Source organism: Vanellus vanellus, assembly GCF_965231255.1.
Source record: "Vanellus vanellus genome assembly, chromosome: 8".
NCBI classification, from domain to species: Eukaryota; Metazoa; Chordata; class Aves; order Charadriiformes; family Charadriidae; genus Vanellus; species Vanellus vanellus.
Genome location: NC_138913.1, coordinates 12,466,158 through 12,608,237, shown reverse-complemented (window position 1 = coordinate 12,608,237; position 142,080 = coordinate 12,466,158). Strand labels below are relative to the sequence as shown.

The following is a 142,080-nucleotide window of genomic DNA, read 5'->3' as shown; positions in this document are numbered from 1 at the left end:
CTCCTGGCCTGGGGAGCGCCTGCCTGCCCCCAGGGAGGGGGGCTGGTGGGGCTGGGCTGGCAGTGGCTGGGCTGCAGGACATGGCTGGGCGTGCAGTGGTTGGGGACCCCCCATGGGCTCCCCCTTTGCCTGGGAAGGCTGCGGGGAGGCTCGACCCACCGGTGGAAGGGGCTCTGCCTGCCAGGCTGGTGGTCAGCTCATGGCCCAAGAATGGCTGCAGGGCAGCGGGTGACGAGCCACTGGCAGGTCCTGGACCCGGGGTCTTTGATCCAGGGCTGCCAGCAGTGATCCTGGTGGGAGGAACGCCAGGGAGCCCTGGGCTCCCCCCCAGTGGGGAGCGAGCAGGGGTATCCACACCTGCTCCAGCTCCAGTCATGCTAGGAAGGAGCTGAGCCATGTCCCCTCGCCCTGCCATCACTCCAGGGAGCATGACACTCACTTCCCCACGCACAGGGCTGTCAGCATCCCTGGAGGGGACTCTGGGGCTTCCCAGCTGGTCGGGAGGCAGGAGCAGGGCAGGTCCCCCTGGCACAGCAGCCCCCAGCTCTCCCCTTCCCCCTGCAGAGGACCCCGCTGTCGACTCACGTGCCGAAAGCGGAGCGGAAAGCCCAGGGCTGTTGGACATCCCCTCTGCAGCGTTTTCTCTCTGTGGAGCAGAAGGCAGTGCCGGGGCAGCACTGAGGGACACGGGGGCATGTGGGGATGCTTCTCCTGAAGGTGCCGGCATCCCTGAGGCCACCTCGTCTTCAAGAGACCACATCTGAGCACCTCCACCATCTCCTGCCAGCCCACCCGGTACCCCTGGCACCAGGGGTCTGCTCCCACCCTGGGTGCTGGGGGCAGATTGAGGGTCTCCACTGGGTGCCAGCCCTGAGCTCAGTCCGCGTCCGGGGAGGAGCAGAGAAGCAGTCAGTGAGGTGTCTGTGCCATCAGAGACACCACCACCTGGAGCCACTGTGACCAGGGGCTGCGTCTCCTGGGGGGAGGAGAGAGCAGATGGGGCCAACGCTCCCGATGCAATCTGTATGATAGCTCCTGCACCCTGTCCCAGGCTGGCACCAGGGGAAGGTCCCTCGTTCGCCGAGGCTCCTCCAGGCAGCTCCACCACATTGACTTGGCTCAATTTTGCATCAGAAAGTCCAAGATTGGCACCACCCTGGATGCTGGGTGCAGACACGGAGGGTTCCTCGGGGCCAGTAGCCTCCAAGCCTGTACTCAAGCCACCGCTGGCTTCACCAGCTCCAGGAAGGTTTGCTCCATTGCCAGCGTTGCCAGCCATCCCAGGTAATGAAGATTTCTCCATAGATAGGGATGAAGACACAGGCTGCAGAACGGTTCCCATTTCGCTGTCAGGGGCTCCTGAGCCAGCTGGTCCCTCTCCGGCAGGGGCCTGAGACTGTCCCAGGGATCCGCCATCACCAGGTGCTTCACCTGCCCCTTCTCCTGCAGCAAGAGGGACCCCAGGCCCAGCACCCAGGGAAGCCTGCAGAGCTCCAGGAGCACCACCCACTCCTCCGAGGGCACTTGGGCTGGCTGGATGCAAAATGGAAGATCCTGCGACCACACTACTGGGAGATGCAGGACCAGTTAGAGAACCTGCTCCGGGCAGTTGATCCATCCCAGCTGCTGTCCCACTGCCTGCACTGGAGATCAGGGATGGTTCAGACCCAGTCCCGCTGCCTGCTCCTCCCAGCGCCGGCTCTGCCATGCCAGCTCCATGCCCCTTCGCTGCCGGCAGCCCCACGTTTGCGCCAAGTTGGTCCCCAAGGGCAGGTGATGGGGGTTCTGCTGGTCCATAAGCTGCTGAGCTGGAGGCATCCCATACCGAAGTCAAGCCAGAGCCTGGTATGTTGGCTTCAGGGAGACTTGCTCCTTGAGGAGCACCAGCTGCTGTCCCCCATGGCTGTGACTCCCCAAAGGATGGAGACACGTGTGCTCCCTGGGCAGCACTGAGGTCGGGGCTCACTGGTGTCTCTGCCCCAGACACAGGGCCGGCTGCAGCCCCAGGGGGTGGATAAGCAGCCCCTGGAGTGCTGAGGAATTCACCGGGCAGGTCTCCTGGTCCTTCAGCCCCCAAGATGTCAGGCTCCAGCCCAGCACTGCTGGCAGGTGCAGGACCAGGCGGAGACACTTGTCCCAGCGCCAGGGCTGCTTCTGTTCCTGCTCCGTCTCCAAAAGCTGATGGAGGGGACAGTTCAGCATTCACCAAAGCCCCTGTTTCTCCTGCCGGCAGCTGTCCAGTATTAGCAAGATCCTGTGGACCACTAAAGGCTGAAGGACTTGTCTCCATGTAAGGACTTTCACTCTCTGGGTACCCTGCCTGCGCCACATCCCCTGCCCTCTCAGTGCCCTGCACCAGACCGAGCTCTGGGCCAGTTTGACTGCCTGGAGAAGCCAAGGACAGGCTGTCAGGGCCAGGGGCTGCAGCTGGGATGAGTCCTGCTCTATCACCCTCTGAAACAGAGGATGCTGCCACCGCACCACTGGGAGATGCAGGACCAGTTAGAGAACCTGCTCCTGGCAGTTGATCCATCCCAGCTGCTGTCCCACTGCCTGCACTGGAGATCAGGGATGGTTCAGACCCAGTCCCGCTGCCTGCTCCTCCCAGCGCCGGCTCTGCCATGCCAGCTCCATGCCCCTCCGCTGCCGGCAGCCCCACGTTTGTGCCAAGTTGGTCCCCAAGGGCAGGTGATGGGGGTTCTGCTGGTCCATAAGCTGCTGAGCTGGAGGCATCCCATACCGAAGTCAAGCCAGAGCCTGGTATGTTGGCTTCAGGGAGACTTGCTCCTTGAGGAGCACCAGCTGCTGTCCCCCATGGCTGTGACTCCCCAAAGGATGGAGACACGGGTGCTCCCTGGGCAGCACCGAGGTCGGGGCTCACTGGTGTCTCTGCCCCAGACACAGGGCCGGCTGCAGCCCCTGGGGGTGGATAAGCAGCCCCTGGAGTGCTGAGGAATTCACCGGGCAGGTCTCCTGGTCCTTCAGCCCCCGAGATGTCAGGCTCCAGCCCAACACTGCTGGCAGGTGAAGGACCAGGCGGGGACACTTGTCCCAGCGCCAGGGCTGCTTCTGTTCCTGCTCCGTCTCCGAAAGCTGATGGAGGGGACAGTTCAGCATTCACCAAAGCCCCTGTTTCTCCTGCCGGCAGGTCTCCAGTGCTCCCGGGGTCCTGCTGAGTGCTGAATGCTGAAGGACTCATGTTGCTCTGGGTATCTGCATAGGGACTGTCATTCCCTGGACCTCCTGCCTGTGCTGTGTCCACTGCACTTTCAGCCCCCTGAGCCAGGACCCCAGTGGTGGGCTGTGCCAGTCCATCAGGTACAAAAGACACTGGGTTGAGGGTATCCAAAGCCGAATTCAAGCCAGTGCTGGGTCCGTTGGCTCCCTGGGGAGCACCAGCTGCTGTCCCCCATGGCTGTGACTCTCCAAGGGATGGAGACACGTGTGTTCCTGGGGCAGCACCAAGGTCAGGACTCCCTGGCGTCTCTACCCCATCGTCAGCTGCAGGCAGGGTGCTGGCCCCAGACCCCGGGGGTGGGTAAGCAGCACTGGGAGCACTGGAGGTGTCCGTGGGGGATGGCAGGGCAGCAGCAAGCAGCGGTGGCTGTTCTGCAGTGGGGGTCTGCCATGGGGAAGGCTGCAGGGACAGCTCAGTCAGATCCACAGCCCCCTCATCCCCTGTGGGCAGCGCAGTGGCCAGGGCTGGGGGATTTGTGTCACTCTGTGCACCAGTGGGAACCCTCGGGGCCAGCAGTGAGGGGGCCATGTCCCCTGTCACTGCGGGTACATCACTGGCTGGGGCTGAACCAGGAGTGTCTGATGACATATCAGCAGCTCCCTGCCCATCCCAGTCCCCACCGCTGGCTGGTGCCAGCGAAGCAGCTGGGCTCAGCGCTGTCTGGCCAGGGAGGAGGAAGGGCTCCCCTGGGTTTCCCACTGTTCCTGACACCGTTGGGCTCTCCGGAGGTAGGTGGGATGAGCCAGCCGTGCCGAATACGCCATTCACTGCATCTTCTGCATCTCCGGGCACTGATGATGAGGGACTTTCCTCGGCAGCTGGGGCCGTTTCTCCCACCAGCGCTGGGATGATGCCTACGGTCTCGCTTACTGCCCCATCCTGCTGGGTCGTGAGCAGCCCCCCGGTGCCAGGGCTGGGGCTCAAGGAGTTGTCACTGGCTTCATTTTGGATATCCACAGGCAGGGTTATTCCCGTGGCTGTGGTCAGCCCTTGGCTCAGCAGCATGGTGACACTGGCACCCACGGGGCTGCCAGCAGTTGGCTGTGCCCCCCAGGTGGCTGCCGGTGGAAGGATGGTGGGGAAGGACACGGTACTGGCAGTGGGGTCTAGATCTTCTGCTCCTTCTCTGGTCACAGCTGTGAGGACGTCCTCCTTCATGTCTGCAAAGAGAGGGGTGGCCCCCGGGGGTGTGTCAGGAGTGGGCCCCGTTACATTGAGCTCCACCTCTGGGGTGACAGCGGGGTGCTGTGCAGAGATGACAGGAGCAGTCGTGGCAGCAGTGAGAGCAGCTGAACCCCACTCGTTATCCTGAGATGCGTTAAGAGGCTTGGTCACGTTTGTCAAAGTTGGTACTGTAGAGATGTATTCACTTGCCGCTGTCACCAAAGCGCCCAACTCAGACCCGGGAGGGAAGGACGGGCTTGACGAGCTTCCCATGAGGATGCTCTCGGCTATCTCAGCATCGGCTGTCACAGTGTTTGTCTCCGCAGTGCCCACCACTAGGGCAAGGGGCGCCTCGCTGTCTGCTGTGATGGGAGAAGCTGTTCCTGTAGCAAATGGCCCCTCAGTAGTGACGGGGACAGCAGCAGCAGCCCTAAGCCCTGTAGAGAAGCACAAAGTGGAGCGTTATGCCGTGTGCCGGAGACAGCAGCCTGTCAGGCTCAGCCACACGTCTCCTCTGGCTGAGCATCAGGAAGCTCCTGTCCCTTCTTAAACCCTACTGCCTCATCCTGCGGCCTCACAAGGCTCCAATTTAAGAGACGAGGAGCGCAACCTGGGCTGCCTTAGGCACAGCCCTGCACAGCACCTTTTGCATCCCCAGCATCAGCAGCTGCTGGCTGAGACAGGACACAACTCATCACAGGTCAGGGAGAGACACTGGTGCAAGCATGGAGACAAAGGCAGCCGCTGCAACCCGGCCCAGTTACGTTGGGCATGGCACCACCTGGCCACAGGTGAGAGCTGGCGCCCAGTAAGTCTCGTTCCTAGCCCCAGGGGTGTCTGTGGAGCTCTGCCGTCGGAGGACAGCCCTCAGCCCTCTTTGCCTGGCTGCAGGGCCAGCCCTGAGCGCAGTCACTTCTGCAGAGCCTTGGGGGGTTCTTGCGTTGTTTCACCTTTCGGGTGTCTGAGGGACATTTAAATACACTTTACCCAAAGCCCTTTGGCAGATAGAACATCCAGAGCTTAGTGAAACATTCCCTCACTGCAAATAGCTCCTGACCCGCTGCAGTTAAAGCAGGTTCGTTAAACATCTCCTGGGGTGGGAGCCTGCCTGCTCCTGCTCCCGTCTCGCTTGTCCCCAGCTGGGTGCAGGCACCAGAGGTTCCCTGCCCACAGAAGGAATAGTCAATTCAGCAGCTCCCAGGACCAAGCCCTGCTTACAGCTCCTTCCTCCTGCTGCCAAAACCCTGCCCCACATCCAGGAGCTCCGCTGAAAGGAGAAGGAGACACCACCCTACATTCCAGAAGTTTCTCCCAGCACCCATTGGCACCCGTGGGTGACGTCTCACCCAGTCTTATTTTTAGGACAGGGATGCGGGCTCTGAGGAGACCAAGCTGCCGCCGTTGGCTCCAGGAGGAGCCAGGTGGATCTGCTGACGTTTGGCTTTAGGTGGCTGCAATTAGGGGAGACGAAGGGTACCCCGAGGGCAAGACTCGGCTGGGTTTCGCTGCAGCCTGACAGCCCAAGCCTGTTCCCCGTCCTGGTGCTCTGGTTCATCAGGTTCCCACTGACAGGCAGCCAGATCCCCCTGCAGCGAAGGTGCCTCCAGCCTCACCACCGGCTCAGCTCCTTAGCTTGCAGATAGCTTGGGCTGGAGTCGTTAATGAAAGTTGTCTCCTACGCCAGGCCAGTCCTCGAGGGGTCCATCCTCCTCCAGTCTCCTATTCACCCTCCCCTTCTGCTGCTTTCTCGCCATCTTCCCTGGCTGAAATAAGCTCTTTACACCGACCCTCCCCAGCCAGAGGAGCTTAGCCGCTTCCCTCCCCATCTCAGGGAAAACAAAGCACATCAGTCAAGTCCCCCCAGGTTAGTTTGGCACACTCCACCCCAGTAAATCCGTGTTTTATCTTAATTCTTCCATGCGGAGCAGGAAACGTCATCTACCCCATGCCGCCCATTCATGGGAAATTTGTGCAAGAGGGGCACCAGCATGGAGCACCGGCATTTGCTCTCCCCTGGGATGTGGGAGGGATGGAAGCATCCCTGGAGCCCCGCTCTGCTGGCTGGCTTCCCTCGGCTCCCTTGCTGGAGGGGTACACGGCTGCATGCAGGCTCATGGGCTGCACCCTAACCTCTCCCGTGGGTCCACTCCTGCAACCAGCCCTTTAGGGCGATGCCTGCCCCATAAAACACTTTTCCAGCTTTTTGGCTGCGATGTATTGCAAGGGCTGGTCATAAGAGGTGTTTCCAGTGCAGGTGGGAGGGAAAAGCATCTCACAAGTGTACCTGCTGTGCCCTGCAAGGGCTTGGGTAGCACATGTGCTAGAAGAAAAATATAGGACATACCGTGCAGAATCCATACGCAGCATCCCACGAAGGTGGAAAGCGTCCATCCCATGGTCCCCATGCCTCAGGCCTTCACGCAGGCAGAGCACTGGGAAGCTCAAAGGGAGGCGAAAGCAGTGAGGAGCGGCTCCGTCCGTCCCTCCCTGCCCGCCTCTCCTGCAGAGCTGGAGTCCCGCAGGTGCAATCCTGCTCCTGCTCCCTCCTATTTATAGGGATGGCAGAAGGAGGCAGGTTGCAGCCACTGTCCCCTCCCGCCCCCGCTGCTCTCCTTCCCATGTCCCTGTCACCATTCCCTTCCTGCTGAACCCTCCCCTTCCCAAGGGCTGGGTGCTGTGTTCAGCTGGGGCATGAGTTGGGGGTTACCCAAAGGCCAACCTGCAGGGACCCAGTTCTCCCACGGAGCTGGGCACAGCCTGGTGCATCTCTCTGGGACACCAGCACCAGCTGGTGAAGCCGAGCCTGGAGCAGTGTGTGGCACTGCCAACCGTGGCATGGCAGCCACCCCACAGACCCCACAGGACCTGCTACCCACAGCAGCCTTCCCATGGGACCTGCTGCTCACAGCAGACACCCCACAAACCCCACAGGACCCAGTCGCGGTGCAGGGGAGAGCGGCCACAGAGTAGCAGGTGATGGTGACAGGGCAATGCCAGCTGGTGACACCATGCCTGTGAGGACATCATGGGCACTAAAATCAGTAGCTGAGCCATGTCTCGGCCTGGGGACACAAGTCCCCACTTGGCTCAAGGCTTACCTGGGAGCAGAGGCAGGTTATGAAGCAGGGAGAGGTATGGCTGGGGGCAGGCACTGGGGTGTCAGCCGAGCCCCGCAGTGCTCAGCTGCAACTGGGACCACTGGGGATCCCCATCCAGACCCCCAGCATGCCCCAGCAGGGTTTTAAACCTTCACCTCAGTACGGGGCACAGCAGTGCCAGGGTGCTGGGAGGGGGTGAATGGGCCAAGGAAGCTCCTCTGCAAGGTGGGACCAGCATCCTGAGAAGCTGGTACTGGAAAAGGTGCAGCCCCAGACCCCCTCCCCTGCTACAGGGATTCCCTGGGTCACTTCACCCCTGTGTCCCCTCTTCCCCTGGAGCAGCAATTCCCACTCCCCCTGCTTGAAAACTGCTGCCAGCTCCCCCATGAACAGCATTATGCAATCCCCCACCACTACATGGGTTTGTAGTCAATTAAACGCTTCTTAACCAGAAATGCCCCCAGGCGACTCCTGTAAAGTGTTATTAGGGGTGTTAGGCAGAACACAGCGTCCCGCCAGAGCCAGCCTCCATCGGGCAGGCGGCAGCGGCAGGGCACAGCGAGCGACACCCCGACCCACCGGCCAGCATCCACAGGGGAAATGCCAGGGGAGGCCAAGTCACGGCTGACAAAACCCTGTCCTCTAAACCCACGCATTACCCCCGGCAGCGGGAACAGGGCACAGATGGTAAATCAGGGGAAAGCACTGCTCGTCCGGAATGAACACCCACCCTCTGAAAATGCCAGCGCGGGGGCAAAGCCGGGGGAGGACTGTGCGTTGGGGGCCCGTGCAACCAGCGCTGCAGATCGTGGGCTGACCACCCAGCCAGTGACCACCCGAGCGGCTGCCACCCTTGGACCGATGGAGGATTAGAGGGATGCAAACCTGCTGTGGGAGAGTCGTTCCCACCTGTGCTGACGATGCTGTATTGCTTTGGAAAGCCACCCCGGTGAGGAATATGTGCTGACGCTGGGGAGAGTTGCTCCAGCTGGTATTTGAGGTGCAAAACATGGTGGGAACCACAGGGATGGTTGCAAATGTGCTGCTCGACATAGGGGAAAATGACTCTGTTGAAGCAAGGTGCTTCCAGCCCAACTCATCCTCAGCCCACATGTAAGCTCCTGCCCGTGGTGCTCTGGCACCAGCACCACCCATAGACCATTGTGCCTGCTTCTCTAGCCCATGCCATCACCAGAAAGCCCCGTCTCCCTGCTGCTCCTTTGGCAGAGTCATGAGGGTGACAAACCAAGCTTGTCCCTCTGCTCCGGTGTTGGCAGGCCCTCGTGGGAACACCTGCAGCCACCATGGGTCATCCCTTGTCTCAGGGATGGTGCCCTGTTCCCACCCTGGGAAGGGGTTTTTCATTGATCCTTCTGCTATGCCTGACACCAAGGTCCCAGCAAGCTGCTGGCTTCTGCAAGGATAACAGTCATCCATGATTATCAAGGACTAATGCACAGGATGGGCACCAGACCCCCTCGGGAGTCTGCAGCCGGGGGGCATGAATGCCAAGAAACCCAGCATCTGGGGGCTCTGTGCCATCCAGCATGGCCCAGTACAGCCCAGCACAGCACCTTATCAGCCTTCCTGGAATTAATGGGCTGGTTGTTCCAGCCCCGCGGAGATCCAGGCATCTCCTACTGGCACCACTCCGGCCTCCTGGCAAGGGCATTTGGAGAGGGCTCGGGGGTGGCAGTGGGGGGTGGGAAGCGGGTTATCCATCAACCCTGCAGGTTCTGGGTGACTTGGCAAGCTGGGTGCATTGCAACACCCTCCTGCTGGACAGCAGGAACCGGGCTATAGCCACCGGCAGGGTTGAATAGGAGGGGGGCACTGGAAGGGACGTCTGAGTCACAAGGGCATGGTGACTCAAGACACGCACCCCGTGATGCTTCTGGGCCCTCCGAAGGTGACAGTGCCACTGGGCGCAGGGTCTGCTGCTCCTCAGGACGATGCTCGTAGATGGGAGCAGGTTGCAGTGAAGAAGCTGAGAAACAATTTACGAGCTGGGAAAGCAGCAGGACCCAGATCCGACCTCTCAAGTCCCCTCTGGTCAGGGGTCCGTGGCAGGCAAGCAGCTGTGGGGTGAAGGTGGTAGCCAGTGGGCAGGGTCAGGAGCCCATCAGAGTTCTACGTCCCCAGTGCCAGAGCAGTGCACACCATCCCCATGAGAGCCATGTCCCCCCCCTTCTCCCTCCCAGGCTGGGGGGCAGAGGGGCTCAGCAGGACCGGAGCATCTCCTCCCCTCACCGCCCCCCAACCATGATAACAGTGGAAGGCAGCCGTGCCGGCAGGAGACAGCGAGTGCCCCGGTCACCTTTTCATCCCAGCACTTCAGGACCTTTTCCTCCCTTTGTGACGCAGTTTGGCTCTATTACCCCGGCCTTGGCCCCCAGCCATGTCCCGGGGTCTGAAGTTATGGATTCAACAGCCGGAGAAATCAGCCCGGTGGGATGTGGCGTGGGAGGACTCTTGGCCCAGCTCCACGGCGTAGGCAGAGCACGAGGATTTCTTTCCCAGCGCCCCACCAGGCGTCCGGAGCAGGGACCCTTTCCAGCAGGCTTTGCCCTGCTCCCCGCCTCCCTGCCCTGGCGTTAAGGGACCTCTCTTGGTGCCGATGGCTCCAACAAGCCCCAAAAAGCCAGGCAGCATCCTAGAGAACAAAGGAGCAACTCTGGCATGCAAAAAACATCCCAAATGGGAGCATCCTGATGAGCTGCCTGCGCTCAGCCTCCAGCCCCAGCCCAGCCTCCCCCAGGCCCTGTGAGCCAGCAGGCAGCCGGGTGATCCCAAGGTGTCTTTCCCCGTCCTGTCCAGCGCCTGGCTCCTTCCCAGCCGGGTGACAACCTGGGGAGCCCGGGACCCATCCCGGGTTTGGCATCGCACAGCCCCACACGCCCCTTCCAACCCTCCCATGCCGACGCAGACTGCCAGCAAGGAGCAGGGATCAGCCAAAAATAACCCCGACAAGCAACATGGCTATTTTGCTAATTATTTCAGTTTTCAATCTCCCAGAGAGGTGACTTGCTTAGGCTAATAATTGCTTTGGTTGGATTTTATCTGGCTAATTAATCAGTTAATAAATGACTTTGCTGCAGGGGTACAGACGTTGCGGCTGTCTCCTTAGCTTGGGACTGGAAAAAAACAGGGAAGGAGCACAGCCCACGGGATTTCCACGGCCCCATGGTGACTACAGCTGCCCTGGCAGCTGCGGGGTGTCATGGGGTGGAGAGCACCAAAGCGGGGACCCCCAGCCTGTCGGGGTGCTGAACCATCCTCAGGAATATCTGCGGTGGGCCCTGCCGGGAAGGGACAGCCCTGAGCCCGTCTCTCCGCTGCAAAGCTTTTTGGGACTCAGCTGGTTTTCCTTGGCGGTACCTCCGCTAGACGGCGAAGCCAAAAACTGGGGAAGGCAACTTGGAAAAAATAAGAGGTCGTCATCTTTGCCATGGAAGACGTGGGATTTCCCTTTAGTGCCTGGCCTGTTTTGGCATGGGTGTGCTTCTCTGTCAAGGATTCTGCAGACAAGCCAGGGAGAGCCGGTGTGCCGGACTCCGGCTCCACTCGCCCTCTGTGCCGCAGGGCTCAGGAGCGTGGCTGGTCCCAGGACGGGACTCGGGAGCAGAGGGAGGGTGTTCTCTCCTGCCTCCTTCCCAGAGCCACCCCCAAGCTCCACCCTGGCCCACTCTGGATGTGAAACAGCCCTGGAGCTTCTCTCAAAGACTTTGGGCACCTCAGCTTGCCCCGGGTTGCAAATCCGCGGAGGTCACCATCACCGAGCACCCAAGTGCCTGCACACAGTGGTACTGGGGACTCCAGGTCTCCTCTCTCTCATCTGTTGGTCCCCAGGGTGGTTTTCATGGCTGAGCCAGCTGAGTCCCAGCTGTAAAAGCCTAGCCCCGCAGGGTCACCTCCTCCCAGCCCCACAACAGCACTGGGGGGGTCCCACCATGGGAGTCAGGTCTGGTGCAGGGTGGTGGGAGGGCTCAGGCTCTACAGACAGGCTGCGGGAAGGGGCAGGGACACTCCGGGGGTGCACAGTGAAGGACAGGGTTTCCCAGGTTCAAGGGGAGCTGTACAGGTTACTCTAAAGGGCTGCACTACCACAGAGTAAGGAGCTGGGAGCAGAAGGCTTGCTGGTTCACAGGGGTGCCAGCCCTGCAGGTCCCAGCCAGGCGAGGAGCAGTGGTCAGGTCCTCCTCTCCCCTCGCCACTCCACCGCCAGGCCAGCACACGGGAACGCCGTCTGCAGGTCCCCACGGAGCTGGGGGGAGAGGACAACTGTCAAATTGTGCCAGAGAGGGTCTCCTACCCCTGATCCCCACATGGGAAGGGCCTAAGCCTGGACCACAGCAGCCAAAGGAGGGTCTCCCCGTCATCCTCCCGCTGCCTGCCTGACCCCCTCCCCGGCTGGCTGGACTGTGGCTGGCAGATGCAAAGTGGCACCCCCCTCCCGGCACACCTCACCTTGGACAACACCAGCTCCTGCACCGTGGTGTTCCTCAGGTCCAGGGAGATGGTTAGCCGCAGCGACAGAAAGAGGTGAGACCCACCTAGGGACAAAAACCATGGCTCTGGTTATTGCCCTTGAACCTTGGGCTGCGCCAAAGGATCTGGAGGTCTCTCCTCAGAATCACTGGCACAGACTAAGGAAATCCTCTCAGGATTTCCTCCTGAGAGAGCAGCTCTGTGGAAAGGGACCTGGGAGTCCTGGTGGACAACAGGATGACCATGAGCCAGCAATGTGCCCTGGCGGCCAAGAAGGCCAATGGCATCCTGGGGTGCATCAAAAAGAGTGTGGCCAGCAGGTCGAGGGAGGTCATCCTCCCCCTCTACTCTGCCCTGGTGAGGCCGCATCTGGAGTACTGCGTCCAGTTCTGGGCTCCCCAGTTCAAGAAAGACAGGGATCTGCTGGAGAGGGTCCAGCAAAGGGCTACAAAGATGATTAGGGGATTAGAACATCTTTCATATGAGGAAAGGCTGAGGAACTTGGGTCTCTTTAGTCTAGAGAAAAGAAGAATGAGGGGAGATCTTATTAATGCTTTCAAATACTTAAAGGGAGGATGCCAGAGGGATGGGAGGAGTCATTTTTCAGTGGTGCCCATTGATAGGACAAGGGGTAATGGGCACAAGCTTGAACATAGGAAGTTCCATCTTAACATGAGGAGGAACTTCTTCACTTTGAGGGTAGTGGAGCACTGGAACAGGCTGCCCAGAGAGGTTGTGGAGTCTCCCACTCTGGAGACGTTCAAAACCCGCCTGGACGCTGTCCTGTGCAACCTGTTGTAGGTGACCCTGCTCTGGCAGGGGGGTTGGACTAGATGATCTCCAGAGGTCCCTTCCAACCCTGACTATTCTGATTCTGTGATTCTGTAATCATGTCACGGACACCCTACACTGTCAGGAGAACAGCCCTCCACCTGTAAAGCAAACCACACATCCCAGAGAGAATCAATGCCCCCACACTGAAAGAACAGCAAAAGCAGTGGGGCTCCAGGACCCCCTGCACTGGGCCTTGGAAGTCCAAAGCCACCAGTGCTGGGGGGTGGTGATGCCCATGGGGCACTGCACTTACCGGTGCTGGGTGTGGTGATGGGGCAAACAGGCGTTGACAGGTCTGTAGTGGTGCTGAGGGTAACCTCTGTGGTCTGGGTTGAGTCGGTGGTGGGGGAAGAGGTCTCCGTGCCTGGGCAAAGCAACGTTACATTAGCACTGTCTGCAGAGAGGTGCAGGATGCTCCTACAGCTCAGGACAGACCAAGCCTAAATGAAGCCACGTATGTGAAGCCACCCAAGTACATGCCCAGTGTCCCTGCAGGGATTTGTCACCCTGCCCCTGCCCTCCGGGCACCCCACGGCTGCACTCACCCGTGGCTGCACTGGTTGTCTCAGGTAGTGTTGAGGTGTCTGGGGTTGGCTCCACAGTCATAGTGGATGTGCCAGGGCTGGTCCTAGATGTGGTCTCGACTGGCTGGCTGGGAGTGGGGGTGCTCCCAGAAACCCCTGTGCTGGTATCAGAGGTGGCTGTGGCATCTGTTGGGGTCATCAAAGTCTCAGATGAAGCAGTTGTCGGTGCTGGTGTGGTGGGAGGAGGCGCGGTGGGAGGTGAGGTACTGCTGGTCCCCAGGGATGTGCTGGACATCTCCAGGGTGGATGCCCCTGTTTCAGGGCTGGGGGGAGAGACGGTACCTGTGGTGGTGGAGTCAGTGGTGGGCAGCAATGCCGAGGTCTCTGTAGGTGTCAGGGAGGTAGGGACAGTTGGGGACACGGTCGCTGTCACATCTGTGATGGTGGTCCCTGCAAAGAGGTGAGAGAGTGAGGCACACAAGGGCTGGCAGTGAAAGGCTGAGACAATGGATGTGACAGGGATGGTGCAGCATCAACACCAGCATGAGCTCCTCAAGGGACCCAGAGCTACACGGCAGCCACAGATCGTAAGGAGCGGGTATTCTCATCCTGCATGGATCAAGCACGTGGATTCCCAGAATGGGCATCAGCAAGGGCAGGGCACATAAATCCCCCAGCCTGACAAAGCAGGAACAAGCCATGGGCATCACTGGTCGCGGGGCACAAACTCCTGCAGGTGCCAGCACTAAGACCCGTTCCACCACCTTCACCCATCCCTGCAGGAAGTCAGACAAACCCGTCGGACAGGAAGAGCCGTGCAGGAACTGGTGACCGTGAGACAGGCTGGAACCGCAGCAGCAGTTTACACAAACTGCTCTGATGCAGATAGTCAGGAACTGATAGCGCCGGGTGTAAATAATGGGAAACGGGGAACCAGCCCCAGAGAGGGGGGGCGCATGAAGGAACAAATCCCAGCTTGCAGCTCAGGATGAGTTGTTAGAGACGTGCAGCGACCCACGAAAGTTCTGCGGGGGGGGTTGAAGGAAGTGGGACATCCTCTCTGCCTGCATGGATGCCGTGCTGGTGCAGCCTGCTGTGCCTGGGGAAGCCCGAGCATCTGTAATTCTCTCCAAAATGATGCACAAAACAGCCTGGCTGCTCAGACCTCTGTGCAAGGGTGCCTGCAAGGTGGCGGCTTTGAGATGGCAGAGCTGGATTCCCCGATGATCCCACTACAAACCCAGTGAGCCTGGAGCTCTGCTCACATAGGGATGGAGAACTGAGCCACTGGCTGCTTTCAGCCAAACATACCATAAACTCCCAAAGCCCCTGGCAGCCACTCCCTCCCTAATCCACTGCATGCAGCAGCTAGTTAAATAATAATGTGGAGAAGGGCAAAGGTCTGATCCCAACCGGTGCCCAGGTGGGTGTCTGCATTGAAGGGCCTCATCCTCACACAATGGAGTAGCTGTAAGTCCACTCCGCTTCCCATTTAGCAAACAACACCCACAGCGTTTCTCCCCCCACACCCCACAGGCGCCTGCTGTGGGCAAAGCACCCCACCATCCCGGGGAACGATGCTCCCTGCTCGCCACCCGCCCTGTGGAGAGCATTGCATGCCGCTCAGCCCTTACCCAGCGCGAGGTGCGGCACGGCGAGGCCGGCAAGGCTCAGCAGCAGCAGGAGCAGGGGCAGCCCCCCTCTCTGACCGGCCATGTCCAAGCAGGCGGGAGCCAATGCCCCCCTGTAGGCACTGCTCCGGGTGCTCCCAGCGCTGGGGTTTCCGTGTCGCCTTTGCCCGGCAGAGTAGGAGCATCCAGGTGGGTCCTTTTACTCCCCAGGTGTTGGCAGCGAAGGGAAGGTTTTCACCTGACAGGGACGCTCCCAGGGAGAGGCGCGATGCCGAGCAGACATCAGCTGCACAGCTGGACCCAGAGCAGCCAAAAGCAGCAGGCAGGGCAGGCCGGCGGGGCCACTGCTGCAGCAGAGCAGGTCCCCGCAGCCGGGGACCGTGCGTCCTCTGCCTGCTGAGGGGACGGTGGCAATGGAAGAAAGCCCAGGGAAGCGGCCAGGCTACCTGGGACTGTCCCTGAGCTCTGCCGCAGGGGTGATGTTCGGCAGCTCCCAGCACAAACACCCTCGGGAGCCAACAGCCCGCTCTGCCTGAGCGCGAGGAACTGGCCGAGAGAACAGATGGCGCTCAGGAAGGGCGTGCTCCAGGCTGAGGGTTTGTTCCCTGGGCTGTCTGTACAGGCATCACTTCCCCATGTCACAGCATGTCACGGCTGAAGCGTGCTGCTGACAGCTGGAGCCGCTTCCTTCTTCTCGGGGTCAGGGACAAGACCAGTCGGAGGCGCCTGCAGGCACTGGGCCAGGGTACAGGCACTTTGCAAGCAGACTGGCGCGCTGGAGGACTGCCAGGGCACAGCCACTCTGCTGCTGGTCAGGTACACAGGGGCACTGCCAGGGCACAGGCGCACTGAGGGCATCACCGGGGCACAGGCGCTCTGCTGGGGTGCTCTCACACCATAAGCTTTAGGCCAGGGTACAGGTACTCTGTCAGGATACAGTCGCTCTACTGGGGTATGGGGACACCGGAGGCATGTGCCCGGCCAGGGGCAGGATACAGTCTCCCTGATGGGTTCAGGTGCTTGGAGGGGGGTGTTGCCAGGTTACAGGTGGAGCCCCAGGGTAAAGGCTACTGGAACCACCACCAGGATACAGCCACACTGCTGGGGGACAGGCACCCAGGGAGGGGCACTGCCAGGGTATGACTGCCTGGGGGGGACTTCCAGGGTACAGTCTCACTGCTGGGGTACAGTCACACCGCCGGGGTACAGTCACACCGCCGCACAAGCGGCGCGGGACGGGGATTGCCCCGCCCACCCCTTAAGCCCCGCCCCTCCCAGCCAATCACGACAGACACCTCCCTCCCACAGGCCGCGCCCCTCCACGTTTTCACCGCCCCTTCCGGCCCGCACCGCGCCGCGCGTGGGGCCCGCAGCGCCGCGCTGCGCCGAGCGTCGGTCCCGCTGCCGCCGCCCCCGCCCGGCAGCGTCGTATGCGAGGGAGCGCCCCCCGTCCCCGCTGCGTGGCGAGGCGGCCGAGCCCGGCCTGGGCGCGGGGAGCAGTGTGGAGACGGGGCGGCTGCCCCGGGGCGGGGGGCCCGGGCCGTGGGCAGGGCGGGGGTGAAGTGGCTGGGGGCCTAGCGGCCGCAGGGCAAGAGAACCCACGGGGATTTGTCACCCCGCCCCCCGGGGTGCCCCGTGGCTGCACTCACCCGCGGTGGCACTGGGAGTCTCAGGTGCTGTCGGGGGGAAGGTACCAGCGCTGGTGCTGGCTGACCTGCTGGGGGTGGGGGTGCTCCCGGGGACCCCCGTGCTGGTACGGAGGGCAGCCGTGGTGTTCGACGGGGTCGTTGAGGGCTTGTCCGAAGCGGCTGTCAGAGAAGAGGTGCTGCCGGTCCCTGGGGATGTGCTGCGGAGCGGCGTGGCCACGGCTGGCTCTTGGCGGGTGCTGGTGCTGAGCGTGGTGCCCACCCACGTGGGGGAGAGAAGAGGAGAGGTGGGGGGAGACAGCGTGCTCGTTTTGACTCCGAACGGGGTGACGGCCAGGGCTGTGCCATTCCCCACAGATGTGGTGAGGGTTGTCTCGGCACAGTTGGGTGTCGTGGCCTTGGGGGTTGGAGCTGGGGTGCCGGTGGTGAGCCTCAGCTCTGCTGGAGAGGAGTCAGGCTGCACCGTGGTGCCAGCAGCCAGCCCGAGAGTGCTATGGGCTGTGCTGCCCCTCGCCTGCGGCGTGGTGGTGCCGGAGGCTGCCGGGCTGCTCCCCCGAGGCATTGCAGAGTTGGGTCTGAAGGCATCTGTCAGCACCTCTGGGGGGGAGGTTTCAGGGCTTGCGGGGGGGATGGCAGCTGCAATCGTCGAGTTGGTGGCGGACAGCAGTGATGAGGTCACTTTAGGTGTTGTGGAGGTAGGGACAGTCGGGGACACGGTCGCTGTCACATCTGTGATGGTGGTCCCTGCGAAGAGGTGAGAGAGTGAGACATGCAAGCGCTGGCAGTGAAAGGCTGAGACCATGGATGTGACAGGGATGGTGCAGCATCAACACCAGCATGAGCTCCTCGAGCTATGCATCAGCCATGGATCATCAGGAATGGGGATTCACTGTCCTGCATGGATCAAGCACATGGATTCCCTGAAAGGCAAGGTGATCATCAGCAAGGGCAGGGCACGTAAATCCCCCAGCGTGACAAAGCAGGAACAAGCCATGGGCATCACTGGTCGCGGGGCACAAACTCCTGCAGGTGCCAGCACTAAGACCCGTTCCACCACCTTCACCCATCCCTGCAGGAAGTCAGACAAACCCGTCGGACAGGAAGAGCCGTGCAGGAACTGGTGACCGTGAGACAGGCTGGAACCGCAGCAGCAGTTTACACAAACTGCTCTGATGCAGATAGTCAGGAACTGATAGCGCCGGGTGTAAATAATGGGAAACGGGGAACCAGTCCCAGAGAGTGGGGGGGGCATAGAGGAGCAAATCCCAGCTTGCAGCTCAGGATGAGTTGTTAGAGATGTGCAGCAACCCACAAAAGCTCTGTGAGGGTTGAGGGATGCGGGAGGAGGGGACCTATGGCTGTAGTTCACGGCTTGCAGGAGGTACAAGCCTCAGGTTTATTCCCTGTGCTCGACTTAACTCTGCTCTTGCTTTGTTTCAAGTGCAAACATCAGGACAGCATTTGCAGTTTTCCAGACCCACGACATCCCAGTGATGCTGCCATCTGGGCAGGGCCTTTTGGTGCTGCTGGGCAGGTCATAGCAAAGGCAATGAGCCCAGCAGAGACCAAGATTCAGCTAGAAGGTCCAGCTGGGACCACAGTCTTCTCTGCACAGAGACACACGTGAGAGGCAAAAGAAATAAAGCCAAGCTTGTCACTTCTGTGTTGCAAAGTGCAGCTGTGTTCACACACTGGGATGTGGCTGAGATGTCTGAGAGCAAAAAGCACCCACAGTGTTTCACCTCTGTGGGTGAAGCCACCCCGGGGCCACCCACCATCCTGGAGGAACGATGCTCCTCGCTCACCATCCGCCCCCACAGAAAGCATCGCATCCCACTCAGCCCTTACCCAGCAGAAGGTCCAGCACGGTGAGGCTCAGCAGCAACAGGGATATCCCTCCTCTCTGCCCAGCCATGTCCAGAGCCAGCACCCTGACTCCCTGCGTGAGGACCGGTCCCTGCACCCAGGGATGCAGGGTGAGGGGATGGTGCTAGCAGGGAGCTATGCTGCCGAGTGATGGCTGAAGGTGGCAGGAGCCACTTCCTCGTTCCCGGGGGCAGGGGGGGGAGGCACCGGCGGGTATTACCCCCCCCCCTCCCGGGGGCCGGTGCTCTGCCGATGTCCCCGGCGCGCCCGTGGGCGCGCCGGGGACATCGGCAGAGCACCGGCCTCCGTGTGTGTGTGGGCGGTACCAGGTGATGGACCCACGCCCCTTCTCCAAAAATACCACACCCATCGCCACGCCCCCTTAAACTACGCCCCCAGCTTGTGTAACACCCGGAGGGCCGCGTGGCTGCTAGGTAGGGTTTGGGGACCGGGGACCGGGGACCGGGGACCGGGATGGGCACGGCACCAGCATCCCCTGGGCTCTGGGGGCGGACCGGGGACCGGGATGGGCAGGGCAGGGCAGGGCAGGGCACTAGCATCCCCTGCACTCTGGGGGCGGACCGGGGACCGGGATGGGGAAGGCACCGAGAGCTCAGTACTGTCCCGTTTCCCTTTCGCAGCGGCCGCACGTAACCACGCTGCTCCGGGTACCGGCCCGGGCAGTCCTAAGGATGCGGCGGGGTCCAGGGAAGCGAAAGGCCGAGGCCGCGGAGCTGCCGCGCGTGTCTCGGAGGAGGGAGGAGGAAGAGGAGGCGCTGCCGGAGGCCCGGCGGAGGGCGGCCCCGTCCGTGCGAGAGTTCAAGTACAACAAAAAACGGGTTCGCCTCGTCTCGCAGGGCTCCGACCTGAAGGATGATGCTCGGTGCATCCTTTACTGGATGTCCCGGGACCAGCGGGTGCAAGGTGCGAACCAGCGGGCGGAGGGAGCCGCGAAACAGAGCTCCCGTGGGTGGCAAAAGCCTTGGTCCCTTCCCACAGTAGGCCTTGGAGCTGGTCCCTCCTCTGCAGGGGAGACTGGGGGGATTCCTCTTGTGAAACCCCATCTCCATCCCCTCAGCCATGAGTCCCCCTGTGCGCTTATTTGTGCGTGTCCTGTGCGCTTTCTCCCCAGATAATTGGGCTTTCCTCTATGCCCAGCGCCTGGCCCTCAAACAGGAGCTGCCTCTGCACATCTGCTTCTGCCTGGTGCCCAAATTCCTCGATGCCACCATCCGCCACTACGGCTTCATGCTGAGGGGCCTGCAGGAGGTGGCCAAGGTACGGCTGCTGCAGGGATGTCCGTGCTGGGTGGGACAGGGCTTCTGGGAAAGGGGGGAGGCAAATTCATCCCTTCAGCAGTTGGTGGTGGGATGGGGTCTGCAGAGGCATCCCATAGCCCTTTCCCCCTCACTGCAGGAGTGTGAAGAGCTGAACATCACCTTCCACTTGCTGCTGGGCTATGCCAAGGACGTGCTGCCTGAGTTTGTGGTGGAGCATGGCGTGGGCGGGCTGGTGACAGACTTCTGCCCGCTTCGTCTCCCCCGTCAGTGGGTGGAGGATGTCAGGGAGCGGCTGCCAGAGGACGTGCCATTTGCACAGGTGGGTGCCCGTGCTCTGGGAGGGGAAAACTATAGCTGGTGAGATGTGGGAGAAACTGGTCTTCTGCATTTCATGCCTGCAGAGATGTGCTGGAGTAACCTGAGCAGGGAGTGTGTGTCATGTCATTGGGACCATTTGCTTCTCCTTCTCACATCCTCCTCCATGACTTTGCTTCCCAGGTTGATGCCCACAACATCGTGCCCTGCTGGGTCGCCTCCCCCAAGCAGGAGTACAGCGCTAGGACCATCCGGGGCAAGATCCACGCTCAGCTCCCCGAGTTCCTCACTGAGTTCCCCCCCGTCATTCGTCACCCGTATCCCCCGTCCTGCCCAGCAGAGGTAACAGCAGCAGACACCTCCCACCCACGCGTGGCCAGTCCCGGAGAGTTTTACAGCTTCTTCTTGATCCTGGGAGGGGATGGCTGGGGATGGGCACAGTGATTTGCCCTGAGGTCATGTGCAGGTGGTGTGGAGATGGGGATGCCCTGGGGGAAGGGAGGTTGCTGCCTCATTCATTCAATTCCTACCTCTCTGCTGTGCAGGGCTGGTTAAGAGGAGAAGGCTGGCATGAGCTGGGGATTTGCTGGTTGGGGACATCCAGGAGATGTAACACTCAGGGCAGCCCTGGCGGAAGAGTATCTGCAAATGCACTCACACTGCTTGGTCGCCACCCAGCCCATCGCTTGGGAGGCCTGTTATTCCAGCTTGCAGGTGGACCGCACCGTGAAGGAGGTGGAGTGGGCGACCCCCGGCACGGCTGCGGGGCTGGCTGTGCTGCAGTCCTTCATTGCGGAGCGGCTGAAATCCTTCGGCTCCCACCGGAACGACCCCAACAAGGCGGCACTCAGTAACCTGTCCCCGTGGTTCCACTTCGGTGAGCGTCCCGGGCTTCCCACTCTGCAGCAGGATGAGCACGGTGGTTTGGACCAGCAGCCTGACTTGCTCCCTCGCCATGTCCCCAGGCCAGGTTTCCACCCAACGAGCCATCCTGGAGGTGCAGAAGCACCGGGGCAAGTACAAGGAGTCGGTGGACACATTCGTGGAGGAGGCAGTGGTGAGGCGGGAGCTGGCTGAAAACTTTTGCTACTACAATGAGAACTACGACAGCGTGCAAGGTAGCATCCCGGGTCAGGTGGGCAACACTGAGGGCCAGGCTGGTATTCAACTGGTCACCCGAACTTGGCAATGCCATTTCTCTTCGGAGAGGGGCTGTGGGGGCACTAATGTACCATCATTTGGTACTTTCTGGAGGTAGGAGAGGAGCTGGTGGATACCCACTTCAAGCCTGATGCCTCCAGGGCATGGTGCCCTCAGCAGCCCAATTCTCCATCACTTCCTCAAGGCCCTGCATGAGCGGGTTGCTCAGCATTGCTCCTCATCTCTCTCTTACTCACAGGTGCCTATGATTGGGCACAGACCACCCTGAAGCTCCACGCCAAAGACAAGAGGCCTTTTCTCTACAAGCTGCAGGAGCTGGAGCAGGGGACCACACATGACCCGCTCTGGAACGCTGCCCAGGTAGTATCCCACATTCCCACATCTCCCCTGCAAAATGCTGACCCTTTTCCCGAGGGGTGGAGGTGAGCTGGCACGGACTGAGCCCCGCAGCTGTCCCTCTCCCCCCAGCTCCAAATGGTCCGGGAGGGCAAGATGCATGGCTTCCTGCGGATGTACTGGGCCAAGAAGATCCTGGAGTGGACCCGCTCCCCTGAGGAGGCGCTCCAGTTTGCCATCTACCTCAACGACCGCTACGAGCTAGATGGCAGGGACCCCAACGGATACGTAGGCAAGCTGCAGGATGGGGGCACGGGGGGTCTTATCTCTGATGGCCAAGGCCATGGAGGGGAGGGTGAGGGCTCTCTGCAGACAACCCAATCCATTCTCCAGCCTGTCCTGCTTTGTACCCACTTGCTCTCTGGATGCCTCTGAGCACGGGGGAGAGCTGACGCTCCATCTCCATGCCCGGCAGGTTGCCTCTGGTCCATCTGCGGCATACACGACCAGGGCTGGGCAGAACGGGCCATCTTCGGGAAGATCCGCTACATGAACTACGCCGGCTGCAAGCGCAAGTTCGACGTGGGCCAGTTCGAGCGTCGTTATGCCCCCCGTGCCCTCTCCCAGTGACGGGCACGGCGTGCCTTAAGCTCGCTCGTGCCCCTCCGTGCTGGGGGCAGATGTGCCTTTGCCAAGGTGCCAGCTCGCACCTCGAACCATGGCCGGGGGTGGCCCTGGGCGCTGTTGGAGGGCTCGCACCGGGATTTCGCAGGGCTCTCTTCTCTGCCATCACCCCCTGCTCGAGCTGCCACGCTGGAGCAGTTGCTGGAGCCCTGCGGGGCCATGCAGGGCCCTCCTGCTGCCATGTGTTTGCTGGTGTGCCATCCTCAGCGTGCCCCTGCCTGCCAGAAACCTCTTCTACAACAACCGTGCTCAGGAGGAAGCCCAAGTCACCATTGCTGCTGCTAACCATGGCTTAGATTTAAGCCGAGCATGGCTTTTCTGGGGGAAAATCCCCCAGAAACTTGCTCCTCGTGCCGTGCTGCCCGCAGGGAAGCCCTGCTTCACTCCACGTGGAGCCAGCGCTGTGCTGGGCTTGCACATACATCCTTCAGCAGTTTGTTTTAAAGTTTACAGTTTGTATCTCCTGTGTCTGTGGTGTTTGTGGGGCGATGCATGACACTGCTGGGAGGGGAGAGCCGGGCTGCATGGGGCAGCCGAGGCCATGCCCCTGGGCCCCTCTGCCAGCAGCAAAGGCAGGCTCAGGAAGGGGACAGGCGTTAGGGAGACCCCCTTACTCTGTGGTTTGTACCTCCAGCCCCAAGTCCAGTGGGCAGTTTGCAGGGGGAGGCCATAAACCAGATGGAATAGCCAAGGGGTGGTGACAATAACCCCCTCCCAGTGACACTTGGTGATGCATCACCAGTTGCACAAGTTTTCCCCCCCCTGCCCCAGGAGCCAGTGGGCACTGCAGCACTGACCCCTAATGGGGGGGGATACACACCATTACCCCACCTAAAACGATGCCACAACACAACCAGGCTCCTTATTAACTTAGTTTATTAGGGACGGCATTTTCATTGCTATGCTGTGCAATAGTCCCGTGAAGAGGGCTCCAGTTGATGGCCAGGGCATCCCCTTGCTCTCCCTTATGAAGAGCTCACTGCCTTGGCCAGTTCCAGTGTTATTCGTAGCAGTCAGTGCTGGGCAGCAGTGTCAGTGCTGGGCACAACCCTGCTCTGGAGCCCTCCGCCAGGTTTGCAAGTCCCACTGCTTCCAGACCAAGTCCACGGTGGAGGGTGGAAACCACAAATAAGCCAAAATCCCTTCCCTCTTCTCTAAATGTACTCAGTGCTTCTAGAAAGGGACATGGGCAGCCCCTCAGCTGCTGTCCCATGACATTAAAGTGCTTCAAACAAAACAGGGTGGATGGAGGTGTGCTGCTGAGGCAGCTCCAGGGAATGGGGTGCCAGCTCCGGGCAGCAGCAAGAGAGCTCGGTGTGGGGTTGGGGACAGGCAAGACCAAGGCGGACCAGCGTCTGGTGGCCCCAGGGCTTGCAGAGACAGAAAGCGAGCAGGAGAGCAGCTGCTCCCCTAAGGAAAACAAGCAGAAGCAAGAGAGGAAGGAGGCAAAAACCACAGGGCAGCAAGTGGGGAGCTCAACTCCCTTTCCCAGGCTACACCCGGCTTTGCCAGGATGCTGCAGAGCACCGGGGAGATGCTCCCATGCAGCAGCCTGGCCCCCAGCAGCAAGGCTTGCAATCACCCTCCCCAACCAAGCCCTGCGGCCACCTCTCCTGGTTCCAGCCTCTCTCCGCCACCTGACACTGCCACCCCTGCAGGGACAGCTCACGAAGGGCCACATCCCAGCCTCAAGGCAGGGCACACGCCACAAGAGCCACTGCCCCTAGATGCCTTCTGCCAGTGCGTTGCTCCCCGGTCCCTCAACACCCTTCTCGCACATACACAGGCCCCATGGTCCTTCCAAACACCCCACTGCCACCCCACATGCCACCCCATGACAGGTGATGCTGGACACTCACTCATGCCATGGGGAAAGCATCCCCCTGCGATGCAGAGGCACCTCCTCGCGTGATCGTTTGCTCCAGAGCGCAGAGCTCACCCTGTACCACCGGGTCCGACCCTGCGGAGCCGTCAGTCGTGGCAGGCAGCTCTGCATCAGCGGAGGACCAATGCTTTGCAGCACCCCAGTGCCAAACCCCTCTCCCCAGTGCATCCCCCCCATTGCAAGCAGGCTGTCTGGCCACCCCACCTCGAGGCTTTGCCTGGCTCGGGGACCCCTCTCCCAAGGGGAGCAGGAGATCCGCTGGGAAAGGGGACACCTGGCAAACGCCAGCCCCATCTAGGGGTGAGAAACCAGCAACAGGACAGCCCCAGAGGTTTTATACTGGTGAGTCGCATGTCCCCTAAAGCAGCATTTCAAGCAGCACCTCCTTGCAGGGGGGGAATACACAATTAAAAACACAAACAACTGCATTAAAAAGATAAAACCAAATCCAGCAGATTAAAAACCAAAAATGCAACCTAAAAGAACAGACTGAGACAGAGGCTCAGGGGATGCGGCCGGAGGGCTGAGCCTTCACCCGCATCCCGACAGGTCTCGGGCAGAAGGCAGCTACATGCAAGGCAGGTCCTGGTGCCACCAGTGAGGTCCCATGTCACCCTTAGAGGAGGACATGTCCCCCCGGGAGAACAGACCAGCAGCATGAGGAGGAAGCAGGGTCGGAAGCTTTGCTTACTGAATCCTCCGGCCATGGGGATCTGTGGCAGCCGAAAGCCCGGCAGCACCGGTCCCCCTGTGCGGCTGCTCCAGGGGCAATGCCCCTCTGCAGCGGGTGGAGGGCAGGGAAAAGCAGCTCAGCACAGAGGGCACGGAGAGGGGAGGCGGCAATCTGGCATTTTCACCACTGCCACCTCCTCTGCTCTGATCCTGGAGCGAGAGCAACTGCTCTCCGGCAGTGTCCCAAGCCACATTTGAGAAAGGGAGCTGTTAAATGTACAACCAACCCCAAACCCCCACCCTCCCCTCCATGCACACAACCTCCAGCAGCAGGATGGGGGATCAGAGGACTCCAAGAGCTGATTCCCCCCTCCGAGGAGCAGACGTGGCCACAGCTTCGTAGTATCCAGCTGATGAGCAGAAAGTGCCGACCCTCTGGAGAACTCTGCCGGGGAGGAGGGCATGGGGACTGACTGGCAGCTCAGCCCTGCCTGGTCCAGCATGAGTGACTGCTTGGAAAAGGCCCCTGTTGTGCCTGCAGGAGAGGCAGGAGCAGCTGCCGTTCCCCACGCAAAGGCACCGGGGACTGCAATCAGGACCTGGAGCAGACCCGCACAATGGAAGATGCCCCGTCCCCAGCCCAGCACTACCGCATGGGGGAAAACAGAATCCTTCGAGACAGCGCTCCAGGCCTCCTGATGGTCCTCCTCATCTCCAGTCTGCATGGCTCAGTCTCTGGTGACGAAGGCCACGCACATAAATTAACCCATGATCTGCTCCTCTGCTGCAACGTGCTCATGTGGCTGCCACTGCCTCTGGCTGCTCCAGCTCGTCTTCGTAGTCCGAGACGTAGGACTCCATGCTCTGCTTGGCCAGCAGCTCTCTCCGGGCTTGAAGCCGCTCGCAGCGGGGACAGCGGGTGGATTTGAAGCAGGATTTGTGGTAGCAGGCTTTGCAATCTGTGGGGGAGAGCATGGCTGAGAGCTGGCAGAGGCTGACACAGACTGCCTGACGCTCCACAGCCCGGGGAGGGATGCTCCAGGCTTGTCCAGGAGGACATTTCAAACCAAAGCTGGGGCAGAACAAGGACCAGAAGTGGGGGTCCTGCTCTGGAAGCAGCAAGAAGTCACGCTGCAGGGTCCCTGCACCAGCTTGCAAAGCTTTTGGGAGCACGGGTGGGAGGTTTCCCCCTCCACACAAGGTCCCACCCCAAACTTTCCTGATTCTCCAAGGAAACAGTGCCTCTGCCCCAAGTCTTCTCTGGCACCGTGCCTGCCAAACCAAGGCTTGCAGGTTGTCAGGAGCCATTTCAAGCCAGTTCCGAGGTTGGTCCCAAGCTGCAGGAACAAGGTCTGCTTGCCCATTCATACTGAGCATTACTGAGGATGACTCCTGCAGGGGCCCAGGGATTTCTGGCAGGCAGGAAGGTCACGGAGACAAAGCCTTCAAGCTGTCTCTGCTCTATAAGGTCAGCTCCAGCCATCCAAGGAGGGGCAGGGGAGCTGTGTGCAGGCTGCAGCCTGTCCCGTAACCACAGCAGAAGGGAAGCCAGGGCTCTCAGACACCCGCTGGCTGCAGTCACAACCCGACTGCCCGCTGCCGCTGGGGCAGGCAGCGCAATGTGTGGTCAGGGAGGAATCTACACGCTCCACCATGCCAGCAGCTCTGGCCAAACACCGTTATAATGCTGATCTGCTGCTGTGATAACGTGGTGGAGAGACACAGGCCATGCACAGAGGCACTCTGGTCTGGCTGGCTCTGTACCTCTTGCTAGCCCAAAAGCCACTCCAACAGAAAGCAGACCTTGGTGGCCCCAGGGTCTGTCCTCTCCCTGTCTCTCCCCAGCATCTCACCTTCACATGTCCTGCATTTGTTGAGCTCAAAGGGGAAGATGATGTCGCCCTCATTCTGGCAGAACTCGCAGATGAAGCCTTTGGCTTGGCACAGCTGGAAGGAGAAAACATGAGGAAAATACAGCATGGCAAGCAGGGCAGGAGGTAGAGCAGAGCAGGACAGCAGGACACAGTGCCCTGCTCTAACCACGTGGGACAGTCCTTCCCCAGCATGGAGCACAGCAAGGCAGAATCAACATGTGTCAGGGGTGGGATAGCCAAAATGGGGTAACAAACATCCATATGTGCTGGTAGGAGCTCTGTGGAGCAGGCAGGAGCAGTTAGCACTGAATCAGTTTATTTGGTGGCTGCCCTGCATGTCAAAGGCCTCCGCACTGGGTATCTTTGCAGCAAAGCCTGCTCCCAAGGGTGCTCCCGAGGGTGCGGAGCCACGCAGGAGGCAGGCGAGGAGGCCTTACCATGCATTTCTCAACGTGCAGGCTGCCTGCCTTCAGGAGCTCCGTCAGGCGAGGCACCAGGTCCCCTTTCTTCGTGGCACTGAGGTCGCTCAGCGAATAGAGGTGCAAATCCTCCGTCAAGTGGCCAGGCACCGCATCGAAGGAGTCTAGGAGGCTGCAAGGACAGAGAAACCAGAGCTCAGAGCAAAGCAACTTCACTAAGCCCCCTCTCTCCACTGCTTCTGCTCTCTCTCCCCCTCCACTCCCCTCTCCCCCCGTTGCTCATCGCACAGGCTGCACAGATCCTCAGTGCAAATTGCCACGGGACAGATCCAGGACAGCAAAACAGCTTCATCTCACAGCCCGGGACTCACTCTTTAGCTAGCCGGCACGTCTTAAACATGTTCTTCATGTGGAAAAGCTGGATTCGCAGCAGCTGGAGAGGAAGGGGGGACACGAGAATCAGTAAACAGAGCACGGTCCTTGGCCAAGCACGTCTACCCTGTTTCCTGCACTGGTAAAACGACCGCTGCTCCTCAGCTGCTGCTCCCCTGCTACCAAAGTGTTTACACCACGCAGAGCAAAGCAAGGACAACCATCATCACGTGTTCCAGGAGATAAACCGAAGCCCAGCTGGACGCCAGGCAGAAATTCCTTTTGAAATTCCTACGCTAGTGTACAAAGAACGAGATGTGAATGGAAACCCTGCGGTGCTGGGGTTTTAAGCCTCAAAAACTGAAATATCTGCTTCTCCCCAGCTTCCCTGGAACGCAGTTTACAATTGGCACCCAATCCCACTCAGGAAGGGGTGGAAACGGTCTTACCCACACTTGGTTGAGAGACTTCACTTTCCGGTACAGGGCAGGATTGATATCCTGGACGTTGAAGAGTGGGTCACTCCAGATCTTGCTCAGCAGGTCTTTGGAGAAGTTGCTCACGTAGTACTTGCTGAAGTCCCACTTGCGCAGGATGCGGCTGGGGATGACCATCTGGGCATTTTCGTGGCAGCACTGGCAGAAATACTTCCCCAGGTATTCACAGTACCGCAGGCGCTTGATGTAATCTGGCCACACCAAGGCAGACAGGGAGGTCAGCCAAGGAACGGGCTTTGCCCAACCACACACTGGACTCCCAACGTTGCTCAGCATTTCCAGCAAGCAAGGCAGTCTGCCTTGCCAGTAACTCCTCCAGCCCCAGAGCGCTCAACACTGGGGTCCGCAAGCACCCCTGTCGACTGCAAAAGCCTTTGGGACCACAGTCCAGTCTCGTGCAGCCACATCTACCTACACATTCAGGAAACACGGCTGGTCAAAGAGCTCCATAGCAGAACCTGCTGGGAGCTTTAGGACCCCAACAGATGACTTTGCCTTAGAAGAGTCAACATCTGAAATGCGCTCCTAAGGACCGGCTGGCTGCTTTTTGACTCCACCAGCCCCGTGACCTTCTGGAGGAGGCTCCTCTCTGGGTGGTGCATGCCAACATCCAGGCAGAGCTGGCAAAGGCAGCGTACCCATTTTCCCAGTGACCTTGTGCTGAGCTCTGCCACCACCCACCCACCCTGTGTCTTCCCACTTGTTCACAGGTTCTTCCCCACTCTCCAGCTACAGTCAGGGTCCCAGTACTCACCAGGATCAGTCCGGATGCCACAGCCTGCACACCTGTAATTCTGCTTGGCCACAGCCACCTTCCTCCTGCCCAGAGACAGAAGATGACTCGTTTGAGTCCAGCCCTGATGGCACCTGGCACCAGAGGATGGGCACTGGCACAGGACTGGAAGGCAGAGGTGGCCATATGCTGTGCCACTTAAGTGTGGACAACAAAGGCAAGGGGAAAAGCCCTGTTGTGCCCTGGTGCACACCAAAGGCACCGACTGCAGGCACTGGCTCCACCTCGCAGCAGCGGCCACCACTGGTGACCACTGTGGATTTACCAGGCTCAGGGCAGGGAAGCCCTGGCATCCAAGCGCGAAGGAGAGGATTATCAACATTGGTGTTGATGGAAAAGGGTTGGAAAGGGCAGGTCCCCTGAGGGCCCTTGGCCACATGAGTCCTTACGTTGGGGCTGGGTGAATATTGAAGATGATCTGTGGTCGTGGCGGGGCCCACTCCAGGTTTCCTCGCACCCGAATCCTCAGCTTGTAGATGTCGGCATGTTCTCCGTCGTCGGGAGAGATGGGCAGAGAGTCAGGGATGGGCAGGAGCTGGGAGAAGCAGGCAAGAGGGTCAGATCCCTGCCTGGTACCACAAAGGCAGAGCACCTGGCTGGCTTTCCAGAAACCTGCAAGTGCAGCCCTCTGGAAAACTGCCAGGCACCAAGCTGCTGCTCCAGCTGAATGGGAGCTGGAGAAGGGATGTCCCCAGGGATCCGGGTACTCTGCTGTAGGAGGCTCCAGTGGCAGAGCCCCTCTTGGCTGCACCAGTCTCCCAGACCAAACTCCTCCTGCAGCTCCACAAAGGGATGACCGGGACTAGCAAAGCCCCTGGGTAGTGGGCTGAAGCCAGGGGTTCAGGGAAGAACGATCAAATGCAATCGGTGACGGAACACTCACACCCCTACCTTCTGTGGGGCGTCATGCTCGGGGACCAGCCACTCCAATTCAGAGGCAGCTGGGAGCTGCATGCCCTCAAACTGCTTCAGCAAGCCCATGGCCACAGCTTCCGCCGAGTTGGAATTGAGGAAGGAGTGGGATCTAGACAGCAGAGGGAGTGGTTAGTACCAGGTCTCACAGCTGAACCCTCTTCACGCCCTTTGATGCCAGTCCCAGCTCAAGCCAAAGATGCTCCCTTCAACTCTGGTACCTTATTTCGGCACTGCTGTGCAGGCTTACAATTATATACGCGATTGATTTCTGTCTTTGCAGCCGCCCCCTAGCAAAGCTGGCTAACGGCACAACAACAACTGTTTAGAAAGGCAACAAAAACATTATTTTACCTAATGAAACCTGTGCCCTGACTGCAGGGGAAGCTGTAAAGCGAGAGCCAGTGTCTGTACGAGCCAGAAGTAACCGCTTTCCCAGTACGAACCTACCCAAGAAGCTGCCAAGCACAGACACAGCTTTGTATCCCACCCAGCAAGCAGAAGGGTGCCTGCATCCCAAAAAGGGTTTTGCTTTCAGAGCATTAACATAGCAGCTGTGCTTAAAACAGGTTGTGATTCACCTCCCCACAGCCCCCACCCCTCCAGCCTGCGGCAGTACCGGGAAAGGACAGAGCACTTCACATTTAAACTGCTGCTGCACTGCACAAAGTTTGTAAGCATCGCTGTGCCAGTGGTACCACATGTGGGCCACAGAGCAGCAACAAGGGTTGGAGAGAAGGTGGCAGCATCACGTAGTCTAACAGGCTGTCCCAGCTGAGAGGAGGGAGGCAGGGGAGGCTCAGAGCCAGCAAGGAGCCACTAGCCAGTCCAGATGCTCCAGGTCATGCCAGGTCCTCTCCCCAGCCTCTTACCTACTAGGACATACAGGCATCTCTCCTGGCACCAGTCCATATCATTCTACCTCATGTGAATATCCTGATCGTCCCAGGTGCTGCTTCCCACATTTAAGACTAAGACCCAGTGCCCCACTGCTAAGTAAAGGGAGGGAGGAAGGGATGGATTTCCACTCCCACACAAAACAGCAGCTGATGCAGGTGGAAGAGCAGATTTGGGGAGGAAGGGGAACTTGGTACCAAGACGTCTCGCCACGAGTTGAAGACGTACATGGACTCCGAGGAGAGAAAGGACTTCCTGCTGGAGTCTGGGTTCCTCTTGATGTCTGCATCTGAATCACAAACAGACAAGGTGGAGCAGATGGAGCAGGGCAGGGGGATACACTCATTTCAAACCAAAACTTCACTGTAAAACTCATCAAGCTCTTCAAAAGCACATGAACTACAGCATCAATTTCTACCAGTGGCACAGAGCAGCAAGGAGAGGTGCAGTCTAATCAGTTGCCTGCCGGAGTTACATGGGAAGGACATGGTGGGATGCTGTGAAAACAGTGAGCCTGGGGTTCGGGTGAGACAAGTGGTTGCTGATACAGGTCACACACCAAGTCCTAGCAGTGATGTGGCCTGAAACACGTATGCACACAGGAGCTAGGAGGGCAGGACAGCAAGGTTAGCAAGAAGGTTTAGTAGCTCTCTACATGTGGTATAGATGCTGCAGGGGATTAGCAATGGGATGCAGCGCCCTTTTCTCTACTTGACTGCAACCTGTAAGATCAGGAGGTGGCCATGCCACAGCTTGTCAGTGACTGCACAGCCGGGGCTGGCAGCCTAAGCCCAGCGCTCCAGAGACACGCCAGCATCCATGCAGAGAGCGGGCCAGCAGCCACGGGGGCCAGCCCTCTGCAGAGGCCACAGAACCATCTCCTGAAGAGGGAGGGGTCCAAGATAAGGTGCAGGACACTGGGGTCCTGCTCCCTCCACCCCTCCATTAGCTCCCCAACAGCCCTGGGCTGCCCCGCATCCCTCCTCGGTGCCAACTTTGGGTACCAGGCAGTACCTAGTGGTACCTTCATCAGTCGTCTCTTTCTTTCACTCCGAGGGGTTTCTCTGCTAAACCCTAACAGGGAATTCATCTGAATGGTGGGAGAACCCTGGGACGGGAGACTTCCAGCAGCGCAAGGTGAAGAGAAGCAGGCAGAAACCCTGCTTCATTACAGACTCCCAGAAACAGGAAGGCAGGCACGAGAGGGGAAAGTACCAAAGGTCAAGACAGAAGAGGCCAATGCCACAACCTTTGGCCCAGCAGGGTTCCTTTTTTGTACCTCTGGGGAACTCTAGGAATGGGATCTGCAGCAACCACATTGCCCCCAAACACAGGCTTCCAGCTCCCCTGACCCCGTGGCCCAGTGCCTGGCCAGGGGAGGCACAGCTCGGGGTCCCTCAGGGTCCAGCACCCCAAGCAGGTCGGGTACGTGGACCCACATGGAGCCCATCCAATCCCAGCCAGGCGAAGAGTGCCACCCCCTAAGCCACTGGCTCCCCTAGGAAGAGTGGGGCTGCCCTGGCAGCAAGGGCAGCAAGTCCCAGTCCTGCCCGTAAATTTACAGGCTCACACTAGTGGAGTTCAGCATGGATGCTTCACCCTCCTTGTCTGACATCTGTTGCTAGAAACGGGCACGGGAAAGCATCCTAATGCTAAGGAATCCACATATCTACATCATGCAAACAGACTTCTAGCTGCAGGAAACAGGGAATTCAGGCAAATACGGCCTCCTGACCACGTGGGGCACCAGCCAGACATACTTGCCATACTTGCCATGCTCTGGTGCCTTCGGCTCTGCGCAGGAAGGTACCGCGTGGTCCTAGACTATGATGAACATGAGCAAACAGGGACACACACACAGCAAAGTGTGGGTCAAGCATTGCAGGGAGGCAGAGCCGGCATGGTCAGGCACTGGCATCATCTCAGGGATGGCAGAGGGAGCCAAATCTGATCCCAGGCTCTTGCCGGGGCTAGCCCTGGGATCTGGCCACCGCTCGCTTCCCAATCTGAACTGCAGACACTCCCCAAAATCCTCTGGTTAGCTGCCCAAAACGCCTCTGCTGACAATGCTTTCACCAAGTGGGACAGTCCCCAAGAGGCTCGTGAACAGCCCCCAAACCTAAGGACATCACCTTAGCCCCTGCATGCCACCTTCAGGCCAGGATGAGCCGCCCTGGATTAAACCCCCGGGCTGTAAACCCAGGGCACAGCCGGGCTGAGGGGGAGGCTCTGAGCACCAGCATCTCCAGCAGGAGCAGTGGGCTGGAGCCGAACGCCTGACAGGAGAGATCAGCAGCAGCCCGTGTAGGCTGTTCCCTTGCTAAAGCAAACAGGGAGCACATGAAGGTTATTTAAATGTGGCCAGCAGTCCGGAAGGATTATCCGGTAGTACCGTAAACAATAAAAACACTAAGCAAGACCTGGCTGCCCATGACCCCAGTGCCCAGGGCCTCCACTGCGAACAAACTGCCTGTGCCCTGTCTGCTCTCACTAGTTTTCCCTCCGGGCTTCTTTGTGAAAGGATTCTTCTCCGAGTCAAGTCTGGGCAGGACAGGAAAGCTTGGCCGTGGTTCGGATCAGAGCTATGGCACGTCAACTCTGCCGAGTCAAGCAGGAAAACACTCCCTGGGATGGAGACCTGGTCCCACGCTGTAGAGGACTCTGCTCTCATCCAGCCCAGGCTCAGCCTTCAGCAGCTACAGAGCTACGAAGCTGTGCCACTGCCCTGCCGAGCCCTACCCCAGGCAGGACAGGTCTTCACCACAGCAGGCACGTTTGGTATATCCAAAACAGTGCACGGCAAAACGCCCTGGGGGATGGAGGTCCCCTGCCTCCTCTCTGCTCCATCCTGCCGTATCATCCTGCCACAGCTTTTCTTGCTGACGTCTGGATGATACCGTTCACAGTTCCCAAATCAGGCAGATTTCTGAGAAGAGTGCACGTGCACACACACACGCACACACCTTGCACACACACGCACGCAGGCCGCAGGGGAGCGCTGCGGGGTACTACCTGAGAACAAGGAAGCCATTGACACTGAGAGGCCGTTCTTGGACATTTGAATCAGGTTAGATCCATCGTTACCATCTGTATAACACGGTGATGACAAAACAGTTGACTTCAGTGCTTCGGCCAGGCCAAAGGAAAGGGCATAATACAAGAGCAGCACTCACACGAGAGAAGCCCAGAACTGAATTCACACACCCCTCTGTGGGCTTCAAAACTGAGCCCAAAATCTAGTCCTCAGGGACTGAAAGGAGGACTTTACTGTCAACAGCCAAGAGACAAGAAGTTTATAGCCCGAGACTGGACTGCTCCATCTTCTTTTTAAAGTCAGTGAGCTGGAGCTACTGCTGAGAAGTAAGTCATCCACATCGGAGGATGAACAAGGCTCTGAAGGAAAGGGACACCCAGGGACCCAGACAGGTCTCCTGTGGGCGATAAGCTCAGCCAACCAAGCTGCCAGGAGCAGAGACTACAGGTATTACAGGTCAGGATGTGACCAGGGCCCACCACCGCTACCCAAGAGATAAGTGGTCAGAGCTATGGTTCCTTCTGCCTGGGGAGGAGGAGAGCAGGATGGCAGCTCTCCCACCTCTCTCTAGTTGTGACAGCCACTATGTGGAGCAGGCAATGAAACGGAAACCACCTACCAGCCAGAGGCACTGAATGCTAGAGGGTTACAGAGGATTTCAAAGGAAAGTCATCCCACCACATGATGGAAACCGGTTGCCCTGCTCGTGCTCAAAATTCAGCCATTTGTTTAGGAAAAGCCATCCTGAAGGCCAGAGGGACATGCTCTTCTTCAGCAGGACTGACCTCAACATAACCACACCAAGAAGTCTGTCTCTAGGCAAGAAGCCAACATAGCCATTCCCTCCTACCTCGGATCTCATACTCTTCCACATCCTCTGCAGAGCCGGAGTCAGAGAGCCACAGGGAGCCGTGGGAGCTGAACTGCGACCCATTGTCTGTCGCCACAAGACCTGGGAAAAATGCAACACAGCCAGCCATCAATGGAAGTGGTCTGAAGGGTCACTGACAGCTAAGGGAGAAGCTGGTAGTCAGGTACGGCCAGGGAAGGGAGGGATGGAAGTCAAGGATGGAAAACACGATGGGCTCAAAATGAAATTGCATTCCACAACTGAGCACCAGCAGCACACCAGTGTTAACAATGTACAGTATCAGTCCCATTATGGTCTTCAAAAGCAGCAGAGTTTCACAAATCTCTGCAGCACCTTGGTAGCAACATGACTGTTTCCCACAAACAGGGAGGAAGGCAGGATGCTATAAGGAGAGGCAACAGACAGAAAACCCACATCCCACCAGCTGGTGAGCCCAAAACACATCACCCACTGTCTGAGCCCATCTCCTGGCAGGTAGGGAACAGGTGTCTGGTGCGGATCTGCTGGCGCCGAATGCGAATCTTTTGTTTAAGCTCCTGGATCTCCTTGTCGCTGTCTTCTTCCTCCTCCTCCATCTGCCGGCTCATCATGTTGCATTTCATCAGCTCAATGGCAGCGATCAGGGACTCTGAGATGCTGAAGTGAGCGTTCTCCTGCAAGGCAAGAGCAAAAGCTTTCAAGGCTGTACCATGGAGAGACTAGGAAGACTTGGTAAAATCTTATTCCCCACCTGTGACAGAAAAGAGGGTGGCAGAAAGACCTTAATCTCTGCCGACTCCACAAAACCACTCCACAAAACCTGACTCTTCTACGAGGACCTAGAAACTAAAACTTTCTTGGGCACCACAATATTCACAAAACACAAGGGGCATCCTATGGAGCAGATGTGCAACATTTCCAGTCTGGGGAGTCAGCACATGTCACTGAGGAGCCCTAACATGTTGCAAAGCTGCTATGTATATGCTGGGCGGACAGAGGCTGGCTGCCAGACACCATTGAGGAACTCAACCTTGAAGATCTGTGCACAGCTATGGGATTATCTTCCCCGTGGAGGGAAGTATCACTGAACCTGCAGTAAGATACATTCTCCATCGCACACAGGCTGCTGCTGCCTTCCTCACCTTCTCCAGGTCTGCACAGCTCCCAAAGTCCTGCTCAGAGAGGTAGCTGATGAGGGACTGCCCTTCTGAGGGTCTTCTGAACATCCCTTCCCCTGAGCTCAGGTACTGTCCAGAGTCTAGAAAAGAAAGAGACAAACGTATGAGGGAGGGATCTGCTGCTATCCCCATGCTAACAAGCCCTGGCAGTGCCCAACCAGCATCCCACGAGCCAGAAGCTGAGGCCACCGCAGCTGACTGAGGAGCCTGACCAGGAGCAAGTGTCCCCTCTGAGGCTGGCTGTACTCACCGTACTCCATGTAGAGGGAGCTGGGTGTGCTCAGTTCACTGCTCTGGGTGGAAGCAGATACCGGCCCTTTCCCTCCACCTGGATCACCATGGGACTCTGGGAAGGAAGACAACATCAGGCACACATCAGTATCCCAGAAGCACCCAGTCACTGCCCAGGGTGAAATGAAAGGGGCTCAGCATCACATGGGCAGGTACAAATGGATGGAAAGCAAGGAGGGACATCTTCCTGCTCCGTGCCACGGCTGAGGGCAAGGCCAAGAGGGGACAAAACTAGAAGGGCATTTTAGGCAGGATAGGAGAAGGAGAAAGAAAGAGAGAAGCTCACGAGAGCCACAGAGCAGTTGAGTCCTGAGCCGTCCTCTCTTTACCCTCTAGCAGAGCTGGGGGACACAACACGCCCCAGCAAGCACCTCTGCCAGCCCCTTCTTCCTGCTGGAGCATCTCCAAGGGAAGAGTTATCCCCAGGGCAGAGAGTCAGGAAACAAGGGGAAACCTGAACAGCTGAGGGATCTGTGGGGCACCCAGCCCTGCAAAGCAGCCTGGACAACAGCAGCAGGGGGCATCTGAAGGACATGCTCTTGCTCAACTAGAAGCCAAGGTTCCCCACACACGGTCCTGGAGCCTGGGCTGCAGTGCTCAAGGTGACCTACCCAGGCTGTGGGCAGGGCTCTGCTCCACACACGCACTGCTGTGCAACTCCCTGCCGGGCTCAGCCAGCGGGGACTGCCAGGAGCTGGCCTGACCACAGACCAACAACGGCTGGTGCTCTACAGAGAGCCACGTGCCCGGGGAGCGCCCGGATGGAGCGGCTGGGTGACAGAGGACTGCTGAAGGAGACTGAAAACACCCTGACTGGAGCATATAGGTGTGAACATGGAGCAGGCACCGGCTGACTTCCCGAGCACAACAGAAGGGCAACCTCGTCCTCTCCACCTCCTACTCCTCTTTGCTCCCAGCTTCGTGCCATAACCCTGATGTGGCTGGAGGCTCCCAAACCCACCAACCCCAGCATCTCCCTGCCAAGATCATGAAGCAGCAGCCATCAGGATGGGGCTTGGGACCAACCCACCCCACAGGTTGGGTGACAAAGAAGACCCACTGGGGTGGGAGGCTTTCACAATCGGTGTAGCCTGGCAGGTCTCCCACAGCCACTTCAACCCTGCTGAAAACCACCACAGAAACCACCTCATGATCACCAGCCTGGGGGATGTCACATACAACAGAGCCTACTGCTGAAGGGCATCCTCTACTGGAGCAGGACACAGGGCTGGACACATGTGTCTGAATGCCCATCACCTCCAGGAAGGAGCCTTCTCAGCTGCAGAGCCCTCAGCACCCAGACGGGAGCTCGACAAACCCAGTGCCACTGTTCAACAGATGCAAAAGAAAACAGCTGAATTTTGAGCTGCTGACTCTTTCTGCGTGTGGGGCAAAGAGACGGCAGCACCCCAGTACCTCTGCCCAGGGGGAAACCTGCCCTGAGCCCAAAAGAGCAGCCAGGAGTCCTGGCTGTGGGTGCAAGCACAGCTGGCTGGGACACGGCTGAACTCAGCCAACATCAAACCTCCCCGTGCTAAGGGATCCACTAAATGAAAGGAAAAATAAGATGTTCGATGTAATAGATGCACTAAGGCTAAGATGTACGCCTGCTTAGCTGCCAGCCCTTACTCGCTAGGTGGGAGATGAAACCTCTCCTGGTTCCTGAGGCAGTGGGGCGGAAGGAAGGGCAGGGCAGGGGATGCAGCTCAGGGACTTGGTGGCCAGCACTCCCTAACGCCATGCAGGGGAGCTGGGCACCCTTCTGGGCCTGGTCCACTGCTCCCAAAAAACAAGCTGGGATCGTCAGTTAGGTCGCATGCATAAACCTGACCATGCTTCAAAGCACCAGCTGGGACACAGCGAGGAAATAAATTTTTTTTGTTTTCTAAATGGCACTCATGGGTTGATGAAAATCCTGAACTTGATGCAATGATCACTAATGAAGGGCTGTTATACTGGCTCCCAAACCTGCCACCGGATCTTCTATTATAATGGTGATATCCCTGAGGCCTCCTGGGCAGACAGAGAAGGGCAGCATTAAGGGAGAGAAAACAGAGACAGACTGGTTACTACTCAGCAAGGACCTCCACTTCTCCCATGAAGGCAGCAGCAGTGGGGCAGACTCTCACCGCTGGTTGTTCCCTCACATCCCACTCCTCCCCCCGACACCATGTATTCATCCACTCAAGAGTACAGGAGGACCCAGCAGGTTACCAGCAGGATGACATCTTACCAGTAGCATGAGCCCAAGCCCCAGTCCAGGACCCTGCCATGGCCCCATGCCCCAGCTAGGCCAGGCCAGTGGGGAAGCAGGACAGCTAATGCCACGGCATCGCTGCCACTTTCTAAGTTTTTGGTAAAAGCTGCCAATACCAACAAGAGACCGGCCCAGGGTATTCTGGGAAGCAAGATGTCAGCCCATCACTCCAGTGTAGAGCAGGAAAGCTAAGGGCAAAGACGAAATTTCCCAACCGCTCTCCCACTGTGCCCCTCACTGATCTGACCCATGGCATCAAAGGGGTGGCCAGCATCAGCCTCTGGGTACCAGGGACTCTCACACCCCAAAGCCATCAGAAAATTAATCCCATTACCGTGCAACTTGCCCGAAGCCACGTTGGTGTCAGAGTGCGAGCGCACGTGGCTCTTCTTGAGGATGCCCTGTGGAGCTGATGACTGTCCCTCTGAGAAGCTAGACCGGCGCAACAGGCTCAGGCCCCTGCTCCCACCTCCGCTCGCTCCCTGCTCCCCCGTGGACGAGACCGAGTCCAGCTTCTGGGAGCTGCTGGAGGAGAAGAGTTTGGAGCTGCTGCTGTTGGTGCTGTTGGTGCTGGCGCTGCTGCACGCCCGGCCCCGGCGCCCCAAGTTCCCAATGGCCAGGTACTCTGGCCCATCGTTAGCATCGCTCTGCGGATCATCTTGACTCCCCATCCAAGTGTCCTCACTCTGGCTGGTGGTGCTGGAGCTCATTTCACTGGCCGGAGAGAAGGAGTCTTTGGGTAAGGGGACATGGAAGCAGGTGGCTGAGCTGGGCTGCTCCAGAGGGGACCGGCCGTCGCTGAAGGAGGAGGACCGGGTGGATGGGCAGCGCTCCTGGGGCTGGCTAGAGCTGGAGCTGATGGAGGAGCTCGCTGGTCTCCTGTCTGGACAGAGGTAGGAGCAGGATGTCACATATCCTGGTGCAAGCAGGTCACCCTAAAGCAATAAGCTTGTGGGTTCACACTGGCATGCCCACCCACCACAGGCAAAGGCCAGGGATCACCCTCCCAGCGCGGGCAGAGACCTCCTCACACCCATCCAGCACGATAACTCCAAGACCAGAAAAAAAGGCAAAGTCTTTTTTGGCTCTCTCCTGAGCTTCCCAGCCCACTCTTGTTACCTGAAAGGCCGGAGGAGGCTGGATGGTGGAGGCTGGAGAAGGACCCAAAGCAGCGCTGCTGTGCGCAGCCTGCAGCGGGGATGTACGGGGACGCAGGGAGGGCAGTCAGGCTCTGACTCTTGGTCACAGGAGGCGGACAGTCACTCTTCCTGGTAAGCTGAAGAGAGGTGGCACCATTATAAACCAGCATCTACAGGGCTACACAACAAAGGAGCAGTAACGGAGAGGAATGAACCTGCGAGTGCCTGGTCACCAGCCAGCGAAGGACGCGGCAGCCCCAGGGGCAGGAGGATAGGAAGGGAAAAACGCTGTGGTGAAGAAGGGAAGGGGCTTTTTGATCGCAGCTGCATGGCCAGCTCCCGTCGGGAAATTACCAGGCTCTCAGTGAAACGATCCAGGCAGCCCAGCGTCCCGGGCAGACGGCTCTCCTGTCCTTCAGCATCGCGGTCACACATGTCTCTTGTCCCAGCAGAAGGACCTGACGCACACAGGGATGGCAGTGACGTACCAGCCAGCTGAAAGAACACAGCCCCCATTTAACGAAGCCTCATTAATTGCCTTCCTCTGGGGAGCTCTGTGCAAAGAAAGCAGCTGCTGTTCCCTCCTCTGGGAAAGGGGCAGCTGGCATGGGACTGCATGGGGGGTCACTGGCGTCACCAGCACAAGTGGGCACCCAGGTGTCCTGGGGAGCTGCTCATCCCCTCTGAGGGTGGGTGTCCCTCACGAGCAGGCAGCTCTGCTTGCTGGCTCTGAAGCCTGGGACTGTTGGAGAGGGCTTTAGAGGTGCCTTTTACAAGGAACTGGTCCTCAGGTCCTCATACTCAAATCCTCGATGCCAGCCAGAAGCGAGGTGCCCCACCACAGGCTCCACACAGCCATCTCCCCTACCCTGACCCCCACCAGGCATGTGCAGGGACCAGTTCACTTCTCTCCTCCCCTCTTGGAGCCCCTTTTGCTACTTCCAAGTCCACCCCCTTGTCCAAGAGCTCCGTGTGCCCTGAATGAGACCTCACGCAAGCAGCCGCAGCCAACCTGCTGGTGCCTGAGGAAAGAGCCAGATGGAAAAGCCGGGACTTCAACTCACCATGGAGGTGTCTATCTGAGCCAGAAGCCTGGGGTTGTTCTGCTCGACAGCCTCCAGGCACTGCAGCATGGCTGTGACGTGGGCGTCACTGAGCAGGAAGGCAGTGTCTGGGGAGAGAAAACTGCAGCTCGGGGGGGTGTCCCTCTCGCTCCCACGTGGCTTGGGAATGCCACCAGCTAGATATTTTCCTAATAAGAAGGAACAGGCCCGTTTTCTCTTTACCTGCGTAGAATTTCCTGATGTACTGCCGGTTCCCCAGGAGCGGTCTCAGCTGTGCCGACAGGCAGTGGCACTGCAGGCTGTGCTGCAGCCACAGCTGCGCGATGGCCTGGTCCCCCGGGCCCTCTGGGTCAGGCTGGCCACTCTCCTGAAGGCTGATGAACTGGAAAGGGACGCCAGGCACAGGTTAAGGCACGCAAAGGCAAGCTGAGGAGCAGGGGCTGTTCCAGCGCACAGCTTTGGTTTCCCCCCGCCCCGTTAACAGCAGCTTTCCAGCGTCGGTCACCGTCAATGGGAAGGAGGACACATCCCAGCAACTCCCCAGCCACCAAGGGAGGCAAAAAGCACAGGGGAGGAAAAATGCTTCAAAGGTCAGCCAGCGACCAAAGTCCTCTGACAGCCACCAGCACTATGAATTCCTCCTGCACCCTCTCCCACCCGTGTGCCTCGCCCCTGACCTGGAAGAACCCCAAATCCGACCCAGCCCCAGTGGTGACGGTCATGTTCTTGCTGACACATTAACTGGGGAAGCTAAACACCTGAGCTGCTGCAGCTTGAAGAGCTGGACTGGAGTCGCTCCACATGCCCCCAGAAGCAGGTTGGACATAGGGACCACCAGCGGTCAGTCCCTCACACCCAGCCATAGTGGGGGCCATGGACATCGGCACGGGGCAGCTCAGGGCCGAGAGCATCCCTGTGTGCCAGTGGTCAGCACAAGCCAGGAACCGGAGAACCAAATGCATGGTCAAGGCACAACCCAGAAACAGGACAGCCCAGGCTTTGAGAGATTTGCACAGAGGCATGAATCACCCCTGCGCACACACAAGCGCCGCTTGTGCCAGTTCCCTTGGTGAAGGGAACCCGCTGCAGCCAGCCGAGCCGAGCTGGAGACTGGCCTGGGAGAAATAAGCAGCCAATTGTCTCAGCCCAAGCCACGCCGAGTTCCCGGGATGTGGCTTGTACACAAACGCATGGCTGCTTCAGCCTCCACAAGCCATGGAGCCGCTTTACCCACGGCAGGCCAACAGCCAAGGCACTGCTATCCCGCCGGTGAGGCTCACAGTCCTCTCCCCTCCCCGCCGGGCACACAAAGCCACCCCACCAGAACCCACCTTCTCCAGGTGATGAGCAGAGCCAGGACTCAGCCAGCGAATGTCCTTCACAAACTGCCAGTAATCCTTCTGTCTGCAGCACACCTGCCCGGGACAGGCGCCGTTAGATACCACCACCCAAATCCAAGTTAAATGACAACACAGAATCACAGAATGGTCAGGGTTGGAAGGGCCCTCTGGAGATGACCTAGTCCAACCCCCCTGCCAGAGCAGCGTCACCTACAGCAGGCTGCACAGGATGGCATCCAGGAGGCTTTTGAACGTCTCCAGAGCGGGAGACTCTACCACCTCTCTGGGCAGCCTGTTCCAGTGCTCTGCCACCCTCAAAGTAAAGAAGTTCCTCCTTGCATTTAGATGGAACTTCCTATGTTCAAGTTTGTGACTGTTACCTCTTGTCCTATCACTGGGCACCACTGAAAAAAGACTGTTCCCATCCTCCTGGAACCCTCCCTTTAAGTATTTATAAGATCCCCCCTTAGCTGTCTTTTCTCTTTACTAAAAAGACCCAAGTCCCTCAGCCTTTCTTCATAAGAAAGATGCTCCAGTCCCCTAATCATCTTTGTAACATCCCCCGTTAGCCCCTTGCTACCAGAACAGGACAGCCCCTAAACCTGGCGAAATGGGCCAGAAAATAAAGAGAGGAAGAGCAGCACTGCTTTACAGAGGATAAAATAACACAAGTGTATAACACAGTTCTGTAAACCAAGGGACCAAGTCAAAAGACACTGGCTTGACATAAGTTGTCTCTTGCCCCTCCCATTTCACTTGTGGTTAGACCACAGATCCCCCGAGGTTCTCTTCTCCCACCAGCAGGTAAGATCCAAGTCCACTGTGCCACGGAGACAGGAGAAGTCTTAGGAAAGGGACAGGATGCGGCACTGAAGGGCTCATACCCATGCTGCAGTGCAATAAGGATCCCAAAGGCCAACCGCAGCTCATCGGTGGATAAGGGAGGAGAGCCTGCACCTCTGCTGCCAGGCAGGCAAGGGCAGGCAGACAGGAGATGGGGACGGACCTTGGGTGCCAGCTACACCCACAGCAAAGTGTGTCTGGGGGCTCAGCTCTGCCCGAGTCCTCCCAATCACTCTGGGCACGGCAGCGTCACATATGCATCCCTGGTCCTTTGAAGGTCTGCCAAGTTCAAGGTTGACCAAGTTCCCACATCACCGCTCCCCTTCCTGCCGGAGCAGGACCTGGAGGGGACCCCCCGATGCCTCAGCGCCGCAGAGAGTCAGACCTCAGCGAAGGGACGCGAAGGGCAACATGGAAACACGTTCTAGCAAAACCAGCAACCATTGCGGTCTTCTTACGCAAGTCACCACCGAGGACACCAACACGGCTGAGCACCCCAGGTAAGAAATCTGGCACTGCATTTCTGTCGGGTCTTTGCCTCAGCTTTATTCAGACAAAGAGTTATTTTGTTCTTAGTTATTCTTCCCGTTAAAGAGGAACTGCAGCAGAGTTGCTGTTTTCCTCACCACCCTATCGGGTGTAAACACAGCCCCAAAATGTCTCTCTTCACCAAAAGGCTGATTATTTTTTCTTCCATCTCTATTTCCTCTTTCACAAGCGTTAGAGGAATGGGTTCTGTTTTGTGGTTTATTTGTCTGGGGGGGGGGGGGCTGGTTTGGTTTTTCAAGACTGGAGAACTAACACTGCAATTTTAGTCCTTTAGACTGAATTGGGGTTTTCTGGACAAATAAAATTCACTCAAAAGTTTCAAAACCTCTTGCCTTAGTTCTCTTCACATGTACATATGGATTTTTTTTGCCTTTTTTTTATTTATTCCCAGTTGTAGGAAAAAAAGTTGATAAGGAAATAATACGTAAAAGGAAGCGTTTCGCTAGAACAACTAAAAACTGCTGTTAGGAAGCTGTACTTTTACAGGCCAGCCTTTGCAGCTCTTACAGCTTGACTGGTGTCACACGTGTCCAAGCAGGGGAGACATTTCGAAGTAAAACAGCGGCCTTTGCCTACAGGAAAAGCATCGAGGAAGGCAACGCACTGTCCTGCTTTGCAGGTCTGGCATGAACTGTTACCAACAGACAGAGAAGTGTAAATCATTTAAATCTCACTTCCTGAAGCCTATTGATAGCACGTCTGTCAGAAGGCAGCACTGCACTCCTCACACGTAAAAGGTAGCTTTTCTCTCTGCGGATGTCCCGAAGAAGACCCCTGGTCCATGCCACTGGGGGCTAACGGGAACAGAGCAGCACCGTAGCGAGCGCTGTCTGCAAATTTAAATCCAGGGAGCAAAGCACCCTGCCGGGACGACCTGCCACCCTGGCTCTTCCTGGAGGTTTATTAGCCTGAGCGCAGCGTTGCACAGGTGCGGTTTTCCCGGCCCACGCGCGCTGCCTGCGGCTCCTCTGCACGGCCCGCTTCCCGGCATGGCGCTCTGGCTGGCAGAGCCGGCGGGAGGGAAGCCCGCCCTCAGGCATGCCCTGCGGGCTTGCTTCAACTTTCCACCGTAAATTAATTGTGCTGGTAATTGTAAGCTGAAGGGGAGACCTTCAGGCCTCTGCACACAAGCGGGAAAGAGAAATTCTTCCAGGCAGCCGGGGGGGGGCAACGGCTGGGTGAGGAACTGCGAGGCACAACGAGAGCCTGGAAAGAGAGATCCCATTCACGCAGAGCGCGGATTTGGCTGCCAGCTCCTCTTATTAACACAGCTAACCAGAAACAGTAAAGATGCGAGGTTTCTCTTGCCAGACCTTGCTGGGGAGTCATCCAAGTGCAGATGATACGGGGCTGACTCATTGCAAACGTAACTTTATCGCTCGGCTGCGGCAGGAAGAAAGGAGAGAGGGGCCGGCCTCAGCGCGGGGGGCACAGGTACTTAGAAAAAAAAAACATGTCGAAGGTGGATGAGAGAGAACGAACACGCACCCCGGTCCCTCTGACAACCACAGCACTTGCCAGGCAAGCTGAGTCCCTGCTTCACTCGTGTCCCACGCTGCTGTAAGTGTTGTACCCACTCCGTGCTACGCGCACTGAAGCGAGCCGCAGCAGACAGGACTGTCCCACCTGCCCACAGGCACCAAAGCTGCTACAGACAGACAGAATAACAGAATCTCCCAGATTGTAAAAGACCTGTAAGATCATCTAGTCCAATCATTAACCTAACACTGACAAGCCCACCACTAAACCATACCCCTAAGCACTATACCTACATCACCCTTAAATAGCTCCAGGGATGAGGACTCCACCACTGCTGCGGGTAATGCATTCCAATGCCTGATGACCCTTTCAGTAAAGAAATTCTTCCTAAAATCCAATCTAAACTTCCCTTGGCACAACTTGAAGCCAAAGACAGCAGCGCTGGCAGGACAGAGCCCTACCTTGTCATGGATGAGCCCATGGTAGAGGATGCTGTGCATGTCTCTGCAGAGCCGTTCCAAGCCACCATACTTGGACCACACATTCGGATTGCTGGTGGACACCAAACCTTCCACTGTGGTCTTCAGGTTGCCTAGCAGCTTCCAATGCTCCTTCCTGCAGAGGAACACAGCAAGTTGCATCAGATATACAGCAAGAGGAGCTTCACAACAGAACCACGCTATTGCACTCTCTCCAAGGAGACTCTGATCAGGCTGAAACCTTTGGTGGTCCAGAAACTAGCAAAGGTGAACCAAAGGATTTCACACCTCCCAGTGGTCTCCCATCCATGGTTTGTGGACAAGAGGCCATATCATAATGATTCTTGTGATGACTGTTAGCCACCACCAACGTGGTCTCAGGAGACAGCTAGAACAAAGACTGATGGCTCCTGCAATATACCACTTGCTTGGTACAGGCCAACAAAGCTGGAGGACATCTTTCCAGCCAGCCTCTTGCTTGCTTCATTTAAATCTCTACCAGAGACTGGTCAGAGCAGCAGCCCGTCAGGAGTACAGCAGCTGTAAAGCAATGGCATGATGTCCACCACATCTACCAGACACTGGCCGTGCTGCACCCGCATTTACAGGCAGCGGCACTCCCTGGGCAATGCACACCGCATTGAGCACTCCAGCACTGTCAGGATGAAGAGGTGCTCCACTCCAAGGCTGGTAACTCTCCATCTGCATCTCCATCCGTACAGCTGCCCTCTGACCCCCGAGCTGCTGTAGGTGCAAATTGACTTTCTTGCAAAAGTGTTCATCACGTTCTGGACAGAGATTATTAGCAAACTGCAGATGTACTCTAGAGCTTGCACTGCATCTCTCATCGATACCACCCCCCTCGCCTACCCTGCACGCAGAAAAAATTCACCATTATCTGCCATAAAGCCGGAGCGATGGTGCAGAGAGGTAATGTCATTTGCCTATGCAAAAGCAACTTTGGGGAAGGAAGCTTCGGATGACCGAGGTCCCCGCTCAAGCTGTCTGACACCGTTGCCAGAGGAACAGCACCCGTCAGAAACACATATTCAGATAGGAGCCACTCTCTCAAAAGGAACAGGAATGTTGCAAGGTATATTTGGGCATGTAAATGCCAAAAAAAATATGCCTCTGCAGGGTTTGTAACAAAAGCACCGGAGATGACAGCTTAGGATGAAAGTCCAGCCTTTCAACTGGCAAGAAACAAGCCACAGTGTTTCAGCTGTTAATCCCTCCCACAGCGGAAAAGAAACCAGATTTCCAAAGCAAAAGGGAAAAAGGGGGAAAAAAAAGGAAAATAAATTCAAAATAAATAAAATTATTTAAAACTGCTCTCATTTTCATCCCTTGTGGATGAAAGTGTGGACTGCACACTTCTGCAGCACAGAGGACAGTAAAAAGTAACACAACCCTGGTATTTAAAACCAAGCTTTTCTTGTCAATAGTCTCTTTTTGAGACTTGTTCGCTATTACCAAACTGATTAAGCAAACAAGCAGATCATCAAATATTGGCTCTACTTCAAGCTTCCCAGCCATTCCCTTCCCAAGGTCCCCCCAGGGAAACCTCACCACTTTCAGTGCCCACCAAAGCTTAAATCACGCAGAAGCCAATCCGTCCCACCAGCAAAGCCTGTCGCCCTGACAGCACAGGAGCTCTAAACCAGAGCTGCAATGCATATGGTAGTATGTATATGTTTATGATGTACTTGTCTAACAAGCACAGTCAGGGCTTTATCTCAGGAGAGACGGAAGAAGAAAGCACGGATATAAGACAAAGGCAGCTTCACGAAGGAGATCCGACTTGGGCAAAGAAAACTGACCCAGCTGTTCTGAATATATGGGTTTCTCCCATCCCTGCCCTGAGGGATGGGAGATGCTCTTTGACCAGGGACCACCGATGCAGCTCTCGGCATCCACGGATGCCCTGATGTAGCTGCTGCAGACATCCACAGATGCTCAGAGCGGCATTGCCAGTCCCTGGTCAAAGAGCACCCACAACCACCGAGCTCAAAACTTCACCAGGTCCTCCCCAAGATATTTCTGACACTCAGAGTTAGAAAACGCAAGTGAAAGCTCAGCCATGCCATTGATCTTCCAAGTCAGTGAGTCAGGGGAACTCCCTCCTGTGTTATTTCCTGCTATAAAATGCAGGCGATGTACACAAGGATGAGGGGGTAGGACACGCAGAGCTGTGCCTTTCCACATGAACGGAGTTGTGGATCTGCCCAGAGGTAGGAAACCAGGATCCAACAGACCGGAGGCACAGCTCCCACCTAGCACAAGGAAACTAAGGTTAAGCAATCCTTGAACAAAATATACTCAAAATGTTAAAACGTTGAACTCAGAAGCACATGGGGAATGAGCAGCACACAGAAAGTACCTTTGCAGAGGTGATGCTGAAGCTACCAAGGGTGAATTAAATCCCTGTAAGACAGTAAGGATCCCATGGGACTTGTTGGCCCAAAGCAGTTCACAAATTGGGACGCACAAGACCCTACCGATACTCAAACCCAGCTGTTTCTGGGCTGGAACATGGTGCATGCCGGAAACCCTACAGTGACACAAGGCTGAAGAAATGAAGACCCATATAGTTGGCTGCAGGTGGCAGGGAAAATGAGGGAGTGCAGCTAACCACATTTCAGCTTTGACCGGACTCGTGGGTTAACCCCGAATGAGCGGCAAGGTTTGCTCCCCTCCTGTTGACAGAGGCTGAGCTTGGGCTGCCAGGAGGGACAGAGAAAGCCTGAGTCTCAGCCACCCTCAAGTTCCCCGTTTCAGCAGGTGTTCGGAGCAATACTAAGAAATCTGCTTGTTCTTTCCTGAATAAAGAAAACTCTCCTTTCCTAGTGCTAAAGAAAGCCTGACACAGGGGAAGGCCAATTTATATCACATCATGAAAACACCCCGACTTACAGGAAGGGCAAAGTGAGCAACACACCCCAGAGAGGTCACAGCACACGAGCAGAGCTTCCACTGCAAGAACCACACGTGCTCCTGCTCTCCTGCGCTAGCAGAGCCTGGTTCCCCCTGCCAGAAGGGCCGAGGGTGTCCAGAGGGACCATCGCTGGTGGAGCACCGGTGAGACCACAGCCCATCCCTCTCCTTCCTTAAAGACGACCTCTGATCCAGCCTCCACTTTTAACCGCCAGCTCCACAAACTCGGTGCAGGGTCTCCTTGCGTTACCACCACAAACTCCATCCTCAGGTACAGCAACACCAACCTGCCATCAGGAACTGTCCCAAATATAACCGGACCTTTTGCACTGCAGTGACAAAAGACAGAATCCAGCCTTGGAGCAAGAAATGCCTTAATGGCACTGCTGATGAAAACAACAAGGAAAGGCTGCTTGCTCGCCCAAAGCTTTCTCAGCCCTTCCATGCCAGGAAGGGTAGGAACTTCTCTTGGTCCAAGTCAGCAAAGGTGACTCACAGCGGAGGCAGGGAGCCATGCTGCTGACTCAGGTGAACTTCTTCATTTAAAATAAAACCAATCCTTAGTTACTTTGCAGAAGAGAATCGCACAGGTAGCTAGTATTAAAAAAATAAAAATAAAAAACCGAAGCTCATCTTTCTTGCAAACAACGTCTGCTGTGTGCCTCCCCGTGCTCTGCAGGAGGCATCTAGCAATGGCTGCTTGAACCCTGTCCTCTACCTGGAGGAGTCTCTCGATCCTTCTTAGCACACTACAGAGGTCGGGCTGAGGATGCTGAGGTCGTGGAGGGACTTCCACCAGGTCTCCAAGGACATTCCCATGCCGGCTGTCGGTTCCTCCTGCAGATCCCCAAGGTGCCACAGAACCCACCACTGCCATGGTGCCCGCTCCCACCTTGCCATTCCCGGCTCTCCCAGACAACCAGCAGCCCCTTCCCCTGGTCTTCCCCTCGGCACTGCTGGGAAAAAGGATTAAAAGAATTGCAGGCTCCGTGCAATTCATCTGCAGCTGCGGGGAGAGGCTGACGAGGCAGAGGAAGCCAGAAGAGCTCTGCCAGCCTGGCAGGTCAGCCCCACGGCGCCCGGCCGGAGAGAGGCGAGCAGGCTGGCTGGGAAACCCAAACGCAAGGTGGCTTGCACCAGTACTAAAAGCTTGCACTGGTAGAAAACGGGGAGCACAACCACAAAAGGCTCCCCCAGCAAACGCAGCCCAGAGCTGCTGCTCGGTTGGAGCACTCTTGCTCTGCACAGCAAGGGATGAGGGAAGAAAACAGGGATGAAAGGTGTTTTTTAGCCTTCTCCCAGCACGGCAGATAGTTTTACCTGCTCATCCCGGCGAAGTCTCTCACAAGCAGATGACTGCAACCTGTGGACCCAGGAGACTGTCCATCAGGCTTCCATCTGCCCAGGACCTGCCTGTAACAAGCACGTAGGAAGCCAGAGGCAACAACAGGCAGAGCAGACCCCCCTGCAGCCCACCTCCCTGGGACCAGCCACTCTCCTCCCCCATTGCTCCCAGTGCAGGTTCCCCTTAGGGACCCTCTCCCCTGGCCCTGCCGTCCCTGAGGCCATTGCCAGTGCCGGAGCCGAAGGTGGCAGCTCTTTGCTAACCGGCCCAGCTGACCAGCAGCCCCTCCACTCCCCCCGGGACGGCTGTGTCCTGCAGACCACCTGCCGGCTGCTCCAAGGCACGGAGAGCCCTGCTCTCTGCCCAGCAGGAGGAGAGCACCAACCTCCCCACCAAGCCTCAACGGACATCGGCATTACAGCCCCTGCTCCCCGACGCATCTCAGACCCGCTCCTTAAGAGGAGAGACAGCAAAACCCATCACGAGATCCTCATCTCCCTCTCCTGTGCCAGCAGAAGGATGGACTTCAGCAAAATAACTTTTGCTTCTGCGTTTCCCATGATCCACGGGAAGATGGATCCGGTGACCTCTATCCTATCGCTCTCAGTCACGGCCACAATCTATAGCGAAACGGCACCTCCCCGGGAATTAAAACGCTAAACCATTTGCACGAAGGACAAGGAGGCTGTGCGGGGCCCGTGCCAGGATCGTCCCCAGCGCACCACGGCGGGAGGGGGGGCGGGCAGGAGAACAAGCAGGTCCCAGCATGTGCCAGCACCGGAGGGGACGAGTCCCTCCTCGTTGCTGGGAGGAGGGGGGAGTGCTGGGGGTGGCACCACGTCAGCCCTATTAGTCAGACGACGGCAGAGCCTGGTAGTGCAGGACTTGGACTCGCAAAGGCAAGAAAATGCACAAAGATGATTCTGGAAAGAAAAAGAAGCGAATGCAGTCAGTTCCTCTCACCGCTCCGAACCTGCTGGGTCTCCAGCGTGAGCTAAAGATGGAGAACAGCTCGAACCCTGCAAACCAGAAGGCAGCCCAAACCCACGCTATAGCTTTAAAAGCACCAGTAGTGTTTTCCCGGCTGATATTGCCAGCGGGAACGGATCGACTGGCTGAGCCCCAAAGATAAGGAACGGTCTCTCTCCAAATCAAGTTTCAGCAGCTCCCTCCTCCCCAGCCAACACCGTCCCCATGTCTCCATCCCACACCCACCCCGCGGTCCCGAGCACAACCGCAGCAACGAGGCGAAAGCTGAAGACGGGCAAAAAACCCTGAAATAAATAGGGCTCGTAATCAAAATGCCTCCAAGGGAACGACTTCTGCTGCTTTTATAAACCTCAACAAGAAGAACCAGGCCTCAGGTGTAAGCGATGGCCACACAGGGAAAGCCACCGTGGCCCCGGCTGCTCTCGCCACTTGCCACTTGCGGCCTTCAGCGACAGAGAGAAGGTAGAGGCTTCTTCTCCCCAGCACCTCGAAGGGGTGGACGCAGCCCAACGCCGGGAGGGGAAGGGGACACGATGTGAAAGCCGTGGAGCCACCAGAAGGGTGTCAGGGCGGGATGGTACCACCCTGCAGCAGAAGGCGTGCGGAGCGCAGGCATGGCGGCGGCTGCCTTGGCCACAGGGGATGGAGATTCGCTGTCACCACCGTGGCGGTGGCAGAGCATCGGGTAGTGGAGACACCGTCCCTGCCCCTCGAGAAGAGCCACGCGCTGGCCCCGGGAGGGGAGACAGCGGCTCTAACAGCCCAGATCACGGCATGTCCCCTCCCCACGAGGGACCCAAAGCTCCGCAAGCGCCCATCCCCACCCAGCCCAGGGTGCGGGGAAGGGGGGGGGGGGGAGGGGTTGCTTCCTCCCCAGGTCGCCCCCAGGTGCCTCCCTGCATCTGTGCCCTGGTGCTGGGTGTGCACACACGCTCCCACGCACGCCCACGCGGGACACGAGCTCGCCAGTGGCATCCCAGGCACCCTGCGCATCCCCAGGCACCAAGCGCACTGCTGCCACCCGCGCTCTTGCACGCGCACCCCGTGCTCCCTGCCGTCTCCCCGGTAACTTGCGCACACACCCCGTCACCCCACGCGTGCACCCTCCGTGCACACACAAGACTCTGCCCCCACGCGTGTCTCGCCCCCGACGCCAGCATACACGCTTCCCCACGCCCCCGGCACAGACACACACGCAGCGCGGCGTGGCGTGGCGTGCCCTGCCCACCACGCCCCACCCCACGTCATGCCTCCCACGCGTGCCCACGCGGGCCGCGTCCCCCCGGTACACCCACCCCTCCGCAGCGCGTCCTGCCCCCGCACACGCACCCACGGCCGTGTCACGCACACGCGCCGCACTCCCACCACCCCCGCCGCGTGCCAGGCCTCCCACGCACCCTGCCGCGTCACGCCGCTCCCCCACGCGCGGCCCCACCTGCTCTCCGCGCGCCCCTCGCGGGGCCCGACCTCCATCCCGGGCGCGCGCGGCCCCGCCGCCGCCGCTGCCGCCGCGCCACCGTCACGTGGGGGCGAGCGCCCGCTCCGCCCCGCCCCTCTCCGCCCCGAACTACAGCTCCCGGCGCACACCGCGGGGAGGACTACAGCCCCCGGCATGCACTGCGCGCGGCCGCGCCGAGGCGGGGGCCGGGCATCATGGCGGACGTTCCACCTCAGTTTCCCGCCCCCCTCAGCTCTGCGCTGCCGTCGGCGTCCTCCATCTTCGCGACAGCGCTGTCGCCGCCTTTCAGTGAGGGAGTGCCCCCACGCCCTGCGTGACTAGGTGAGGAGGGAGTAACGGGCCCTCAGGTTTCCTGTCAGACACGGCTGGTGGCGGGGCGGGAGAGGCAGGCGGGGCCCCCCCTGCGGCGTCCCCCAGCCCGCCGTCACCCCTGTGGGGACGAACACACAGGTGTATGTGTAGGCCCCTAAGAGCTACACTGTTTTCATGGTGCAAAAGTTGAGTTGCCAATCGGGTTACTTGTCAGCTCTCTGAGTGAAGTGTTTGCACTGGGGTTTAGCTGCACGGCGGTGTAAAACCACAATAATCGCTGAGATAAGCGCTTACCAAATCCTGCTTTAGGGATGGTGAGAAAATTGCGTTGGCAAGAAAAAAACCCCAAACAACATGTCTCTGAGAAAGAGAGACTGAACGTACCGGCAGAGACAGAGATGGAAAGAGGTTTCTGTTCTGTTGCCCGCAGTAAAGAGGATGTGAAAAATATTGCAGAGTTGTACGTACTTTCCACTAAAGAGCAGTGAAATAAAACTTGGAAAAAGTGATGCTGCTGCCATCAGACTGAGAACAGTCAGTGACAAATTTTAAGAGAGACAAACCCCAGATATGTCTCCAGAGCTGTTTGATGCCTCAGAAACCAAAGGTAGTAATTTACACAGTGGGAACTTCCTATAATGTTACTTTTAATGCTAAATATATGCTGCTCGCTGATGCTGCATACATGAAGACACACGCCTTGGCCTGACACTTTATATGTGGGCTATTTTACCAGTACTTTACCAGTACTTATTGACCAGTAATTCAGCAGCATTTGGGGGAACAGGGTTCTGTACTGCTATTCTTAAAGCAATAACAACAACAAAACGTTTTTCAGAAGGCACTTAATTAAGAGCCTAGGACTCCCCATACATCCTAGTAATCTTATACAAGTGTGGACCAACAACTTCCAGCGCGGTTGTCAGGCAGGCATAAATTTTCTTGCATAGACCCCACTGCACTGATTGCACGGGTTGAAAACACTGTCCATACATGGCATGTTGGGTACTGTGGCATCAGACTATGTATTAACTCTCACAGTTAAAAATATTGGAGAAAATCAAGTCATCGAGACTATTGTGATCATTGTCAGATGATTACGCGTGGTGAAATGGAGCATGCAGATGAAGCTGACAGATCTAATTTAGGTCCTAAATCAGGAATTACAAGATTCTTCTAGCTCCACAAGTCAGAAATAGCCTGGATGTTGCTTAACAGTGATTTTTTAAATTTCTTTTCTTCAGGACGATCTCTCCTTTCCCCCTGCTTCATTATGTTGCTTTGCATATGTTACTTAGAGACACTGTTTTACTTAACTATTGTCAATACCCATGTCAATTTATAGAGCCTATAAAAAATCATTCTGTTGAAAATAGATCACACAGAAGCCTATAGTCGCACACAGATGTGTTAGCTTCTGGGTCTGCGCTGAGACTGAACTGGAGATAGCAGTCAACAATTTCAAATGTGTGAAAGTATATACGTATCCTTTTGCTGAACAGTAGCAGAATTTGGAATCTCACAGACCCGATTGCTGTTTGGGGAAGATTTGGGTGACATAAAGTCAGTTATCGACTCAATGTAATTTCTTTACTCATTAAAACTACCTCATGAGAAGGCAGAATTAGGTGGGTTTGGTAGTTGCCAGACAATTTCATGTTAGGAATAAGAAGCTGTTTTTACTAGCAGTAGTGCCTGCGCCCGTGCGAAAGCAGAGACCTCCTTTGGAGGATGCACTTGAATAGCTCGCCCGTTTCTGGAATCAGTGCAGGTGTGATATTCCACAGCTCACAACATACAGCTTGGATTAAATGGTCCCCTCTGGCTTTAAATCTGTGAGTGCATTTAGTACCAGATTCTTTGGGTGCGGTTTCTGCTTGGGAATTTCAACACTTCCTCCCGGGAATTTCAGCCAGGATGGATGTTCAGCAGGTGACATTGAGTCTGCAGTTCCCCTGCAATGTGTAACAGGGGTTACTGGGCAGCCAGGCTGTGAAGTCTCATTTTTGTGAGGAGGCAACTGGTGCTGAGGAAGAGCCCGGGAAGGCCCAGGAAAGAACCAGCCCCAAAACTTACTACAGCCCATGGATGCTTTAGACACACTGTCTTCTTGTAGTGGATACAAACTCAGCAAGGCTGCAGTCATACAGTGCTTTATACAGTTAAAGTATTAGTTCTTACAGCGGTCAATGCCACGTGGAACCGTTATCCCAGGGCTCGATGGCGACACAAACCGGAGAGCCAGACGGAAAACCAAGAGCTGGTGTTTATGTGGTTGCCTCCATGATCCCCATGGCATTTCAGCCATTTTGAACGCTGAAGAAGAAAAATACCCTTCAGGATCAGAACCTTTGCCTGGGTTTCTGTTGTGCTGAGCAGCAGACAGCTGGTGCCCTGTCTGGGTAGTAAATGCAGCCTATGGATATGGTACCATCTGGATTTTGTCTGATTTCCACCAGTCACGAGGGCTGGATGCATCTGCCACCTTTGCAGTTAGCGTATTTGTTTTGGGTAAACAGATCTTTTGTTTATCAGTCTGACACAGTCACCAGATGGAGCTGCGCCCTATAGCATCACAGGAATTTGGTTAAATGTTTTTTTAAAAAAATACATCTCTTGTTTGACACCTCTGTTTATTGGTCATCTGGCAATAGCAACTTCCCTTTAGAAAAGTAGCCTGACTTTAAGAACCTCAAGTCCCACTTGTCATCAGTCCCTCATCATCAAGTGCCACTTGTCATCTGGTGGGAAATGCATAAGTTATCAAGGTTGTGGCTCCAAGACTCCCTGTCTGAACTTATGCTGCATGTGGAGAAGATGGAGAAGAAAACAGGGTGGAACTCAGAGCCTCCCGCACCGCCGTCACGAGCTCCTCCTGCCCAAAGAGAACATCTCTCACTGGCTCCAGAGATGTCCTGTGACGCAGTTTATTTTAGCAAATGAGCATATGGAGTACGTGGGCAGCTAATGAAATGTGGGAGCGTTCCTACTGCAAGGAGCCATGCGGGAGGTCGTGTGTATGGAAACGTTCATTGCTGCCCAAGGGCCATGGCAGCACGGCCCCAGGAGCCCGGAGCCCAACACGAGCTGTCCTTTGGTCATGTTGCAAAGCAGCATAGGGAAAAAAAGCTTGACTAGGTTCCTTGTTGAAAAAAAAACCACCAACCCAAGTAGTTAATTTCTCTTCTGAATTTCTGAGGCATGTGATTCTGAGCAAAACCTTGGGGAGACCCCGCGCTGTACCTGCTCCTCCCGGCCGGTAGGGGGCGCCGCGCCGACACCCGAGCGGGCGGGGCTGGGAGAGGGGCGGTAACTCCTCTCTCTTCGGCGCAGGCGTCAGCTGCCAGGGCTGAGGAGAGGTTACTGCACATGCGTGAGCTGCCGGCTCCTGGGCGGGGAAGGTCTGCGGCGCATGCGCGGCCGCACCCTGCGCATGCGTGCAGCCCGCCGGCCGTTGGCTGAGGCGGCGGTGGGGGTCCTGCGAGTAGATATGAGCGGGTTCGGGGCTACGGCGCCGCTATCGGGCTCCTCGGCTACGGCCGGGGCCCGGAACGACAGCAGTGACAGCCTGGAGAAGATCGACATGTCCCTCGGTGAGGACAGCGCCTCGGGCCCGGCACTGTGGGGGAGAGGGTGGAGGGGCGCGGGCTGAACCAAGCGCTAAGGCCGGGGGGGGGGGGGTAGCGGAACGAACCAACGGATTTCTCCGGGCACCGGCGCGGGCGGAACCAACGGGGGGAGTAGGGAAGGGGGGCAGGACCCTACCACAGCTAGAGCGCGGCGGGGAGCGGAACGCGAGGCTGGCTCCGGGGGCCGGTGGGCCCGTCGTGGTGGGGACGGGAGGCTAGGCCCGGCTGTATCCCCGGGAGCAGCGGGGCTCCCAGGGGTCTGGGCCCCGGGAGTCGCTGTCGCTAGCTGGGGAGCAGCCGGATTCAGCGGGGTGGGTCCCCTTTCTCCCATCTGGGTGTCCGGAGCAGGCTGAAGACCGGGGTGCTGCGTGCGTTTGGCACCAGTCAGGCCCGCGGTGCCCGGGCCCTTTGATGGGTGGCCCTGGGGGAGCGTCGCAGGGGTTGTAATTGCAGGGGCGGGTATGGTTAGGTTTCTGCTCAGCCGGCCTTGCTGTTTTTTTTTTTGTCTTCCCAGGTTTGGAAGTTGGTAATGGCAAGTCTCCTTTGTAACTCTTCTGCAGTACTTTACCAGGCAGATCGAGCGTGATGTTGTCTCTAACACGTAGTTTCCTGTGACAATCTACCCCTTTCTCCTCTGTCCTCCCATTGGTTGTGTGTGTTAGGAAGTTGCACAGCCTCATTACAGATCTGCAGAGCTGGGTCTCTTGAGTGTATCTGAGAACCTGACGTCCACACTGTATATTTCAAAGAGCTATCTCAGAGTAGTTCTGTTCTAGGCTTGTGCGCTGAGTCCCCTCAACAGTTGAGGACAGAATTGCTACGTTCCTGGAGTGCATCTCCCAGTTTAGTTTTATCCAAAAAAAAATATGGTTTTGTACACTCCAAGACTGTTCCATGACACTACCAGAGTGTGGTAGATGGGTACTATCAGGAGAATTGCTTCAAAAAATGAAATTACAATGTGAACTAGAATGGTAGACTTGGCCTTTGTGGACCACCTTAAAATAAGAGGTTTTGTACAATTTTTCTTTCTGTAAGTGATCTAGTGGAGTTCTTTGTTTTGGCAGTGGAGATAATTTGTGAAAAGGTGTTTAGAGTTTGTCTGAATATGGAGTAGCATTACAGCATTCATATAAGTCTATTTTTACATGTAGCATAGCACACTGAATCTTTGTTTCCAAGGTTATCAAGATTAATAGAGTTATTGTTTCTGAATGGCTAGTTCTATTTTCGTATATTCTAGTGTTTCTTACTTGACCAAATTAACCTTTCAGTTAGCCACTACTTACTGTATGTCCTGGACATTGATTAGTAGGAAATTGCAAAGGACTGTTGTGGTGTCACAGTGACGTTTTATTTAAGAAGCTGTTGTGAGTGGGTGTGTCCCTTAGCTTGTTTAGTTCCAAGGGTAGTTTGCATGAGAACAGTGTCACCCATGCCTACTGTCCCTAAGTCAAAGTTGTGTGGTCTGGTGTAAACAAAGATAAAGTGCAATTCCACATCTCTTGTGATACCAAAAAAAGTTGACATGTTAATGTAGGAAATCTTAAGATCTGGGTTTTAATGTTGAGTGTTTTCTCACATAGTAATAAAGATTAAACATATTTTTGTTGCTAGTGTGTTATGTGCAACTGCAAGCTTCCAGTTTGATAATGTTCCCAGATTATTGTGCTGTTCTAGCTCTAGGTTTGATCTCTGATCTCAGGCAAGATAGGAGAATGCTTCAGTGTGTCTCAGCTAACAAATGCCTAAGTCCCAGATATCCTTCATTTCCCCAAATAAGAGAATAGCTGACACTTACATTCTTTAAAGACATGTAACCCTATGTGCAGCAACAGCTAACTTGCAAAAACGGGGTTTAAGATGGAGCAGAGGAACTGTGAAGTGAGGATCTGTGCTTTCTGAACGTGGTGGTTTTGTAGCACAGGTATATAGGCATGGAAGCAGCCATTGCGCAGAATGAAATATTCGACTCTTAACAGTTTTGGAAGTTTTAGTTTTTGTTGAACATCACTGTATTAGTGGTGCTATTGGTTGAATACTGCTGTTGTCAGTGACTGTTTCTGCTATTTTGGATCTGTATATCATTCTGAAGTGGCTTTGGTTGCCTTTGTTGTATAAAAGGGATAGTTTGGGAATCCTTGCTCCAGGTATGATCTTTTTGATATAGAAGATTCTACAGAAATCAAACCCTGAGTGACCTTATCAATATTCCTTATACTGATAGATTTGTTTTTTCCTGAATGTTCAATCATTTTTTGCAGCGAAGTAGGCTGATTTTCTCTTAGCTTTACTTCAGCAGAATACAAAGCATTGGATAACAATGTTGTGATTTTTTTTTTTATTATTTTTTTTTAACACTCTTTTCTCTGTTCTACCCCATGTGAGTCCATTTGAACTCTGTTAAATGCAGTAACCCCATTCCCATCTCTCCCTGACTCAAAAAAGGATGTCTGTGTGTTTGTGGTAGCTCCCCGTTGAAACATAACATTTTTCAGTTGTGCTTTCCTGATTTAGATGTAATAAACGTAATTTGACATTTTCCTTCATGGTCTTTTTGTAAACAATCTAACAGTCAAATAAAAGCATGGCACATCTTTACTGCTTTACTCTTATTTCCTGAGCCAGCTACCAAATCAGTGAAGGAAATCAAAGTGTTGTGGCATGATTTGCACTTGACAGACCCGCTGTTCACTTTTCATCAGTTTATTATCTTATACATATTCTTAAACTGATTAAAAAATTGTTCAACTGTGTGCTTCCCCACACAATAGATAAGATGATTGCTTTGGATTGCAGGTACCTGGGGCGAGAAGTCTTGCTTGCTTTTTTCCCCATCATCTCACCCTCTGTGAACACATGAAGATAACCGATAGGCTGAGTTTCTGTGTGATTTTACTTAAGTAACTTAGGATGAAAGAACTAAGGCCTTTGACCTTTTTGTTTGGAATCTGCAAAGTCTGTTGGTCATGGGATTACCTTCTCTTTAATGGTATACAAAAACTAATGTAGTCATTCAATTTAAAATTTCATGCTGGGTGGAATCTTTCAAGTATCTTGGATGTTCTGGATGTATGCAACTGCTTCTCTTTTGCTAGGGCATTATATTATAAATGAAGTACTGTAAGGCTAACAGGGATTGGATGTTTTATAGAGTTTTCTAGAACCTTAGCTTGTATGTGCTGGCTTTGCAAGATTAACTGCTCTGTTTCCCGTGATTCCAACTTGCTAGGGTTCTTTCTTCAGAACTAAAATATGTCTGCAATGAGTCAAATCTTTCTTTTTTTTTTTGTTTTCTGCTTACAGATGATATAATTAAACTGAACAAGAAAGAAGAGAGAAAACAGTATTCCCCCAAAATGAAAAGAGGGCTTCAGCAGAATCGAACTCGACAGTTCAGGACACCAGGCGCCAAGTGGGGAATCCAACAGCAGAAAGGTGTGTATGTCAAACGTAATGTGGATTGTGTAATATATTTTTTTTTTTGTGCAGAAATGTAACCTTATGAAAAATGTATGGATTGGCATGGTCAGTTCAGGTGTCTTTCAAATAGTGTCATATCCAGTTTTGTTTGTAATTTGGTTCTTTGTGATCCCTTTATTTTTGGTTTTGTTTCTGGTTTGGTGTGAGAAAGTCACTGACTTGTTTGGCCAACAGGGAACTTAGGTGCTTGATGGATTCTATTTGACTCAAGGAAGGACGGGCTTTCTTTCTGATTTTTTTTAAATTTATTTTAATTTTTGACATTGTGTTGATACTTTGTCCCTTCTCAGAGATAGATAGGAAGAGTGCTTATGCCAAAGCTTGTATATTAGGAAATGTGAAGGCCTTGCCAGAGCTCAGAATTTTGTGCAAAACAGCCAGCATATTTTTATTTGCGAGGTAGAATACTCCTAGTAAGCCTCCCCAAAATAGCTGTTATTGCAGGCTGTAATGCTGCCTCTGGGATTTATAAATGGATAGTGCAGAGTGTCTGAGTTGGCTTTTCTTGTTAAGACTTTGGGATGCAAAGGAAGCATCGTGTCGGCCTTCTTAAGCCAATGTTTTTACAGTGGAATACAGAAGTGGGGAAAAAAAAATCGTACAAGCAGGGAGTGAAGAGAGGAAAAGTGCATGATAAGAGCTTTACTGTCAATTCCCTGAGTAACTGCTGGAGGGGAGGGGGTGGCAGCGGTTGATAAACAGGAGTCATATTCTAAAATGATTCCCAGGTTTTAGTCCAGTACATTGCCAGCACTTGCTTGAAGTATGGACTGGTTTTGCTTATGCTTAATTTTGAAAAGTATCTTTCTAGCAGTGGATTATGAAAATAATCCACTAATGAAGTGTTTAATACATGCAATTTCTTGTTTAGTAACATTCATTTAAAACAAATACAGATCTGTCTGCTGTATTCACAGTGGTCCCCATTTTGTCTTTGTTGTTGCTTAATATTTGTTGTAGCAGCAGCTCGTAGTTAGTATCTTAGACACAAATGCCTTTGGGGATCAGTGGGATGTCATGTTGTTCAGTGCTCAGAGGAGTTTTGCTTTTTATACAGGCCAACATAGCAGCGTTACTTAATTTGTGCGACATGCATCTTTAGTATATTACTGACAGTGCAGGAAAGTATTTTACATCAGTCAACCCCAAGTATAAGAATATTTGTATAGGTAAAAGAGTAAGTGAATTTAAATTGTAGATTAACAAGCATGTAGGCTTCTATTTATGACTGCAGTTGTCAAATGCAATTTTTTATGATCCAAAGGGCACAAAAGAAGCAAGTATTAGAATTGGAGTTTTAGGAGGAACTTGAGCTGCAGATGTAAAACTCTAAATACAACTGTCTTGGCAATTACTTTTCTCTCTTGGAACCTTTCCTCCTTGCCTGCCCGTGTTCCAAAAACAAGCCAAAATTTTTTCCAAAATTGCCAGATTTGTGACATGATGAAATGTTGTGAGTAGCTTTAACTGCTCCTCCCTATACAACTCCACACACTTTCTCCCATTAAAAGCAAGCCTCTTTTATATTGTTTTTTGAGCAGAAGTTATCATTGAATAGTTCTTCCAAGCATTCTAGTTATTAGTAGCTTATGACCAATAGATTTATTGATGTTCCGTTGCCCCTGAACTTACTCTGATAAGTAGCAAATCCTGTTGTTTGTGGACAGCTACAGAAACCACAAATGATCAACAGCATTCAATTCATTGTGGTTTTAGAAGTGGCTGCCAAACTCTCTGGCAAGAAGTGAGGAACTTGAGCTGGGACTCTTTTTAGCTTTTGGAGGAAGAAACAGAGAGAAGAACATTGTTCATTTAAATAAAAGTTGTCCTTGGTGATACACAGAATGCAACTGCACAAAACCCTCTGCAGCCTGAGCTAACTTTGAGGTTGTCATTTATTTGAGCCGAGGTTGGTCCAGAGAGTTTGTGAGGTCCCTTTCAGCCTAAGTAACCCTGCTTCTCAGCTTTTCTATTTGAAAAGAAGAGCATTTGCTAACCAGCCACAAAATGTGGGTACGTAGCAGTTTCTCCGTGGCAAATTTATCTAAGCTGGGTTCTGATTGATGGCTTACCTCATGTGATGGCTCCTGTCTTGTGAAGAAGCCCATATTTATTATCAATGCTATGAAGTTAGATGTATCAAAACTAGATGTCTGATGCTGTAGAGCTGACTCCTTAGTCTTAAAATCTGTCTTGCAGTCTGAGGCTCTAAAGAGGAGCATGCTTGGGGATAAAACTGAAGCATGGTCTGTATTCATAGCGTGAAGCTAAATGGCACCAGACAGGGTTAACCAAACCCTTGTAACTGGAGATTTCAGATGTTTATACCACAGACCTCAGACTTACAAGCCTTTTATATTCAAAGGCTGCTTTCAATTCTCAGTTTTGTCCAGACTGCCATGCAGACTTCTAATTGAAAACACTTTAAAAGTGATGTAATTCATATGCTGTTTAATATGGTTTTGTGGGCCAATTGCTATATTCTTTTTTTCTTAGGTCATGTCTTGGGAACCACAGATCTAAATAAATAAGCTTTGAAGTTGCTTTTCTTTTTTTTTTTTCCCCCTTTTCTTTTCTGTAAATTAAACCGGCAATTTAAAGTTTGATGAATGGGTGGGGAGCTTTTTTTTTGGTGGTGGTGGTTTGTTTTGTTTTTTTTTTTTTTTTTTATTATTCAGCACTTAGTGAAGTTCCATTTCAGAGTATTTTGGTAGTTTTCTATGCCAGAATGACTCTAAGTTGTCCCTGTAGACATGTCAAATAACAAATTTTCAACAGAAATTAATGCTATGAACTAGAGCAAAACTGTGATCTATACAAGAAGCTGATTATTCTTGTGCTAGGGCTTGGGCCAAACCTGCTGAAGTAACTGAATGACGAAATTGTCTTCAAGTGCAGTGATAGCTTCTGCTCTAAGGCTTGAAGTGTGCAGCCAAATAACTTGCATTGCCTGCATGGTATCTTAAAGCAATAAGCTATTTCTTTCAGTAAGAACTGTTGAACTCTTCGTGCTCGTTGCAGGTTATGGTAAAAATCGTTTGGGACGCAGAAAGAAGATAGCAGGGAAGAAGCGTTCTTATGGAGTTATAACTGGCTTGGCAGCCAAGAAAGCAATGGGTTCACGCAAAGGAATTAGTCCTTTGAACAGACAGCCACTTAGTGAGAAGGTAATTAATGCAATTTTGGTGGTTCATGTAAGAACAGATTAAAAAAATGAAATGCAATGGCTTCTGAACAGTGCTACTGAAATATAAAATGGAGACATCTGGTACAACCTTTTCTTAAATTGAGGATGTGTTAGCCAAGTTCTTGTTTGTTTTGAGGGGGGTGGTTAATGTCTAGGTTTGAAAGTGTGGGGTTTTTGTAATCACTTAATTGGGTTGCAAGTCATGAAAATTGAAGTACAGAATATGTTCTGTGCAAGTATGTATTTACTGTATTTTTGCAAGGAAAGCTCCCTTATTGCAGTTTCTTGTCTTTGCATTTCTTTGATACAAGCCAATGAGTCAGTCAACACGCAGGTGTTAAGCATGTGCTGGTTACAAAAATGGAAGTTTTACAAAATACTTAACTCCTTCAGTAGGCTTTCTCTCCTGCACTCCTCCAGTGCATTCTTGCCTGCTCCATATCATTCAGTGTTGTAGAACAGGGATTGCTTTTGGATTTGTGAAGAAGAGTAATTTTAATGGCATGTGAGGCATGTGTTTAGTCAGTTTAGGAAGATACAGTAGTCAAAAAGTAACTGCTAAGCTCTGCTATTTTGTGGGGTTTTTTGGGTTGGTGGTTTCTTTTGCCTGGTAGTGAGGGGAATATGGAATTCATGAAAATGTAGAAGATACTTTCAAATTGTACTAGACTGTGAAAGATAGGCAAAGCCAAATGTATTCTATATGCAGTTTGTAAATGGAAATTGAAGGAAAAGTTTGTGTGCATGCAGTATACGTATATGCTATATGTATTGTTCTTTAAGAATGCACAGCGGAATTATCCAGTTTTGAAAAAGAAAACAAACTTGCAGAGACAATCTGAGAGTCAGAGAAAACAAGCCCCAGCCCTCAGGAGGCCTGCCCCGCTAAACAGAAGGTAAAATAACCAGTCTACTTTCTGATCTCTTCTTGACAACTTTCCATAGTGAATCTTGTTTGACAGGACTGAGTCCATGAAAAGACAGTAGGTACTGGCTGTAGTAATATGGTCAAGACTATCGTGTGAAATTCTACAAATCAGGGAGCTGAGCCTGGGACAAATGTGGTCTCAATATAAAGACAGATATTTATTACTCAGGAAGTACCTCTATTTGTGTATGAGCACCTGGTATTCTGAATTCATTTAAATCATAGGCAGCCTGTATGGAAACGGCCAATGTGGATTTCAGTGTCTCTGAAGTGACAGCCATAATTTAGTGCACTTTATAAATAAAATGCCTTTGTGGAAGCTGGTGCCATCTTCAGTTTCATGGAAGCTATTGCATGTTTTATTTGTGCTGGAATTAACATGTCTGTTATGAATGCATCTTAACTGGTCTCCATGATGAAAATTTTCACTATGTGACTCTTGTGTAAACTGTAAACAAACTTCTTTTATAAATATCAAGACTGCTCCTTTGTTTTTTTTCATCTAATCAGCAGCGTTTAAAGTGCTGGAGCATAGTGAGCAAAGTAAGAAGCAGAATTCATAATTGTACTGTCCTGTGACATAGTGTGCTAGGCTTCTATGTAACAAAACCAATTTACTCCAATATACTCCATTTATGAGTAATGTGTTTTGTTTGTAATAGATGAGAAGCTTTTTGCAACTGAAATGTTCAGACTCAGAGGCAGCATTACAGATGTCCTTAGGAAAGCATTAAGCACTTTCCTGACTTTCATAGTGGTGTCTCTAAGGTGTTATCTGTGGAGCCTTTGATAACTATATTTTAATAAATACTACAGGAATAACATGCCGTCCACTTTTGCCAGAATTGGAAACAAACTAACTCAGCAGAAAGACACTCGTCAAGCAACTTTCCTGTTTAGAAGGGGCTTGAAGGTAATAAAAATTACTGAAAACGTCAACAAAATTGTGCCACAGGTTCTAAGCTAACCTGTAATGCTGATATTAATAAATCAACTTCAAATATCAGATCTGAGTAGAAACTTCAGGTGGACTGGGAAATAGGCATGGGTTCTTCTAGGGAAATGTGCTCGTCCTCTTCAGCCACTGTAACCCATTGAGCCTTGCTTCCTGTTCCAGTGTAGCTAGACTGTTCTGAGGGGCACGGAACTTCTCAGAGTGTTTCACAGTAGTTGGAAGCTGGTAATTTTTCCTTTTAAAAGTGAATGTTAGAAAACACTGTGGAGCTTTCAAAAGTTGCCTTTGGATGAAGGGTAGAGCAGAAACATGTTTTAGAAACTGATTATGTGGGTGTGTGGGTTTTTTTTTTTTTTAGTTATTTTGGGGTTATTTATTTTAGATATTTTGAGTAAGATCAAGAGACTAGAGAGTGTGCAGTGAATGATAGTGGTGATCTCAGTTTTCATTTGTGCCCACATTCTACATCTGCCATTGTTGTCACTGTAGGCAGCTGCTGTCTTCCATATGCATGGATTGCAGAGTTACAGACAGGATCAGGAGGAAGAAAAAAACAAAGCCCTTTAAAACAGCAGTGAGACTTAGTGGCATATTGGATATTATCTATGCTAACATTGATCAGATACTAGCCAGGTTTTTCTTGCTGACCTGGTAACATTTTGATGTATCTTGGTAAAGCATATGTTTGCTGACATAGCCCTCAAAAATGTTTCTGTCTCTTTATTGGTTAAGTTACCATCGTTGGCAACTTTGTTTAAATCATTTTGTGTTCTTAGTTTCTTTTCAATGTCTTACAAAAAGTAATAGGGTAGTTATCTTTGAAGTTCCCCTGGAAGTACAACCCTGTTTGTGCAGAGTGTACAAACAGCTTTAAACTGCTGTATTTCCAGCTGCTGCAATGGGAATTGAAACAGTATTTAAATCCAATGTCTGTATTGATGTGTTTTCAGGTGCAGGCCCAAGTGCAGTCAACAGATGATCTTGATAATCAGACAGTAAAGAGAACTCGTCAGTAAGTATTTAATTTGGAAAAACTTCAGTTTGGTTACTCATATGATTCTCATTGTAGTTCTGGCTTCCTGGCTATGGTAATTGAATGGTTGTTTCTTTTTTTTTTCCCTGTAGGCGTATCAACTGAGTGACAGTGATCCTCCTCCTATTCTTAGTTATTTCCTAAATTAACTTCCGATTTAACCAGGAGGAGTTTGTTTGCATAAGACACTTTCAGGAATGAGGGGGAAGGTGGTAGCTTTAGAGGATCAGACTAATCTCTACCACTCATGGATACTGCATAGACTGAAAGAAAAATTCAAATGTCGGTGTTCTCCTGAGCTCTTGATGTAATTTCCATTTTAATTAATATACATATAAGCCTATGAAGCAGTTTGGAAATTGGCAAGGCAGGACATAAGGTGGACACACAGGTCTCCTCTCATGTACTCTTCCTGTATCATTCTGGGCCTGCGAGGCTCTTCACAACTTGTTTGTTGTTCACACAACAGGCTGCGTAAGCAGCGTATGCCCCAGACCTGCATTCTGTTACCTCTTTGATTTGCTTTGAAAATCATTTTGGCCCCATTCATGGGAAGGAAACTGAATGTTTTAAAAAAACTGAACATTTCAGTCAGTGCTGTAGTTCTGGTACACCCTGCCAGCATGTGATCTAGCGCTCGCCTGAATAGGTTTAGATAAAGTAGAAGATACAAGAATTAAAAGCCAAGCTTCTTGTAGATGGATTGACTGCGTGTGGTCTTCGTACTGGCCTGTATTCTGAAAGCTTGTATGTTCTTTACTAGCCAGTGTTTTGGACATGCTTTTAAAGATACTCTGACTGAAATTTGTTCAACATTTTTGTAAGTGATTTCTGTGTTTTCAAACTAGATGGCGAACTTCCACCACAAGTGGAGGGATTCTGACCGTGTCCATTGACAACCCAGGAGCAATCATAACCCCAATGTGAGTTTTCAAACAAGTTCTGAAATGTTCTTAACATAACTGAAATAGCTGTTCTGAGCCATTTAGCAAGTTCCTTGCAGTATTTCAGGTGACCTCGAGGTGACAGCTTCTTGTGAAGACTTCTAAATCTGGCCCCTTTCTGAGTATTTCTGAGCTGTATTTGAATAATCACAGCTGGATTTCACAAGGCATCTCCCAGTTAGGAGCTTGATGTGGTGTATGAAGTGTGGTGGGGCTGGTAGATTTTCACCTTATGTGCCTCTTCCAAATAAGACGGTATTGCAGCTCTTTTCCTTCCGCATCTAAATGAAAGTGAGTGAGCTTTGTTGATGTGTGATGGTCATAGTTCCTCCCTGATTCATAAAGATACTGCTACAGTTGTGCTTAAAGAAAGCATTGCTATGTTTGTCTTTGGGAAGTTGATGGTACTGTTATTTCATGAAGTGTTTTAAAAATCTCTTGAGTATCTTTTTTCATTAGTAGCAAGTAAGGAAGGCTGTACCAATTTTTATTTTTTTGTGTTTATGGGAATAATTAACCACAAATTATACATTTGTCAGTAGGATTGAGAGATAAAAGATAAGATTGCTTCCTGTCAGGACACTTGCTGTCTGATAACAATAATAAATGTTACCCTTTTGTAGTTCTGCCTGGCTTTTACCTTCGGGAATTAGTGCCCTCCAGCTATTCAGCTAGCCTGATTAAATGGCTTGATGGAAAAATTCATACCTCTATCAGTGTTAAGGCTTTATTGCATAAAACATGTATTCACTGTGTCTTTTCTAACATTCTTCTTTCACAGTTCCCAGAAATTACGATTAACTCGTACTCCTGTGCCACCATTTCTCATGAAGAGGGACCAATCTGAAGAGAAGAAGATTCCCAAAGGGGTTCCATTGCAGTTTGATATTAATAGTGTTGGAAAACAGGTAAATGCAGTTTCTTTCCATAACCGCGGAAGTAGTTTCAAGTCAGATAAAAGCTAGCGAGCCAAGCACTTTGCTCCCAGACTCACTGGTGACAGAAAGAGGGAACTAGTGACTACTTCTTGTTTCCACTTCTGGGTCTTCCACTAACTTGCTATGTAACTTCAAGCAAGTAACTAAACTCACTGTTCCTGTTCCTCTAGTTCATGTCTTGCGTGCCCACATGCTTTAAATGGGATTTAAATTATTGAATATTTTTTAAAGCCTTCTGGTGTTCCTGCTGTGCTTGAATCAGCAAGCGTGCGTAATTCAGGGATCAACTTCTTTCAGTTGTGTAACCTGTATGGAACCCTGACAGCTGAATTAATAAGGCAACCTTTGCTATGCATCTAGGAAAAAAAAAAAGTGATGACATAAGGGCGTAAAAGATGAGAGATTCTTCAAAAGTTTAATGAAGACGGGATTTGGTGCAGGAATCTTAGTGCTATCATTGAAGGAATTCTTACAGGGTGACAGTTAGATGCTGTTCTTGTAATCAGCTCCTTACTGCCAGCTCTAGAAAACTACATGGGGTCAGGGCATCAGTCTGGATTTGTTCCTTCCATGAATAAGCAGTATGTCAAAAATAGTCTACTACTATATTGTAAAATTAATGGAACTTTTGGACTAGACTCCAGTCTACTGCCTCAGCTGGATGGACTGAAAAGCAACCTGCATTAACACGGTTAAATTGCTGCATTTGTTGAAGTTGCGTAGAATCTGTGGAGAAATTAGTGTCATGAAAGTTCCCTTTATCAGTCTGTCTATCCTCAGTTTAACTTAGATTTTGAGTTTACTTTCAGTCTTGACATTGTGTACCATGTGTTCTTAATGATTTCTGAGAAATGCTAGCTCTTGATGTGTAGTCCAATCTGATTTTTAAATGTTGCAGGAAATAATGAAATCAAATTAAACGTCCTTTTTTTTTTTTTTTTTTTTTTTTGCTTAAGTGAGGCAATTAAGAAGTTAAGTGATGAGACAGAATAAGGAAAATTATTCTTGTCTCTGTTACTTTGATTAAAATAACCAAACATCTTTTAAGTTTATGGTTAAATGACTTTATTTTTCAGACAGGGATGACGTTGAACGAACGTTTTGGGATCTTGAAGGAACAAAGAACAGCGCTGTCTCAGAACAAAGGAAGCCGTTTTGTAACTGTGGGCTAACCCGACAGACGGACTTGAGCACTGATCCCACCTATCTAAGAAACTGAGATAAAAGTGGGCAGAAGAATACAGCATACATCACTGAAATTCTCCAGACTTCTTGCTAAGATGGTGTCAGAGCTATCGATCTTTATTACTTTTACTTTGAACAGTAAAAGATGTGATGCCCTGAGGGGGGGAAAGTGGGGAAACTGATCTGCTGGAGTGGCACCATCACCTGGTTTGAAAAGATTCTGTTGCCCAGATGATGACAAACACTGATTTTGGTTCATCTTGCAACCAAAACACAAACACGAATTTTAAAAGGTTTTTTTGTTTGTTTGTTCAGGAGTGCTCAGTATCTGTTCTTTGACCCCTCTCTTATGGTAAAGATTGTGAGTTTCATTACAAACCCCATTTTAGGGTTTTTTAGGGACTGCCTATGAACTTTCCTTTGGACTGCAGTTTGGCACAGAGCCTCAGTCCATGAATACTTTGGTAGTAACGTAGCGGTGTTTTTCATGGGAGCATTGGTTGTACTTCTTTGTGCTTTTGAAGTTCAATTTTTTTTCCTTTCTTGAAAACTAAATGTTCTGCATCTTCACTTTCACAAATAAAGCTGTTAGCTGAGACCCAAAATATGTAATTTGGATGGAGACTATTCTACTCTTATCCTTAAAAGTGGTCCAGATCATATTGGAGGAATACTGCATGGGCAGTATGAGAGTAATTTATATTGCAAATAGCTCAAGTTCATCACCCTCCTCTGTAAATGGAGTATGTCTGTCTCCTATTTTTTCTTAAACTTTTTGCTTTTTCTTTTTGTAAGTTTTTTTCACAAACTTAATGCAATAACTTCACCTTTTTTAATAATTCCATAAGAATAAATACAACAGTTCACAAGAAAGTCAGTGGTATGGTAGAGTTCCTTACCCTTACAGACAGGATTCTCATCACGCATACCTTGCCCCAGAGGGTTTTCTCTGGCTCTTACAAGTAGCCAGAGACAAGCAATCTAATGGCACTTGTTTGTACATACCAAAGAGAGGTAAGAAGCGAAGCTGATCAGAAGTGGTCAGACATCTTGAAATTGGCTGAAACTGGGGAACGCTGCTGGATGAAAGCCCTCAGTTTGCCAGTGTGTGTAAGGCATTAAGCAGGAGCATGTGGTCACTTGCTTTAAGCTCAGCTTTGCACGTCAGAATCTGCAGGATAACAATGGGGGCATCCTCAGTCTGAATTTATACAGTCCCTAAAACTGAGGCACCTGTTCAGAATTGCTTCCAGACCAGGAACTGATAAACTTAACGCTGTTCTATAGCAATGAGATTTAGGTACAGTCAGGTAAAAGAATGATTGGCTTGCTGCATCCAGAAATGTTTATAGTGCTTGAAGTGGGTTTAATTCCTTTTACTGTTCTTGAAGAATTTACATTTGACTTCTTACAGAGTTGGTTTCCTTGCATTTTTATCTCAAATTCCAAGTTAACTAGCATTTACTGGGAACTTCAACGCTGAAGAGCATTTGACAGTAGTAGGGCTTTTGTTTGTATAGCAGTTTTAAAGTTAGAGTGCATCCTGATGCTATATAGTACTTAAACCCTTATTTTTAATGTTAAAAAATATACCTTAGCAGAAGGAAGCTAAATGTAACGGTGTTAAGGTTTTTTTTCTTAATTACTAGTAAGAACTTTTGTTTGAAAAAATGTCCCACTGTTAGAATTTGAATAGATGAAGTGTTGTCAGTCATCCTGTTTCAGTGTATACATTTTCCATGTGCCAGGATGCAACAAAAAAATTCTTTTGCATCTACATAGATGCAAAACATTGATGCAATGCATCAAAAAATGCTAGTTTGTATTTAATGAGAAGATGCTTTACACTGTACCTTTTGGTATTTTTTGGAGAAGTTATTACATTTGATCTATTCTGAAGCTGTTAATTTTTTTTTTTTTTTTTAATAAAAAGTTACAGGTTTCACACTGTCTGGTTCCTCTTATAACCACCTGGGCAGTATATTGGTGATGTGAATTTTCTGATATCCTTCAAGGGGTTCTTAATGATTAAATTCTTATTAAACATTCTAAAGATTATACTAAAAAGCAGCCTAATTTAAAGAGGGCTTGTATTTGTTGCCCAGCTTAATATGCTGAAAGTTAAGCACTTCTTGCTTGCTTGCGTTTAAATGTGTCAGCTATTACTGTATTTTTCAGTAGCACCATCTAATTTAGTGGCTTGGTGTGATTATGGTAGCAGATCCCTTAATCTGTCAGCAACTGGTGTGCATGTTGCTGGGACGTGTCGTGCCAGCGAGACGTCACCGTCATCCAAACCTGGTGTGGCAGGATCAGCGTCAACACCCCGAGGAACCACCACCACCGTGGTTTCCAGTGCCGTGCTGGCAGCAGGCTTGTGAAAGCACTGCTATTAGTTGGTGGTGCAGGGGAAAAAAAAAAAAAAAAACATACTGCCTGTAAATGTATTTGGTAATGTGGCGAGTGCTTCGGCACCTGCTGCCCATGGTCCTTGACCCTCCTTTGCAGCTCCAGTCTTGGTGGTTGCCAGCTGCAGCCAGCGTTGGGGCACACAGCGTAAGCAGCTGGTCTCCGCTTTCCTGGAGTAAGACTGGCATTTATTCGGATGTTACAAAGAGTGTGACCTTTTAAGGATTGATGACATCAAGGGAAAAAGGCTCAAACATGAAGGAGTTGGCACTTTTCCCACCAGGTTCAGGGATATGCCCAAAAGCCAACCTCTGGCATCCCACTCTGGTAGGTAAACTAGAATTTTTCTGAATTTCAGAATCTATACGGGCACTGCAGCTGTTGTCAAGGGGAGGCGAGCACCCGCGCACGCCAGATCACTTCAGGCGAATGAAAAAATCAGGCCCGAAATGAGGATGTTTGGAGTTATTTCAATGAGGCGCTCTGTGCCCTTTCCCGTACCCGCGGGCTGGCGGCTGCGCATGCGCACTGCGCGCCCTGTCAAGGCTGGCGCATGCGCCCTCCCTGCCGGTCCCTGGGCTTCCCCGCGCCTGCGCAGTGGCGCGCGGAGCCGGAGCAGCGGCGGCGGGCTGAGGCGGGGGGGAAATGGCGGCCGCGGTGCTGGCGGCGCCGGAGGGCGGTTCTGTCGTGATGCCGGCGGGGAACGCGGCGGTTTGTTCTCCTCCACCTGGTCCTTCAGGTCCTGGTTCGTGGAGCCGTTCCTTAGACCGAGCCTTAGAAGAAGCGGCGGCCAGCGGTACCCTCAGTTTGAGCGGCAGGAAGCTCCGTGACTACCCGCGGGCCAGCGCCGCCAACCACGACCTCAGCGACACCACCCAAGCCGGTGAGGGACGCGCCGCTGGGGGGGGGGCGAGCCGAGACAGTGGGGAAGGGGGATAGGGCTGAGGGCAGCCGATGTAGCGGGGCCTGGCGGCTCCCCCTCAGGGAGGGCTTGGGGGGTTTGGCTGTCCTCTAAGTGTGAAGTTGAGATGCTCAATTTGCTGTCTCTTCAGTAAATTGAAGCTGAGTGCACGAGGAGAAATTTCTGCAGTGGATGTTTGGGGGGAGTCGCCCTCCCCCACCCCCCCACCCCGCCTTGAAGAGCGTATGTGTGTATGTAGAGGGGGATTTCTCCTCCCCGGAGGCGATGCTTGGCATATTTCTCCGCTTGGGCCGTTTCTTCTTCATGCTTTCGCCTCCTCCCTTCGCTCTCCGCCCTTCCTCTCCTCGGCTGAGAGGCAGGATGGAGGAGCTGTGGCAGGGTACTCCTCCTTCCTCTGCCCGTCGCGGGGCTGGCCGATGAGATCTCTCGATGTGCTGGGTTTTTTTTTCTTCGTCAGACGAATCTAGAGGTGTTTCCTTTGTTGAGGGCTGTTTTAAAGAGAGTTATGAGGCTTTTCTCAGTACTGCTGCTCACTGATGTGGTTTTAACCAGGCACGATTTTGTTCTTGTTCTCGTGTGTGTAAGCGTGTGTATGTGTGTGTGGATACACATATATGCACCCTTGCCATCTCTCGTCTTGTGCTGTTGACAGAGGAAACCAACTTTCCAATAAGGGCTGTCAGGTGTGCATACGTTAGACAACTGTTTCTTGCGCTCTTATGCTTCTATTATTGTCATTTCTGACCACTATAAGCAAGATATGAAAGGTACTGTGAACAGAACCACGTCCGTTTTCTTTTTTTCTCCTGTATTATATGAATAAAAATATTATGGATTTTTAAGAAATACTTTACAACATACAGTAAGCAATGGGGCTGTGTTTTCCCTCTGCCTCTCAAATATATTCATACAAGTAGACTAAAAATGTATAGTTTCCCTGTAAACACCTTGATCAAAAGCAAAAACACATTTGTGGGGTATGTTTACATATTACTGTATTGAATAGAGAGATGAGACTTAGAAAATAATAAGAGTTCATGCAGGATGTGGAAGTTTTCTTAATGTGTTATATAGAGGAAATGTAGTTTTGTTTATTTTGATTGTCTAGTAGTATAAATGAAGTAAAAGTAGTTTTAAAATGTGTCAGCATGCCATTTGTTTGTAGCTTTGATTACTTCCTATGCAGTCGTTTAGATTTTCTAGTGTTGTGTGTTGTTGTAGCTTAGAAGTTTAGAAATAAACTCCAAACATCACTTTTTGAAAGTTACTGTTTGTTAGTATGTTGATACACTGTCAGTTAAGTAATTCAAAATGGAGCCTCCTTTAAAATTGTCTGACTTCATTTTCTGTCCTGTACATCCTATTTATGCAAAAATCTGTCGCTAATAGGAAAAAAAAAAAAAAACAATACCCAACCAAACCATGAGACAAATGTGGTTTGACTTGAACACATCTATAAATAGAAAATGCTTCTTGTTAGGGTGTAATTTTTTGTTGTTGTTCAAAGAGCTTTTCTACAAATGCAGTTGTACAATGAATGTGTAGTGGGTTAGTCTGTAGGCAAGTGCAACATACACATTTGTGAGGGATTTAGGCTTTTTGTTTATTTACTGTACTCTTAAACAATTTGTGGGAATTCTTGTTTCCACCAAGGTTCCCATCTATTGTGATGAATATTTGCATTGTAGTTGTTCAAGAAGCATTAAATGCTACTAAGCGGCCGTGCATACCATACACTTTTGTGCATTTATTATCACAATGATCCTTAGAAAAAAGCCAGAATTGTTCTTAAGTTGTAAGAAGCAAAGCTTATTAAGGGGACGCTTTCTGTTTAACTTTCTGTTTTGAAGGCTGCTGTGAATAACTTAATCTCGTGCCTATTTTAGTGTGGTCTGTTCTATGACTTTTTTGTTTTGGATAAGGCTGAGCAGTGGAGAAAAATCCGTGCAGCCGCTTCTGACGCCCAGTTTTTAGTTGAATGCTCAGCTATAAATTTAATTCACTTCTTTCCCCGTGTCAATTTCTTTCTTGTGTAACTTCCAATTCTTTTGTATGGGAGTAGCCACAAATAATATGGTATAATGTATATTGTGTGTTAGGTATTATAAACACTTAAAATAAACACTTTAAATAACCCCCTAGACTGTAGACTCTAAGGTGTACACCACTCTGAGGTCCATCATCAAGTGCGGGGGTGGGGGGGTGGGAGGGTGGAGTTTCATAAAAATCATTAGAATTACTCCCAAACTATAAAACTGAAGACAAAACAATTTAGAGGCAAACCTTACTCCTTTTTATGTGCCAGAACAGACACCTATCTAGTGTGGATCGTGTTATACTGGTATAGCTCATTCCCGTTCTTGAAGTAATAAAAGTAATTGCATGCCACTGTAACTGCATCGATGCTAAAGAGGTGGGAATGAATCACATCCCTCATTAATGTAACTACACTGCTAGGAAAACCAGCATCTAGCATAGCCTTAAGCCTTAACAGAATCACTGGCCTTGCCTGGAAGCTGTTGATAATGCAGATGAACCAGCAAAGCGGGTCAGTAGGAACAGGGCATTAGAGATTGGGTCCTTTGTGCAGATTTTGAGGTTGATGATGAGTGAGGGGAGAATCTCTTTAAGTAGGTGCCACCCATAAGGTACATTTTCAAACATTAAATCAATGGGAAGGTCACATTTCTTTGGATCTTTTATGTGTTCAGAGTTGACATTAATACTAACCCTGGTGCTCAAGCTGTAATACTTTCAAGGTACTGTTCTTAACCACTCACTAAACAATCATCAGAGCCAAGTTTGTGGCAGATGTAACTTTGGAAAAATATTTCATAAACATCATAGAATCATAGAATATCTCAGGTTGGAAGGGACCCATAAGGATCATTGAGTCCAACTCCATGCTCCTCACAGGACTACCTAAAACTAAACCATATGATGAGATAAGGTTTGATGCATTCTTATCCTGGAAGTTAATATAATATCTCTATTGGGCTTCAGTGGAAAAATTAAGTTCCTCATAAATCATTTGCCTCAGTCACTAAGCTTTTCACTGGAAAGTGAATTCTTTAGTAATGTCGGAGCCTCAGCTGCTTCTGAGCACTGCTGTCTTCCAGGTGATGAAGACCCACAGGTGGTTTTTTAAACTAAGATCAGTGCTCAAGGTTGTTCTCAGAAATTACTAGGTAACTTCAGCAAGCACTCTAGTAATAGTGAGTTTATAGTTGTTTTGTACTGTCTGGAATTGAGATCACATAATATAAAATCAAATTGAAGATGGGATGGTCTATGCTTGAGAGCTTTGGAATGGATTAGCAAGAAGGTAGCTCCACAGAGTGCGTGATGCATCTTGTCCACATGGGAGGGCTTATGTACAGAAATGCAGTGTAATAACAACTTAGATACTGAGATCACATAATATAAAATCAAATTGAAGATGGGATGGTCTATGCTTGAGAGCTTTGGAATGGATTAGCAAGAAGGTAGCTCCACAGAGTGCGTGATGCATCTTGTCCACATGGGAGGGCTTATGTACAGAAATGCAGTGTAATAACAACTTAGATACTGAAAGAGGGAAAAGCAGCTGTTCTTTATGCTCATCCCCTACAACTTAATTGGAATTTTAGGAAGTGACTCAAGCTTACAAAGCTCATTGATGATGAAGAATGATCAAGCTTTTTCATTAACAAAGCAAGGACATGCTTCTATTTTGCTTTCATACTCTTTCACTGAACCTGCATTACCTATGACCATTTTATCTGGATTGAATTATAACCTATTTGTTCATTCCCTTTTATTCTCGACCAGGGAATAGGAAAAGGAAGGGCTATAAACCTTCTGAGCTAAATATGAAAGGAAGCACAGTTGCATTTTGCCAGTGTTGATGTAGATTCTTATGTCATTATTTGACAGCTTTCCCAGTTGCCTAAAGCATACATTGAACAGAAAAGTTATTTGTCAAACCCTCCATGACAGCCATAATGACCTAAACCACTCACTGTCTCCATTTTTAAAGAAGATGGGAATATGTGGGTTTATGCAATTAAAGAAATGGCTGTTGTATGGAAATCAGCTAGTACAATAATTACATGCAGTGTCTTGTTTCTGGAATATATTAATAGTTAAAAAGGATAGCAAGACTCTGAAAAGCAAGAACCTGTCGGCTACTACCCTTTGAATGACTTTGCCAATAGGGTATCTGTATAGTTTTGTTCTTAGCAACTCTCCATAGAAAAGGTAAAATATGACCATGGTGTCAATAACATTTCTATATGCTAAGTGCTTGCATGCATTTAGAACGATTACAGTGGCTATATGAGTTCTGCAATAAGAAGTCTCACTGGTATTTTTCTTTTCTGCCAGAAATTTAGTTGATATTACCTGATGAAATGTAAAACAGTTTGAGACGTACAGCATGGCTTATATGGCAGTATCTGTATTTCCCAAATATTTATTCTTAAAGCCACAACAGCAGAATCCAAACCATCCTAAAATTAAATAATTGGTTGAAAAAAACCTCTTTGGGTTACAGTATCTTGAATGTAATTTTATTATGACCTTTAAGATAACTTGGAAAGAAATGGGATTGTTCTTTGTTCAAGTTGCAGGCAATTTCTCAGGAGAGTTTACATTGCTGGTACTTAGATTATCTGAAGTTTCAGTATTAAAAATCAAAGCCCAACATTTCATTTGGGTGGTTCATAGTCTTGTGCTCAGATTTGTATACTTGCCTCTACCCTTATAAAAACCACAACAGAAATACACTGTCCAGAGGTTCTAGTAGCTGTAAGGACGAGAGGGAGGGACGGTGATAATCTTTCCCCAAACTTTAGACAATAATCCAGCTTGTTCCATTTTTTGGTCTTACCTCCTACTTGTGTCAGTCCCTTTATAATTTGACTATTGCTCCCTCATGTTTTCTTTCTTGTTATGTTTCTGTTGTTAGAAAGTCTGGATGTCATGTGTATTTTATCATAAATACTGGCAATCCTTAGTCTCGGTTGATGGAATTATCTGCAAGTGGTGCTTTGGTAAGTTGGTAAATTGTGGTCAGTTCTCTTGCTTTTTTTGTTACCTTCAAAATGCAAAGAGCAGTCGAGTGTTGTAGTCGATGGTTCATTTTTGTTGAATGGGTTGTCTTGGGGTTTGATGGAGTGTTGAGGCCTGCAGTAATGCTTAAAGGTTCTTGGCACACAGGCAGTCTTTTTGCCTAGTGTTTTACAGAACTGGGAAGGTGGAGTCTGAGCTTGTAATTTCTAAGTCTTGTTGCAATAAAAGAAAGATGTGACATTTGGAATGCCTTTGTTTAGCGAGTTGGTCTTTTAAAACAAAAAAAAAACAAACCCTCTCAACCAAACTGTTACTACCAGTAAACTCTTCTAAGTGGTGTTCAGGATTGCCTGTGTACTAGTTACTTCCCTAGTAGTCTTACACTTCACTGCCCCCATCATGACCAGACTTTTTTTTTTTTTTTTTTTTAATACTGTCTCGTCTGCATACACACTCTTAGTTGTATTTTTGGAGATAACTGTAACTACATAAACTGTAAAGAGGAGGAGGGTTGATAGATGAATATATTGAGTCCTGCAGTCACATGAAGGGCAAATTAAGAGTTTAGGACTAAAGGAAATGTCTTTGTTTCTCTTATGGTGTTTCCAGCCCTCTTCTCCTGTGGCTGTACCTGTGCTTGGAGGTAGCAAATTTATATTGGTTAAGTACTCCCTGAAGTCAGTCGTAAATACACAGCCTAATGTGATCCAAGTTCTATGCAGATGCCAAAAGAGGAAGTTCTGTCTTCATCTCCTGCTGCACAGTCAACACCAGCAATCACATTGCCTTCCAGCAAGCTGTTTCATACTTATCTGGCTGAAAACTCAGCCAGTAACTAGTTGGATCAAATCCTTGTCAGCTCACTGTGTTTTCCCGGGTGTGTGAGTGCCAGCAAAGAGAGAGGGTGAAAAGACTGTATGGGGTGATGAGAATGAGAGGGTCTGTTTTGGCAGATAATGTAAGCTTAAATTGACTTGCATCGATTGTGAAATCACACCTTAACTCTTATTTTGTAACCTTTTACCACTGGCCTGTCATAAATTTGGTAATTATTTTCTGTAAAACAATGTGCTAGCCTTTGAGTCAGTGAGCCTAGGAATTTTTTTCTTTTAGAGTATGGCTTACAGAGCTGAATTGCATTCACTGAAACTACTGCTGACAGATTTGGATCTCATGCTTTCATTTAGCAAAATACATTATTTTATGCAAGTAATTTTAAACTGATGGTTTAGGTTTAACTTTAGAACACAGTAGATGTGATTAGTTTCTTCAGTAGAAGAACCAGCAGTAAAGAATTAGTTATAACAAACACTGCAAATTATATAGCATGTGTTAAAAATAAAATTACATGGTAGCTAACAAAAAGGCTATAACTCAATTCAAAGGTTCTTCTCTCTTTAATAACTAATCAGGCTTGGATCTCATGGTTTCTGCTGTTAGCCAAACAGCTTGAATGAATTGCAGTTGTGTATTTAGCTGAAGTCATGGGCTATGTGGTGTGCTTTCTTCTTTATCTCGACTATGTCCCCCTCTCCAAAGTGGAGAGGTGAAAACCCATTCATGTTAAAAGTGTCTTGGTCCTTAGACTTTATCAGTTCAATAGAGTTAAAATAATGCTTTAGTTGTCTGAATTATAGATATTTAGAGAAGATGCAAAGTATATTGTGGTCTTTTCTTTATAGGATTGTTTTGCATAAGTTACTACTCTTGTATATATGCAGGAAGAGGGCTTTATTTTCCACTTTGAAGTCCCCGAAACTGTCCAGATAGTCCTTTGCCTCAGCCTCCTTTATGATTCTGCACTACAAACCCAGAAGTCTCTTTAGAGTGAGGAGAATCTTTGTTCTTTTCTAGCTGGTGATGTTATTGATTTGAAAGTTAAAGTATTTACAGTCATAGTCTTCTCTAAATGCAGTTCAAGCACTCAAAAATGAGGATATGCCTAAAGAATCCCACTTGCTGTGCAACCCAGGTGTTGCCTGCTGGAACATATGGTTTTTAACCATAGTCTGCTCTGTGCAGAGGGCAGTAGGATTAGTGAGCATCTATTCACCCCCCCCACACACACACCCCTCGTCGTTGTTCAGTGACCCATGTGAATTTTAGTCTCTTTATTCTGCTTATTGTTGAAACTTAGCTCTGAATACAGAAATGTGTCATTGTTGCCTTGGGCTTTTGGGTAGTGCTCGCTACTATTGAAAAGGTTTCACACACTTTTTCATGTAATCTCTGTGAAGTGAAGCAAGGCGATGTTACTGCATTTTATATATATGAAGCTTGGAATAGTACAAAGTTTGAAAGCATTTGCTGTTTCAGGTTACCGAATTCAAAACACTTAGTACTGCAACTTTTAGGCAACCAAGCTGTTACAGGTTAATTAATTATTTTTTTTTAAATGCAGTTCTTAATAACTTCAGATGCCTTGGTGACTCCTCAGGAATACTGGAAATCAAGCCCAACATCTAGAAAAATGGAAATATGTGATTAATTACTGCCTTTGGAAAATGTAGTTTAGAAGATTTGCTTAGTATTGTGAGGGAAATGTATGGCACTGACAGGATGCAATATATTTTTGCAAAGCAGCGTTCACCAGCTTTGAGGTTAGACATCCCTTTTTCTTTCTGTAATTCCCAGCTTTTCCCCTAATTTTTTTTCAAAGACAGTCTCTTGCATAAGGCTGTTACTATGATCAGTCCCGATTCTTACAGTGATTTCATCTTGTCAGAAGAAATCTACTTGAACAGAAAAATCTTGAAGAGGAATGAAAAGTAGTATGGCGTTGTTAATTAAAGACCTGTGGACAGTAGATATGCACAGGAAATGGGCAATTAAAGTTATGTGGGCATCTTTGATTATAGACTATACTGTCTGTGTGCTTGATTTAGCAGTGGTACATAAGTTTTTAAATGAGTTTTCTCTGTACAAAATGTCAGTGCCTTTTTCAGGTTACTTTCCTAACACTGAATTCTAAATTCAGGCTGAATTTCAGTCGGAGATTCAGGCTGAATTTCTAGATTTAGTTAAGCGGAATCATGCTGGTATCCCCATGACTCATCAGCACAGTTCAAACCTTTACATCCATCAGATCTCTTACCTGAGCCAATAAGATAGCAGTAGGTTATTGTTCTCTGGGACCTGTTTGTAGAGTGGGATGCACTTCCTCTGAGTTGTACAGATGCTTGAGAGCAGAGGAATGATGGGATGTGCAGGTCTTGGGTTCTGTACTTGGTTGGTACTGGAGAGGATTGTGCTCTACTGTGTTGGGGTTCCCCTGAATGTTCATGTCACGTCTTGTCCCCAGCAATATGTTATTATCTCAGTTCTATCTCTTCTGCCGCCAGTTTATTTTGTCCATCTCCTTCATCCCAGCTTCCGTGTCTTAACCTTTTCTTCTTTCCTTGCTAGCCTTGTCCTGTCTCAAATGCCTCCCATTGCCAGCTCCAGTCTTCTCAACCAAGTTGGTAGCACGATAGAAAGACGAATAATCCGTATCTTAATTTTTGGTAGAAAAATCCTTTTAAATCTGAGGAGAACGTTAACTTTAGAGTGGTGATAAGACAATTAGTAATTTAAACCTGCTTAATCCATTGTTACTATTATTTATGGCCATATATATTACCTCTTAGTTCAGTCATAGCCCAAGGCTTTTTTTACTGGCCTTTGAGTTGGTGTCATACATGCTGTTCTGTAGGAGTAAGAGAGTCATTGAGCACAATAATAGCTGGACAATTAGGAGCTTGCCATTACATTGACTTCAAGCTCAGCTATTGAATAAATGTTTTTGTAGAGAGCCATGACTGAGTTTAGTTATAAGCCATAAAATATCTGCTGACTTATCTTCCTTTTCCCCCTTTTTTTCCTTATTCATATCTTCCTTTTATTCTGCCGGCTTGCCAAGGGGTGGGTAGATTTGTACTTAGCAGAGTAAAAAAAAAATTTTCTTTGGAACCCATCTATGCTAGACCAGCAGATTGTTCATTTGAGCTGTAAATGTGTTGCAAAATATTGAAATATTATATATTGCATGGCTCTGTTCTGCTGCCATGCAGGTGAATAACGTCCCATCATTCAGGGACGTCTGTGTGTCAAAAGATTGGCATAATTATCATTAAAAGTTATAGTGTAAGAAGAAAAGCCTAGAATCGTCACTACTGGTACCCTTCACTGGTGATTAAATACTAGCTTCTCATTCTGAGCATGGTGAAAGAAATTTTCATAGAGAATACTACCCCGACAAGCCCTGTAACTAATACTATTCAATCTGTCTTGTAGTTCTTGTTCTCCTTGAAAACACAGTTACTTAAAATCAGCTTTTTTTTCTGATTCAATTTTCAATTTAAAGCTGCTGTTTTATCATTTATTATGAGACAATATTTAACTGCAAATTTCTTACTATGATCAAGTTAACATATTTTTCTTATTTTTTTTTGTTTTTACTGTCTCACAATTTTTATCCCTGCTGGGTTTTAATTTTCCCGGGGCGGTGGGGGGGAAGCATTAGCTTGTAATTTGAAGTAAGAGGTGGAAGATTTTGATTTATTTTGTTAGTGCCCAAATGCACAGCAACTATTTAAAATCTTCCTGAAGTATTATATTCTTCTTTCTCATGGTTAATTGATATGTTAGCAAATGGTGTTGAATGAGAGTTTTATTCTCTCTTTTGGTAGAGTAAGAAGGAGGCTAGTTTTCTATTCAAAAACATTCTTTTTACAGTCTGTTACTGTTTATCTGAAGGTTTATTTATACCACCAGAAATACAGTTTTAGGAGTATTAATGTGCTTATTTAAAAAAACCCAAACCTTAGTATGAAGATAAAGCCATAGTTTCTCTCTGACTTGGCTTATTATAATTTGAAGAATTAACTTTTTCCCAAGGGCTATACTTTAAGATATCAAGAATGCGAGGGGTTACAAAAATACACCTGTATTGTAATTATTTTGTGAACTTTATGGATTGTGATATGCCATAAGGGGGCCTACAATAAAGCTGGAGAGGGACTTTTTGCAAGGGCATGTAGTGATAGAACAAGTGGTAGTGGCTTCAAACTGGAAGAGGGTAGATTTAGATGAGATATTAGGAAGAAATTCTTTACTGTGAGGGTGGTGAGGCACCGGGACAGGTTGCCCAGAGAAGTTGTGGATGCCCCGTCCCTGGAGGTGTTCAAGGCCAGGTTGGATGGAACTTTAAGCAACCTGGTCTAGTGGGAGGTGTCCCTGCCCATGGCAGGAGGTTGGAACTAGGTAATTTTTAAGGTCCCTCCCAACCTAAACCATTCTATGATCCTATGCCATGTTTTTTACAGATTTAACTTTCACTGCTTTTTCCATATCATTGCATTCATCACGTGTTCAAGTGTGCAGATGGTTATGATCATGTTGAATAAATATGAAAAATAAGTATGAATAAAGAGTGTGGTACGAACCACTTGTATCCTAAATCTGAAAGTTGGGGGTTTTTTTGAGGATACTTTTGTGGCTGCAAACACCTCTATGTGCCATGTTTTCTAAAAATTTATTTTTTCAGATAGTGAAAATACCTTGGCAGTACTATATTACAGGTTGCAAAGCTTGATTGCTCTTCTTGCTTTTTTCAAAAGATCATTTTTGTTACTTAATGCAAGAATCTCTTCCATTTCATAGAATTTCACCTAGACCAAAGTATTAAAGTACTAATAAAGTAAATTTTTGAATATAGCTTTCCTTGCCAAAAATATCTATTCCTTATGAAATTAACATACTTCGTATGTTTTTCTTGAGTTTAACTTTTTCTGCACCATAACATTCTATTCAAATTTGTATTAGGGAACCATAAGAGAGTTGTGTTTACAGCTGTTAGTTAAGGAGTATAGAGCACTTTGAGGAGGGAAGGCACAACAGTGGTACGTTTTTCCCCCACATATTTCTAGTGTATGTGATTTGGGTGTGAATTATGTAACCAATACAGATGTAATCTTTTCAATATCTGCTATCTCCGCTTTCACAAATACGTGCTAAAATGAGAAGTGCATCTCTTAATCTGTTAAATTCTTTGTGTCAACATTACAGCAGTATAATTTCTATTCGCAGTCCCTGTAGTGTTGCTTCAGAAAGTGGTTAAGGAATTAGTCTGGAAGTTCTGTTTCAGTAACATGTTATCAATTTGAGACTAGGCCATTTAAATAGCTTTTCATATTTAAATAAAATTAAAATATTATTCAGTTCATATTCCTTTTTCTTAAAACACATTTTTCCTCTTTGGATGTGTAAGACAAAAGGCAAAAATAGTTATTTTCATCAATGATGCGATTGTTGGCACAGTGCTGCTACATCTGCAGTATTTAAATGGAAAAAATAGTTTTGCAGTTTTAATAATCACTGTTCATTTCTATCTAATTAGATTTTCAGACAGAAATGTGTTTTTTTTTATTTTTTAAGCCTGATTGGATCCTTCCCGTATGGATCTTTTGACCATGTTGAATACGTACTAAGTGGAAATACAAGGGTTTTTTTAGAAGCATGCATTGCAAGCTGTATGAGCAGATTCTGGGATAACTTGAATGAGGTGTTGTCTCCTCTGTTTTGGGGAAGGGGTTTCCTCCTCTGATGAATGACTACAACGCATGTCCCTGGGTATTTCTCAGTATAGTAAAGAGAAATGTATCTGATACCTGACAATTGTTGGGGGTTACAAAAGCAAACAAACAAAAGACCTGAGTAGTATCATGAGAATTTGTCTTTGCTCCTGCACCGCACGGATGTGATGCAGTGCAAGGGGCAGACAACATCTCCCTGTTGGCTGGCATGGCTACCGTTTCACTCTTGGAGAAGTAGTTTATACATCTCTTTTTCTCAAGTGGGATATTTCAGTCTGCTGAAGACTGGTGTCTTTTTTAAAATCATATTAGAAGAAAATATGTTCATACTTAAAATAAAGGATGCTTCTTAGATTTGCCTATTCTATTTCCTGGTCTGGTTTTGACCTTGAAGAAATCCTTCTACCACTGCATTTCCCATCTCATTGCATCTTGCTTTCTCTAATTCAGGTGGTACATCCTGCCTCTGTGCTCTTTGCACGGTGATACATGCTTGTGTCAGAGGCATTTATGGAATAAATTGTTTGCTGTATTGTTTTTCTCCTCAGGCAAAGTCATGTAATTTTAAAGCCAGAAAACACAGTTTGTGCCTCATGAAGAGAGGAGAAAAAAGAAATCATAAGCCATCCATCTTATTTGGGGGACTTGAGTTTAATTTCATTTCAAGTTTTATATTGCACATGGACTGTATTTGTTGAAAGAGGGGTATTTTTGTATGCCTTTGTATTTTATTTCTGTGCCAGTTGATTTGAATCTATATTAATATATTGTGTAATCTCATAAAATTGCGTGTTGTGCAGGGGTGTCAGTACTCAGGAGGAGCTGGGTATGTTAACAGTTATAAAGCTGGAGACATCCTTTTTGATAAGCAAAAATAGTTTGTGGCGTTCTGGAGATCTTGATTTATAAAATGGAGTCAGCCTACCTCTGACAGGCACCATCTTCCATGATGAGAAAGAAGATTAGTGAATAAGAGTTTAATACAAGTGTGTGTGCATATTAAATTGAAAACGTAACTTTAATTTTGCTTCACACCTGTAGCATCAGTATAACTTCACTGTAATAAACTTTATTTCACTCCATCAGTTCAAGAGCTTTCTTCATGTTACTTTCCACATGACAACTCTTCCATGAAGCTCTTGCGACAGAGCAGTCATTCCTGCTGTATTGTTGGTGTTAACTTTTTCAGGGGATGTCAGACTCCGTTGCCAAATTCTCATTTAGCTAATTTTTCATCAGTTTATGGCATCTTGTCTTATGATCACTGCCACTCTTGCTATCTTACTCTGCATCAAAGAAATGCAGTGCTCTATATTTCTTTTATAGTATTTCTTGTCACAATTATAACAGCTGTTTCTTCTTTGGCTGTAGTTGCAGTTTAATAGAGGTGGGGAAATTCTCATTTGTAAAGAATTTTAAATATTATAAAGTGAAATATAAACTAAAATGGTTTTATTTTAAAATATATTTTATGGTGAGACTTTTCACAACTCTCTCATTCTTGCTTTATAGTAGCCTGAAGAGTTTTATTTTACTTCTGTTAGAAGTACAGATGCGTTTCTGTGCTTCTAGTGATCTCGAGATAGATTTTCTTCATCATCATGTACTTACAGCAACGAGATCAATATTACTTTCGGGGCAAGAGAAATATTCAGTACTGTCACTATTAGTGTTTTATCATCTTTTATCTTTTTGTATAAACTTCAAATATCCTGCTCGACTCACATTTTCCTACCCTTACTGCTTTCTTTTTGCTGATCATTTCCATATTTATACTGAAGCTAAATTAATCTTTTTAATGCTGTGCCTTTGTATAATGTCTTTAAAAAACTGCCTATTAGGACCAATTATTTTCAATGTGTAACCCTTCCATTTTGCCATGTATGATTCATTGGCTTATTCTTTGCTATTCAGTGAAAATCAAATTTGTAATTTCAGGACTCTTAAGCTATTCAGTACCCTTGATGCATTAAAGCCCTTCTGTTGTATCTCCCCACTCCTCTGTGGAGAATTCTGAAAGCTGAAAGTTGTTAGAATTGAATTATTCCATTAAGTCTCTTGATTAAAATCCATGGAGTGATTGTTGCAGTGAGACTGTTTTCTATGGTTTGGGGTTGGATTTGTTTGGGATTTTTTTGCGATGCTTTTTTTCACCTAAGTTGAAGACTTGTCCCTCTTTTTATCCAAGCCTGTTATCCTCTTGAGGTTTTAGGAAAGATAAACAGATTAAATAAATATTAAATGTATGCTTTTAACAATGCTCATAACTTTTAATAGGAAAAAAATAATAGACAGATTCAGAGGTTTGCACGTGGACTTACAATCTGGCAATAAATCTAGCTCCATTTTCAAAGCTTTTTTTGTGTCTCTTGCTTTAAAATGATTTTTTTTTTTTTTTTTTACAGCTGGTTTGTTAAGTTGGGTAATTCTTTTTGTACCTGAAGAAACTTTATCTGGGGGGTTTGGGGAGGATGAGTTCATTTACTTCACGCTTCCCCTTACTGCTAACTTTGTGAAGCAGTCCTGTAAAATGAAACCCTGCTCTGCTGGAACACAGTCAAGTATTTCAGAAGCAGTGGGCAGAAGGCAGGGTGTCATGTTGCTGAGGAGCAGTAGTGCTCTTTCATACATTTCAAGTGTCATGTTTGTGCCCATGTATTAGCGTGTATGAAGCAGTTTCTCTGTAACTTTGAGATTTTTCCATTTAGATTTTTTACACGTTTGTGAAGGAAAACTTTTTTTATTAAGGTTTTCTATGTATGTAGGGCTTTAAAAATACTTGCAGTTAAAATAGTCATTATGAAATGGAATAACAGAAATCTCTGGAAGTGGAATTCTCATTGTTGCTGTTGTGCAGTGTGGGCAGTCGCCATGCAGCTTTTCTTCTGTGGCTCAGTGTTTCTCAAGAATTCTTCTGTCAAAGCAAAAAGCTTTCATTCTCCTTTTTCTCCTGCTCCATGCTGTTTGTACTGAGCCTGTATAGAGTTGTAACATGCACAAAACTGATGTTTCTCAGAAGGAGCTGGAGGGATAGAGCCAACCAGCCAAAAACTTTGGTTCAATTTCCATCATGGCCTTTTAAGAGCAATGTTTACTGTTAAACCCTGACTTAAGCATTTTCCTGAATAGGGATGGGTTTGGTTTTGATAAAAACAAACAAGCAAACAAACAAACAAAAAAACAAACCCCAAACCCAACAACAACAAAAAACCCAACAACAAAAAAACAAGCTATTTTCAGTTGTAGGCAGATTAGTTTGTATTGTTTGGGTTGTTTTGTGTGTTTGCTGCCAGGGATTCAAAATGTGGTTTTGGGTTTGTTTGGGGTTTTTTGTGAAAAGGTGTATACTGTTCAGCTCAAATATTAATTTGATAATGTAACAATCATTTTCATAGCCTTGCTACTAGTTTTTAGCAAGCTTAGCTTTTAAAAAAGGGAAGATGTCTGAAATTGTGACCACCAGTTCTGTAGTCCTTGATCCCTCCTAGTGTCTGCATGGTGTGTTTTTGACTGAAGGTGACTTTTATGGTTTCCAGATTCAAAATTTATTTCATATTATGAACATATGTTTTGTCAATTGCTGTCATTTATCTCCTCATTTGGCTATTCTCTCTGTTTGATATAGGATATTTTCCATACATATCCTGTACTGTTGTTTTATTTCTTGACGTTAAAATGGCTTGTACTGCACAGATGACTTGGTAAGACTCCAGCTCTTTTTCTAGAATTCTGGCAATAATTGTTCTATTGAAAATTGCAGAGCTGCTTGTGTAAAGTGTAACAGACCTTTTTTGTTAGGGATGATGTCAGCATGAGAGATGGCCTCAAGGAGTCATTAAAAGAACATAGGACTTTTGACTGTTGGACTTTATTGACTTTTCTCCTCAATAAAATACCATCCTGCTGAAGACAGATTAGTGTCTGCAGTGGTATGAGACATATTTGGTGACCTTACTGCGTAGTCTGATGCAGCTCTTTCTAAGTCCCATAAATACGGAGGCACTGTATTAAGAGCTTCAGAGAAATGCAATAATAACAGGCATAAAGTTTTATAGAAATACTTGCCTTTCTCTGAAAGTAATTGGCCTTTTTATGTGAAATTACTCACTTTACTTATTAGGACCTTTGAATTTTCAGTTCTAGTTTGAGCTGATTTGTTTCTAATTCTCTATTTAAGACATTCTGAAATGTATTCAGAGCTAAAACCTTTTTCTTTATCGTCTGTCCATTTATTGCTGACTTTAATATATCATTCTACTTAAACTGTCTGTGAAAAAAAGGGAGTAAGGTAACATTTTGAACTGACTGATGAAATATATAGGGAGAATATGCAAAACTAATGTGATGCTAGGTAAATTGCAGCTGTTACCAATGTTACTGCTGTTATATTAACTGACATACTTATATGTGAACGTACTTGTAGATGGAGAATTTTATGTACAATATTAAGATGAATTGAAGTCATATTATAAAATAAATAGAAGAACAGTGGAAACATGAAGTCTTTGTGGTTGTGTTTTACATTCCAGCCCTGCTGACTGACCTATTCCTGCCTGTATTCCATGCCTGGTCTCCTTCCCCAAGTTATGATTTAGTCACAGAGCCGTTCGAATTGCTGAATATATGAGTTCTTTCACTGATACAGGTGAAAGCCAGAGCAGAGCTTTAAACAAAGTGACAGTAATTTTATTTACAATGTGTTTACAATCGTCCTCACTGATAGTCTTTTCAGGTAGAACTCCCCATAGTTATGAATAGGCTGTTCAGGATAGTTTAACAATGTAGTAGGTGTACTTGGAGTGCCTAAGCTGGTTATGGAAATGCTAGCATGGACAGCATAAATGTATTTAAAAGGCACTGTGCTGCCTTATAGGGGCTCTCTAGCCTCTCTAGCTCAGTGCTACCTGAGACGTCTTGATACTCTTCTATCAGCTGTGTTGTTACTTATCATTGTATGCCATCTGTATTATGTTTTATATTAATCTCTGGTATTGCTTTTTCCATGTTATCTGACCACCCTCCCCTCCCCCTCCTTTTCAGAGTAATTGAAAGTTGACTACGAATTTTATACTATAGACTATGGTATCTAGCATAGTCTCTTAGAGCCTAATCATGAAATGGAGGAAATAATATTTATCATATTTTCCTCTCCATTTTGTAAGGAGAAATTTTATGTGCAGTAAAAGACTCTTGGCAAGAGTCTTTTCTATTTTACATAACTTCTTGTATGTGTGGTACCTTGTGTACATACTTCATGCTACAAGTTTTCCATGTAAAAATGGAAAGGTGAGAGAAATTGAATCGAAGGAGATGATATGTGTGAAGACTTTGAAGCCCTGTGAGTCCCTTACTGGCCAGTCTCTGGGCTGTGAGAAAAATGTGTTTCTTTAAACTCACAGAAGTAAGGAAATGAAAAGTTTCCATGTAGAACACACAGCCTTCTCTCCTCTCTTAAAGAGCAAGTGTCTTCCCCTTCCAACACTAGCTCAGCCCTCTGTTCTGGAGGTGGCAGCTTGCATTGTGTCCTGTACTGAAGGGTATTTTTGAATACAGCTTACCATACTGTGAGGACAAGTTTTATAATGACAATAGCAAGCTTTTTAATTAAAAACAAGATTAAAAATGTGTATTATTAAGTGACTTGACTTTTAGATTCAGCATTCCAACTCGAGCCTGCAAAAGAATGTCTTCAACTGAAGTTTAATGAAGCTTGAGTATAGTTTCCGGAGACACTGTCACAGCACGTTGAAGCAGTTGCAGCCCTTTGCCACACTCATTCCTATGTCTGTGCAGCAGTTCATCTCTCCTCTGTGCTGCAAACCAGATCACTAAGAACAAGTTGCTGTAAGTTATGAAGTGACAACCAGGTTAGTTCTGCCCCTGTGAAAGTGAGCAGTTACACTCAAGTCTTGAGTTAGTGGCCAGTTGGTTTGAGGTATTCATATGAAAGTGAAGAGATGTAAAAGAAAATGAGAAATTGTTTCCTGATTGGGGAAGAGAGTCTGTAGTAGGGAGGTATGTCTTTCCTGAATAATATGGGACAAGACCAGCTGACACCTGTGGGAAGCACTGATGCTTTTGGTGGGAGTATGTCCGTTTACTGGTATTCATTCTCTATGATCCTGAGTGTGAGAACTGAGAAAAGCAGAGGTCTAAAATTAAAATAAAACCAGATGAGGAAGAAATTACGGGAGAGGTAAATTTCATATTGTTTATGCTGGGCTTGAGGGCCTTAATCAAAGCAACAAATCTGAACCATGTAACGATTCTAAGTAATGATGTTGCAGCAAAACATTTACAAAACAAGCTTAGTCTCCTTTGTTTTAGCTGAGATGGTTACTTAATGCTAGAAGAAAATAGAATGCTTAAGTAATTAGGACTTTGATCTGATTCAATTCCAAGTAATGTCTGCTTAGAAAATCCTGATTAAAGATTTCCTTTCAAAAGTTGTTGTCTTTCTTCTCCCTGTCTCATTGTAAACCTTTTTGTAAAGGCGAGACTTCAACTTGTTTGTCAATGTGCAGAAAACAGCTACTTTAAGGAGACTGTGCTGCCAAAGGAAGTCACTGCCCTTATGTATCCGCTGGAGATACAGTTCATGTAAGTCCTCCCCAAGTTAGCTTCAGGCAAAACTTTCAAGAGTAATTTAAACAACTTTAAAAAAACATGTGAGCTAACTTGACTGTTTTTCTGCCTGATGTGAATTGGGAAATGCTCACACAAGCATTTCGGACTCAGTAGCTTACAGCAAAGTGCTGGTAAGGAGCATCCAACAGAGGGGATAATTTTACACCAGTTTAGTTGGATACCAGAAGGTGCACCTCCAAGGCTTTCAGATATCATTTTAAACTGTCTTGGTTAAACTAGTATAAAAGGATAGACATATGGGTTTCATGCTATGATTTGGCTTTTTTTCTTTCTTTTTTTTTCTTTTTTTTTTCTTTTTTAGTTTAAAGCCAACAAGGAGTAGGTTTGGGTCAAACCAAAATAGCCTCCTTTAAACCAGATTTCTCAATGAAGTGGTGTATGCTGCCTTACCAGCTTTGTAGGTATAGTCCAAAGGCTGCTTTCTCTGAAGATAAATACTGTATGTATGTTTTGCACAAAAAACCCCCCACAAACAAAAAACACAACAGAGGGACCTGCAATGCAACAGGCCTGTGGGGAGCTGAACTTCCCCAATTTAAGTGGACTGGTTCATTTCCTCGGTGTTACATCTCTTGCAACATTGCTTCTCCAACTTTCACTTATTTTAGTTTGTTTGGCTTTATGTTTTAGGGTTGTTTGAAAGAGAAGCAAGATTATGCTGTTGGCTGCATGCCCAAGTTTAGTGAGGAAAGGGAAATTGCTGGAAGAGATTGGAGAGGGGGCTGGAGGGTGTGTGGTGGTGTCTACTAGAAGTTGGAAGTAGACCATATGTAAAAGCTTCTTTAACCCCAGACTCCACAGGAAGGGGTTAGAATTAATCCTTATTTTCAAACACAGATAAACAGTTCCACTTTGTGTCATTTCTGCTGTAGCAGTGCATGCAGTTGCAGTTTGTATTCTGTCTGTAGTCTGTCCTGTTGTTTACTGACCAGTCATAAGGCCCAGCTGGTAGGTCATCTGACTTCCTTCATCATGCCTCCCTTTTAAAGCCACTGAATTCTGCTCCCTGCTCATCTGAAAAGTGTTTGTTTTGCTCCACCATGTGCTATCCTTAAAATATCATGCTGGATACACAGGTACATATGTGTAATGAGCAAAACTTGGGAATAAATCCCTGATCACAACCCTGTATTTGCTACTCTGAAAAGAAGTCTGTGTTTTATTAGAAGTGTGGGTATTAAGGAACCCAGAAAGTGCCTTTTCATGGTTCTTATTAACCAGCTAGTCTAAATCCCAGCTACTGTCAAACATCATGGTCCCTTTCTTCCCTATACATGCAGCCACACATTGTCATCCTCTCACTGACGTTGATGTTAGAGATTACACAACTGCAGCATGAATCAGATCATGCCTCAGAAGGGCTGCAAACTATTTGTGGCTTTGGGTTTTTTTGCAAGGTTTTTCTCAGTAATGAGACCAAATTGCCTGGTTTGCTGCACAGTCTGGAGTACTGGTGCCAGGGAGGGGATGATAACACATGGCCAGTAAGGAATCGTTCACTGGTTTAGAGTGCCTGACTGTGAAACCAGGGTCTATGTTGAAAAATAAATAAATAAAACTTGACATAGCAGTTTGATCCACTTAGGCTACTGATTTTCCTGCTGTAGACCCAACTAGAAGAAAAGCCACTGGAGTCCATGGAATATTAGGAGTTCTCAGTTCCTTGCAGAGACTAGAGTTTGTCAGTGTTGCTTGTTTGCCACTGAATGCACAAGAACAACTGTATAATGGTGTTCTATACTGTTGTTTTTTTTATTATTTTTAATAAGCAAACAATATTATTCCTTGCAAAAGGAAAATGAAACTATTTCTCAGAGGAAATGGCATTGTATTCCAATATGTTATTCTGATTGGAATATTTATCATCTTGTAGTACTCATGCAGGCTGCTCCTGTGAGAAAATCATGCTTTCGTTGGAATGTGCTTTCCTGTCAGAGAACATACAGCAGCTGACATTAAGTGCAGGACTAAAATATGTGTGTTTAGTCAGTGTTTTTTGTGGTGACACCTGTGAGGTTTTCATTCATGTGTAAAAGAGAAAGCTAAACTACAGCAAATATGCATTAAAATCATGTGGAGAGAAAAAAGAGAGGGAGAATGGGAGTTGGTGCTTAGAATCTTCTCTGTTTTGCTCTTTGATCCCAGGTACGACTGAGTTTTCTTATTTAGCATAATTAAAGTTCTTGCAGATCTTTGTACATGTTTGTTTTTGTTTTTTATCTAGTCTTAACAGAGAATGGTGGATGTTGCAGAAACTAAGCTCCGTAAGAGGGTTGTACTTGATTCAGTTCTTATTTTTCTGTGATGTCTTTTAATGGAGAAGAGTTGAAGGGGCAACTTACTGCTAAAAAAAAATAGTGTAGTTCAAGTAATTTGGAAGCCAGGTTCTGCAAAACTCCCTTGTGTTCTTCAGGTGCTCCTGAGTTAAAAAGCAAAAAGCTAGCCAGGTTTCATTTGGTAATCTAGGTGTTGAAGGAAAAGGTAAATGCTTTGGCAATAGTTCTCTCTCACTAAAATTGCTTCAAGCAAGGGATTTGTGAGAGATCTTCAGAGAAGTGAGGGGTTTTCTTGTTTTTTAAAACCTTTGGATAAGAAGCTTTGTTATTCATGTTGAATGTTTCAAAATAAAAAGTGTAGCCGGAGGAAATAGCTTATGTGAAACTTGACAGTGATTTGGCAATGATTTGAAACAGGTTTTATAGAAGACAGCATTAAGGTGCTTCAGTTAAAAGCATGCTACAAACCTTGTCTTTAGCACAGGAGGCAGGAAATCTAGAGGGCCGATTTCAGTGTGAAGTGTAATCTTTCAATTTGTTTTGCATGTTATGCAGTATATTCTCAGGTTGGTGAAGTAGGCTTTGGTGGTAAGCACCTCTGCATTCCAGGCACAGCACCACCAACTTGACACTTGGAAGAAACCACTAACCTTGGCATCATTTTCTGTAACTACGGAAATTGTAGCCTGTTTATGCTGCAAAAAACAGCAGGTTGGAGATTCTTGGTTACAAAATGTTCGTCCCGGAAATGTTTAAAACAAAGTTCAATGCTGCTAGTACTGCTGCTAAGTAGGAATGTGATCGTACATATCAAGAATGGATCTCCTGAGAATTGAAATGTGGTATCAAGGACAGATTGCGTGTTGGAATCTAATTTTCCTTCATGAAATATTGGAAATGGAAACTAGAAATTGGGGGTTGTATGTCATCACAGGGCTACAAAAATAACGTAGGTGAAAACAGTCTTCATTATGCCTGTTACTTGGGTATTCCCGCTTGGGCAGTGGTGCTATCATGTTGGCAGTGTGCATTGCCTAGGCAAAACAAAGAAGGAACAGCCTCATTTTGGTTCAGTAAATGCCACCTTCTTTCACCTTAACAGGTTTACAAGAAGTGTATCTTAGATACATGGGAGAATAGTTGGGAAGAGTTCAGGTTTGACAGGACTGGCGGGTAGAAGGTGAGTCAGGAGATGACATTTCTGAGGTTTGTTTTAAATTAGAGTATGACAGAAGTGGTAGTGTTTTATCACAGCAAGCAGGAAGAGGTAAAATCACCCCTCCTATGTCAGAAAATCCTCCAGGCGTGAAATGAAGCTCTAAGGATGCCAAAGTTTTCAGTGCTTAGAAAGGAAAACATTCCTGGGTACTGAGTATGAAGACCAACAGCATCAGAATCGTATCACAGAGGTATTCTTTTATGATGATTTCTAGTTTCCTTGTGCAAGAAAATTCAGTACAATAATACCAATAGCTCATCTGCTTAGGGCTATGCTTTCATTTTATTAATTTTCTTTTAGTAGCTTTATGGGAATGTTTCCTAAAAATCAGCAGGATCACAATCATTGCTATTTTCAGATTTTCAATTAAAGTTCTGAAAAAATTGGGAGGTGAAACAAATCAATTCATAAAACTGGAATCAATGTGCATCAATTTATTTGGCTAATAGAATGAATGACAAGCAAAAAGTGGAGTTAAGGTTTATATAACAATGTGCTTGAAATGCATTTGGAAACATGAGTAATCGTTCTAATAGAGTTGATACTAAGTGTCATAATTGAGCAATCAAATGGCATCAGGTTCCTTCAAAAGATCTGTTTAGTGACGTTGTCTGAAAGATGCCTGTAACCTAAGCAGTTAATTTCCAGGGAGCAGCCTGACTCTTCCGGATGGGTAGTTGTAAATGAGTTGTTCAGGTGAGCTGCTTTCCATATCTGTGAGATTACATCAGCTACTTCAAGGATATTCTTCAGTGTTTTATGAGAAGCTGGTGATTACGATTTTGTTGTTATCATTGTGAAACTGTAGAGTTTGCTTCTGGTCTTTAAGTTGCGTAGTGGAACAAAAAAAAAAAAAGTCTGTTTACACAGTTCCAGATTTTGAACGTATGTTTTCTTGAACAGCTGTACTTTGTCCTCTTACAGCAGTTCATTCAGCCTTTTTCCTTCTGTCACTATACTGGCTGTCAGCCTCCTGGTCATTGATTGCTTATCTAATTATTGATATGAAAATACATTTTTGTCTGTAAGCTGCAAGCTAGTATACCTTAGAATTGTTTGGTATAAAAGGAAAACTGTGAGTGTGCTTTTAAGTTACAACGCATGCTTCATAGTTTTAGGGAAAACAGAACACTTTCTTGCCCTTCAAATCAAGTCATCCTAGTTGAGGGCAGTGTATAGCAGCCAGTGTCACCGTCAGGATTCAAATCAATTCACAAATACCAGTATTGTTGTATCACTGCAGCACATTCATGGCTGATGTCACACAGCTGCAACTGGGCTGTTATAGAAGACATGATACATCATGGGTGGGAGCCCACAGTTTACAGCTGCTGACTTAATGTCACAGTCTCTTACATTAGCGTTTTGCCAGCGGGTGTTATGGTGGTTGCTGACTTTTGGTTTTGAACAGATGGCCAAAAATCGAGGCTTTGCTGGTTTACATTTAAAAAAATAATAATTGTGTGCAGGGAACACATGCAGATCTCTGGTGACAAAAGGCAGATTTTTATCAACAAAATTTTGTAGTACAGGCCAGGCCTAGAACTGGCCCTCATTGTCGTAGTCAGTTGGAGTGAGAGCCGAAGCGTATTCCCATCGCAACAGGATTAGTGGACTGATCACATTAGCATCTCGTGATGAATTGTAATTCACCATTGCCCAGCTAGTTTGAGTGCTAGCAACAGTTGAGCTGCAGCTCCCTGTCTTTATAGCATCTGTAGTGGGTTAAAGTACCTGGTAACTTAAACAGTGCATCTTTATGCAGCAGTGATTTTCCTTTGGAGACAAAATTTGTGTTATAGCTTAAGTTAAGATGTGTGAACACAGCCCTACTAATGTTTGATGTTAGAGGAACGTTCTTCTCTGAGCAGGAGGTGTTTACATGTAATGCCAAATGATGCAATTTTAAACATAGTGTATTCTCTAATCACATTTAACATTGAATTTGCTTGCTTTCTGAGTGGAATCCCAATTAAGATGGAAAAGGTCAGTGATCTGACTCTGCTCTGAGATTTCATTTTGTATTTGTATTGTTGGCTTTTTTGTCTTTCACAGAGAGCTTGGTTCCAAAGAACGCTTCCCCTTTGCCAAAATTCCACATGATCTTGCCTTCAAGGAAACACATCCATTTTTAGCAGGCTAGAAGAACTTTATTTAAAGGAAATTTCTGGTAACAATAATTTCAACCCATGAAATGTGAACACAAACAAGTCAATCCTAGTTCAAATTATAATAGTCATATTTCACTCATGCTTATTCGTAGTGAAATTCAGTGTTTGTGCTTTGCAGGGGGGGAATTAGTTGTTTGCTCTTTGCATTTTATGTTAAGCAGCAAGGGTGTGTACATGCAAATAATCGGCATCACGCTGATTACTCCTTGGTTGATTTGACAGTTATCAATTGCTTCTTAATTCATGGTACAATATTTGTAAAAAAAAAAAAAAAAAAATTATATATAAAAATTATCTCACAGCAACATTCTGTCATTTTTCTGAGTAATGGAGAGAAATCTTTCCTCAGATTTCAGTTTGCACAATAATTTGTGTTATAACACCTTTTTTTTCTGGTTGTTGTTGAACAGTTATTTTATGGATACAGTAGCAGAAGGATATCACTAAAACAAGTCTTAATTGACAAGATATTTTCAATAAAATACCTTAGTTTTTGCTCCTTTACCTCACTCCCACTTTATCTTTTGGAAAAGCACCAGCCACTGCTGTACTGCAAGGTAGCAGATATATAAATATATAACCAATCACTGGAGTGCTTTTTTCTTTACTTCTCTCCTGGTTTTGTTAGAGCTGTTCCTTTCATTCAGATATTTTTAGGAGGAAGGCGGGGAAGAGGATGGAGTTGTTGAATTGTTTCGTACAACGACTGCTGTACTCTCAGCCCCATTTCTTGGTCCCATTTAAGGTCTGCTTTCTGGAATGGGGGAGGGTTTTTTGAGAAATTGGCCAAAATCAAAAATATCACTGAGTCTTAGGGATGCTGTGTTCTGGACTTTAGGAAATGTAAATACTTGTTAGAGGTTTGCAGGGGGGCAAGGTGAGGATTTCAAAGAACCAAAAGCAGTTGTTCATTTGCAGGTTCAGAATTCACACTGTATGTTATCATATATTGCTTCTATCTAATTCTCGATATATTCTTGCTTTACAGTATAGCTTAGTCCTTTTTTTTCTAGCACTTGCCTTTTTTTATGGTCCTGGCAGACCCTCCCTCTTAGCTCCCCATTCGAGAACATGAAATCACAAATGCTGTGTATAAGATAGCATTCTCTTGGCCATCATTTGAGTAAAAATGCTGCAAACTTATTAACCATACTTGTAATTGGTTAGACCCATTTTGAATTATTTAAGAGACTATACTGCAGCATGAAAATTCAGCTCAGATTTAATCTGTTTTCCACTGAATTTCTACTGCTAAACAGAAATCACAGGTTTTAAAAATCACTGTAGGTTGAGGGAAGTCTGGAAAAACTTAGTCATTGCTGCTGATCAGCTTTGGTCTCTCTTTTCTATCATGCTATGAGCTCATTTGTTGTTTAAAAAAATGTATTTTCGTTTCTTCATACCTAATGTTATTTTGCAGGGAGTTACTTATTTAGAAATACCAAATCATAGCTCAGAATATAAAGTTCTTACTAGTACTCCCATGCCTTATCATCTGAACAATGTGTAAACACTAGGTTTTAAATGTTCTTTGGTAGATAAAGTGAAACGAAAAGCAATTGAGAATTCTCATGTTTGTGGTTAAACCCTTTCCAAAACAGAGTTGAAAGAAACTTTTCCTTTGTGACTCTTCTTCCAGAAAATATGGCTCATTAGTTGGGAAGCCTATTTCTTTGTTTAAATGGGTAGTATTAAAACAGACTTTGCCAGCTGAAGGAATGTATTGTAAGATAGGTGGTGGAATTCAGTTCCATCTTCCAGGATCCCTAAGAAAATTACAACATTGGTAAACCAATGTTGTAATAATTCTTTAAAATAAATAGGTGCTTAAACATCTAGTCAATATGGAAGCTAAGTATTTTTTCTAAATTACTCTTGCTTGTTTCTTGTCAACTCTGAAATAATTTGCGTTCTTCTCACTTTCTTATATGGTAACAGAACTGTACTGTGAAACCTTATGGCAAATTGTAGGTATCACAGATAATTTCGGGGATTACAAATACTATGATTGGCAGCACTTATTAGAAATTTTTCAGGATACATCATTTTTATTTGTGTTGGGACAGTATGTTTGTTTGGAAATCACTCTTCTGTTACATTTTACAACAATGTTGGCACAGGAGAGATCCCACTGGAATGTTGCAATTTTCGACATCACATTGTTGCATAGTTTTAGCACTGTTACTCTGCTTTAAATCTGCTGCAGCTATACAACTTGGAGGAGAGGAGGGTTGGAGTTTACTGTCGTTTTCACTAAAACATTTATGAGAATTAAATTATGGAAGTAAAGCAGAAGAAACTCTCAGACAGACTAGTGTATTGCAGGAGATGGGTTGTGCAAAATAAGTGTCCATTGCATAAATTCCCTTGAAAATGTATGCTGTGTCCCTGCAGGATATACACAGATACTTTATTGACTCCTTTACTGTCTACATATTATTAAGCAGGTTCTGATCAGTCTGATTCATTTGCTGTTTCCACTTAGGCCGAAGTTTTGCAACTGCTTTAAAGCAGCAAAGGTATCCCTGCCACCAGAACAAGGGACACTGCTGCCTGCACCAGCATTTTTCCCTGGTGCTGCCATAGGGTTTATGGGGCTGTGTGGTGAGGTGATCAGAAAAACTTGTGTTTAATTCCAATCAGAGTTTCCCACAAACTCTGACAATATAAAGGGCCTGGGACAGGCAACAGAGGTAAGAAAATTTGGGGATTGGCAGTAGCAGGATCCATCACTGTGTTCTTTCTTTGCATTTGATGCGTTTATCTGATGTTTTATCTGGATTAGCATATGGTAAGATTAAGATGTTTATGGAAGCTGTGTTTAGGATTCTGTAAGTGCAGGGTTTATTTGCTCTTAGAAGAAAAGATAAAAAGATTGTGTTTCTCAAAAAAAAAAATAGAAAGAGGGGGACAAAGATCTCAAACTGTGTTCTGTCATAAGGCGATTTAACAATTCTAGGTATGCAATGCAGACAATGCTGACAACTTCTATTATTTTGTAGTTTTATCTCCCCCTGTTAGAGCTGGTTGAAAACATTCATTTAAAGCTGTTGTTATTTCAAAATCAAGTTCAGACAAATTTAACTGAGGTCACATTTGAGGCTGACACAAGCTGGGAAAAAACACTTAGTCCAACTTTCTTTATTTTTTAATTATTTTTTTTAATACTCCTTGCTAAACAGATAAGGAGTTTTCTTATGTTCCCTGTAATCTTTTTGTGTTGATGGATTAGAAGATTCTACGATTTTCATGTTTTCTTATCTGTGTGCATCCTGCATCATCTGCTGAGCCTTCATAACCATCATAGCCTCTGCTATAGTTAGCTTCAGTTGTACCTGTAGAATGGATAATGCAGTTCCTTCCCTCTTGAATAGTAAAGTACATCTGGAGGTTTTTCTCTACAGAGTTTTTCATAGTGCTTCTTTCTACTGAGATTTTTAATTACTGGTTATATATCAGTAGTTAGCTCATGGCTTGTTCTAAGCATTGAGGTAGACCTAGAGTCAGTTCCAGCTGCACTCAGAGTGACCTCTTTTCCTTGGTCAACCTGGAGCAGCATACATTGGAACTGGTAGGCAGGATATCTTTGAGGGCTTTTTTACTTTGGAAAAGTTTCCGTTTAAAAAAAAGTCAAGAGACACAAGACCTGTCTGCATTGGCAGTCTTCAAAAAGTGATCTGTATCGGATGGTTCCTTCATGGAATATAGATACAGAAATTACTGTGTCAGTTTCTTGTATATGTTGGGGTAAGAGTTTTTATCCTCTTATGCTGATGAGGAAAAATTGAAATTCAAAACAAATAAAGAAAATAGCAATTAAATTTGCCATTTTTTTTTAATCATTTGTGACACTGATTCAGGTTAGATGGGTTTTTACAATGAATGTCTGCTCTCCCTTAAAAATGCAAAGATGAAGCGTCAGTTTATTAAACAGGCAGTATCTCTATAGCAATACCCTGCTGACGCGAGGTGCTCTTGATGTGAGCATAACTCCTGTCAGAATTAAGAGCTGGGTGTGTTAGGAAGTGGGAGCTGTTAGTCTGTGTTTGTGAGAACTGTCCTTTGGCATTTATAAGCAAGAGCTTTCCTCGACCATTAAAGAAAGAACCCTTTGCGTTATTTATCACAGTGCAGCTTTTACTCTTGAAGGAGAGTAATACCGCTGGATGTTTTATACATATAGACTCATAATTGGAACTGGCTAGGGAAAAATATTGATTTAGTAGTAGTGTTGGTTAAGCTTTTGTCTCTTGCTAAGCAAGGAATGTGTGATCACAATGAAGCGGTAAACCTTACTGCTAGCAGCAAGCAGAGCATTTCTCTGCAGCTGGGAAAACCCTTTATTGAAAATCCTTCCATTGCCTGGTTGAGATTTCAGGCTTGGATTGGTATCTCTCTGAAGGAGGGAAAGCTTTGGCTAGAGTATAGAAGGTTTGTGCCTCATGTTTCTCCTGTTGGAGCTGTTATCTATAAATATGCCTGTATGTATATAAAGTCTATATTTTGGAACAGAAATTTGAAGCTGAGATTTCCATGTAGTAGAAATCACCTTAGCAGGGGGCTGGGAGAAAAGTACTTTCTTATTCTTTTCATTAGAGCATTGTGCATCCGATACCAACTCCATAATCTAAAGATGGCCCTGAAACAGTGATTTGAAGCTGGGCTTTCAGCATCTTAAACTGCTTCCTCTAAGCATAAGGCAGTTTGGGATATGAAAGCATGAATATTGCGTCTGGCTCTCTTTCTCATTGTGGCTGTAAGATTTAAAAAAAATGTTGATTTATTTTGTATGTGAAGTGAGAGTCACTTCATAATCTTGACAATTTTGCAGGCATGACAGCAAAATTGTTTCCTGTCCAACTGTTCCCACTGTGTGACAGTGAATATACAGACAATACTCATCCTCATGAAGTTTTAAGATAGCTTTACTGAATGCTTTTTTTTTTTTTTTTTTTTTTTTTTTTTTTTTTTTTTTCAGATTTGTCACGGAACAGACTGTCGGAGCTTCCAGCAGAAGCATGTCACTTTGTCTCCCTCGAGAGTCTTAATTTGTACCAGAACTGCATTCGATACATCCCAGAGGCTGTTTTGAACTTACAGTCTTTAACATTTCTAAATATCAGGTAACTTAGACATTTTTCTGTAGCATCAGTAGTCTAAGTTTATAAATTTTGTTGCATCCATAAGTAATGCTAACATTGTGTGTAATCATCACATTGTTACATTGTGTGTCATTGAATCAAAGCAACCTGAACCAGTCTTACCCACTCAGGTGGATCAGGGAACATGAGGATTAAGCAGCTGCTTGTAGAAGTGGAGTATGAAGAAGAAAGCTAATTCCAGCTTAAAGAGCTCAGCAAATAAATTCCAGTAGCATTCATGTGAAATACAGGCATGCAGACTGAAAAGAGAGGATAGTCTTTGGATAGGTTTTTGGATAGTCTTTACAATTCAGCTCTCAGCAGCTGAATAAGGCTTGTGCAATTTCCCTTTACCTTCACTGTGCGGGTGGCTTTTAAATATCTTTCTCAAGCATTACCACTTCTCTGCCAGCATTAAAAGCTAATTACTGCAACTTAGCCTGTTGATGAAATTCAACTGTGTACGGCATCCTCCATTTGTAGAAGGTCTTTTAAGAGGTGTGGAAAGTTCCTCATCACAAATTGGCAGTGATATCAATCAAGAAGAACTTCAGGCTATTTCCTTCTGGTGTTATATTTCTGCCAATTTAGTGTGCTTATGTTTCTTTATTTTTTTATTGAGGGTGAGAATTGTAGGAATAGGAAGTGAATCAGGTATGTGTTTCCTATTACTATGATCTCCAGTAGGTGCAGTCCAATTATTATACTTTTAAAAGCTACTGTTGAGTCACCTATTGCTCGGAACTTTTTTTTTTCTTTAATAGTAGAGAAATCTGGTTTCAAGTATGAAATAATACAGCAGCATATTTTGGTAAATGTCAACACCTGATCAAAGCCTTAGTTATGATCCTAATAACTAACTTTCTGATCATGCAGTTACTGCTTCTTACTATGTTTTATTTTTAAAGGGAATCTTTCTCATTTACAATCCATTCTTATCCTGCCCGATTCTCATCTGAGGTTACAGTCCAGTCATACAACCTCATACTTGCTTTAATAGTAGTTTATTATGAAATATTCAAGACTGTATTTTGGAATAGTGAAATATATCATACCAAGATTCTTGAGTCACGTGACTTACTGACTATTTAAAGTATATTTCTAATTGAGTAATTAATTACTTTCTCCATGGCATTTTGTATGTGCTGGCCTGCAATACTACCTATCAAACAGGCTTTTGCACTCTGTTCAAACATACTCATTTGTGACAGAGAGTGGCCAGTTACCAGAAGCACCTGAAAGGGCATGAAGATATCATATTCCCCAACACTGAGTTTGAACGCATCCGATCAGGCTTGGTACTTGATATTCAGAGTTTTGTCACACATAGATAAAGCAAGTAATGAAGAAAGACTTCATGGAACTGCTTTTACAGTAATTATACAAAAATATGTTGATCATCTAAATGGAGTGTGCTTTTTGTATGTGTCTTTCACTGCATTAAGATGTCAGGTGATTTCTCATTAGAGTTACGATGATTTTGTTTTCTTTCTGTCCAAAAAGTCGAAACCAGCTTTCAACGTTGCCGGTACACCTCTGTAGTCTGCCACTAAAGGTTTTGATAGCGAGTAATAATAAGTTGGTTTCAATACCTGAAGAAATTGGACAGCTCAGACAGCTGACAGAGCTTGTGAGTATACAGTTATTTTTTAACTATTACTACCCAGTCTTTAATTTTTAATTGATGTTTTTAATAGGTTCAGAGGTACTTCAGAAGAAATAACTTTTTTTTTTAAACTGATCAAAATAATGCAGTAATTAGGATGCTATCTGGGCATGTGCAAGATCAACATCCTGTTTCTCATTCTGCTGAGAACTTTGTAATTTTAAATTAGTCACTTGTATGCAATGGCAAGTTATTTAAATCTGCTGTTAGCCTTAGGAATATTTTTATCTGCCATAGTATCTCCAACTATGTTTTGACTTTGTATTAGAGGTGTTAGAAAAGAGTTTGAAATAGTCTAAGATTTTTAAAAAAAAGTTATGTGAGGGGAAGATGCCTTGCACTGGAGAGCAAATGATCCATGTCAATTTAACTAAGGGTCTTCCCTATTTTTGAAAGGAAGGCGGGATGGAATTAGAGCTCTTAGTGCATTTGTTTCTGGCAAAAAGCTTTTATGTAGCAAGTTGTGTTGTCTCAAATAATATGGAATAACTTGAATGAGATAACTTGAAATAAACTTCTACGTCTGAACGCTTAATCTTTTAAAGCTTTTACTTCCCCATGTATTTAAAATGAGAATAATACTTCACATGAGCAATGAGATTTAATGAATATAAGGATCTGAGCTGTTACGTAAATAGTTGTCTTTCTTTCAATCCCTAAATGAAGCGCTACATGTTTTAGTTTACAGAGGCTTACCAGTCAGTGGTAACTCATTCTTTACTCTTGCTTTGTAGGATGTGAGCTGTAATGAAATACAGACAATACCTCCACAGATTGGCAATTTGGAATCTTTGCGGGACCTAAATGTCAGAAGGAATAATTTGGTGCGTTTACCTGAAGGTGAGATAAAGACTGTCAGTTATAACAGCAGAAACTCCAAACACTTCTTTATTTTCAATGCCTTTTTCTTCCCCTGAGAGCTAGAAGCAGCGTACTTAATTATTTTATAGAACACTTTTTTTATACTCTTGCTTTTTTTATACTCTTTTAATCTGCTGAATTATATGTTTATTTTCTATCTCCAGAGCTTGCTGAGTTGCCATTGATTCGATTAGATTTCTCCTGCAATAAAATAACAACAATACCAGTTTGTTATAGGAACCTCAGACATCTTCAGACCATCATGTTAGAGAACAATCCTCTCCAGTCACCCCCTGCACAGGTAAACTGCAGCTAGAAATCCAGATGACTAGTTCAAATAAAAAAGGGCAGAACAAAGTTACAAGCTGAAGGTTTATATTACAAACTTTATTTAAGAATGAGAGGGCTTTAACTTGTATTGTTTAAAAGTGCTAAACATACAGCACAGCTTAAAAAATCCCTTTTTCTTCTCTTGCTTTACTGTGTTAGTAATCTCAACTATGGGATATTACTAAGAATTCCACTGTTAGTATTGTACTGAGGTTAGATGAACATTTCTGATTTCAGCATAGGAGAGAGGAAGCTCTGTTAGGCAAGACTGGTTCTGGTTTTGTGCCACTCAAATGTCGAAACTTTGACTGAAGCCTCAGTGCTGCTGTGTGCTGGTTCACTTTGCAGCAGAGTGCTCAAATTGGCCTTTGAGCTAGGAACTGCAATATGGTTAGTGACTAATTTGATTTTTAATGTGGGTATATAAGCCCTTGAGTATTAGAGGTTCTACTGTGAACTGCTGCTTCTGAGTCAAGAGTGGCACTTGCTAAGACCTGTAGTTTCAGTAGGGTGTTGCCTCCCTTTTGAAAGCAAAGACAGCTGTTGCTTGCTTTATTCACTTTAAATTTGAGCTTGCTTTGGCAGTCTGCCACTGCCATTCAAAGCTGGGCATGGGTGGGATGCATCTGTTCTGATGCCAAGAGTATAAATTTCTAGTACTTGTAAATACTTATGTCTTGTTTGCTTGATGAAATTTCAGCATCCAGCTGACAAAGTTGCATGCAGACCAGATGTACTTGGAGGATAGCTTCCATTTGTCTATCAGAGGCTTCCTGTGATGCTCTGCTATAGCTGTTTCTCTAAAATGCAGTGAGATTAGAAGAAAAGATGCATTGGTTGACATAAATGTGCTCATTTATTACTGTCAACTACAGGTTAAATGTCTGTAGAGTACTTTCAAAATGTATTGTCAAATTATACTTATGTAATTTAAAATTTATTTTTTTAAAGATATGTATAAAAGGAAAAATTCACATATTTAAATACCTGAACATAGAAGCATGCAAGATAGCTCCAGACTTGCCTGATTATGATAGAAGACCCATGGGATTTGGATCTTGGTAAGTTTGGCACAATCAAAGTTCCTAGTTTTGATAACATTCAGGAAAATTTTGTCAGTCTGAGTTGTTTTTTTTTTTAAATAGATCCGAGGATTGTTCTTTGGTAAGTGCGTTGATGGAGGTGGCTTTGAAGAATATAATTTGTGTTACCTCATGCATTTTAACAAGGTACCACTATATAAGAAGCAAGGACCAGTTCAGAAGAAAACCTGGGTGATATCATAAGGAAGTCAGTGTTAGAGCTGATATACAGTGAGAAGAGAGTTTTGGTATCTTCATAGTATAGGGGGCATGCTCTTGTGTTGTTAACGTGTGTGTTCGGTTTATAAGATCTTAATATTTCCACATACTTTCTAAAGTATATCCCTGCTGTGATTTTTAACCTTTTGTACAGAATTTTATAACTGCTGTGCTCACACTGCAGGTGTAAATGCTGATCTCCACCCCATTAGTAAACTGTTGTTTTTGGCAAGCATTCACTTGGCACTATTGCTTAGCATTGTAACACAAATATTGGAACAGTCAGCCGTATCAGCTGCTAAATTAAGATGTCTAGAGAAAAGCAGGAGTTAAGATTTATTTCTGTTACATGATATAGAAGAATGAGAGTCAATGAAGTATGAAACTAAATATAAATAAAAATTACCGCAGTCATCTTGGAAGGTGGTAATAAGGTGTGGAGGAATAAGTTGCTAAAGTACTGCTGTCTTAGCAGCAATAAAACACAAATCAGAGGGCCTCACAATACATCATCATGAGTCAGATGTGTGAAGAAGAATTTGCATGAGGGACTGACAGAGTGATTCCTCATCAGCACTAGATGTCTTAAACTGGTTTTCTACATGAGGTCAACATATAAGCGTTTTATGAGTGTTACTCAGTTTCCTAGAGTATAAGCTGTTGCAGAAGGTTTCTGCATAATACTGGGGATACTGTCTTGGTACTGAAGAGGTTCTAAATGATAAAATGTCATGATCTGTTTATTGCTAGCATAGTTTGCTTATTGTTTAAAAGAAATTCCAACAAAATCAGTGGATTATGGGTTTACTGATTTATTGTTGCCTGTAGTTGTATGTTACTATGGAAGCTTTCATTAATTGCTTTTTTGAAATGAGAAGAATACATGTATTTTAATCATAGCTTGGAAAGATGAGTGTAAAAACAAGCACAGAACTGGTTGAGGATGCTTTCTCTAGAGTTGCTTCCAGATTCAGCCATATGAGCTTCAGCTGGCTTTCCTTTACCTGTATTTCCATCTCCAAGAGGAGATAAGATTTGTTGATAGAATTATTTGTTGTTACTGTTCTGTTTAGGACATCCAATGTTGCAGGTGATTCCTTCTCTCTTCATGCACCTATGGAAGAACTGTCCATGGATCTGAGTACATGTTAGGAGAAAAAGGTAGAATGATCCAAGAGAGGACTGCAAATTATTGTATTATTCTAGAATTTAGGATGAGAGAAATAAAAACATTCAAGTACAATATAGTTAATATTTCCAGACAAGTCACAGAGGTTTATGTTTTTATCTTCAAATGTGACCAATAGAAATAAGATATCAGTCAGTACACCTAGGCTTTGTTACTGTTTTATCTGATGAGCAAGGTGAAATACCGTGGAGGTTAAGAATATGAAACTGAGTGGTAGAGGTTCGTAAAGTTTAAGGAAGTTTGAGTTGTCCTGCGAGTTCTCTGTTGATCAAATATTTTTGAATAACAAAGTTGTTAATACTGCTAATAAAACAAGGTACTCTGAAACATTATGGCAGAAAGTGTGATTTGGAGGTCCTAGTGCAGCTAATTGTTTTAGCCTTGTCAGATTATATCAGTTTTACCAGAGTGAAATCTTGTATGTTACAGTCCTTTTCTAAATATAAGATATGTGAAATTTATGGTGCAGCAAGTTTTGATTTGCTGCAGCCAGTCTCATTTGCAACACTGCAATTCACAGCAGCTGGGTTTGGTGCTGGAGAGAATGTGATTGAGAAGAGGCAGAACTATCAAAGCTTGTAGGAGTTCTTTTGGCACTGAGGCAGACTGGTAGAGTCTGGAGTTAGAAGGTTTAAAATATGAAGTACTCATGCATGAACCACTGTAGTGGATATTCTGGGACTCAGGCAACTGTTCTTTCTTACAGGAGGTAAAAATACATGTTTTAGTGTGGCTTTGGAGCTGCATCTTTGAAATGTTACCAAGTATTTTCTTTCCTTTGGCTGTTGGCCTTACCAGGCATTTAGCTTCTTGTCCTTTGATTTCAAGTCTTACATAGCTCCCCAGATAAGTTGTAGTTGCCCAAAATACTCTGATCTATCCAAATGCCTAATTGTTGTTCCTTTTAGTCTGTTAGTCAGGGAGGAATAAAAATCTTAAGTCTCATCTGATTTCAGGATGGCTGCTCTATGATTACAAACGTGTAAATGTGCAGCAATGAATAGTTGGTTTAGATGTGGGAGGTGGGGAGATAGAAAGCAGCTTTCATGGTAAAAAGGAGAAGAGTCCTGGGAACAGCGATTATGAATTTTTGAGCTTCCAGATAACCTTAGTGTTAGATGTATAACTTTTCAAAATCTATAATTGAAAAGGAAGGCTAAAAGAAGAAAATTCATATCAAATTACTTCTCTGTTTTAGAGATGTAGCCAATAGTAACTTTGATGCTGTTCAGTTTGGAATAATTGTTCAAATTACAACAGGGTTCTCAAGACATTTGGAAAATATTGGTGCCTGTAAAATGCACTTACACTGCAGATGGATTCTAATTTCCTCTGAATCATGTTTTAAATCGAGTATTTAAGTACTGTGAACTATAAGCATAAGTATGGTTCTGTTGTCAGTGATGCAAGTTAATACTTCTTTAACTGCACTGGGTGATTTCATAGTCTTTCTTTTTTCTTCCCCACCCAAAAGAAAGGAGTTGTTTTTCCTTTCCCCTTATTTCTTGCTAGGGGTTTATTATGCAGGTGATCTTTCTGTTAAAATACAGGGGCCATAAAGGTGGAACTCTTTTGAGTTAATCAAAACTCCGTGCTGGTACAAGAGCTTGTCTTCTGGTGTACATTTGCAGAATCTAGATCTGCATAGAAGCAGATATGCAGCCTAATGTTTCTCGTCTGTAGCCCTTCATCCCTCTTCTTAGTTTTCTGCTATTTTATGTCTATCTGAAAATTAAAATACCCCAGGGTAATAGTCTGTCACCATGCTACAAAGTCCCATGCACACACATGGTGCTGCATAAATAGTAATAATAATAATAATGGTAATGTGAAAATAAGTACTTCCTGAAAGAGGGATTTTAGTGGGAGCAACAACTTGAGAGAAATACCAGTGAGAAAATGATCTGCAATTTAGTTATGATGGGGTGAAGCAATTAGCTTCCTGAAATTCGTTCTTCCTTGTGTATTATGTAGTAATTACTGCTGCAGTTCTCCCTGGGGCATCGAGTGCCAGTAGGACAGTTGAGCCATTGTGAAATGCCATCTGCAGTGGATCAGACAAGTCCCATTGTCTCTTTTACTGTAGCTATCTGCAGCAGTTGCCAAACTTGACATCTGTGGTGGCTGTACTGCTGAATTACATAGTTTCTGAGCCCAGAAATTTAGAGAAGAACTGTATGGCTGTTTGGTTATGTGTATTGTAACACTAGGCACATGTCTAATGCCTTTGTCTAGACATGTCATTGGCAAAGTTAGGCTCTGTAGATGAAAACTGTACTTCTATATTTTTTCTATTATGAATTATTTGAAATACTGTCCAGCTTACCAAACAGTTTCTTAGGTAGGTAATTATGATACAGAAGATAATTATGTAACTCATTCTGCATAGATTTGCATAGAAGCAGCATATTCTGGTATACGTAAATTTTTAGTAATTTTGCATGGGTTTATGCTTGCTTACAAAAAAGTTTGTGGGACAGTGTTTTTCAACCGAGACATACGAGTAGAGGAAAATGAAAGTTTGACTTTTTAAAGAGTGAGATTAGAGACTGCTTTGCAGGTTTCTTTCTCATAATTTCTGCTTGGGAAATGTTTGAAGTATGGATATATACTTTGGATCAGATTAGCTCTTAAAACACCAGGCAGTGGCAGGTGGACAACTGACTGATGAGTATGTAGTTATAAGCACGTCCCTCTTTTTCTATGTGGCAAATGCAGTATGATGCTTTCTAATATGCTGAGCTTGTGAACACACGGCAAGTGTGCTTGGTAGCGTTGTTCTGCTTTTTGTTCTGTAATAGCTGAGAAGCTTTTGGTGGTGTTTATATTACAGTAACTAAAACTGTGTGTTTGACAGCCATGAGGAACTCTATTCCGGCCGGCCGTATGGAGCACTTGATTCTGGCTTCAATAGTGTGGACAGTGGAGACAAAAGGTGGTCAGGGAATGAAGTAAGTGTTGCAGCTTTATTTTTGTTGAGTGCAGTATTGTACAAGAACATAATAATAAGTATACATCTGGATGTACATTCAATAGGTAACATATATGCTATTGTGAAGGTTGCCTTGATCCAAAATTATTTATTGTTTTATTGGAGACAAACAAGCATCATTTTATATGGGATTGACACAAAGTTGGAAGTAATAAAAGAAATGTATAAAACAGTACGTGACAGATGAATTTACTGGAGCATAAAAGATGAGAAAAAAGGGTATTCCTCATTTTTACAAAAGTTTGTAACTATCATATTACAGTGTTGAGTCAACTGCAATTATTCATGAGTAGTTGTTTCACTAAAATAAATCTGAACATGAAAATTAAGCTTTAAAAATAAGATGGAAATTTCACCTTCTTTCTTTGTAGCTTGTTTCAAATGTTAAAAATAGAACCTTTGCCATTTCAAAGCAGGAAAATGGCATCTCTTCACAAGGAGACTGTCAATTATTCTCCCGGGAGGAAGCTCCCTTTTCCTCTTGGGACAGCTAGAAAAGGCAGTAGCCAAGACCTAAGGTGTTTCAGTGAGCTATGTTCTGTACACCTGCTTGCATTCTTAGCTTGGTTTTTGAGAGGGTTCTGGGAGTTTCCATCGTGGGATGTTTTCAAGCACTTGTAGATACTGCAAGCAAAACTGTAGGCAAGCTGTTTTTTTAAGAAAGCTTAAATATATGCTTTTTTAGAAACAATACTCGATAGCTGTATTTTGCTTTAAGTTAGTGTTTTGTGGGTGCAAAACAGGACAGTTGAAGTAAAAACATGAATCAAAAGGTAGTAGCTTACAAAATTATATTTCCAAAGAAAATTGTTTCTTGACTTCACTGTTTGCTTTCTAAAGCCAACAGATGAGTTCTCAGATCTCCCTTTACGTGTGGCAGAGATCACTAAAGAACAGAGACTGCGAAGAGAAAGTCAGTATCAAGAAAACCGAGGGAGCACGGTCGTAACTAATGGTGGAGGTAAATAGTGATCTTTGGCTAATAAATATTTATTGTCATAATTATTAAAATTGCAGAATATTTGCTATAAATAGTATGTTGTCTAAAGAGGAAAAGGAGAAACGTCTAGGTGGAATTACACAAAAACACAGTTGTGTAAACAGTGTAAAAACACTGTTATATTAAGGATGTTAGATGGCAAAATCAAATAGCAGCAGAATTAGGATTATCAGGGAAAGGTTGTCAGCCTCTGCATATGTGCTATGTTAAAGTTTCCAAATGCTTCAGACAGTATTTTTGAATCTTGAATTCGGCACAAGGAGTTCTGCTGCTTGAGGTACTGGGGAAAATTTACAGCAGTAGTACGCTGTCAGTGCTGTTGCTGACTGCTGTCAGAGTGGGATAACCAATTTTGTGAGGGAATTTCACGTTTCCAAGTAGCAAAAGTGCCTCATTCGCCAGTCTTGGGTTTTAATCCAAACACGCAATCTAGGAGAGACTGGCATTTCTGAGTGACATTGCTTTTTTGCACCTTCTCAATTTGTCCTGCGGTCTTACAAGTAGCACCCTCGTGTTTGTTCGAGACGTGATAGCACTTCCCATGTTTCTTAATATCCACAGTCCTTCTCAATTTTAACTTCCAATAATCTGCTGCTACCACTGGCTCACAGTTCAGTCCTTTTGTTTATATGTCCAATTTTAGCTTTCTTCCAGGTTTGCTTTTTTCAGTCATTCCCTCTTCTCCATTTTTTGTGCTACTGATTATTAGATCTCATCCTCATATACTTTGATTAATTTTTATTTTTTGTCAGCTGCTCCCTGTTTTCCATTTCCCCTAATGGGTTCAGTTCATATTCAATATCTGAGTGTCACTCATTCCCAGATAGTTTTAATCTTCTGTGCCCAACTCCCACTTTCTCTTCTTTCTTCCCACCTCATCCCCCCCACTTCATCTTTTACCATCCTCTTTTCTTGCACTTATTCTCTGTCACAATGTTTTGCTTTATTTCCCACCTTCTAGAAATACTGAAACTTTTTGATTGACTCTCACTCTTTTACACATTAACAGACAAAATATTCAGTTCAAACAGTTAAATTCCAGCCAAGTTAGAAGAATTGAAGACATGGTATTATGGGAAGCTGTGAGCAGCCTTAATAACAGGTTGTGCTGCCAGCTCTGCCTCTAAGACTAACTTTATTTTGTTCTTTGGGTTTTGTACACTAGGGATTTCAAAACGCCTCACTAGTCTTTTAAGATAGAGCACAGTCAGTTCATGAGTAAGAGTATCTGAGAGGGGCACAAGCCATAGCATGGGGCTGTCTGATTCAGGAGATCCTTTCCAATTTTGTGTTCCTAACACAGATACAAAGGTCTTTCACTGTCTACTGTATCATTATTATTATTTAAGTTTGAAAAGCAAGGCTGGAAGGAAGGCGGGGGGGTGGGTGTTTTGGTTTGGTTTGGTGGTTTTTTTTTTTTAAGATTTGAAACTGAGATGGAGATTTAATGAAGCCAAAGTATATAGGAATGCTGTTTTGGATGGTTATAGTAGTAGAGGAGGTGGCTTTGGTAGGAACAGTTGCTAGATTGTGTGGTGAGGCAAAGAGAACTCTGTTTTAGACAAGCAGGAAAGGGGCGGGGGAGTAGAAAAAAATGTCTGCAAGAGAGTCTGGAGTAAGTTTGGGGAGAGTTTTAAGAAAAAGAAAGCTCTGGTGCTCAGAAAAGGAGCTTATGCTTTCCCCTGCATCCCCAGCACAGTATTTTTCTCCAGGGTAGTTTGCTCAGTGTCATGACTCTCAGAATCCTGGGCAGAATGTGTAAAAGCAGTGACAAGTGAAAAAATTGCCCTACATAATATCACCAACACAAGGGAAAATCAATGCCAGCCAAACTGTGCTGTTTCTTGCTCTCATTTCAGTGGTTCCTAATTTCTTTTTTCATTCCTTCTTTCAAAATAAAACTGCAGATGCTTTTGTATTGTTTTAGAGGGGTTTTGTTGCTCTCTGTGCTGTCCTTCATTATTTCCACATACACTTTTTATATTTATTGCATTTGCATCCAGATAACTTGGACATGCTGCCCTTTGTTTTGTTGTAGTAGTAGTAAAAATAGTAGACATATATGTCCTATCCATTCTAATATTTCTGACAGATTAATTAGAAACAAGAAAAAATATTCAAAATGTACACAAATCATTGTACAGTCTTGGTGTCAGTTGATAGATTTTGATAGATAGTTTTTGGTATTGAAAAAAAAAATCATGGTATTTAATTTACTTTTTCAGTCACTGCAGAAGTATCTGCAGCCAGCTATTTAAAACTGTGTGCTTGACGCATGTTTCTCATTGCTATTTAAAAACCATTAGTTTTATCATTACTTCAAAATCTTATATTTAACAAATGTTAGTGGGCCAGGCAAAATTCAAGGCTGAGCTCTCCCAGACAGAAGAAAAACAGTAGGGCCTTAGTTTCTGACATAGCTTTTGTGTTGGTTTTTTTCCTCTCTTGTTGGTTATCTAATTATGTGTATTTTCTTTGTGTATGTGTGTCAAGTGGAACATGATCTCGATCAGATCGACTATATTGATAGCTGTGCCACAGAAGAGGAGGAGGAAGAGGTGAGGCAACCCAAGTGCATGGACTCAGACAGCCTCAGCTCACAATTCATGGCATATATTGACCAGCGGCGAATCTCTAATGAGGTGGTGCTTTTACTTAAATTAGATAAATTTATATGCCCCAGGAAAGCCTTTGTGGTGGTATTAATGCTTCTTGTCCTCAGAGGTTTTCTTTGTGTTTGTTTTGGTGTTTGTTTGTTTTTTTAAGTTTTGTTGTTGTTTTTTTTAATATTGCAATTGATTTGGGGGAAGACCACAGTGCTGTGCTTTGTGAAGTGTCAGAGCTGGAGTGTTAAGCTGCTCCCGAGTGGGAGTGAGACCCTTTAGGATATGTGAAATAAGTCTAAGGCAGCCACACTGTTTTCCTGTCATGTGGGTTCTTGCAAGCTTGTGCTTTAGGCATATGTGAAGTAAATGTTTTTTTGAACAGAGTGCTCTCTTCAGAAAACACTGAAGTTGATGCTTCCAACTAGTAATGTTGATATCTAGAAAATTGTTAACTTTTACTTGGTAGTACTGAATATATACCAGCTTTCTCGAGGGAAAAATGCTGATTGTGTAAAGATTTAGTACAGGAATTTTGCAGCTCCATTAATTTGGCTGTTCATGTTGATTATAAGTTATTTGCCAGGAAACTTAGTGTCTTGAGTACCAATTTTAAGTTTAGACTAACTTACACATTCAGCCGTTTCAGAAAGCCTACTATTTGCAGCAAACTATTTTCTCTCTTACTGTTGAGCAAGGCTTGAACCCACTGGTACAGACTTGGTTATGTATATAGTCACCTTTCTGAACAAAACCCATCATCTGTAGTTTCAGATAAACCTGACGTGAAGCTGTTCTCAGTCAGTAAAAGTATATGGTTAAATGAACAATAAGTAAAATTCTTGGTAGAGAAGGTTAGAAGGTTTTTACAAATACCTAGGAGCTGACATGAGTAGCTCTGGACATGGCCTTGTTTTCTCCTCTCACAGAAAAAAAGGCAGTGGCGGGGGGGGAGCAAAACTAGCCTCTCTGTTTTCTTTTCCCAACAAGTCTGAACAGTATCTTTTTCATTTTTATTCTCAAATATCTTTCTGTTTGAGCTGGCATGTAATACTTGCACTGGAATGCTGCATTTTAGAAATCTCAGTAACAGTAACGGCAGTGTAATTCCTGAGAGTCAGGATGTGTGCACACATCTCCCCACAACATATGGATGAAGTTTGTTTTCACATATTTTTGACAGCATTCACAATATACTATGCTAATAATAGCTGCTTTAATTGATTGCTTACTGTATCCAAATGATGTTCTGGTGCAGAGAGGGGCAATGATTCCAGTGAAGTTACTGTCACTTTTATTTAGCTAATGACATTTCATAGCTTTCTAGCTGCACAAGGATTAGTGTGCGCTTTAATAAAATTCACTAGAGTTGCTCTGACATGGTATGAATGCCAAAACTGGAAGATGCCATTGTTCCAGTTGTAGCAGCCAGCCACTGCTGTGAACACATGGGGAAAACTGTTCCCTGATAAGCCATTTGGATGGAACACTTCTGGAAAGTGTCCTCAGAAATTGGACCTATAGAAGCAGGTTTTCAGCCACATAATGTTTCCTTCTGTGTTCTGTCAGTCTTAATTAATACCTATGTACTCAGCTACACAGTTCAGTGGGTTATTGTACATACTACATGAATAATCTGTCTGAGAAAATCTTTGTGTTTGCCATGCTTAAGTGGTACCTATTGTGCTGTGATTCAAATGTATCCTTTCAAAGTTTTTTGTGTTTTGAAGCAGAAAGGTATTTATTTGCTCTTTGAGGAAAGAAGAAAAAAAAGAAAGAAGAAGAAGAAAAAAAAAAACAAAACAAAAAACAAAAAAAAAAAACCACAAAAACCGAACATGGATCTTTAGTATTCAAGTAGGAGCCTGGTCCATATTTTGTCCACTTTATAGTACTGTTTACTGTGTTTAAAATCAGTGACACAGATATCTGAAAGTGCATTCATTTTGCAAATCTCATAAATTCAATATCAAGTCACAAAAGCTGATGCCGCTTGAAGCACAGACACAAGAGAAAAACTGAGTAAAGTCACCTATTGGCAATACAACCCAAAGGCTCTTTGCTATAGATAGTGAAAAACAAAAAAGCTATTCATAGGGATCTATCTGTTCACAACAATTAAACTTAAACTGTTTGCTTATAACTGAAGTAGTAATTTCTCTATAAAGACAATCCAAAATACTCTACTACTTAGGAAGGCTAACTGCATGCAATATAGCAACATACATGCAGGCATTAGTGAAAATTTGCAAATTAATCTTGAAAAGTTTCCATTTTCCTACATTAATGGGTATCAGTAAAAATTTTAAAATAGTGCCAAGGGCAGTGTGTCTCTGTTCCCAATGGGATAGATTATTTCATAGCTCAAATTAAGCCTAAGATGTTCTCATTCATCCCATGTTTTGCTTTCTTATTCCCTCTGTGTCTTTGTGGCATTATAAGAGAGCATCAGGTATTGTATCCTGTATTTCTGAGAGTCCAAACTGCATTGCTATACACTTGTATTATGCATTCTTCGGACCTTAACTCTACGTTTCTTGTAAGTGATGTTAACTATTTCTTACCTAAATTTATTTCTCTGCATGATTCTTCATAGTGGAGGTTTTTAAACTCTTAAATTTATCGATAGGCATATTTAATCTTGAAACTAAAGCTTCTTTAAATCGTAAGAAAAAAAAAATACGTGAGCTTGCCTAGTTGGAAGTGAACATCCCTGAGTTGTGTTTTGTGGTTCTTTGTCGGATATTTTGAATACCAGTAGTTACAAATGTTGCTCTATGAAGAGATTCTTTGACATTAATGTGCAGTATTCGGAACAAGTTGCTAATAGTCTTCTGTGTTGTTTTGCTTAGGGATCACCAGTAAAGCCTGTCTCCATCAGAGAATTTCAGAAAACAGAGTATACAAGACGATATTCACATCAAAACAGGTAAGAATATGTGGTAACGGTAATTTTCTCCAAAGTTTCATGATGAATGCAGAGCACTCGTTTACTGAATGTGTTTAGAAAATGACATTGTTTTCTGTTGCTTCACCAGATATGTGCATGGCGCTTTATTTGTAAGTTATTGCTCCAGATTAGGAATTTATATTCTAATAATGGCAGTGACCAAAAGGCTTGGCTGTTCTAGACCAATGCTCAACTTTAAATTGGTTGGTTAAAGAAATCGACAAATTAAAGCATATACTTTTAAACTGATTTAATATCTGCTTTACATGATTTAATTTGTGCTTTGATTAAATAGTTGACTTAGACTACATAAAGAACAGAAGGATAAATGTACTGCTGGTTTAGGGGAAGCATAAAGAGAGTTGCTATGGAGTATCTGATGTGCTATGAGGTCACATTCTTGGTGGACTCTTGGTACTTGTAGTACTGTAGGCGTTTAGTTTAATTGAAAATGCGCTTTTCTGTGCCATAATCATGAACTTAGATCAGGAGAAGAAAGGTTAGAATGGGAGTAAATGCTGAAAACAGGTTGCTTAGTTTAATGAAGTAGACTTTTTGAATTATAACCATACTCTTTAATGATTACTTGAGTTATTGGAGGGAATGCTTATCCATAAAATATGGGTTGGAGTTAGACAGGATATAAATGAGGTGGTTAGGTTTGAGAAGAGACTTTTGGCTGTCTAGTTAAAAGAACAGAAGACAAGCAAATTTATAGCTTCTTGCTAATGGAACTAAGATCAAAACTGATAGAACCTTTAATATGCCTTTGATGCATTTCAGTATTCCGTGGAGTGAAAGTGAATGTGCAAGGACTTAGCAGAAAAGCAGCACAATTGTACTAGGAATACTAAAAAAAAAAAAAAACCAAACAAAAACAAACTGCTAGCCATAAGTATGTCATTACTTATGCTGTCAGTAGAAATTAATTTTTAATGGCATTCTAAAATGGTATTGCAAGAGAAAATTAAATCAAGAACAGCGTGTAAATTTTTTCCAGAGTTATGGCAACATTTTAATAGGCATTTTGAAATGTGCAGATACAGTAGCTGTACTGATATAAAGGAGAGTAACTCCTTCAGCATATATCAGCATTCGTTATCATGTAGTGTCTACAGGTAAGACATAAAATAATACAGCGGTCTGATGTGTTCTCCCCAAAGAAAGTGAGTGCTCTCGGTTTGAAAGACTAATTTGTTTGTTTGTTTATTTTTCTATTTGAACATTTGTGGTCAACATGGAAATAACTAGACCTTAAAAACACTGGATTCCATGACATGCCTGAAGGAAATAAGAGAAGGCTAGTTAGCTAGGGAAGACCTGCAGTTTACATAGGCAGATTTTAATGATAAAGGAAATTGTAGTTCACTAGGGTGCCCAGTGTTTTCAGAATTTAACTTAAGGATGGCAGCAGATCTTCATGTGGAAGTAGTTAATCAAAAATCTAAATGAATTGTAGCTTCTTCATATTATGCTGCAACAGAGTGAAATTCTTAATGAGGCACTAAAACCAGGTCATATGGTTATTGCCTTCAAAATTGTGTAAAAACAGCTGTATTTCAATGAGTAATTTCTTATATTTTAAGCTTGTATTAGTCAAGTATTTCATTTGTGGCAGCCACAAGCTATAAACTGCTTCCACAATAATTCTGTGCAAATGCCTTGGCAGGCAGCCTCTTTTTTTTTCTTCAGCATGCTGAAGCCTTTAAAACTCTTAAGAATTGGATGTAATGCAGACTTCATCTCAAGAGTACTTACGTCAGTTGATTCAATTCAGTAAATACAGTTTGTGGCTCTGGCCAGACTGTGGTGCATTTCTGATGCAGCAAAGCTGTGTGTACTCTGGTCTGAATATGCTTCTTGGCACTCGGTTGAAACCAGTCATGTCCGTTGAAAACAGCACAGAAATGGATTTGTCGTGTGCATCAGCGCTAATTTAAGTAACAGAGGAGACCTGTAGCGTACGGGTCTTCCACATCTCTTAAGCTTCTCTGTGTAGAAGAGGTAGTAAGTCTACACACAGGCATCATGACTGACATTTTTTGGAAATCCATCAGTAAGTGTCTGTCTATTCCATAGCTGCCTCAGGAGTCCAGGGTGCAGAGTCTAGGCTGTCAAGAGTAAGCTACTCAATTTCCATCTACTTTCTTTCAAGGAAGGAACGTGGCAGGAAACATGCTGTAGGCTGTGGACCTTGGGAATTCTTTCAGTGCTAGCAGCTGTCTTCTACCAAAGAACTTGCTGCAAAATTTTTTTTTTATTTTGGATATGATGGATAAGAGACAGATCGGTTATTGTTTCCCTTGTCACTTTGATGGCTTGTATACTGACAGAAAATCATCACTTGATTGGTGAAGTGAGTAGATTTGTTCTGAAAATATCAGAGGATGCTAGAAACTAATTCTGTTCTTTCCAGAGCAGAATAAGGGCTACAATAACCAGAACATAGTCTTAAGAGAGAGATTCTATCTTTGTATATTTTTAAATCATTGTTAATTAAGCAGGTTATATTTATTTGATTATGAACTGCAGTGTTTGTGTTCTGACTTGGTATCACAACATGATTTCTTTAGTCATCCTAAGTTTCACCTTTGTGGTTATCTGAAGTTAATTGTCTAGGCAATTACTCTTACAAAACTGTTGTAATTTAGAGGATAATTCATCTGACAGTAGTTTATATGCACTAGTGGCCAATCCCTGTTCCACCTGGTGTTTACCCACAGGGATGCTGATGAATTACGAAGACCTGAAACTCTAAATTTGATGCAGGACAGAGAACATCACCAAGTACAAAGGAGTTATGTGGACAGGACAGAGAGGTAGGGAAAAGAAACGTATTGTTTCTACTGCTGATTTTATTTAAATTTTCCCCCCTAAATAACCATAGTAACCAGATCCTCTAAATGAGGATCATCTGAAAAGTTCATAGCTTGATTACTTAACCAGCTTTTAGAGAATGGGTATCAAGTATTAGTTATCTCAATGTAATAGGCCAAACATACAATCCCACTGATACATCTTGAGCTGCAAAAGAATTTTATTGCAATTCTGGAGGAGAGAGAAATGATTGCACAAAATCTGCCATACACAATGAATTAAATTGTCACTGCAGCCCCTGGTTTAACAGCTTAGCTTAGTAAACAGTTACTGTTCTAGATTTCATGAGATACTTGTGTGTTGCTGACAACTCATGTATGAGAAATTGTTTGGACTTAAGACAAAAAGTATATTCTCTGTTCTTCCATTTGTCAGGGCCACGGCTGATTCACCTTACTTTCTCTCTCTATCAAGTCACCACAGTCAGGTAACTCTACTGTTTTATTCTTATCATAGAATCATTTAAGTTGGAAAAGACGTTTAAGATCATTGAGTCCAACCATAAACGTAACACTGCCAAGTCCACCACTAAACCATGTCCCTAAGCACCACATCTTTGTGTTTTTTAAATACCTCCAGATATGGTGACTCAACCATTTCCCTGGGCAGCCTGTTCCAATGCTTGGTGTAACCCTTTCAGTGAAGAAATGTTTCCTAATATCCAGTCTAAACCTCCCCTGTCACAACTTCAGGCTGTTTCCTCTTGTCTTGTTACTTGGGAGAAGAAACCAACCCCCCACCTTCCTACAACCTCCTTTCAAGTAGTTGTAGAGTGATAAGGTCTCCCCTCAGCCTCCTTTTCTCCAGACTAAACAACCCCTGTTTCCTCAGCCGCTCCTCACAGGAATTGCTCTCTAGAGCCTTCACTAGCTTCTTTGCTAATCTTTGGACACGCTCCAGCACCTCAATCTTTTTCATGTAGTGAGGGGCTCAAAACTCAACACAGTATTCAAGGTGATGCAAAACCAAACTTATGTTAGCTATAAGGTATGGACTGTTTCTCCATAACCCATCTGTTTTACCCTGTGTAGTTCTGTCTTTACAGCCTGGTGCACTGTTTTGTTCCAGGTGACTAATATAGATCCTGAGCTGCACCGCAGGCACATAGAGCGTACCCGTCGGGAGGCACAGCTAGCAGCACTTCAGTATGAGGAGGAGAGGATGAGAACAAAACAGATCCAGAGAGAAGCTGTGCTTGACTTTGTTAAGGTATCTCCTTTTAGTACCTACTTGATACCTTGTATTTTCTGAATCCCTTAACGAAAATCAGTTGCCAAGATCGTTAATACTTGTACGTTTCACTCTTGGGCGTGCATGGCACTTTATAAAGAAAATGGACAAATAGCATTTAATTCCCTTCAGTGTTGATGTTGCAGCTTAACATAGAGAAAATGAGAAGTGGGGAGAAAGACAGAAAAGATTTACTCAAAATGTTGTTGTCTTAAAGAATTCTGGTTTTACGTAGTCTGCCTAATTCAATTTTTCATTTACATAGATGTGACAGGATTGGTATTAAGAACGAAGGGGTCTTTATTTGAGAAGATGTAGAGGTAATTTAATTTTGAAGACAAATTTAGCAGAGAAGAAAGCAATCATACACACAGGAAGATAATGTTGCCTGATCTATTTTAGTCTTTTGTGATGCATAAATAAGTTGCCTCCAGGCAAAGCATGGGTGCAAATATATGGTACATCAGATACTCCATGGGCACTGGGTCTTCATATTCACTGCAGTGAAAGAGAAAGTGAAATAGTCTGTTGCTTAACATTCAAACTTGTTTATATGCCAGTAGTCTTAAATTTGTTGTACTGTTTACTGCTGTGGGTGACCTACCCAAATCTCACCATCACAAATTTAATAAATGTTACAGTTAATGCTATGGGCTTAGGATGGTTTGCAGAGAGGAAAAGAATTCTATATTGCATTTATGTAATGTATAAAGTTAGTTTCAGGCAGCTAAAACCCTTTTTCTAAACTAGGCTTTTCATTAGAACCAACTAATCTCAGGCCCCTGGCAATGTTTTCTAGCAAAGCTGCTTTTATTAAAGATTCAGCTCAGTCTTTCGGTTAAAGACTTCAGATATTTAGGCTGCATTTTATTCATTGATGAGCCTTTTGGGGGTTTTCATTTGGTGTTTTTTTTTCTTCTATTGCCTTTGTTATTCTTGAGCACCTTATTCTCAGCAATTAAATTCCTCCCCTTGGGTTTTATTTTGGGTCTATTATGCATCTTTAATATACAAAAACAATTCGGGTTTTTTGGTTTTGTATGGAATAAAGGCTGGTTTTGTAGTAATGTCAGTTAAGTTTCAGCTCACTGGGAACTTAAAATTTCCCCCATGCATGTTTTATTTAACAGCTAAGACTTCTTGTGTTTTAAAACACTTCTAAGTTATGCTGGTTTCTTCTGAGTTTTAGTTTCTCTGTCACGTTCTCTTAAATTGGTCTTTCATTTTTCCTTTTTCTCTATAGCAAAAGGCATCCTTAAGTCCTCAGAAGCAAAGTCCTCTGGATAGTGAGGTAAGAGTCCAATAAGAATATTACTAGGGATGTCAGCACCTGAAATCTTAGCTCCCTCCATCAGAGATATTTTCCTGATTGTGGAGAACTCTTCAGGACTGGGTTATAGCATAGTTTTTTCAGACTTCTTAAGCCTTGGGTTGGGGTTTTTTGGCTTATGGGACCAGTCTAATATTTCGTTCTGTTCATGTATATTGTCTGTCCGAGTGTGCTGTTTTATTGTATGTTTTTTATGTTCTATACAGAAAATACATTTCATACTCCATTTTAAGATGCTCCTTGTGAGCAGTACAGTTTACTTTCTAACGGGAGTATTCAGACAAGTTATTGTGTTGCAGTCATCCTTAGTTGATCTGTTTTCTCCCAGTTTCCTATCATTAGATCACCAGTTACCTCAGAAAGATTAATCATTAGAATTTTGAGGGCTATCAGAAAAATAAATAAATACAGTTTTATTCTAGTGTAGTTTTAGAATCAAAACCAGTAAGTCAGTAGGGAACACAAATCATGCAAGGCTCAGTCTTATAGAATATACAGAGCTGAGCAATGTTCATCCTCTGCGTCAGATTTCTGCAGTGATAGCTCCCACTGCTTGCTATCTCCACTTTCCTCCAGAGAAAGATAATTTACTTGGCAGTGTTAAGTAGATCAAAACTTTTAATAATATAATGAATATAAATAGTTCTTTAACAGCATTTTCCAACTAACTCTTTTTTGTTAGAAAATTACCGAAACATGGAGTAGTTTAAATAGTTTTTGCTCCTTTTCCTTCTTAATGTTCTTCTGTTCTTAATTTATTCTTTTAAAGGCTCCTTTGTTCTACCACAGTAAGAACTGTGAATAAATAGTTGCCTGTATTTGCTTGAGACAACACAGAAAGTCGAAGAATTGATTCCTTAAGTAATACGAGTACACTATAATTCATGGGTCACGTGGCTATATATGTTTCTACTGAGTTACATATACTTTATGGATTTTTTTAAAAAGCCTCGCAATGCTATAAACAAGCAGTATGTGTTCCAAAATGTCTATCTGTTCACATACCGTGTGTTTCTGCCATTCTGTGTGTTTCTGACATTACTCCATCTCTCCCACCTCCCAGTGTCCCTTTCCATCCAGAAGGTCTCAGCATACTGATGATAGTGCCTTGTTAGTGGTAAGATCCTGCACGTAACGGCCTTTTTGTGTGGCAGATTCTAGAGCATAGAAATAACAACGTGTTATGATTGTCTCAGATTAGACCAACTATTTTAGAGCTAATCTAAATAGCATAAAACATGACCACCTTCTCTGAAAAGAAGCTTAGCTATGAACTTTAGTATTATGACTATGTTGATGCTTGTATTGTCAGCCATTTGTTAATAACATAGTGATGTTTTTCCACAAAATAATTTATACTTATCCTTTGCTGAGAGCAGAAGAAAATCACTGATAGTAAAGAACAGCTTCTAAAATGAAAAATTCACCTATAGTTGTTCTGGTTTGATGTCTTCTCTGTTTAGCTTGCTTCCTAATTGATGTGCTCTTCAGTGTCAAGTAAGCAATTTTAATGCTTTGAGTACAGCCTTCTACTTAAGTTGTCTGCATCCTGCACATTGTGGTTAGAAATAGTATCTTGGTAACCATAGCATAGCACAGGGAAAAACTGCCCTACATATCAATGCTACAAATCATTAAATGTTCCTCGTACCCTTTTATTGTTTATTGATGAAGATGTCTTAAAAATAATCTATTTTGAACACTTAGCAAAACTGAAAACATTTATGTACGTAATTCATGTTTTATGCTATTTCTTCCTCTATGGCATCTTAGTGATGTAGCATAATTAAAGAATATAATTAATGCCATAATCCATGTCTATAGAAGAAAAATACACCCAATTTGCTTGTTGTTGCATGACTGCATGCCTGGGATTCATTTTCTTAATTCATGTGCTTCCACTATCTGCCTAAATGTTCTTTAGGCAGTGCGCTTGGTCAGAATATCTCTCTCCAGAATGTGTTGGTCAAGATATTTACTGTCTCTTTATTCAGACTTTTTGGATTTCCTGCTTTCACATGACTAGCACTGTGTGGGAGACAAAGAAAGCTTATAATAACACAGATTTAGTGATCATGCATGTGCCTGTTTAGAGAAATCACGATCAATTAGCATATTAAAATGTGCTTTCATATTTAAATAATAAGAAACAGGAGAATAGCAGTGGTTTGGGTTAAGTGTTGATACTCCGTTGTCAGTGAATTCATCTTTGGAATGTATTTTAAAGATATCTTTAAGGACCCCATTTCTATTTGATTGTGTGATCCCATGACTTTTGTTTCCTTTGTGTCTTTAACCAAGTTACATCCATGTGCTTCACAAAAATGTGGACAGGCTGGTAGGGAAAGATTGAACTAGGTTTGAAAGCAATCATTTCTCTGTTCATTTGTCTTGATTCTTTGCTCTTTTCAGCAACACTAAACTATAGTAGTATATAAAATACTGGATTTTCTGAACTACTGAAGGATGTTCTGCAGCTCTGTTTTGTAGTGGAAATACACACTGTGTCTAATGATGACATATGCCAGGGCAGCTGTTTCTGGCAATTATTGTAAGTGGAACATTAAGCCCATGCTAGCTCTTTAATTTGTAGCATTTTTGTTTCCACAAATGTATTTTTTATGGTAACAACAAGGAAATGTTCATTAGTTTGCTTTAAAAAAAAAAAAAAAGTCAGTCATAAGAGTTGAAATTACTTTTACCTTTTTCTACTCTGTTGCATTTCATTTGGCATTTTCCTTGTCCTTATGAATTTCAAATTTAACTAGGTCTAATTGGTGGAGGAAAAAATACATCCTCAGAAAAGTATAGAGGCATTTCATATCAAAATTCTATTCAGTAATAGCAGTTTTCAGTACACATTTTCTATTTACATACTTTCCTCTCCATTCTTTTTCTCTCTCTACATAAACACTGCATGCAATAGTGTAAACTTTACCTTACAAAACTTTTGAACAGTGAAACTTGGAGATAGGCTAGTTTAAAAAAAAATTCAAACAATTTAAAAAAAAAAAGTTCTGCTAGATTTTCCACTGATTGTTCTAGCTTTATGGTGTGGGAATAACGCTTTGTGGCAAAAGAGGTGAATAATTACACAGAGGTATAGTAAAAGGTCTTTTGTTCAGGATTTTCCCTCATTAAATCAGAGCTCTCTAAACTGAGTTTTCTTTTGCTCCAAATAATGTTTTCAGCTCAGATGTAAGGAAAAGATTAAAGAAGTAATAAGTCTAATATGTAGTTGGAAGGCAAGTGAGCTTTCTTTTATTTTACTACTTCCCTCTTCCGGTATTGTTACTGCTTTAACAAAAATTTTCTGAAGACTGAAATTTAAGTTGTTAATCTCCTTTTTTTTAAATCTTACATCATGTTCCTTTCAGTCTTCTCCTTGTTGTCTTTTATCACTACTTAAAATATATTCACATTGCACAGGTTACTCTGACTGTTTCCTTCTGTTAGTAAACAATTTCAGGACAGTCTGTTTGAACTCACGAAATAACTACCCATTCTTTCTATGAACATTGATAGTTCCATTTACTTGTATGATTCTTCTACACGTCTGTGATCAGAAGCGAAGTGGAGTTAGGCTTTAGTACTTCATTGCACACTGGTGAATTTCTTTTTGTTGACCTGTAATAGCCAGACTAACTAAAATGTTGCTGAAGAAACTTAGTCACTGGCCCCTCTGAGAAAATGTGCTGTATACCTCAAAGTTTTATATTAGTCATATCCTGCTTGCTTCTCTCACAAGGGTAGTCCCATTCCTTACAATTGAGATTACTTGTGGAGATAGTATTAAGGCTTCAGACTTGGCTAATGATTTCAGCCTTGATTGCTTCTGAATCTCATTTTTCCCCAACTATCATCTTGTTTTCTCCAAAACTGTCAAGGTGAGTACTATGGAAGGAAAAAAACCCTAAAACATCCTCTCAAACTGCTGCTCAATTTCTCTGTTGTGAAGCCTGTGAAATACTTGATAAGCATCAGGCAGCTGGTGTGAGCTCTTCCTTTCATAACCTTTGAGTCATTGCTGCCTTGTGCTCCCTTCATCGTGTTGTGTTTTCGTCTTGTGGTCTCAAACATGGTCTGAGGCCATCATGTTACTGTCAGCACATGGGATCTCTGAAACATTTTAAGTTAAGGCTTTTAGGCATCAGTGTGTTACAAGTAATAATGGTATGGGTAAAGTAAGCAGGACTTGAACTATGCTAACTTGTACTGTGGAGTTTTCTCTCAGACCATTGGCATCCATTTGTGTATTCGAATGTTTAATAATCAAATTCCCTTAAAATATCCTTATTTGGTTAGTGCGGAGTTCTGGCTGGGCTCTGCTTTGGCAGTGCCTGTATCTACAGTTGTTTCTGGCTCAGGGAGACTTCTCTGACTTCAGTGCTAGACCTAGAGGCCAAGAGCGGCATGTGCAGTAGAGTGTTTTAAGTCAGAATTGCAACATCCTGGTTCCTTTTGTATTGCGGCTACCTTTTCTTACAGTTGTTCTTTCTCACTTCTTCCTTTCTCCCCTCTCTTTCTTTCCTTGCTGTCCTTGACAGAATGGCTTTGAGCCTCTCTTTGTGTTTGAGATTGACAATAACACCAATACCATTAAAAGAAGGCCAGGGACTCGCAAACAGGTGAAGAGCATGCAGTGTGTTGCTGTTGTGATTGTCCTACCCTGTGGTGTGCCGTGTTCCCCCTCCCTTCGCTCGCTGCTGGGTACGTGGATTCTGATGACTTCTTGTTAGTCTGTGTCAAGGTTCTGTTGCTCTTTTCATACAGGAATAAACATGTTAATGTTACAGACCACCTACTTCTGGTTTGTTTTACTGTTCTCATATAGTAACTAATGTTTTCCCTAGGTCAACTGATATTTTGAAACTCTTTTAAAAAAAAAAAAAAAAAAAAGAAACCCTCAATTTTTGCTCTACATTGCTGTGGAGAAAGAGGCTGTTTTGAGGATCAGCTGTTAAGTCTGCATAGGGCATAAAGATGTTTGCGTTTAAGGCTTGCCCAAAGTATAACCTCTCCTTCTAGTCCTTCCTGGCTGTACTGTTCTGAAGTGGCAGAATAGCTGTGAATTGCTTAAAATATTAACACTCCCAAGTGTGTTGGTCACATCTGTAGAGTTTCTAGGTGTCATTTGGTGTTCTTTTCCTATGCTGAACTGCCACTTTGCTATTTGAATGCTGTTTCAGAACATATAGTTTCGTTCTTGAGCTGTTCAGTCCTCAAGTGTTAACATTTTGGTTGTGCTTTCAATAAGACACAGAATTTGGCCTTCTAGATTGGCACGTTGGAGCTCTCATTCTGGAAAAATGAAATTATTTTTTATTTTGTTGGGTTTAATGTTGGTTATAATTGAAATTTGGTTGCACTTTATTTGTGACTACACTGTGAATCTTCACACTGACGTCTTCCCTGAGAGCTAGATTCCACCCTTGGAATGTTATTTACTTTGTGTGTAATTCATAAGGATCGGCATTAGGTGTTTGTGGCAGATAGAAAGTGTGTATTCTTGAGCCTCTTAGATATGGGTTTCTCTGATTTTTACAAAGGTGATAGCAAAATAACTTATTAAAAATGCATAACATACTTGAAACATTAAAAAGCAAGCTGTTTCGAATAGTAGCTCAGAATGAACTGTTGTAGGGTACAATGTCCATTTGTCTGATGGCATAGGTGTTACGTTAGGTGTTACTAAAGAAGTTTTCACCTCAATTATTGTTCTTAGTTCTGCTTTTGATGTCACTGTGTTGTGTGTAAAAGAAACATTGCACCTCCCAAGCTTATTAGCCAGAAAGTTCAGGAGGGTAGGGAGGCCTTTAATTGTAGTTCAGCAAGTACGTATCTGTTGCCTGTTGAGTGTTTCTGAGAATGTGATCATGATCACCTCTTCCTTTTTAACTTGCCTACTGCGTTCCACCTTTGTGCATGACCTATCAGCCGTTTGCTAACACTGCTACTGCCTTTTCTTTCTCTCTACGTTCAGTCACTCTCAGGGTTGAATCAAGAAAGCTGTGCTACTGTCCTGCCTAATGCCTCTACCTTCAGTCCTGTCAAGGTATCTCTTGCTATTATCATTCACCAGTAAAGCCAAGAAAAAACTCTTGGATCCACACATCTGTTTAAAACAGGTGTTAGTCTGTCAGCTTCTAATCAAAAGTTCAGGTAGGGTATGAATCCGATTTACCTGATTAAACTGTAGTAGATATTACCTCATCTTAGCTTTAGGCTGTGTCTGCAGGAGGCCTAAGCTATCAAAACATGGTAACCAGTCTCTGCGCCGAGGGGTTCTGGGTTTTCTTTGATGTTACTTTTTATGATTTTTCTCTTGACCAAGTTGAGTTCATCAAAAGTACTTTTGTTGTATTCTTTACCAGCTTACTTTCACAACTGAATACAGATATCCTATATTTCTTTCTCTTCTGTGGATACTGCTATTCTGAATGTGTTCATCAAAAGAAATCGTTTGTGTAAGCACTGTAATAAAATCACAATGTGTTTCACTAGGGAGAGTGATGTTCAGTAAATAGCAGTTTTGCATTAGCAAAGATGTCGAAGAGGTGTATCCTTATGGGTGCTGCTGTAATACAAGTTCTGCTTGTTATTTAATTCTCTGTTTTTCTGTGTCCCCTTTGCAAAGAATACTTTGGAAGTTTTGGTTGGAAGGAAGAGTAAACAAAGATCTGTCATTGCACAGTCAGTGCTGTTTCATCATTCTTTTTCCTCAGAAAAAAAGGAATTATGTCATTTGTGCAAAAGAAAAAACTTTGTCACTTTCTGCAGACATGAGACTTGGGGAACAACATACTGTGTTTTTTCATATTTGTGGTTTTTTTCTGAAACACATTTAGATGGATGGAGCCTTTTTTTAAAGCACAGCAAATTAAAATGTAATCACAGCTTTTGCAGATTAGGACATTTATACTCTTCTGCTTTTTTGTCCACAGAGTGATGACAGATCTACCATCTCCCCTGGCTCACCTAACACTCAGACAGGTAACAGGGAAAGGAAGAAAAATTTCTGAGAAATAAAATCAAAATGCCTGCTTGCTTATTTGTACTATGAAGAGTAGGGAGCGTGTGTTCCCATTTCTGTATGTGGCGCTGCCGTGTTTTTAGAATTTACCCAGTTATTTGGGTCTTCTTAGAAACACACTAGGGAAGAGACAACAGGAGTGAAGCATGTCCTCAGGCAGAGCATAGGGTTTGGCTGTTTTAGGCCTTCATACAGGCTTTGGCACACAGATGCATTCAGCAACAGTTAGAACAGTTGTTGGAATTGGTATGTGGAATGTGCTTTGCATGCAAGTGTCCTTGGAAGTGCCTTTTCCTGCTCTGCGCTTTTACCATGCATGGCTGTAATTTATTTTGTCATTATTATATTAGAATTTTTGTTTTGTTCTTTTTAATTACCACATTGCTGAACCCATTTCCTATTTAAACTCTAACCATTTCCTTCTTCCTCCTTTCCTTTCCTGTGCCTTTCCACATTTGTTTAGTGCACCTTTCCCCTCCATATCCTGGTCATGCAGCCCCGCCTTCCTATAGAAACCCTTCCCAGCGACCTGAGAGTTTCCTTTTCCGAGCAGCTGTCAGGGATGAAGCAAACAAAGGTAGGTTATATAGCTCAGAAATTAGCTAGTTTTGCTACGGTATATTAACATCTGAATTACCTAGGTTTTGCACCATTTTGTTACTTCAGGTCATTATCATCAAACTACTTTTAGAGTTCCATTTATAAACACATGGCATTAAATACTTTGTGAATAAGCAATTTTTTATTTAGAGCTGTCTTTTGTCATATTTGTGGAAATGTGCAAATTTGTTCTTCCTGGTCTGTGCTTAGACCTAAAAAGATACCACGGAAATGCCACAAAAGCCTTCAACAACTGATGAAGGCAGCTTGATACATTTTGCATTGCACAGTCACATGTAACAAAATTGCGATTTCTGTAGAAAGACTGAACTGTTTCCACATACTTCACCCGGCAAAACTTTGTCCTCCTTTTGTGAATGGTTATTAGCCAACAGACAGAAGAGAATTTAAACAGAAAGGAAAACGTGTTATAGAACACCTCATTTAGATTAGTAGGCCATTTGCTTGATTGATAGTCAAATGAAAGAAACAGATTTGTGAAAAGGAATGCACTGTACCCATTCTGGAACCTTGTGTGTGCACCTATAGTCCAGCAGTGAAGGACAGTCAGCCAAACTATGCTTAGTGATTTTCTTTCCTTCCTGCTGCTTTTTTAGTTGTTACTTCATCTTCTACCCGTGCCTTGTCTCCTGCTAATGATTCTGCAGACCCCAGAGTACGACAAAACTCCAAACAGCGAGAGGAGGAGCTGGAGCTAATAGAGCAGCTGCGGAAGGTAAGTGCTGCCAGGAGCCAGTAAGTGGACATCTTCGTAAATGCATTGTGTGCACCCTGCTAGATCTGTCCTTGTGTTTAGGACCAGTTTCACTGAACCAGTATGGTGCACAGCTGATCAAAATTAAATGGTATATATTTAATATATATATAAAATATATAAATTAAATGGTGTAGTCTGGTTCTTTCAGACGGATGCAGTGGTGTTCCCTTTGGGTTTTGCGGTGGATAAAGTCAGCCTCAAATTCTGTAAAATAAACTGTGCTGTCTTCTGCTTCTGAGTGTCCAGTGATCTCTGCTTTTAAAAGGAATGTGTGCTTTCTTTCTTCCTTATCAGCCTTCACACTTCTAAGAAACTGCCTGGGAAGTTGCCTCACTGTCTTCCTTTTATTCTCTCTTTTAAAAGTCCTCTTTGCTGTAAAGCCCCCAGAAAAGCAGATGGAGTGCAGAGACTCCTGCCAGTCATGCAGACAGCGTTGCTCTGGATCTGTCTATTGATTCTTGCCTTATCCTTAGTTAAGGGCAGAACATCTGAGGGACAAATATTCCGTATACTTGCACTTTTTGTCTGTTCAGGGCCACAACATTCCTGGGTTGTGCCCAGGTACAATGACAGTACACATGAATATTGACAAGGCCACATGGCATTAAGGTGCTGCCTTGCTTTGCCCCAGACTTGATTCTGGAGAGCATGAAAGGATTCCTTGAGGTTTTCTAATTAATTGTTTGAACTGTCTCAAAAAATAAGAATTCCTACTCATTAAAGCTGATTTTAAAAGACATAAATGTCCCAGATGGACAGACAGAGTTGCTTCTCTTTGTAAATTTTAAAGTAAGGACATTCTCCTTTCTCTAAAAGGAGAAGTTACCTGAAATAAAACAAAGCAAAACTTTCTGCTGTTTGCAGACCCTTTCTTTTGTTATCTTAGAATGTTTTGTGTGTAGTCTGTCTCTTGTTCTGCTTTCCAGGTAAGCTTAAATCTCCTTTTTTTTTTTTTAATGCTTAAGAAAAATTTAGATACAGAATAACAACTCAGTGAAATTCACACAGTATTTGAAATAAGATTAAACGCCTGAATTGAATTTTTATTCAGTCCCTTACAAAAATGCTAACTACCTCATTTTTTAAAAAATATTTATGCCAAGTAGTTCAGGCTTTATTTTACAGGCAAAAATGTTGTCTTGACTTTTGTTAACTATGTTGTCCTCTGACCCACAAAGACAATTATTTTCACTTCCTTTGGCACAACCATTCTCTGAGAATACATAGGTTAGGAATACTGTTCCTAGACCCTGGCTTCCATTATTTTTGAATAATGGTTGCTTGAGTCCCCTGTGCTGTACAATGAAAACTGTTTCTCGTTGAACTCGATTGCTCCCAGATTCTGGTCAGCTCTGGGCCACAGTAGTGCACAGAGCCTCTCTTGGTGTTACTCAGAAAGCTGTTTAGAAATGTCACAAGGCTGGGCAGAGAGTTGTAATGCAGGCAGTTCTGCCTCATATAAAATGTTCTGCAGAATGAAACAGTTGGAGGAAACCAGATCTTACTTTTTGTGTGTCCGTGTTCACTTTTCTACAGAATATAGAATCACGGTTGAAAGTGTCATTGCCCAGTGATCTTGGAGCAGCTCTCACTGATGGTGTTGTTCTGTGCCATTTAGCTAATCATGTGCGTCCACGATCTGTTCCCAGCATTCACGTCCCCTCACCTGCTGTTGTAAGTATTTAATAATGATAGTATTTTATAGGTGTCAAAAATAACGTCCTGCAAAGTTCTGTAATCCAGACAAGTTCTAAATTCAGCATTCTCCTCTGTGAACGTATGTGGCAAAAAATAACCATTTGTTCTGTCTAAAAAGGGTCTATAGTTTCATGAAAATAAATTATATTTGGTTTTGTTACATTTACATGAAGTTACTTCTAACGTAGATTGTAAGCAAACGTTAACATTTTCAAGTTCTCCCTTGAAATGTTGACTTGAAAGCTAGTGAAATCAGACAGTTCAGCATGAAAACTGAAACAGATCAAAAAAGGTACAAGAAGATAGATCAAAAGGTCCAAGAAGTTCAGGAAAACAGATAGTAGGGAAATACATAATCTACAACATTTAGGATCGCACTACACAAGGCAGTGAAAACACGCAGAGACGCTAGGTTGATTCCTGTGTCCACTTTACAGCACTACAAACTCCTCTGCTTAGGAATTTTAGCAGAGCACACTCAAGCTACTTGGAGAACAGCATCTCCTGGAACAAAACAAATCCAGTCATACCTTTGTGATAACAGGAAAGAAGGTTGTTGTATCTGGGGACTGTTCAGAGGAAGGAAGGAAGCGCACAGAGAAGACTGAAAATTTCTGAAGTTGTTTCTCCTACCCTGCCTAACTGCAGTGTTTCTGGAAAGCAACGAAGATGGTCTATTTCTGGGTGCATTACTGTTTATCATGTAGGGAAAGCACAGAATTAGAGAAAAGTCAAGAATTGTGAAATAATGACAGATTATTTACCTAATCTATATTTGTGGAAGTCAGAAAGCTCAGTGAAAATATTTAGGGTCAGCTACTGAAAAGTAGTATGGACAGGCACATTGCTTGTTATGCACCTTTAAATTGTATGAATAAGGAAAAAATTCTTCCTGGGGGAAGAAGTTGAAACATGCATGTTGTGTTTGCTTTTCCTTGTTTTGGAGTCAGTCTTTGTGTTGATTGGAATTTGAACAGGCACTTACAGGGCTGCCTACTATATCATTGTGGTTCCTTTCTCTTGGACTTAATGTGAACAAGTAGATGTCTTCGTTATTTTGAGGGCGATTGAACTGGACATGCCAACATTTTAGGCAGATTGTGGAATCATTAAGAGAAAAGGCATACAGCTGCTATTCAGAAGACTTGCGTCATTGAGAATATCTTTTCAATGGCCTGGTTTTATGTGCTGTTGAATAGTCTGTGTTAGGAATTAAATCATGGCTTTCTCATATAAATCCCAAGGAAGAGGCAGCCTTTAGCTGCATGGCTCCAGGAGCAGAAGAGGCATCATGTCATTCCTCAGTTACAATGTGATCTTTGTATTCCTTTCGTCCTTCGGGAGACGGAAGTCAGCGCTAACCTTCAACCTGCTTTCTTGGTGGGGAAATAAGGCATGTTGAGGGGACAGAGCAGAAGCCCCACCACTTAGAAAAAGTATTGAACCCACAGAGGCCTCTGCCTGCTGCTATGTAGAGTGTGGGTAGCTTGGTCAAAGGAGCAGGAAGCTTGTGTCTCTTTAACCAGAAAAGAATAAGCTTCAAGAATAGAAATAAAACAGAGCCTGTGCCGTGGTATGTCTGCGTAGAGGTGTGAAAGGTAACGGTACAAAAAAGTTTGCTTGGAAAAATGCCAGTGAGTACAATTCAAACAGCTACATCAACCGCATCTACAAGAGGCTTACAAGTAGCAAGCTTCAATTCTACTTTTCTTTCATTGTTTTCTGGTTTCATCTAGCCTTCATTTTCTTTCTCACTTTGTTAATTGAAATATGGTTTGATATTTATGTATTTTTGTATTGTAGTAATCCAGAACAGACTTCAGATTGCTTCATATCATGAAATTGCTCTGAAATCACAGCGTGGAAGCTATGCATGTGTGTTTCATTCAAAAAATATTTTTGAAATTATTACCGTAGTCACTAAAAGTGTTAGCCAGTTTTATATAACACCTTGTATATAAATATTGCACAGCTTAAAATTGAAAAACATTGAGCATTCATAAATCAGCTTTTCATAAAATAGCTTTGAAATTTGGGCTTGCTTTTCTAAAGAGAAGCAAACTTCATCAGAGCCTGCTTTGAATTAGACAAGCTTATGTCAGTGCGGTATGTTTTTTGGCAAAGAGATTTATTAAGAGTTTTATTTAAATAAAAAATAAAGATCTTTTAAAACCCTGCCAATTGAGAACACTGTCTCTCTCCTTTGCTTCTTTGCAGCCTAAACTTACAATGGCAAAATGCAGACGAAATGTGGAGAATTTCTTGGAAGCTTGCAGAAGGATTGGAGTGCCTCAGGTATGTATTTCTACTATCCTGATGTAATGTTTCAGGTGCAGTTTTGTATGATGCTTCAGAAAATAAAACCTTTGAAAGATTTGATGAAAACAAAATGATTAAAAGTTTAGAAGGTTCAGGTATAAGCTATGTCTTGCAGTAGAGATCAGACTTAGCTTGTATTGTCTTCCAGAGCAAATTGAAGTCAGATATAGTTTATCAGAGGTCTGATTCACTTACTGCTGTGCCTCAGATTCATAATAGCTGATGCAGTTCAAGTCTGCCTTTAGAATTGCAAGGTATTTCTATAAAAACAATTACATTTTCTCTAGTTGAAATATTTGACAGCTTAGAAGTGGGATAAAATTTGGAAGATGTTTTGCATGTGTTATTTTTCTCCCAAAGGTTTTCATGTTCCTTCAGAATAATTCTCTTGCATGAATGTCTTTACTGTCTTTCCAACAAGTAGCAGTATTATTGACCTTTCTCTGATGGTAGCTATCTTTGCATAGATCCTAATTCTGTTGTTATGTACCAGTGGTAGAAGTCTATCTTCTGGTATTCCTTGTCTCCTTCTGAAACTTGGAAGATCTAGGAGATGGGAACATATAGAATAATCCGAGTCCAGTTATCCTGCTTTATGCTGTCCTGTCCTTTCCACTTTGTCTTATTCAACAGTTGTCTCAGTAAAAATAGTTTCGTTATGTTGTGTTTTTCTTAATTTTTCTTCTAGTGTATTAATTGATTTGGTTTCTTATACTGCTAAGCATTAGTGTTTCTGTTGTAGGTGCTGTTTTCTTTCTTATGTATTGCGAAGGTGAAAAGTAGACCCAGTGACTCGTTTCCCAGCTATTTCTAAAAGCAGTGTTCTCAAGTCAGTCATGCAGTACTTTCTAGTGTTTTCAGATAGCTTCACTTGCAGGCATTTGAGCCATTGGGCATTTAGGATAGCATATTTATTGAGCTGCCTGGCAATTTCACATGACTCAGTGGTGAATTGTGCTGGAACATGGTAGGAAGTTGCAAGTGATGGTTAGTAGTTTGAGAGCCTGCACTATTTTGGTCCTCTAAGAAACTTCAGACTTTTACTCCCAGCAGAACTGCACAATATAAATTTGTCTGGAGCAAAATTGTTCAATTCCATACCAGCTTCCCTATTTATAACTCCCTCCAATACGAAGATGTCATTTTTATGGGATTGCAGTACATAGCAGAAATGACACACATTTAAAAACAAACAAACAAAAAAGCCACTCAAGAAAAAGTCCCCTATAGACCCAGTCTACTACATCTGCTACAGCTACTGTCTAGGACCCTCCTGGCTTTCTCATATTTCTTGCTTTAATGTGAAAGAGTTCAAGGAGAGTGTCTCTGGGGAAACTTACTGAAATACCCCTATCTGAACTCTAAAGTTGCTTTCACATGTCTACATTACATACCTACTGAGATGTGAACATAAGATATCTGTATTCAAGAATGGCGTAGCAGCCTAATACATTTTTCTTGAAAAGATGCCTGCAGGTATTTCCTTTCATTTAAATTCTAATTACAAAAATAAAAGGCTTTCTGGAAGTATGGATCTATGTAGAAATACTTACCTTCTAAGAGGAAGGCTACCTTTAGAAAATGCTCATTACAGGCACCACAGTAGAGCAGCTATTTCTATAGGACTTTGCTAGTTAAAGCCCTTGCATCAAAAGAAACCGACAGTTGAACAGATTGCTATGTGCGTCTAGATTTCACTGATCCACAACAGTTACCTGCATGAAAGGGAGGGAAAAGATACACAGTGGGAATAGTTACAGAACACTTGGGCTCTAATTAGTAATAGATATTTCTGCAGGATGCTGCATTCAAGCATGGTTTACACATAAATAATCCCTTGTCCTACTGTTTTCCTTAACTAAGGTACGTGTGGGGACTTAGCTTTGATGAGTACTCAGTACCAGCAGCATCTCAGAAACCTGTAGCCGCTTCATTTCCCCTGGAGAAAATTGGTTTTCACTAAGGCATGTGTGAACTGCTATGTTGTTAACAACAAAGAATAGTTACATGTTAAAGCTGTACAGGTGACAGGCACCTCACTGAACACTAAATACTTGCAATAAGTGAGTTCTTTGCAATGGGAGTCTTACAGATTCCTTTGTGAGAATTAACCAGCTGCGATACTCTTCTCGAACATGTAGGTTGTATCTGAGATGTCTGATGACTGACTGCTTCGTGGATGTTGCTATGGCTAACTGACTGACCTTTTTTTTTCTGTCTGTTTTCCCTTCCTGCTCACACACTCTGGACAGGACAATCTTTGTTCCCCTTCTGACATTCTTCAGCTAAACCTCAGCGTTAAAAGAACAGTTGAGACTCTTCTTTCCCTGGGGACAGATTCAGAAGAATCCAGTCTTGTGTCCCTTTCCATTCAGCTCTGGGGCTTTGTGGTGTTTTACTGTACTCTAATGCTAACGCTCTGTATGTTCTATCGCTGGGTCTTTTTTCTCTAGCTGAAGGATAGTGTTGCTGCTTCCTCCCTCCATCACTCTGGTGCTTGGGAAAGGATTTTGGTTTTTGTCAAGACTGTGTGTATGAAGTGCTTTCTTTCCCACTGATGGGACAGAGGTGACAAATACGATGTGTAAACACATTGGTGCACCCACATGACCATCTGTGACATAATTCACATTTGTATTTGCTGTGTCATATTTAGCAGATATAATGCTTTTACAAGGGAGGAAGTGCTGTCCGTGGGCTAGAGCAAGGGACTCAGGTTAGGGTGCATGCCATAGTCTGCTGACGAGTGATGTAGTACTGAGAAAACTGCATTGTCAGTTTGTGCCTCAGTTTCCCCATCTGTATAATGGGAATTGCACCAACTTTGGTAAATTGCTTCCGGATTGTCTGGTGAAAAATGTTAAAGAATGCAAAGCATTTTTTTCAACATCAGTGTTCTTGATTAGATCTCACAGTCTTAGGAGACATGGTCTGGTAAGTTTTCCACAGGACTTTATTACTGATTTTTCTGTTCTTACCCCCTGTCCCTTATTCTGCTTCTGAGAGCATTTGCTTTCTCCTATTTGTAGACTGTGGTGTATTACTTTGAGTCAGGATTTTTAAAATAACTGTCAGTGAATCCTGAGCTACTTGAGCTTCATAACAGATTAAGCAGGAAATTTTCAGAAAATAGAGCTCTTCAGCTTTTTTGGCACAGAAGGAAAAATCAAGATTCTATAAGATGCCACAGAATGTCATGGCATTTTGCTGTGCTCTGGATAAAACTTAACAAAAACTTCCTGAGTTGACACTTGATTGTGGCTCTGCAACCCATGCTTCTTTCCTGCTTATTCCCTTCTTCCTCTTATCCTGTCATTTTCAGAAACCTTTGTATCATACAGTTGCAGAAATGTAAGTCCTGACTGCATGATCACTCTTCACTGATTTACAAAACTCAGGTAGTCTTCCGTAAAGCTTCAAAGCTTTTCCCTCCCCAGGAAAAGCATCCTGGTGCTTTAATGCTTTAATGTCTCAGGGACACCTCAGAACTTCAGGGCACTCCCCATGCGCTGTGTAACACACCGTGTCTCCTCAGAGTGTAGATTGATTCAGGGAACTCTGCTCAGAGACCAGTGACAGGTAAGTGTTGAGTAAAATGGCTGTTCCAAATATGTTTTCACTAAGTTTCTGTTATATCTGAAAATACAGTAAATGGCTTGTAAGCCCAGTTGAAGTGGTGTTAGCATTCCGATGTTAACCTGGCAACAACTCCGAAGCACAGTTTAAGATACACAGGAGTTCAATTGCAAACGTGGTCACTACCAGTAAAAATGTGTTATGGGTACATGGATCTCACAAGCTGTTGTAACATAAAGTGAGGACTTAACAAAGGAGCGATTAGAGGAGTTGGTGCCCTCTTTCCAAATCACACAAAGCGTTCTGTCCAAGCAAAACATTTTTGAGGAAAGAGGGGACCTTTGACAGGGGGAGATTGGCGGGGTGCTTTTTAAATAAGCTATTTTTGCACTGGTTACTGGTATGAACTAAAATGAACTCAGTTCCTATGTTTCTTAACTTCTAATGAACACTGTGATAAAAGCTGCAAGGGGTTTTACACTAACAGTGCCTTCCAGTTTTTAAATTTTGTTTGTCATGGCTGTCTGTGGTATGGAGTCATTCCAAAGCTTTTCCCCTTATCTGTTTGCATACATAAGAAAAAAAGATAAGGTATATTTGCTCAAGTTTACAAGTATTTTCTCAAAAAGCACACTTTTTTTCAAAATAACATAAATTTGCTGGAAGAAAAATGTATTTCAGCCTGATCGTATGGCTTACTGTGAGAATTTCAGTCTGGATTCATTTGTTTTCTTTCCGCTCTGAGCTTTGCGGGAGGAGCGTTGGCTGTAATTGTTGGTGCTGAAGGATTTCTTTAACATCAAAGACAAGTAAAGATTCAAAAAGTGGAGAAATGCAGGTTGCTGTGGAAATAACACATGAAAAATATTCTCTGTAGCTCTATAGGAAGGACACACTTTGGTTATTTTCTACAGATACAGAGAACTGCTGGACATGTTATGCTGACTGTTGTGGAGTGAGGATGGTCAGGATGTGCCAAGGACTTACGTAGCATGAGGCTTTAAATCCATCTTAGACTGAGAATAGCACAATTATTAATAAACACTTTGAAACCTCTTTTTGCATTTTGCGTATTACTCTTATTCCTTAGAATGAGTTTGGAGGTAACCTGCTAAGCGGGAGTACTTCTGGAAGGTAAACACCCGCAACGTGGGATGGATATTTGCCTATAAATACACTGTCATTTCTCATTGCCTTGAACAGGAGACAGGGCTTTTTCTACATTCATGATCAAGGTTATTTCGGTCATACATAGAAGCAAGTCGTTTTTTTTCTTTTTTCTTCCATAAAACAACTTGTGCTTTCTGCTTTTCCATGCCTTCCAAGGAATTTTTGTAATGATGGAGATCAGCACATACATAGAGACAGAAGGACTTCAGATGGGCAGTGTGTCTGGCAGGAGATGAGAATTACTTTTAAGTATGACATTCCTCTTAGACTTGTTGCACAGTATTTCCATAGCACACACTGGCATTTCATTCTCTGCTTTAAAGCAGGTCTTTCCTCACGTTTGATAGCTAAACAGGCTTACTGCATGAGGACTCCGTCAAAAAGGCAGTTATGTTTTGGAAAGGCAACCATGGTTCCTTTCCTGCTCTGGGTTGTAGCAGGTTCATCATATCAAAGCAAAGCTTTCCTCATCCTTACGTTCATCTGCTTTTGGTTTCATGAAGTGTTGCCATTTCGGCGTGGGCAGAGACAGAGGACAATTTGCTATTCCCCACTTCTCCCACAATCCTCTTTCAAATTCTATTTGTCCAATTTTCTGATAAACACAAGGATTACCTCAAGGCCTCCTTCTTTGAGCAGTCGAGTTCATGGTTCGTTAGTCACGAGCAGAAATTTCATTTCATACCCATGTGTGTGCGCTAGCTGTCCATAACATTTCATATTTCAGTCACCTTTTGCTTAATTTTTTTTTCTTTTCAGTTGAGTGTTTTTCATCCATTTTGTTTTTGTCTTTGTTTTGTTCCCCATTCAGGAGCAATTATGTTTGCCTCTACATATTTTAGAAGAGAAGGGTTTGACACAGGTAGCTGTGACTGTCCAGGCGCTCCTGGAGCTGGCACCCCCAAAGCAGCAGCAACTTCACCACTTGTCTGCTGTGTAAAGACCTCCGGGACTTTTTGGGTTACCTTGGCTAAGCAGAAGGACGTGAAGACTTTGCTGCCCGTGCAGTGCATCCAAACACACAGAGCTCTGTTCTAAGGAAATGAGTTTCCGTGATTCCTGACAGGAATGTTTTACTTCATTTCTCCATTTTTTTGGAGATCACAACAGTTTCCAATAACATTTTTATTATCAATATTTTTGCCCCTTATTTTAAAAAAAAATAATAATTGAGTTCATTGGGAGGAGGGCAGGGGTCCACTGACCTTGTGGACTGAAGACATGGGTATAGAGTTTGGAAAGCGATTCCTAAGGGAATTCGTTTGTTAAAAAAAAAAAAAATGTTGCTGCAGCGGGCAAATGGGGAATGAAATTTCTTTCCTTCCCTACAGGGTTAAAAGAAAGGGTATTTCTTTGCCTCCGAAGAACAACAGCCATTTCTATTATATGTTAAAAAGTTGCAACACACAATCTTAACCTGCAGTGTTTGATAACAGGGTCAAACCTCACACAGCTGTAACTTGTGTTGGCATGTTCTCATTTCTTTATATTTGAAGGAAAAAAAAAGGATAGATTTTTTTTTTTTCCCCAAGGGAAAAAATACAGCATGTTTTCTCCGCAAGAAACATCTTAGTAAAAGATACTAAGCCAGAACTGTTCAAATTGTATTAATCACATTACCATTCTTACTGGGTTCATTTTTGGGGGGGTTTTAATGTGTCTTAATGTGAAAATCTTTCTAACATCAGTGGAGGGAGATCTCGTGCCTCCTCTCACCTCCCCTTCTGGTCACATAGGGGTGCGTTAGGTTACTCAGTAGTTTTGTCAAATGGTGACTGGGTGTCATCAACAACCACGTGTGTATTTTCACTGCAGTGTGAAGAATTACAGCCTGCCAGGCCAATCATTGGAAACCCATTATCAAATAATACATTTATTAGGGGCTGAAGCATCCCATGCAGACATGCTCACACTGGTGAATGTCCCAGCCACTGAGAAGTTTACCATTTTAAGAACACAATTACTGAATTTCCACAGGTGGGCTGCATATTGCTAAAGCAGCAATCTGTTGCAAAAAGTAGCTTCTATTTTTGGGTTTAACAAGATTTCAATAAATAAAGCCTTTTATTATTGGAATTTATGTAGAGATGCACTGGTTTTACAGAACTACCATTACTTCCTTCCTCTTTCCTTAACATAAAAATGGAAATTTGATATACAGGAATGGGAGAGGCAGCCAACAAGTGTGCATTTTGCTGGAAAGTTCACCTGCAAAACAAAGACTAGCTCTATGTGCTCTGGTCTTAGTGACGAGGCCAAACTTGCCACCAGATCAGTTACAATAACTATTTTTTTTTTCAAAAAAAAAAAAAAAAAGACCTTGCAAAACCCAGTTCTGCTCCCATGCAGTTCCTTTGTTAAGTTTTGGCCAATTTAAAGCATCCCAGAATGTTATGCTACTAATCCATGGTGCACGTTGTCTGAGATCAACTTCAGGCACCAGATATACTGCATCTGGGGATGGATTTGAAACAGAACACACCAAGAAGATTACATGGGGATAAAGGAGGGAGAAGAGCTGGGAGCAGGCTAGCTAGAAGTCATTTCTGCTGAAGTAAACCTGCCGTGGCAACACTGGCAAGGACTGATCTTGGTTGGATTTTTCCCCTTTTGATTTGCAGCTTTGTTTCCATTCTGTTTTGCTTCATGTATTTCTTTTAAGGTCCATCATGGTGACTGTTGAATGCCTTATTTCACATAATTATTCCAGTGCTTCTTATTGGCATTGGCTGATCACGTTGCAAGTGTGAGGAAAAAAATAACACCTGAAGGGCATGTAAAACTGCACAGCTGAAAAGAGAAACCTTTTCAAACTGGGTAAGCGCGTTGCCCCGAGCCCTGCAAGAAATTAAAATGCCAATAACTTGTGATACCCGTAGGAAGAGAGCAGCTCCATACAGGCGTATTTTCCTCCTTAAGTAGGTCTTGTGTTTCACTTCATTTTGCTTGCAAGCAGTGTTGGTGATTCTTAAAGGGTTACATGAAAGTGTCTGAAGTCTCTGCTGTAGTTTGCCAAGCGGAAGATTCTGCCGCTCACGGCCAACAGTGCAGACCACAAGTGTTTCTTGTATCTTTGTCTCTGCACATAATTTGAAAGAGGGGGGGCACTGACTTCATCGTAGTTTCCAACATTAGGTCACTTGTATTGTTACAGGGGCATGTTAACTTTTTAGTAGCACACCCTTTGTGGACTATTTAAATATTCCCGTTTTAAGAAAACCATTCCCTTCATGGAATTGTGAGGGTGTGGCGTTTGCTCCACTCCAGCTTCCAGCACTTAGGGAAAATTAAACTTAACAGTATTCAGGTTGGTGGAAGTTTGACCAATTTCATTAATACTAGTTTTTAGGAATTAATGTGGTGGGGGGTTGAACCTGAACTGCAAGAAATGGCCATTTGCTGTCGTGTCTGGTTAACACAGCCGCTCTTCTGTACGAGCGGTGCGCAGGCGCAGCAGCTGAGTTCACGTAAGGAGCAGTGGTTGCGGGGCTGGGCCGGCATTCTGTCCCCAGTGGCACTTACTTTGCCCTAAGCAGCAGTTCACTCGGGCAGTTTTAATGTACATTGTCATGTTAGTTTGACATTTATAATCCTGTGTTTTCATGCTGGCAAACACTAAGTCTTGACCAGATGTTTAGGACAAAAATCCAAACCTGAAGTTTCACCATACGGTTTATTTAATGTATTATACCAAAACCAACTTCAGTTCTGCCTTGAAAAATGGGTTGGGGATTTCTCGGTGTATTTATGTGCAAT

General features: G+C 45.8%; 4 protein-coding genes and 1 long non-coding RNA gene across 6 annotated transcripts; 3 read left to right on the top strand and 2 right to left on the bottom strand.

Annotated features, from left to right (window-relative positions):
* Positions 1-10,498: 10,498 nt before the first annotated feature.
* On the bottom strand, positions 10,499-13,411 carry LOC309675093. The gene is made up of 3 exons (XR_014269451.1): positions 13,368-13,411; positions 13,076-13,186; positions 10,499-11,764 (listed from the first exon to the last, which is right to left on the bottom strand). It is a non-coding gene; the product is annotated as an uncharacterized lncRNA (long non-coding RNA).
* Positions 13,412-19,181: 5,770 nt separating this feature from the next.
* On the top strand, positions 19,182-22,550 carry LOC309674937 (deoxyribodipyrimidine photo-lyase-like; the record flags this gene model as incomplete). The annotated part of the gene is made up of 9 exons (XM_082487127.1): positions 19,182-19,413; positions 19,622-19,767; positions 19,906-20,088; positions 20,268-20,426; positions 20,763-20,961; positions 21,050-21,202; positions 21,484-21,605; positions 21,714-21,873; positions 22,057-22,550. The coding sequence occupies 9 exons, from the start codon at positions 19,182-19,184 to the stop codon at positions 22,209-22,211; spliced, it is 1,509 nt and encodes a 502-aa protein (XP_082343253.1). The 3' UTR covers positions 22,212-22,550.
* Positions 22,551-23,133: 583 nt separating this feature from the next.
* On the bottom strand, positions 23,134-45,125 carry RUBCN (rubicon autophagy regulator). The gene is made up of 22 exons (XM_082487084.1): positions 45,072-45,125; positions 41,731-41,814; positions 40,622-40,781; positions 40,400-40,506; positions 39,690-39,830; positions 39,316-39,472; positions 38,531-39,079; positions 37,908-37,952; positions 35,899-35,994; positions 35,613-35,728; positions 34,943-35,144; positions 34,471-34,572; positions 33,599-33,673; positions 30,815-30,875; positions 29,669-29,801; positions 29,167-29,312; positions 28,739-28,803; positions 27,937-28,175; positions 27,487-27,548; positions 27,134-27,287; positions 26,676-26,769; positions 23,134-25,781 (listed from the first exon to the last, which is right to left on the bottom strand). The coding sequence occupies exons 1-22, from the start codon at positions 45,108-45,110 to the stop codon at positions 25,618-25,620; spliced, it is 2,991 nt and encodes a 996-aa protein (XP_082343210.1). The 5' UTR covers positions 45,111-45,125; the 3' UTR covers positions 23,134-25,617.
* Positions 45,126-55,557: 10,432 nt separating this feature from the next.
* Positions 55,558-70,354, top strand: FYTTD1 (forty-two-three domain containing 1). 2 transcript variants are annotated; one of them, XM_082486821.1, is made up of 9 exons: positions 55,558-55,722; positions 59,065-59,196; positions 62,263-62,408; positions 63,212-63,324; positions 64,173-64,269; positions 65,262-65,323; positions 66,193-66,267; positions 67,070-67,196; positions 68,303-70,354. In XM_082486821.1, the coding sequence occupies exons 1-9, from the start codon at positions 55,563-55,565 to the stop codon at positions 68,396-68,398; spliced, it is 1,008 nt and encodes a 335-aa protein (XP_082342947.1). In that variant the 5' UTR covers positions 55,558-55,562; the 3' UTR covers positions 68,399-70,354. The 2 variants fall into 2 exon arrangements, with proteins under 2 accessions (XP_082342947.1, XP_082342948.1); XM_082486822.1 differs by lacking the exons at positions 67,070-67,196; positions 68,303-70,354 and adding an exon at positions 66,348-66,453.
* Positions 70,355-71,465: 1,111 nt separating this feature from the next.
* LRCH3 (leucine rich repeats and calponin homology domain containing 3) lies at positions 71,466-136,106 on the top strand (the record flags this gene model as incomplete). Its single annotated transcript, XM_082487221.1, has 23 exons — positions 71,466-71,703; positions 100,659-100,803; positions 102,325-102,451; positions 103,222-103,327; positions 103,513-103,649; positions 104,630-104,739; positions 109,026-109,119; positions 110,001-110,121; positions 112,654-112,802; positions 115,616-115,692; positions 118,437-118,532; positions 118,966-119,017; positions 119,659-119,799; positions 121,064-121,111; positions 122,214-122,267; positions 125,698-125,778; positions 127,134-127,205; positions 128,095-128,143; positions 128,647-128,760; positions 129,401-129,519; positions 131,098-131,235; positions 133,477-133,554; positions 135,831-136,106. The coding sequence occupies 23 exons, from the start codon at positions 71,466-71,468 to the stop codon at positions 136,029-136,031; spliced, it is 2,547 nt and encodes an 848-aa protein (XP_082343347.1). The 3' UTR covers positions 136,032-136,106.
* Positions 136,107-142,080: the final 5,974 nt, after the last annotated feature.

Excerpts from the sequence above, each read along its gene's own strand:
- RUBCN (XM_082487084.1), bottom strand. The coding sequence starts at position 45,110 with ATGCACAGCATCCTCTACCATGGGCTCATCCATGACAAG. Across the intron at positions 37,953-38,530 it reads GGCTTCGGGCAAGTTGCACG|GAGGCCTCAGGGATATCACC; the intron begins GTAATGGGATTA and ends CTGTCTGCCCAG. Across the intron at positions 33,674-34,470 it reads GGAAGAGTATGAGATCCGAG|ATGGTAACGATGGATCTAAC; the intron begins GTAGGAGGGAAT and ends CGTGTTATACAG.
- FYTTD1 (XM_082486821.1), top strand. The coding sequence starts at position 55,563 with ATGCGTGCAGCCCGCCGGCCGTTGGCTGAGGCGGCGGTGGGGGTCCTG. Across the intron at positions 63,325-64,172 it reads CCTGCCCCGCTAAACAGAAG|GAATAACATGCCGTCCACTT; the intron begins GTAAAATAACCA and ends TAAATACTACAG. Across the intron at positions 67,197-68,302 it reads TTAATAGTGTTGGAAAACAG|ACAGGGATGACGTTGAACGA; the intron begins GTAAATGCAGTT and ends TTTATTTTTCAG.